Source organism: Ictidomys tridecemlineatus, chromosome 2, assembly GCF_052094955.1.
Source record: "Ictidomys tridecemlineatus isolate mIctTri1 chromosome 2, mIctTri1.hap1, whole genome shotgun sequence".
In the NCBI taxonomy this organism is placed as follows: domain Eukaryota; kingdom Metazoa; phylum Chordata; class Mammalia; order Rodentia; family Sciuridae; genus Ictidomys; species Ictidomys tridecemlineatus.
This window is the reverse complement of record NC_135478.1, coordinates 111,751,415-111,895,593: the sequence shown is the minus strand read 5'-3', so window position 1 is coordinate 111,895,593 and position 144,179 is coordinate 111,751,415. Positions and strand designations below refer to the sequence as shown.

The following is a 144,179-nucleotide window of genomic DNA, read 5'->3' as shown; positions in this document are numbered from 1 at the left end:
GTTAAAAGCTTTCAGTCTTTCTTTAATTTTGTTTTAGATGTGATATTATATTATGTTAACTAATATTCATGTGAACTTGAGCAAGAATTTATGTAGTATTTGTAAAATGATGTCTAAAAAGCAAAGATCAGCTTCAGAACTAGAGCACTTTACTTAAGATTTATGAAGAGCCCCGCTTTACCTGAGATAAGGATCTGTGTCCCACCCTAACCCTAACCACCAGACAAGGAAACATCTGCTCTTTGGCTAAGAGAAGCTGTATGGCATCAGAGGAATTTTGGAGCTCATGGTTTCCTTAGGATTGTGTGATTTGCTTATAGTATTTTATTAGTGTGCATTGAATGCTAGTTCAGGTGCTCCAGCACACCAACACTTTTTGCATTAATTGTGTATATTTGATAATTGGTGCGATCAAATATATGAATGCATTTAAAGACAATCCACCTTCAAGTAATTATTAATAGCACACTCACAACATAGGTCATAGGGTAGTTATATTTCTTTGTAGTTATATTATGTTTTCCATAATGATTACATTAATTTATATTCCCTGTGTTTGAGATTTTTGAGAGATCTTTTAGTTGGTTGTGGAAAAGTCATATTTTTCCCTAAATAAGTCTGAAGATCATCTCCTAGCCAAGCCACCAATGGGCAAGTCCCAAGATTCATAGAGCCTAACCAAGCCATGTCTTACAAACATGCACAAACCTGAAAACACTAGAAAGAGACTCCCCCACTGACCCCCTAGACTCAGAAACTGCTTAAGAAGGCACCCAGGAACCTATGTGGAGCTTAAACCCAATTAGCCTCCCAAGAAAGACTCTCACCATTAGGCATGATCTCCACTGAAGTAGAACAGAAGAGGTTGGACACCTGATGAATTTTCAGGATGCAGATTTATTGACTTCAGGGTTTGGAGATGGCTCTTGCTTAAGAATTCTTGCTCTGAACAATGAGTGTGGGTGAGGGGCCTAGGAGGTTCATAATACAAGTGCATTTCCTTTCATCCTCTAGACAGACAGGGGTTTCACAAGTTTTTTTTTCCTGCAAATGTGGCATTTATAAACAAAGAGAAAGCTACAAACCACAATGCCTTTTGCAGATTTTTTGCTAATAGCTGATGTCCTTTGCAAAAACCTCTCTGATAGGAAGAGGAACTTACATGCCACAAATATATGGTGGAGGTTCCTGCTTAATTATGGTAAGGGTCTTCTGGGTGAGGGTCTCTGTCCTGCTTCACTACCACCAAGGTAGGGTAGGCAATGTTGGTACAGCCAACTGGGATGCCATAATATTTCACATATTCTGAGGGAAGTACACAGTTTTTGCTGGGGAGAGATAAAGAATCATGTCAGCAAGCACCCATTGGGTGATTATTTATAAAATTAACCTTAAAATAAAACTTCTAGCATGACATTTTTGCCCAAGGCCCTGAAATGGCTCCACAAAGAGTTCAGCTTCCAGCTGAGCACCTCCATTCCATGCCCCTGCCTTTCTGGTCCTGATACATCTCCAACCTCTTACTGGGGAGGAAGGATGGTTCCTAAGTAGAGGAGAAAGGGAAAAAAAAGAAATTCTCAGGGTGAAATGGGAGGAAACACTATTGTTAGACTTCAGCTAAGTATTCTTTAGCTCAGCAGTGATGATTACCTTCTTCTGAAAAAAAATCACAATGGATTGTGGATCCTGATTTTGAGATTTTTTTTAAAGCAGCTCTTGAAGTATAGTCAAATGTTTAAATAACTGAGAAAAATTCCCCAGTGACATAAGTTTTGGATACTACTTCCAAAATGGGGGAAATCTGAGGTAGGGATAAAAATAAAACAGTCTGGGATGGGATCTATATCTAAGCTCTAGATCTGAGATCTATAATTTTAGAGAGAAATCTAGAAATTTATATAGAATTAAGATGAACCCTATATAGCACTGATTCACTATAGCACTATTTTGTAAACAAGTATGTATAACATCCATTAGAATATAAATCATTCAGTTAGTTATACAGTCATTCCTCAGTGTCCATAGAGAATTGGTTCCAGGACACCCCCTACTCTCAGTGAATTAAGAAATCTGCAGATGTTCAAGTCCTTTATATAAAATGGCATAGGATTTGCATAACCTATGCATATACTACATGCTTTAAATAATATCTATATTACTTATAATACCTAATATGACACAAATGTTATGTAAATAATTATGCTGCATTGAATAAGAACAAGCAAAAAGTCTATGTGTGTTCAGTACAGATGCATTTTTTCCTGAATATTTTCAATCTGTGGTTGGTTAAATCCACAAATATGCAAGTCATAAATACAAAAGCCTGACTGCGTTTTTCTTATGACATATGAGCTTGGGGTAGAGAAAGAGGAGAAGCTTAATCAAGCACATGTTATTCATTTGAAGAGGTGACTTGGATGCAACTTGGACTTTAGAAGATTTGAAAAAAATAAGAGAGCAATTGCCAATGTAAGAAACCCAGGAAGACAACCCCAAAGGTCTTTGCCCTCAAGTTTCTCATTGTTGATCCGAAGGAAAAATGATGCTTGGTAATGATGGCAAGAAAAGTACAGGGCAGAAAAGAGGGAGCAGGCAACTAAAGGACTTTAGAAGTGATTCAGAGGTAGATAAATGAGTGTGGTTTGTGAGTCTAATAGAAAGTATAAGAGAAAGTGGTTGATCATCCCTGGTATCACCATAAGGTATATGGGCAGCAGCTTCATGTACCCACACAAGGCACAGCCAGCCTTCACGTGAGACATTTTCTTGGCTGAGAGGCACCACTGCACAATCACCTCCCATCGAAAGCCCAGTGAGAGAGGGGTGCAGTGATGAACCCAACCTAATTCCATTTTAAGATTGGTAGCCATCTCATCTCAAAATCATGAAAAGTTAATTTTTGTTTTACTATAAATCACTGCAATTTCTAAACTTGTTTGGAATTCCTGCCCATGCCTTGAATTCACCCATGCCTGGCTTTCCCTGACCAGATAACAACCCTCTCTGAAATGTCAGCAGTGCCTCATAAATTCTGATGTTGGAATCTAAATTTATTCCCTACCTTGAAATGTTAAGCCATGTAGATCATTAATCTACTATCTGTATTATACTTGTCAAAATCCTGTTAGCTGTAAGTTCTCAAGACATCCCCCTTTGCACCTTTCTGTGCTATAAAACCTTTTCCTGGAGAGCTGGGGGCTGTTCTCTGGCCTGGGATTTTAAGTGAGACAGTTGCTGGCTAGTTTTTGTGTATACAAGTTTGCTTTATTTGATTTAAAATTGGAGTTGGTGGTCTTTTCTTTGAGTCATGGTTCAACAGCAGCCCAGAGATCCCATGACACACCACTGATATCCCAGCTTCCCCATCCTGGGTCTTTGGCCTGAGACTCCCAAGTCACAAGGGTTCAGCCATTCAAGATCACATGAGGCCTCCCCTATATTTCCCAGCCCCACAAACCACAGAAGGACAGGAGTCCCTGCTGCCCTGGGGAGACTCTATTCACCCTGCACATCCATCTTGAGTGACTGATATATGCACCAGTACCAGAAGGTGAGGATGCCTAGTCCAAAGATGAGCCCAGGCCATGGGTGGTCTCCCTCGAGGGGATCTTGGAAGATGCGAAAGGAGTCATTCCTTGGGGTGTAGCATTCTTCTTTGATGGTGGTGTTTCTATCAGAAACTAAGGTTGGAATGTCTTTCATGTACTTTCCCATGAAGGCTTCATACCCTCCCACTTCATTGAAATCTGGAAAACATTGGTACAAAAACAATCTGAAATTTTCAACTCTTCACAGAGATTTCTTCTCTGGGCCTGAGAATTTGAGAGGACACCACCACCAGAGAGAGTCCTTACTGTGTGGTCTTGGGCGAGTTATTTTCCCATTCTGTGCATCAGCTTTCTCAACCATAGAATGGTATTATTAACCCTGCCCAGCCCCCTTGGGGGCTACTATGAGGATCCAAAGCAAAAACTGTGAGAGTGTTCTAATCACAAACTTCTTTACAAAATAGAAGGTATTTCAATAATTTAAAGGAAGTTCTTGGTATGGAATCACATGCAAAGACTCTCCCCTCACTTCCTGCTGTCAGCTATGGTCCTTGGAACTCAGATCACAGGCCTAGAGTTAGATCATTAGGAACACTATGGAATGCCCATTCCTACCTCCATTCTCCACTCTCACTTTTCTGCCTCTGAACGCCTCTGATTCTCCTAACTTAGCCATCTTGTTTCTACAACCTACAGGGCCAAGCTCTATTCCAGTCACTACTGGAGATTCCTGAGACCACTCATGTAACTTGTAGTGGATACCAAGCAAATGCCCATTCTCAAACTGTTTTCTGGTTGTTTCTCTTTTCTTCAAGAAGTGCCTAACATTGAGCTGAACTTGAGATGCTGGTTCATTTGAACAGACTCACCTGTGATTGTGTAATGCCAGTGATTGCTAATAAGAGAAAGATGGCCAAGTATATGTCCAGGCCCAAGGCCAGATTGATGAATATAGCCCCAGAAAAGATGGATGCCAAGAAAGAGAGAAGAGGCAAAATTAGAAGTGATGGATGCCAGTCGGCCACAGGGTACATACTGTATTGCTGAGCTTTGAAACTAGCTGTATTCAGGATGATAATTGGTATTCCAAAAAAGGATTCCATGATCAAAAAGATCTGTGAAATGCTTAATTAAAGTTAAGGCAGGGCTGGGGTTGTAGCTCAGTGATAGAGCACTTGCCTAGCATGTGAGGCACTGGGTTTCATCCTCAGCACCACATAAACATAAATAAGCAAAATAAAGATATTGTGCCCATGCAACTAAAAATATTTTTTAAAAATGTTATCACAGTTTCTTTGCCTCATAATTTCTCTGAGCCTTTAATATACACCATCTACTGAGAATCCCTAGAAGGGAAACATACATGATGCTTCACAAACTTATTTAACTATTAAACTGTTTTTGCCAACACAACTTCTCTGAGCCTTTAATATACACCATCTACTGTGAATCCCTAGAAGGGTAACATGATACATGATGCTTTACAAACTTATTTAACTATTAAACCATTTTTGCCAAGGTGTTATTATTAACACCTGAGTGCCTCCCAACCCACCCACTGACTGCTACTCCTAGCTATTATCCATTATTTACACCTCAGTCTACATAAGTATGTCAGATCCATTCCCAAAAGCAATGGTGTTAAAGGGTGTTAAAGTGTTTGGGTGTTAAAGCATCCATGAGTGGGAAACCCAATCTCTACTGCATAAAGGAGAAAACTTTATCAAGATTATAATTTTATCTTCCTGACCCAGAAGGAGTTCATTTGACTCAAACAACCAGTACATCACCAACTACCTCTTACATACCAGGCTTGGTATTAGGTGGTCTGATTTAGATTTTCACATGTAATTTTCAGGGGACATGTTCCATTTTTGCTCATGAAATATGTTCCTTATGCAATTCTTCCATGGTCTCTCCTTTTCCTCCCTTTGAGCAGCCTCATAATTAACCTTCTACCTGGCTGGATGATGTAGTTGCTAATATAAACCAGCAGAGTGTACTAGGGTCATTCAGAATCAGTTTCCATATTGTCTCCAAAATACTGCACTTCCAAGAAAAATTAGTATTAAAGGATGATCATGGTGCAACTTTTCAAATATTTAGATACAGAAGAAACTTGTCTTCCCCAGATGAAATTAATGAGTTTTTGCACAATAATCTCAGGACATACAAAAAGGGCCCAGCCATATTCCTGCAAAAAGGCCAACATAGTTGCATTTCCTCTCTATTCTCATCTTCTGTCTTCCCCACTATTGTAGCTCCTCAATTCCCTTCAGTGGCTCAGGTGCCCACCCCGCCGTCTGTCACTCTGCTATGGTTTGAATGTGTCCTCCAAATGTTTACGTGTTGAAAACTTAATCCCCAAATGTGTGTGTTCATGATATTTAAAGGTGGCACATTTGGAAAGTGATTAGGATTAGATAGCACCATGAAGGCAGGACCCCCATAATGGGATTGTTGGCTTTATAAGAAGAGACCCCAGTTTGCAAGCTCCTTAACATTACTATGTTATCCTCTTCACATGTTAGGCACAGCAAGGAAATTCTTACCATTTGCCAGTGCTATGCCCTTGGATTTCCCAGTTTCCAAAACTATAAGAAATCGATCTTGATAAATTATGCAATCTCAGGTATTCTGTTATAGCAACATAAAACATACTAAGACACCCTTCCAATGGAATATCCTCTCTACTGCCTCTATTATTTGATCAACTATCAACTCTATGCCTATGTGCTAATGTTTGTGCTCTGGACAGTGAACTGACCCCTTCTCCAAGATGGACCTTCTGAGTATCCCAAGTCTTAGCTCCAGTCCTCCTAGACCTTCCCTGAATATTCTCTCAAGATCTCTCAAGGGATCTAATGTTATCATCATTCTTGGTGAAAAAGGATAGGCAGAGCTAAGAGAGGGTGACTTACAAAGAGACCTTCTCACTGGAAGCTGGTGGTCAGTGGTAAGAAGTTTTAGATACCATCACTGAGTAACTTTAGGCAAAACATTTTGCTTCTCCACTTCTCAGTGTCTTCATCTTTAAAGCAGGAAGTCCTGACTCTAGGTGCTTGTCTCAGTGGCTGGAAATGGGAAAGGACTTCAGCCAAGGAAAACATTCCCTAACCAGGTCCTGGATGGATTCATCCTGCTCTCTGTAGCAGCCCAAAGGAGGAAAGAACCCCTGCTGCACTTTATGCTTGCTAAATGTAAATGACCACTTTTTCTTGACTGCACATGAAGCCACTAGAAATTGTGATGAACACTCATAATGTCATCCCATGTCTCCAAACAGTTACACAAAATTATGTAAATTAAACTGGCTCTACTCACTGATTACAGCAGGATGCTGTCAAATTCACATACTTTTGATTTGGCAGATTAGCTAACAAACACAAATGAACTATAAAAAGTTCAAGGCTACAACTATTGCCTTAAAAATGCCCACAATTGGCTTATTTTCCATGAAAAATAATTTTTAGTGCTTTATGATAACATGTCATGGTAGACTGTGATTCTCATTAATTTTTGTCTTACTATCAATAGTATCAAACACATACTACAGATGATAATTCTATAAATGAAGTTTATAAAGATTTCTTGAAATGTTAAACTCATAGAGATCTTGTTTTATGACATTCTATTTCCATCTAGTACTGATAAAGAATTCTAAGAGAACCTGCCTGGTGTATAAATTCTTTCTCCCATGAGTCATTCCTAACTCCAAGATAAATTCTGCCCTGGGAGCCCCAAAGGCCAGCAGAAATTCTTGAGGATATGGCAGCTGAGTTCATGGAATTGACTGTAGCTGAATGAACCCAGTTCAGCCTGGGGTTTCTGGCATTAGTCTTGGTCTCTTTCTAGGTGCCCCATTTTTTTTCTTCTTCACTAGTGGTTTTTCTCCCTTCTTTTTCCAGAGAATTTTACAGTTTACCAAGGGTTTTCACATGTATGTTTTATTTTAATTCTCAAAATAAAATTGAAAATTAAAGGATAACTTTTCTGTAAAATTTTCTGTAAAATCATTTTTTTAACCAAAAAATTTACTTTTAAAATAAAACAATTTTAAATAAAATAAATGTATGTGGTTTTAAGTCAAAAAGCACAGATAGTTAAATGCTGAAAAAATAAAATGTTATATATTGAAAAATCATTAGTCTGCCCAAAGATGACCACTGTTGAGAGATTTTTATTTTTCAATACCATTAAGCTATTTTAAATAGCTTGTTGAAATTTAGATATTATGTTCTACATAATTCAACAATTATGTTCTCCATCTACTAAAAGTAATAATTCTGAAGATGGAAATTGGAAAATGTTTAAAATGTGGGTTAAGAGCAGGATGAAAGAAGACAGAACGATATGGATATTTTTTATTTTCTTAACAGTGCTGGAATCAAACCATGGGCCTTTCCCTAGCTAACAAAACCCCAGCTGGTGTGCACATGCTGACTGTAACTTTATAAGAGACTACACACAATACAGGCAACACTGAAATATGAAAATAAAAATGTTGGTATTAGAATTATAAGATTATGGGTGCTTATATACCCTAAAATTTTCTTCAATTCCTGCAGTTTCAAAGGTGAAGCAGAAATTTTAAAACACAATATATTCTTTAACGATGTGTGTGTGTGTGTGTGTATGTGTGTATGTGTGTGTGTTTGTGTGTGTGTGTGACAAAAACATAAAAAATAGATTGGAAGAATACATACCAAATTCAAGTTAGCATTTATCTTTTATTAAGAAGGAAACTAGGAGCAAGAGGAAGTACAGAGAAGAGGGGAGATAAGATGCATTGTATTTCTTTTTAAAAATGAAAAATTGTCCCGTGTACAATGGTGCACACCGGTAATCACAGATACTTGGGAGACTAAGGTAGGAGAATTGCAAATTCAAAGCCAGCCTCAGAAACCCAGTGAAACCTTGTCTCAAAATTTAAAAAAAGAGCTGGAAATGTAGGTCAGTGGTAAAGTGCCTCTCCATTAAATCCCCAGTACCAGAATAAATAAATAATAAATATTTTAAATTTCTAAATTTTGAGTGGGTAGATATGAAGGTGTCTGCCATATTATTATTCTTGGTACTTTTTCTGTATGTTTAAAGTATTTCATTAAATTATTTTTATTTGTAAAATCAGATGTCTGCATAGGGAATACACCATAATAGTGGTATGATAATAGCCCTAAGAACAATAGTAATAACAGCCTCAGGGAATACAAAGACATTCAGTTATTATGTGTAATTCATAAAATCTCAAGTGATTGTGCATATTTGAGTAATATATAGCTTCGATATAAAATAACTGTCCTAAAATCCTATGAGGTAATTTGTCTCACAGGTCATTCCAGATTTCTCCTTTTCTAAATTACTGTTGAATGACTTAAGGAAAAGAGAGGCAGAGATAAAAGAGAAAGGAGGAAAGAGAAAAGGACAGTGGCAGAGAGGGAGTGAGGGAGGGAGGGACCGAGGAAGGAAGGAAGGAAGAAAGGAAGGAAGGAAGGAACAAAGGAAAGTAGGAAAGAAGGAGAGAAAAAGAAATGAAGAACAAGAGAGAGATGGAAATTTCCCTGTTTTTGCTAAACAGAACCATTTGAAGTGAAATAGAAAAATGTGGTCCTCTAAGTTCAGGGATTGGCAATTTTTTTCCATGAAGAGTCAGGTAGGAAATGTTTTCAGCTTTGCAAGCCATACCATCATTCCAACTCTGTGGGTAAAACATGAAAGCATCATAGACAACATATACAAATGGCTTGGAACACAAGCAAAGTGTAGATTGTTTTATTACTAGAGCTTTTCCCCATCATTTTGAAACTTTAGTTGATCAGTGTCTGCTGGACTCTTAGGGAATAAAAAAAAAACATACCCCAACTAGAAACCTCTGGGAGCAACTGAGTCTCTTGATTTTGGTGAGCCTTGTGTAAGCTGTTTGGCTTTAGTGTGGATATTTTTAAGATGCTTTGATTTGATATGTGTGTTTGCTGCACATTCTGGTCATAACCAAAATGTATCTGAGCACTCAAGAAATCCTACATAGCAATGAGGTTTCAGATGGAAAAGCATCATTAATCAAATTTCTCTTACCATTTGTGAAAGTGAACAGCCCACGTAATATGTATTCAACCCTTAAGCAAAAGCCAAAGCTTTTATTTTTACCAAAGGATCCCAAAGGACAGCAAAGTTGCCATAAAAGTTTATTGCAGTCGTGATCTGTGATAATAGCCAAGGGAAATACAAACAAGGACATTCACTTATCACATGTAATTCATAAAATCTGAGGCTTTATCGCAAGTGATTGTGCACATTAAATAATATGCACCATGCAAGAAACCTTACAGAATAAAATTCTTCTCAGAGCTTGATAAAGTAGGTGGTCAAGGGAATCAATAAAATTTGGGAGTTCATGGAGAGACAAACAGTTCAGAGTCTCTAAGCTAGAAAAAATATAACCTCAAGATGGCAGCAATAGCCAAGGCTCCATACCACCACTAATAATGCACCTGCAATACCTTTTGCTTTCTCCCATCAATTACATGTTTGCTGAATACTTATATCTTCCCCAAACCTTCCTGGCAAGTTGTTGGCTGTTCCCTGTCTGTACATGGATCTCACAAACAATCGCACCTATAACAATCTTTGCCTATACACACAACACACACACACACTGCCCCCAAATATTTGACTATGTATAATACACATACCTTGCTTCTGTACTTGTTAACTTGCAGTTCTTTTATTTTATCCATGATAAAATAAAAGGGAGGAAGGAAGGTGGGCACTCCTGTATACTGAGCTCCTAGCAAGTACAAGTGACATCAATGTATTTCTTTTGTTTTCATGTCTGAATTATATGTATGTATTTCTTTAAAAAATTTAATTTCTACAACCCATGGTAAACTTGAAGCCAGCTTTGCAAATGTACAGCCAAAGCCTTGTCTTTCTGCACACACCTCCCTCCTTTAGTACCTTCACACACTCACTGTACAATCGATGTTCTCTTGTCATAGTCCTTGCAGACCCTTCTCTCACCAACTTGTTTTGAGATTCATTTAACTGCTTCCCTTAATTTTTAATGCAGTCTTAAGTTTTAACCAACTCTGTACTGAAGGAATAAAAGACTTAGTATACATATAGGGTCAAAAGATTTAGACCCGTGTCAGGAAACCTGCTTCTCATCCTGCTCTTCTTTAACCCCCGAAAGTCCTTTTCCCTCTCTAAACCTCATTTGCCCATCTATAAAATGAGATCTCAGGACATAGGATTAGATGATCTATCCCATTCCATCATTCTACACTTTTTTCTTACCAAAGCACAGTGCAAAAGTGTGAAATCACAGACTTTGAGACCAGAGAGACCCAAATTCCAAGCCTGGTTTTGCCATGTACTGGCTATGTGATTTGGGGAAAATTATGTAACTTCTCTGAGGCTTATTCTCTCTTCCATGCAATGAAAAATAAAAATAGAAATTTCTACCCATGAAGTACACTTGTAAGAACAAGAGACAATGGGAGTAAAACTCTTACTGGAGATTAAATGAAAATACTGGCACTAAGTGCAACAATTATCCTTTTTAAGTTTTTGTCAAGTGATCATGTTTGGGCAACAGATGGAACAAGTATGATGTTTATTAGGGCTTCTAGTAGGGAGCACCAGATATCATGCAGAGAGGCAACAGACTACACCATGTATGATTTAAAAGCAAAATTTAGAAAAAGCTGATGCTAGGAAGCATTCTTCATTAAGGTCTGAGCAGAAAGAGGCTGCTCCTCGCCCACTTGGTGATTCTCAAGTCCAAGTAGGTTTAATCAGTAACCTGAAAAATAGGTGGGGTGATAGGGAAGGCAGGAAGAGAGGTTGGCCATTTATTTATATGACTACCCCTACACCAGCTCCAAGGGCAAAGAGTGCCCTTTCCATGACAACTGCAGTCAACAGACTTTCACCAGCTTGAACTGTGAATTTAGAGAATGTTTGTCTCTGAAAAGGGGAAACCCATTACCCTTCTCTGTGTGCTCATGGGATGGGTACCACCACACAGGCTGAAAACTGAGGGGCAGTTCCCTCACTAGTTTCCTGCTACTTTCAGAGTGACCTTCCCACTGTCCTGATTATCTTCCTTTTTCTCTTCTTATATTGGTGTCCTCCCCTCCCTTATGAAGCTGGGGTCTGATGTCTTCAGCCCTCCTAGCACTTCCTAACCTAGGCCAGTCTGGTCTGCAATGAAGTAAAATTGAAAAGGCCAGAGTTTTCATCTTATAGCTAAAAACTAATCCTAAAGGAGAAGAGGAGAATGTGAAGGAGGGAGAATCATCCTATTAATGGAGAAAGCACAAAAACACTAGTCAGAAAGCTGGCACAGGTCAAGGACGGTAGCAGAGCAAGTCAGGAAGGAAGGAGAATGATTTATGGTTTCAGTCCCAATTTCTGAGCTAAAACCCTATCATCTTTATCAATGAGAGCATTTTCAAAACCTTTTATGGGGGAAATAACAATCTCTTCAACAAATGGTGGTGCTGGGAGAACTGGATATCCACAGGCAAAAGAATGGAGTTGGACCCTACATCACACCAAACACAAAAACTAAGAATACATGCAACCTGAATGTAAGAGCTAATGCTATAAAAGTTTCAGGAGAAAACATGGAGACAACTCTTCAAAACCTTGGATTTGGCAATGAAATCTTAGAAATTACACTGAAAGTATGAATGGCAAAAGAAAAATAGATAATTGGATTTTACAAAGATTTAAAACCTTTGTGCACCAGAGGATACTACCAAGAAAGTGAAAATAAAGCCTACAGAATGGAAGAAAACATTTGGATCTCAAATGCAGAATATACAAAGAAGTTTTTACAATCGAACAACAAAAGACAGGCAACCTAATTTTTAAAAATTTTGTATATGTAGGCAAGAACAAGAATGTAAAAATACAAAAAAGGAAAATAATTGTGGTAGATAGAATTCTTGTACAAATATATATTTTTTAAAGAAAGAACAACCAAATGCAATATGTAGACCTCATTTGATTTCTGATTCAATCAAACTAGTGTAAGAAAGCATTTTTTTGAGATAATCAGGAAAGTCTGGTTAGAAAATTTTGGAATAGGTATTAGACTACAAAAATTAAGAAATCACTGTAAATTTTTTTAGGTGTTATTATAATGTAATTGTTATGGTTTTAAAAAGTTAAAGGTACAGTCTGAAGAATCTATAGTGAAATGACATGATCTCCCAGATCTGATATAAATACAATACTGCTAAAAAAAGAATGGTAAAATATTGGGCTGGGAGTTGTGGCTCAGTGGCAGAGCACTTGCCTCTCACATGCGAGGCACTGGGTTTGAATCTCAGCACCACACAAAAATAAATAAACAAAATAAATATATTGTGTCCATATATAATTAAAAATATTTTAAAAGGAATGGTAAAATATTGGTAATTGTTAAAATCAAATGATCAGTATTAGATATATGAGTGCTCATTATACTCTTCCATTTCTGCTTATGCATGTTTGAAATTTTTCATAATAAAAATTGCAAATGTTATTTAATTGTATTGTTGCCTCCATTTTAAGTTGCCAGGAAAATAAAAGCACTAACACCTTTTTTTTCCTACCCAGCATCCTCAGATCCAAGCAATCTCAGGTCTTAGGGCATATCTTTGGCAAAATGCTAAAATTGTTCTAATCTCCCCTTTGATGATGGAAGATTAGAGAAAGGAGAAAAACTTTCTGTAGACAATAAGATACCTTTTTGACAGAACAATAAGCACCTTGTAACTGTGAGAAAGGGGGAAACCAGAGCCACTCCCTGTGTGATCACAGAAAATGCCACATCTTTCTCTGCCAAACTAACCCAGAAAGTTTCTCACTGAGAATGCTGAGGACTTTTTCCTCAATCATTTGTGTTCATCATCATCTCTTACATTCTAATAACTTTACGCTTTCAAATAAATTCACTCAATCCTTACCACCCACCACCCAGTGAGGTAGACAAGTCAAGAATTATGAAGGATGAAGATCTAAAGAGTTTGTGCCATTTGCTCACAGGTCACCTCTTAGTGAACAAATGAGCAGACCAGGTACGCAGCTTCCTCCAATTATTCTCCTAGATGGTTTTCTCAACAAGGTCCTATTGGTCCTATTTTCTTTCTTTTACTCCTTATAATTCACCCTTCCCTCCCTCCCTCCTTCCTTCCTCCCTTCCTTCTCCCTCTCTTTCTCTTCTTTCTTTTTTCTTTTACTTTTCTCTGTTCCTTTAACCTTTATCAGGAAATCACCTTGGAGTTAGAAAAAGTCAACTAAAACCAATAACCAATTTTTCTTTTCCTACCATCTTTTGGACTGTCAAGGGAATATCTTAGAACTCAGGGGTTTCCAAAGTTGGTGGTGGATGTTATGGTTTGGATGTGAGATTATACAAGAAGGTTCAGATGGGAAATGGTTGGGTTATGAGAGCCGTAACCCAATAGTAAATTAACCAACCTCCAATGATATTAACTGAGGGGTAACTGAAGGTGGGTAAAATATGGCTGGAGGAGGTGGGCCATTGAAGGCATGACTTTGGGGTATGTATTTTGTATCTAACAAGTGGAGTCTCTCTCTCCATCTCTATCTCTTTCCCTCTCCCTGTCTCTCTCTCTCCCTCTCTCCCTCACTGCATCCTGATCATTATGTGAGATGCATCCCATCACCACATTTTTCTGCCATGATGTTCAGTCTCACTTGAGGCCCCAAGGAATGGAACCTACTCTCTATATATGGGGGCCTCTGAAATAATGAGCCCTCAAATAAGCTTTTCCACCTCTAATTGTTCTTGTCAGGTCTTTTAGTCACAGCAGCAAAACAGCTGACTAAAACAGTGGGGAAGTGTTGCATTGTTTAATTTATGTTTTTGCTTGGTTGGTTTTGCCATCATGAAGAATGGACTTGAACATTTTCAAGAAAGGAAAAGTAAAGTAAAGAAGGAATAGGAGGCTTGTTCCAGTAGATCAGTGAAGAGCTTTTCCCAGCTTTCAAAGGTGCCCAGTGGCCAGACAGTCCTTGAGAACTTCAACCTGTAAACTGGAGCCTGCAGTTCCAAATTGGCAGGGAGGGCAGATTAAATGATGGTAGGGGAGCATCCCAGTGGTTAGGTTTAGAGAAAATAAAAATCCCCCAGAGATTTAGTAATAAACAGATTCCAAGTGAATATGAGGAATCCTATGCAGTAAAAAGGACAGTGAACCAAGAGACACAGATCTAGTTTCTACTCTTGATTTAGGATTCTGAGAAGCACTTTACATCTCCAGGTTTTTCATTTGCCTGTTGCCAAGGTTTGAATATTTCCCCTTCAAAACTCCTGTGGAAACAGTCCTGAAATCCATGTGTTGATAGTATTTGGATGAGGAGCTTTGGGAAGTAATTGAGATTAAATAAAGTCATCAGGGCCAGCCCCCATGACCAGAGGGGGGAGTTATGAGCTCACACACACTTACTCTATCTTGCCATGTAATGCCTCCTGTCATTTCATGAAGGCCTTCATCTAATAAAGACCTTTCAATATTAGGCTTCCCAATCTTCAGATCCCTGAACTAAATAAACTTCTATTTTTATAAATTACCAAGTCTGTTGTGTTAAGCTATAGCAAATAAAAAAAGAATGTGACTGTTCCCTTTCAAAGTTGGTATTGACTGTCTATACTCAAAGGCATCAGAAATATCACATGGTGTTGGATTGTAACCTGAAAGGACAATGGCTGCCTCAAGGTTGAGGCTGGTTCTTATATGTCCTTAATTCCTTTTTTAAAAATTGATGAATAAATTAAGCATAATTATATGTAAACCATGATGTCTTGAAATGAGCATACATTGTATAATGGTTCAGTTGAGCAGATTAACATGTATTGCCTTGCAAATGTGTGTGTGTGTGTGTGTGTGTGTGTGTGTGTGGTGAGAACACTTAAAATCCACTTTATTAGCAATTTTAAACTATATACAATACATTGTAATTGACTATAGTTACCATATTGTAAAATAGATATTTTGAACTTATTTTTCCTACTTACCTGAAGTTTTGATCTTGGTCAAAACTTTGACCAAGATCTTCCCTCACCCCAGCCTCTGATAATCTCCATTCTATTCTCTATTTTTATAAGTTCCATTTTTTAAATCCCATATGTTAGTGATATCAGATGGTATTTGTCTTTCTGTGGTCAGCTTCTCTTTATATAATATCCTCCAGGTTGATCCACATTGGCACAAACAATCATGCTGCAATAAATGTGGGAGTGCAGAGATTTCTTCAACACTTTTATTTCATTTCCTTTGAATATATACCCAGAAATGGGATTGCTGGATCATGTGGTATCTTAATTTCTGAACTCCATTTTTTATTTTTAAATTTTTTGTTTTATTTTTAAATGTGTTATACATAATAGTAGAATGTGTTTTGACTCCCTCTTAATCTTGTATTAAGAACAGTTTTCACTGAATCTGCATAAAACTGGTATGTTCCCAACCTGCACCACAGTGGGGAACAAGGAGTTCCTCTGAACTCCACTGGATCCTTGATGCATGAAACAGAACTTTGAGGAGTAAGAAGGCTGAAGAGATCAAGTTCATAGAAATACGTAGAGGTGCCTCTTGGTAAATGAGAGTAAGCAGCTTCTGAGCAGCCAGGACCCAGTCCCCAGTGCAGTATACTCACTGAGAATAAAAATGTAGATCAGCAAGGACAGAACAGAAAGGTAGATCTGGGATCTGCTTGCTTCCAAAGCTCTTCTTCAGGTACTATGGCAATTTTACCACCTGCATGGAGTGCAAGAGAGGTCACTACTAGCTAGAGTAACCAGAGAGACCAGAGGACACAGAAAAATGAGAGTCATTCTGGTGTTAAAGCCACAATAGTGTAGTCAAGGGGTCATAACCCTTCTTGACCAGAGAAGTCTGCAAAGTGACCAGAAGACCATAAACATTTAGCCATTTGCTCATTTCAATCTCACCTGCCCTACCACTATAGTAGTAACTGTGTTATCCCAATGCTCAGAGAATGCCCAATAAACACCTGTTTTTTATTGAATACATGACTGGGCTTAACTAAGGAGGCAGATCCTTATCCTGGGAGAGGAGGGAATATATATATATATATGTAAAATATATACATATATAATGTACATATATATATGCATATTATTAATATACACAAATATGTGTGTATATTATATTATATTGTGTACATATATTTATAATAATATATGATTATCATAATATATTTATATTATGTATAATATATTTGTATTTTTATATAATGTATTACACATATTCCACATATATATAATATTGAATACATTTTATATTTATATATAACATTATATATAATGTTAATAATTAATTCATAATATATAAATATGTTATTAATAATTATAGTACTTATAATAATTATAAATTGCTCATACAGTTACAATCATAATGATTATAACATAAAGGTAATATTAATCAATAATCAATAATTATATATTATATACATATGATATTTTTAATTGATAATAATTTTATATTTATAAATAATATATTTACATAAATATGAAAATTATATAATATCATACATAAATACAAATATACATTAATAACTAATGATTAATAAAACATATGGCTGCTCTGGGAGAGGAGAGCCTTGCTCTGATAAGGAGGTACAGGGCAAGGAAAAGATCACATAAGTTCTACCATGACTGTTTGGCCTTGGGCTAATTCTGCCCCCCCATCAATAACCATCCACTGCCCGAATGTGAAGATTTCCTTTTCACCTTGTTCTCTCTGAGGTCTGCTTCCCTTCCTCCCTCATCAGCACTTGGTCTTCCCACTGAGACTGCAGTCAGAGAATCATTATTTAGATAATTAATATAGCTCATCTCATTTTCCTCAAGACTGTAAACTGAATAAGGTTATGCCCAGGAACCAGTATAGTGCCTGTCCAGAGAGAGCAGGAATCCTTTTTCTAAGAAAGCTGAAGTTTTCTGAGAAAGACTTTCTGTTGTGGATGCCTCCAAAGCTTAGAGCTCAGCTGTCAACCGTAGCATAAAGAAATTGGCCTTTCATCCATGTTTGTTTGTTAATTCATTCATGCATTCAACAAAGCAGAGTCCCTGCCCTCTCCTGACAGCCCAGGAGTTCCTCGTGAGTAGTTCTCAAATATGCAGTGTATACCTTTCACTATCTAAACTGTGCTTCCTGGCAAGGCCCCCAATGGTGGAATGACCACAAACAATGAATTCTTATCATACAATAAAAGTAATAGCCTAAGTGCAGAGACAGTGGATTTAGGGAAGTGGGGGCTTAGGAGGGACTTAAGTGGCTAGATTGAATCTCAGCTCAGCCACCAACTAGTAGATCATAGATAGCCCACTTGATATCTGGGATCCTCCATTTGAACACCTTTAGTATGGCACAGACAATAATGACTTTCCACAGTTTGGCTCCCATTGTGTAGAATCTCTCTTCCAAGTCTTAATCATTTCCTTTGCTGTTCAAAAATTTTCTAGTTTGATGGTATCCTACTTTTTGATTCTTGGTTTTATTTCTTGTGCTTGTGGTCTTTTTTGGGAAGTCAAATCCATTACCTTTATAATGGAGTGTTGACTCTATGTTTTCTTCTAGCAGTGGTAAATTTTCTAGTCTATTGCTGAGTTTTTATTTATTGTTCATTTTTTTACCATACAATTTATTTTTAGTTTTTTTTAGTCATACATGACAGCAGAATGTATTTTGACATATGATACATACATGGAATGTACATACATCAATCATATTGCCTATTCTATTATGCTGCCCTCCCTACTCCTCCCCTCCTCTCCCATCCTTTCTCTCTATCCAATCTAATATGACACACTTTTTTTTCTTTCTCTCATCACAACATCATATATGTATTCTGTGTAACAGTGAGGTTCTCCTTCCATCTTCCGTGTAACTCCCCTTCTCCCTCTTTTTCCCTCCCACCTCTTTTCCCTATTTAGTAGTAGTCTTCTTCTCATGCTCTTCCCCCCTATCCCATTTTGAGTCACCCCCTTTTTATCAGAGAAGACATTTGGCATTTGTTTTTTTTTTTAGGGATTGGCTAACTTCACTTAGCATAATCTGCTCTAATGCCATCCATTTGCCTGAAAATGCCATTATCTTGCTATTTTTTAGTGCTGAGTAATATTCCATTGTGTGTAAATGCCACATTTTAAAAAATCCATTCATCTATTGAAGGGCATCTAGGTTGGTTCCACATTCTAGCTATTGTGAATTGTGCTGCTATAAACGTTGATATGGCTGTGTCCCTGTAGTATGCTCTTTTTAGGTCTTTTGGGTATAGTCTGAGAAGGGGAATAGCTGGGTCAGATGGTGGTTCCATTCCCAGCTTTCCAAGGAAATCTCCATACTGCTTTCCAAATTGGGCACCAATTTGCAGTCCCACCAGCAATGTATAAGCGTACCTTCCGCCCCCCCCCCGCCCCGCATCCTCACCAGCACTTATTGTTGTTTGACTTCATAATGGCTGTCATTCTTATTGGACTGAGATGGTATCTTAGAGTAGTTTTAATTTGCATTTCTCTGATTTCTAGAGATGGTGAGCATTTTTTCATGTATTTGTTGATTGATTGTGTATCCTCTTCTGAGAAGTTTCTGTTCAGGTCCTTGGCCCATTTGTTGATTGGGTTATTTGCTTTTTTGTTGTTAACTTTTTGAGTTCTTTGTATACTCTAGAGATTAGAGCTCTATCTGATGTTTGAGGGGTCAAAATTTGTTCCTAGGACGTAGGCTCTATTGCTGAGTTTTTAATCCATTTCAATTTGAGTTTTGTGCAGGGAGAGAGATGGATCTAATTTCATTTTTCTACATATAGCTATCCAGTTTTCCCAGCACTATTTGTTAAAAAGGCTGTCTTTACTCCAAGATATATTTTTGGCAACTCTGCCAAATATCATATTACTAGAGCTATTAACTATATCTGGTTCAAAGCAAACAACAGATGTCAACTATTATCATCCACAGAAGTAATTTTTCTTTTAACATTAATGGTGGGGATAGGAGTTATATAAGCCAATTAGTTCTGAAAGATGGTAAAAAATCAGTCAACTAGGGGAAAATGATTGTGTTATGAAGTTAGAAAAGACTTTACAGTTTCAAAGTTATAAAAGATGTAGCAAGTGATGTTTATGTTGAAGGAGGGGAAACAATGAAGAAGCAAAGTATTGGGAGGGAGGAAGAGGAAAAAATAATTTTGTCATTAGTAGAAGATATGAGAGAATAAGAAATTAGAAAGTGATCAAATGAAAATAGTAAAAAACCAAACTGAAATATAGAATCCAAAAAACCTACTCCCTAAAAAGATAATGCTAGGAAAAACTATCTACATTTAAAAAATGCTAAAAGTGAAATAAAATGAAACAAATAAATGTATGTGTGTGTATATGTATATCTCCCTGGAGCCAGAATTCTCATGCATATTCTCTTTCTCTCTCTCCTCTCTCTCTCTCTCTCTCTCTCTCTCTCTCTCTCTCTCTCTCTCTCTCTCTCTCTCTCACACACACACACACACACACACAAAGAATAAATAAAATAAAAAAATTTTTAGAAGATCAGAAATAATAAAAGAAACTTCTCCACTGATGTTGTCAAAATAGTTGACCAGACTGGATGGTCACTCTCTATGTTCAACAGTCTTTCTTGTTCTTTTTTAGTTATGTAGTGATAGTGCAAGGAGTGGGGTTTTTAATTCCTTCCTGTTTTTGTTCTACTTTTTGAGCTGCCAGTTAGAGCAGCCTAAGATTAAAGCCATTTGATATAAGACTCAGCTTCCTTTCTCACCAGTATGAGGTGAGATGGGTTAAGATGTATTATCAGTTGGTATTTTAATCCATTTGGACCAGTTCAGTGCACTGCCAGAATACAGCTAATGCAGTGTTCTGTGAATGAGTTCCAGTAAGTGGGGCTCAAGTCTAATCATGCCACAGGGGCTTTGTTGGGTGGTATCTGTTGTGGAGAGGTTAGATTGACCCTGAGGACTTGACAGTAGCCAATCTCTGATTCAGCTTTGGTTCCCAGGAGCCTCTCAAGATATTCAATCATGGGGAAAGGGGGACAAAGCTCTACTTACTGCTGCCCTGGGGCACAGACTTTTAGGGTTTAGTTCCTGAGTGTGTTCATCCTGCCCAGTGAGCTGATTGGTTCACTTCAGCTGGTCACTGAGCCACCTAACACAAAGAAAAAGCTATTTGTGTTCTCCTGCATACTTGTGACCTGAATCCTTCTGGATACAGTCTACTCTGCACCTGTTTTACTCACCTTTCATTAGTTAAAGCCTAGGTCACTTGATAGATGCCTGCTGGAATATCATGGATATGTTTTTGTATGTTTGTTTTGTTCTTTTTTTCAGTCTCCTAGATCCTTCACTCACTACATGGTGCACTTGCCCCATGAAGGTCTGCCTCAGTTCCCTATGGCCAGGTGAGATGCATGATGTGCTTTTCAAGCACAAGTATGCTTTGCAGCCTTTGAATCAGCTAAGATTAGGGAACGTTTTTAATCTCAGTTTCCTCTGTACCAATACTATGTTCCCCCTTCATCTGTTTGTGGTGAATTAATGCTGTTAGTGACTGTGGGGGCTCTGGGTCAGTTCTGATGTATTCTTTCTTCTTTTTTTATTGTACCCAAATTTCTGAGTTCCTAAGCCAATTCAAGTGTTTAATATTATATTTTAGTAAAATCCTTCTTTCAACCATCTTGCTGAGAAAATGTACACCTACTGTTTTGTTCCCATGCCATGGTGTGTCTTGGGATGCAAGACACAATTATGTACTGTTCCCCCAAGTACATAATTTTGAAAATGAAGTGACTTTATGGTCAAAGATGTTAAGAGACTACAAGAATATTCAAGTAATGTACAATGACATTAAGAGGATGAATTGAAGGTTTATTGGGATAGATGAAGGCCCTGAAATATAGGCTTTGGGATGAACAATCATTTTAATGAAAAAAAATTAGTAAATTTTTTAAACCTTAAGAATGAGATAGAAATTCAAATACAAGAGTCACAGAATTTCAAATGTATAAAATCACAATGATCTTTTCCAAGACACATTATAATGAAAATGCCTAACATTTAGAATAAAGATAGAATTTAGAAAGCTGCAATAAAAAATGACTGGTCACATTTACAGGTAAAACAATCTAGATTTGAACTGATTCCTCAGTATACCTAAAATCCAGGAGGGCTTGGAGTCATATACATTAAGCTCTGAAAGAAGATGGATGCCCATCAAAAATACTGTATCTGGAAAAATAAAGGTTCAGAATTTAAAATAAAATAAAATTCTTCCATGACACACCGAATCAAAAGAATTTATAACTAGAATTCCTGCACTACAATAAAATATTTTATAAAGAAGAAATAATAGTGATAATAAAAATAATAATGAAAACCAGCATAGTGAAGAAATACCTTAAAGGAATATTAAAGGAGAATCAAGTCTAATTTAAACATTAGAAATAAATCAAAAGGGAAAGAAATAAAAATAATTTCTCAACAATAACATTGAATGTAAGTCATCTAAAAATATTCATTCAAAAGAGAGGTTGGAAGATGGGATTAAAACACAAGACCCCCAAATATGCTGTTGGCAAGAGACTCATCTCATAGGCAAAGACATCCACAGATTGAAGCTAAAAAGATGGGGAAAAACATTCCATTGACATGGGACATGTAAATAAGCAGGTGTAGCTATTCACGTATCACATAAAGTGGACTTAAGCCAAGATTAATTAGAAGAGCCAAAAAAGATTAAGTCTGTTTATGGGAATCATACATTAACAAGATATAATATTCAGAAATATTTATGTCCCAAACAATGATGCATCTACATACATTAAACACATCTTTCTTAATATTAAGAATCAAGTAAACCACAATACAATACTTGTTGACTTTAACATGACTCTCTCATCACTGGATAAATCATCCAACCATAAAGTAAGAAATTAATGATATGACCTAACAGAAGTCTATAGGATATTTCATCCATCAATGACTGAATTCACTTTTTTCTTAGCAGCACATGGAACATTTTGTAAAACAGACCATATTTTAGGCCACAAAGAATTCTTTGTAAATACCAAAACATAGAGATAATTACTTGCATTCTATTAGATCACAATGAAATGAAATTAAAAATCAACAATAAGATAAAAATAGAAACCACTCTAACACCTTCTAGTTTGTATTTCAGAGCCTTTATTTATCATTATGATTCTTAAATTTGGTTTCTTGATGTTTTCTTATATTTCTTGAATAATCTGTTCATGTTCTCTTAATATCTTTTGTGGTTAACTTTATGTTCCTGAAGGTAGGCAGACCTGTGACCCACGGGCAGGTCAGGCCCAGCAACCTGCAGAGTGACAGAGCTGCCACACACTCCTGCAAGGAACTCGGACCTGCGACCCACCAGCAGGACAGGTCCAGCGGCCTGCTGAGGGGCGGAGCCGCCCCCTCCCCCCGCACCTGCAAGGTAGGCGGACCTGCTACCCACAGGCAGGTCAGGCCCAACAACCGGCGGAGTGACAGAGCTGCTCCACGTGCCTGCAGGGTAGGTGGACTGGCGACCGACTGGCAGAGCAGACCTAGTGGCCCTCAAGCGTGGTAGACAGATTACCCCAATTGGAGGAGAATCACAGTCACTAGCTGCCCTGCAAGGGAGATTTTTCAACTATACAAGAGCAATATAAATAAATAGAGGGAAAATTTCAAAAACACAACAGCTTCACCACGCAGAAAGAAATGCGAGCAGTATGAAAAGACAAGGAAAGAAAGGACCACAAGCAATGCAGGTCAACTCAACTTTAGAAGAGGTAATAGCCGCAACAGATGGAATGTCAGAAAAAGAGTTCAGGATATACATGGTTCAGATGATCTGGAGTCTCAAGGAAGACATGAGACAGCAAAATCAGACAATGAAAGATCACATTGACAAGGAACTACATAAACAAATCCAGGAAGTAAAAGATCAATTTCATAGGGAGATAGAGGTAATAAAAAACAAACAAATAGAAATCATAGAAATGCAGGAAGCAAACTCTTCTCAAGTTCAAGAGTCTAACAGACCACCATACACTTAAAAACTCAATTGAGAATACTACCAGCAGAATAGATCACTTAGAAGATAGAACATCAGACAATGAAGACAAAGTATTTCAACTTGAAAAGAACATAGACAGCTCAGCAAGTCTGCTAAGAAACCATGATCAGAACATCCAAGAATTATGGGATAATATTAAAAGGCCAAACTTAAGAGGCATTGGGATACAGGAAGGCACAGAGATCCAAACCAAAGGAATAAACAATCTATTCAGTGAAATAATACGAGAATACTTCCCAGACTTGAAGAATGAGACAGAATCCCAAATCCTAGAAGCCTACAGGATGCTGAATGTGCAAAACCATAAGAGATCCACACCTAGACACATTATAATGAAGATGCCCAACATACAGAATAAGGAGAGAATTTTAAAAGCTACAAGAGAAAGGAAGCAGATTACGTTTAGGGGTAAACCAATCAGGATAACAGCTGATCTTTCAACACAGACTCTGAAAGCTAGAAGATCCTGGAATAACATATTTCAAACACTGAAAGAAAATGGGTTCCAACCAAGAATCGTGTATCCAGTGAAATTAAGCTTCAGGATGGAAGATGAAATTAAAACCTTCCATGATAAACAAAAGTTAAAAGAATTTGCAGCTAGAAAACCATCTCTTCAAAATATCCTTGGCAAAATATTACAGGAAGAGGAAATGGAAAACAACAATGAAAACCAACAGTGGGAGGTAGGACAGTAAAGGGGGGAAAATAATCAAAGAGGAAAACAAATCAGGTTTAGTAGCATTAATAAACAAATATGGCTGGAAGAACAAACCATATCTCAATAATAACCCTAAATGTTAATGGCTTAAACTCACCAATTAAGAGACACAGGCTAGTTGAATGGATCACAAAACAAGACCCAACAATATGCTGCCTACAGGAGACGCATTTGATAGGAAAAGATATACATAGACTGAAGGTGAAAGGTTGGGAAAAATCATATCACTCATATGGACTGCGGAAACAAGCAGGAGTGTCCATACTCATATCAAATAAAATAGATTTCAAGCCAAAGTTAATCAAAAGGGATAAAGAGGGACACTACATACTGCTCAAGGGAACCATACACCAACAAGACATAACAATCATAAATATATATGCCCCAAACAACGGTGCTGCTATGTTCATCAAGCAAACTCTTCTCAAGTTCAAGAGTCTAATAGACCACCATACAATAATCATGGGAGACTTCAACACACCTCTCTCACCACTGGACAGATCTTCCAAACAAAAGTTGAATAAGGAAACTATAGAACTCAATAACACAATTAACAACCTAGACTTAATTGACATATATAGAATATACCACCCAACATCAAGCAGTTACACTTTTTTCTCAGCAGCACATGGATCCTTCTTAAAAATAGATCATATATTATGTCACAGGGCAACTCTTAGAAAATATAAAGGAGTAGAGATAATACCATGCATCTTATCTGATCATAATGGAATGAAACTGAAAATCAACGATAAAAGAAGGAAGGAAAAATCATGCATCACTTGGAGAATGAACAATAGGTTACTGAATGATCAATGGGTTTTAGAAGACATCAAGGAGGAAATTAAAAAATTCTTAGAGTTAAATGAAAACACAGACACAACATATCGGAATCTATGGGACACATTGAAAGCAGTTCTAAGAGGAAAATTCATTGCTTGGAGTTCATTCCTTAAAAAAAGAAAAAACCAACAAATAAATGATCTCATACTTCATCTCAAAATCCTAGAAAAAGAAGAGCAAAACAACAGCAAAAGAAGTAGAAGGCAAGAAATAATTAAAATCAGAGCTGAAATTAATGAAATCGAAACAAAAGAAACAATTGAAAAAATTGACAAAACTAAAAGTTGGTTCTTTGAAAAAATAAGTAAAATTGACAGACCCTTAGCCATGCTAGCGAAGAGAAGAAGAGAGAGAACTCAAATTACTAGCATATGGGATGAAAAAGGCAAGATCACAACACACACTTCAGAAATACAGAAGATAATCAGAAATTATTTTGAATCCTTATACTCCAATAAAATAGAAGATAGTGAAGGCATCGATAAATTTCTTAAGTCATATGATCTGCCCAGATTGAGTCAGGAGGATATAGACAACCTAAACAGACCAATATCAATTGAGGAAATAGAAGAAACCGTCAAAAGATTACCATCTAAGAAAAGCCCAGGACCGGATGGGTATACAGCAGAGTTTTACAAAATCTTTAAAGAGGAACTAATACCAATACTTTTCAAGCTATTTCAGGAAATAGAAAAAGAGGGAGAACTTCCAAATACATTCTACGAGGCCAACATCACCCTGATTCCGAAACCAGACAAAGACACTTCAAAGAAAAAAAACTACAGACCAATATCTCTAATGAACCTAGATGCAAAAATCCACAATAAAATTCTGGCGAATCGGATACAAAAAATTATCAAAAAAATTGTGCACCATGATAAAGTAGGATTCATCCCTGGGATGCAAGGCTGGTTCAATATACGGAAATCAATAAATGTTATTCACCACATCAATAGACTTAAAGATAAGAACCATATGATCATCTCGATAGATGCAGAAAAAGCATTCAACAAAGTACAGCATCTCTTTATGTTCAAAACTCTCGAAAAACTAGGGATAACAGGAACATAGCTCAACATTGTAAAAGCAATCTATGCTAAGCCTCAGGCTAGCATCATTCTGAAGGGAGAAAAATTGGAGGCATTCCCTCTAAAATCTGGAACAAGACAGGGATGCCCTCTCTCACCACTTCTGTTCAACATAGTTCTCGAAATACTGGGCAGAGCAATTAGACAGACAAAAGAAATTAAAGGCATAAAAATAGGAAAAGAAGAACTTAAATTATCACTATATGCAGATGACATGATTCTATACATAGCAGACCCAAAAGGGTCTACAAAGAAACTATTAGAGCTAATAAATGAATTCAGCAAAGTGGCAGGATATAAAATCAACACGCATAAATCAAAGGCATTCCTGTATATCAGCGACAAATCCTCTGAAATGGAAATGAGGACAACCACTCCGTTCACAATATCCTCAAAAATAATAAAATACTTGGGAATCAACCTAACAAAAGAGGTGAAAGACTTATACAATGAAAACTACAGAACCCTAAAGAGAGAAATTGAAGAAGATCTTAGAAGATGGAAAAACATACCTTGTTCATGGATAGGCAGAACTAACATCATCCAAATGGCGATATTACCAAAAGTTCTCTACAGGTTTAATGCAATGCCAATCAAAATCCCAACGGCATTTCTTGTAGAAATAGAGAAAGCAATCATGAAATTCATATGGAAGAATAAAAGACCCAGAATAGCAAAAACAATGCTAAGCAGGAAGTGTGAATCAGGTGGTATAGCAATATCAGATTTCAAACTATACTACAGAGCAATAGTAACAAAAACAGCATGGTACTGGTACCAAAACAGGTGGGTGGACCAATGATACAGAATAGAGGACACAGAAATCAACCCACAAAACTACAACTTTCTTATATTTGATAAAGGGGCTAAAAGCATGCAATGGAGGAAGGATAGCATCTTCAACAAATGGTGCTGGGAAAACTGGAAATCCATATGCAACAAAATGAAACTGAACCCTTTCTCTCGCCATGCACAAAAGTTAACTCAAAATGGATCAAGGAGCTTAATATCAAATCAGAGACACGGCATCTGATAGAAGAAAAAGTTGGCTACGACCTACATACTGTGGGGTTGGGCTCCAAATTCCTCAATAGGACACCCATAGCACAAGAGTTAACATCTAGAATCAACAAATGGGACTTACTCAAACTAAAAAGTTTTTTCTCAGCAAAAGAAACAATAAGAGAGGTAAATAGGGAGCCTACATCATGGGAACAAATCTTTACTCCTCACACTTCAGATAGAGCCCTAATATCCAGAGTATACAAAGAATTCAAAAAATTAGACAATAAGATAACAAATAACCCAATCAACAAATGGGCCAAGGACCTGAACAGACGCTTCTCAGAGGAGGACATACAATCAATCAACAAATACATGGAAAAATGCTCACCATCTCTAGCAGTCAGAGAAATGCAAATCAAAACCACCCTAAGATACCATCTCACTCCAGTAAGATTGGCAGCCATTATGAAGTCAAACAACAATAAGTGCTGGCGAGGATGTGGGGAAAAGGGTACACTTGTACATTGTTGGTGGGACTGCAAATTGGTGCAGCCAATTTGGAAAGCAGTATGAAGATTCCTGGGAAAGCTGGGAATGGAACCACCATTTGACCCTGCTATTCCCCTTCTTGGTCTATTCCCTAAAGACCTAAAAAGAGCATGCTACAGGGACACTGCTACATCGATGTTCATAGCAGCACAATTCACAATAGCAAGACTGTGGAACCAACCTAGATGCCCTTCAATTGACGAATGGATAAAAAAAAAATGTGGCATTTATACACAATGGAGTATTACTCTGCATTTAAAAATGACAAAATCATAGAATTTGGAGGGAAATGGATGGCATTAGAGCAGATTATGCTAAGCGAAGCTAGCCAAGCCCTAAAAAACAAATGCCAAATGTCTTCTTTGATATAAGGAGAGTAACTAAGAATAGACTAGGAAAGAAGAGCACGAGAAGAAGACCAACATTAAACAAGGATGAGAGGTGGGAGGGAAAGGGAGAGAAAAGGGAAATTGCATGGAAATGTAAGGAGACCCTCAGGGTTATACAAAATTACATACAAGAGGAAATGAGGGGAAAGGGAAAATAATACAAGGGGGAGGAATGAATTACAGTAGTGGGGGTAGAGAGAGAAGAGGGGAGGGGTGGGGAGGGGAGGGGGGTTAGTAGAGGATAGGAAAGGCAGCAAAATACAAAAGACATGAGTATATCAATATGTAAATCAATGGAAGTGTAACTGATGTGATTCTGCAAGCTGTATACGGGGTAAAATGGGAGTTCGTAACCCACTTGAATCAAAATGTGAAATATGATATATCAAGAACTATGTAATGTTTTGAACAACCAACAATTAAAAAAAACACAACTTTATGTTCCTGATTATTTTCTTCTTCTGAAAGGCTGGAAAAATCTGTCTTCAAAGTGGTCTATTCTATTGGTGATGCTTTCCACTGAATTTTTAATTTGGTTTTTCATGGCCATGATTTCCACTGGGTCCTTTTTCAGGATCTCTATCTTTATGAAATGATATTTCACTTTCTGCATTTTTAAATCTAATTTCACTCCTTACATATTCTTTTGACTCATTGAAAATTTTAATTCTGAACGTTCTCTAGTATTAATCTGAGATTTCCTCTGCTGTAGTATCAATGAGGTAAGTTGTTGAAGTGTTGTGGTCTATTTGGGGTCATTTATTCCTTTGGTTTTTTTATGTTGCTTGTATGTCTTCCATCTTTTGGGATGGTTATTGTTTCTTTTATGCAAGAGATTACAATGTGAGCCTCTTTGTCTGAGGAGCCCTGAGTTGGATGAATTTCTAGGTATTGATATTTTAACTCAACATGTGGCCTCTTTTGTTCCCAGTGCTACTTTCTGAGAATCCACTGAATCTTATTATTACAATCAATTCAGAGCCAAGCCATGTACTATTCAACTTTATTAAAAATGAAAGACTTGTTGATATTGTTTTGAACATTTCCTATAATTCAGGTATAAACTTGTGGCAAATTTCTGGAATAGGGTAAAAAAGGTTATTAAATATTATATAATTGCTATACAATTATATGGGGCAAAAAGGGGAAAGAGAGAAAGATTGGGGAAAATGAATAGAAAAAAAGAAAATATAGAAAAGAATAGTATACACCAAGGTAAAAGGATAAAATTTATCAGTGGGGGGAATTTGAGGCATTAGCAGAAAATGTAAATGGGAGAATAGGGGTTAAGTGAAGCAAGTATATACTGGAGGAAGAAAAACAAAAATGCAGAGAATTATTCCAATTAATGCTTTAAGCTATTAGAAGAAATATATTCAAATAGATTTTAAGGCACAATGTAGGCATTAGGGTAACCATTTCAATCAAGAGAAAGAGTGATGTATATGATCAAAGTTTACATTTGAGTTACAGTAAATAATGCCAAAAATGTGTAAGGGCACTTTGTTTGGGATTGGGATCTCTGATGACTTCAAGGCTGTGGCATACTTGGTGGCTGGGAAGGTTTCTGTGCAAAAGTACAAGATGCCTATTTGCCAGGAAAGTTTCTGTGCAAAGACACAGGTTTCCTAGCTGCTGTAGCAATGCCCTACACAAGGAGCTATGTGCTAGAGTCTTATAAGCCTTGACATGGATCTCAGGTATACAGCTCCTAGGAATAAAGAAACCCTTTTGTTAGACAATCACAATGTTTCACCAAACTCAGCTGCACCTGAACCTGTCCACATAACAGTAACTTTAAACAGTGGACTTTCTTGAGAATTACACAAACCTCCTACATTGCACATTGCAACTATAGTGCATAACTGAGGAATAAGCTTCATAAGGTTGCTGGCTCTGTAACCTGCCCAGTGACACAATGAACAATAATGTACTACTGATGTTAATGACCTAATGTAACTTATTGATATAAATAAAGCTGGCAGCTTAGACAAGGGGCCTTTCTGCCATTCTGCCTCTGTATTATGCTTCTGTCTCCTTTTGATTTTTTTTTACAAAGATGAAAACTTTAATTAAATATTAGTTTGGACTTTATTATAGTTTGGGACATTTAGAAGATGTCCCTCATTCCTTCATTTTGGATCCTTCCAGAGGTGCTGGTGGATAGGTGTCATTTCCCTAGTTGCTATGTTTCTCCCACCAGCTTGTTCTGGCTTATCAGCTCAGGAATTTTTGGTTGACTGCTCAATGGATGTGGTGTTGTCTACTGTTTGCATCAATTGTGTGCTGAAGTTTGGCATGTAGAACTCTGGGCTGTCTCTGTGATTACTGTGGGCCACCTGCACTTGCTCCCCTCTACACCATCTTTTTTGAAGTGACAAAGTACCTCACTTCTGTCTATAAGTGCAGATCCTGAGGTTTGTGGATTCTTTGTAATCTCTGGTGTAGAAGCATTTCTTCTGACTGACATCTCACTGGGATACTGTATTTATACCTGAGTGAAGAGATTTAGCTTGTTCACCTTGGTTCTAGCTTCTACTGCCCAAAGCTATGAATGGTGGGTGCTACTTCCCTCTGAAGACTGTGACAAGGCCATATCTGGCCTATGTCCAAACAGTGTCTAAATACTTGCAAGCTATGGCCCCAGGTCAGACTAAGTACCATTGTCCTCCACTTCCTTGGACCCCCCCCCCACATTGTCTGCCTTGACTGACCTACTTCTAGGGTTAAGTTCAAGGCAACTTCCCTTTAAATTTCTTGGGACTCAGGCAATTTCTTGCCCTAGCCTTCCATAAGGTGCTGCCACAACCTGGGGACCATCCCTCTATGCCACTGAAGTTCCAGGCAGCGTCTCTCCAGGCTGGGCTTCATGCAGACAGCAGCTGAGTTTAGGGAAATAGTTTCACTAGGCTTCTCGGGACACAGGCAACTTCTTGGTTGTGTCTCTCATCAGCATCAGTGGTGGCACCAATCCTGAAGGTTTTTCCCTTACCTTGCATGGGACCCTAAATGCTTCCAAACTGGAGATTTCTTGGTGGAGCTGATGTTTCAGCTAGAAAGAAGGTTCTGGGTCACCCCTTTCATGGCTATGCTGTATATAGCATGTTGTTGTACTTGGAGAACTGAGACCTATGGTTGTCAGCCCACTCAGCAGAGAAGTACTTCCCAGGGGGAGAACTGGAACAGCTGATTGCTACCCAGCCTTCTACCTCCACCACATCACTGTTCCTTGTGCTTCATGTCCTTCTGCTCACTCTGAAAGTCCATTCCTTCCAAACAGTGATTAGGAACTGGATCATCATCTTCCCACTCTACTTTCAAACAAAATCCCTGTCTACATTGGAACAAGTGTACTGGTTATTCTCCATGAACATCCATAACTATTCTGGCTTCTTTATTATACTAACATCTTAGGTTAATAAATAAAAGGTTCAAATGGTAATTTGTGCCCCCAAATTCATATTACCTTCAACTTTTCATAACCCTCCCACCACTGAGGATGTTTCAATGAACACGAATAATCACCAATATCAGTGGAAATCAGAGTGTAGCAAACATGAACACATTGTCTTGGGGCACACAGCACTGTGTTCAAGGTGCTCTGCTAAATGCTTCACAGTGTGGACATACTTAGGTAGTGGAGACTTGCATCTGGTATTAAATTTGAATCTCTAACACCCTGACAATATATGGTCCTTTTGCATTTCTGTCTTCATGCTTTCTGAGCTATACTTCCCAGTTTTATTCACTCTCCCAATTCCAGGTACAACAAGGATCCTAGCTTGGCAGAGCCCACAAATGACAGCTAACTTCACCGTGGGCATGTCCATCATTGACTGTTTTGTCTGGCCTGGCAGACACTCGTGTAGCCTGGGTCAGCCAGGCATAATGCCTGGAAACTGTGCCTCTTAGCGTCACATGCAGTGAGTGGGGACATTGATTTATTTTAGGCTGATTCATTCATTATTAAAACCTCAGACCCAATTAACTCCACAGCTTGACCTAGAAGCTCCATTTTTTTTCATAAGCTTCCATGGTACTGGTGTGTCATTTGAAGCCCATCCACACTATCTGCGGCAGAGAAATACAGAGATTTGGAACTAATTTAGTGCTTAATTAACTTCACTTGCTAGGAATCACTTTTTCCTTTTTTATGTTTTTCTAATTACATAAAAGTGGAATTTATTGTGATATATTCATATATGCATATAGAATAATTTGGTTTTTTTTTATACACCTCTTCTTTTCCCCTCCCTCCCCTTTGGTCCTCTACCTCTACTGATCTCCTTAAAGGATAAAATTTTTTTTTGTCAAGAATCATTACTATTCTGGAATGAATCATTACCTCTGTCCCTTCTAATCCTGTTCTGGCCTTCTCACCTCCATTGTTCTCTCCTCCTTGGTTCCCTGTTGCTGTCTCTTAGCTCCCACTTTAGTAAAACTTCTTTAAACATCTCGTATTTTCACTAATTTAACGTTTTATTGTCCACCTCTAATTCTCACTCAATTTGTCTCCCTCTCCCTGATCCTGACACACTACCTAGGCCAGAATTGATCACTGCAGGGCCAGATTCTCAAAGCCTGGATTCAAAAGAGTGGTTTAAAGGTCCCCATGCTCAGGAGCTGGCTCTTGTATCTTTCCCTACTTGCCTGAGGCTGATCAATAACCCAGTGCTTAAAGAAGGGGTCATCCTCGGGATGGGGACATCATCACCTGCAACTATGGCTAGCACATTAAGCCCCAGCACTATGGCTGGGACTCCAGAGCCCTCTGCATTGTCAGAGTGGTTTCATAATGCTGCTGATATCTCTGTTATTGTCCATTTCATTCTGGTGATGGCTGTTGGGCTGTGGATGTGTGGGAGCTTGATGGACTTTCAGGGTGGTCACGAGGATTTGCAAGGGAAAAAACTTAGGGTAGGGAAAGTGTCACATAACAAGGCAACATTAACACTTTTCACTTTCTGCATGAATAATTTCCTGGCATCTGGCATAAATAATGCTTATATAGAATGAATTAATTCTCCTAGAATGATTTTAACAGAGATAAAAGACTAGGAGCTACAGATTTTGGGTGTTTGGCATCTCCAGCACCTGGAATAATGAACAACAATGTTATTTTTATTATCTCATTTTATTTATTTTTCTTTGTCTTATTTCCCTTGCTTTCTGACTTAGTGGAACACTTAAATCATTGCTATGCTGTTCATGCTGTTCATTCTTCTTTCTTTTCAATAACGAGTTTTAATGTTTTTCTTAGTGCATCATAGTTAGATATAATATTGTGTCCATTTTGACATAATCATATATGCATGGATGATTTGTGCCACTTTAATTCCCCAATATTCTTTTTCCCCTCCCACTTCTCCTGTTCCCCTTCCTGTACACTACTGCTCTTCCTTTAACTTATAGTTTTTAAAATTTGTGCTTTATAGATGTATATAAAGATAGGATTCACTGTGATAAATTCAAATATGTACATTGAATAATTTGATCAATTTCATCCTGCTCTTCCTCTCTTTTCCTGTCCCTCCTTCTTCCCCCTCTATCTACTTCCTGTACTCCAGTGATCTCGCTTCTATTTACAATGGATTCTCTCATCTCCTCCTCCTTATTTTTGCCTACCTTTGATATACAAGAGAAAACATTCAACCCTTGACTTTCAAGGTCCGTCATATTTATTCAATATGATGTTCTCCAGTTTCACACACTCATCAGCAAAATGCCATAACTTTATTCTTTTTCATGGATAAATAAAACACATTATGTATATATAACACCATTATGTATATATAATACATCAATAATGAGTTTGAGGCTGTGAATTTTTTCCAAGAACAGTTTTAGCAATACTTCATATTGTTTTTATAAATGAAAATAAATAGCCGTTTGAAAAAATATTATCTCTTGAAGTCATTTCAGTTCTGAGTTTTTATTAAAACTATGTTTTTAATGATTATTTTTAGTTAAACATGACAATAGAATTAATTTTGATATAATTACCAAAGCATAGAATATGATTTGTTGTAATTTAGTCCCCAATACTTCCTCTTACCCTCTATTCCTCTTACCTCAGTTTCCTTCCCTTTACTCTATTGATGTAATTATCTATTCCTCTTACCTCTGTTCCCTTCCCTTTACTCTACTATTTAATTATAATTTTTTATGGTTCTACTATTTAATTATAGTTTTTTAAAATTAGCGTCTTGTGAATGTACATGATGGTGAGATTCACTGTGGTACCTTCATTTATGTACATAGGCATGTTTTGTTAATTCTTTCCACTGTCTTTCCATGTCCCATTTCTCCATCCTTCCCTTCATTGACCTTTGTCCTCTACCAATATTTTTCTTTTCTTTTTTTACACCCTCCCCACCTTATTTTGGATTAGCTTTCACATATCAGGAAAAATATTTGGCTTTTTATTATTTTGGAACTGGCTTATTTCACTTAGCAGATAGTCTCCAGTTTCATCCATTTACCAGCAAATGCTATAAACTCATTCTTCTTTATAGCTGAGCAATACTCCATTGTGTGTGTGTGTGTGTGTGTGTGTGTGTGTGTGTGTTATGTTCTTTATCCATTCAGCTGCTTAAAGGCACCTATGTTGGCTCTATAGCTTAGCTATTGTGAATGGAGCTGCTATAGAAATTGATAAAGCTGTGTCACTGTAGTATGTTGATTTTATTTCCTTTAGCTATACACTGAGGAGTTAGATAGTTAAGTCAAATGGTGATTCAATTCCCAGTAAAAAGATGATTTTGAAGTCCAATAAAAATGTATGCTATAATGACTACAGGTTTAGCTCCATTGTTGAACACTTCCCTAGTATGTGCAAGGCCCGGGTTCAATTTCCAGCACTGAAAAAAGAATTTATTTTTAAAATCACCTCCATAACCATTCCTAGGAAAACATTTCTTTTCTTAGGAGTCCTGGAAAACTCACCAACATCAGCACCTTGGCTGGAACATCTGGGTGTTCTTTAGTGCATCTGCAATTGTTTTACCTTCACATGCCTTCTTTTCTGCTTAGGTAATGCTGAAGACCAACTGAGGCAGTGTTAGAGGCTTCTATTTGACTGGTCAAGATGTGTCTTGGCACCAATGGTGCAAAATAGAGGATACAGAGGCAAACCCATATAAATACAGTAATCTCACATACTAGATAAAGACACGAAAAACATTCATTGGAGAAAAGATAGCCTCTTTAACAAATGGTGCTGGGAAAACTGGAAATCTATATATAGAAAAATGAAATTAAACTTCTATCTCTCACTCTGCACAAAACTCAATGTGCATCAAAGACCTAGGCACTAGAACAGAGACCCTGAATCTAATATAAAAAAAAAGTAGGCCCAAATTTTTACTATGTTGGCTTAAACTGATTTTCTCAACAAGACTCCTAAAGTGCAAGAAGTAAAATAAAGAATCAAAAATTGGGATGGATTCAAACTTAAAAGCTTCTTCTCAGCAAAGGAAGCAGTCAATAATATGAAAAGAGAGAGCCTACAGAATGGAAAAAATATCTTTGCAATATGCACCTCAGAACATTAATCTTCATCATATGTAAAGAACTCAAAAACCTAACTCTGAAAAATCAAGTAATCCAGTTAAAAAATAGGCTTAGGAAGTGAACAGAGAAGAAATACAATTGATCAACAAATACAATAAAAAATGTCCAATATCTCTAGCAATTAGATAAATGCAAAACTACTCTAAGATTTCATCTCACTCTACTCAGATGGAAATTATTAAAAATACATGCAGTAATAAATATTGGCAAGGATTTGGGGGGAAATGTACACTTATATATTGCTGGTGGGACTGCAAATTTGTGCAACCACACTAGAAACCAGTATGAATATTACTCAGAAAACTTGGAATGTAAGTACTATTTGACCTTCTTGGCTTATACCTAAAGGACTTAAAATCAGCCTACTACAGTCACACAGCCACATGGATGTTTATAGCAGCTCAATTCACAATAGCCATACTATGGAACCAACCTAGATGCCCTTCAACAAATGAGTGGATATGTAAAATGTGGTGTATTTACACAATGGAATATTACTCAGTCAAATAGAAGGATTAAATTAAGGCATTTGCTGGTAAATGGATGTAGCTGGAGAATATCATGCTAAGTGAATTAAGCCAATCAAAAAAGAACAAAGATTGAATGTTTTCTCTGGTATGTGAATACTATTTACAATAAGGGAGTAGGAGCTAGGGAAGAATAGTGGTACTTTGGTATAGACAGAGGGAAGTGAAGGGAGGGGATAGGATATGAAGGTAGAAATAATAGTAGAATGAATTGGACATTATTACCCTATGTGCATATATGATTACATGACTAGTGTGATTCTACATTGTGTACAATAGAAGAGTGAGACATTGTACTCCATCTGTATATGATTTATCAAAATGCATTCTACTGTTATGTATAATGAATTAGAACAAATCTTTAAAAATCATGTAAAATAAAATAGTAGGGTAGTGTAATATGCATTAGGCATGCTATTTACAGGAGGAAAACTGAAACTCAGAGAGGTTGAATATATTGTCCAAGGTCACTAGGCTAGTTGAACCAAGAACTGAAACACAAAACTATCTGCCTACAAATCCCAAGGCAAATGATTTTCACTGTGCCAATTGGCATTCTTTGTTGGTAAAATATAATTTGATAACTTACTTCTTACAAGTATAAAGTGCATTATATCTATAAATGTGGGCTCAGATAAAACAAACTACCTTGGCTTTCTTACCATGAATCCTAGTTTAAAGGTAGTATAGTTCTGTGAATGAAGCACCTTCATAAATTTTTGTAGGTTTGAGAAACTTAACTCTCTATAATATGCATAAGAATAGAAGGCATACTGTTACACTCTAGGGAGCTGAAGTAGGAGAACATTTTCAAATTTTCTTTTATTAATAAAACACATTTTCTATTTCTAAAAAAGTGTCTTGATATAGCCAGTTTCCAGGTCAGAGTTTTATGGAGACAGGTTTCCTCTCTCTCTCTCTCTCTCTCTCTCTCTCTCTCTCTCTCTCTCTCTCTCTCTCTCTGCACATCTATGTGTGAATAAAGAAAAATATGGACACATTGGTTATTTTGAACATACAATGGTTGCCCATTTGCTGGTGACTCTTTTCATAAATCTTCCACTTGTGACTGTGACCTGTAATTCCAGAAAAAATATAGTGTCACCAATTATGAGAGATTTTCTTATGGAATTTAAGAATCCCAAGTTGAACTTGACTTTGTGTGCTTTCCCCTGTTCCTCATCAAGACTTCTGCCTTGGATTCTAACTATGACCACACATTCCTTATTTGCTCCCAATCCTGAGCTAATGTTGTTCCTCTTATCTTAATTAGCCTCCCCTCTCTGCTCTCCTCCAATGTCTAGCTTACTCCCAAATAATTCCAACCCTACTCTGAATACTAGGTACTTCATCTGTCTAGTTCTTATGTTCTGTGCAGTTATTGATAGTGTATTTTTTCCCTGTGATAGTGCTAAAGGTGGTGCCTCTGACCCTTGCCTAGTGACTAATTTTTCTGGGTTTTGATGTATGGTATCTTTGACCACATTTCTATTGCAGTAGATGCTGCATCTTTCTCTACAGATATTGAGAATGTCAGAATTGTTTGGGGGTACACAAGAGATGTTCAGTAAATGTTTTCTTCACACATCTTCTGACTTATTTAAGTAGTACGAAAGGAAATGGAGACTGGCCAATGACTTGGCAAGGGTGATTGGAACAGACCAACTACAAGCTCAAAATGGATTTTTATTCAGGGCATCCAATCTGACATTGTCTTCCTTTGTGAAACATGGAAGTCTCAACCAAATTCCAAAGCCAATTCAGTTCAATCCCTTCCCTCACCTGAAATATCTGAAGAGAAAAAATGATTTTATTGAGTGCTTAAAAGTTAGAGACAGAAGAAGTACTCCAGGGTCTTATACTCCAGTTCTATTCTGTCAGAACTGGTGCTTGTCCCTGTTCATTCAAAGGAACTCTCTTCATCTTAGAGTCTGAATCACAGCAGGTAATGTGATGGAAAGGTACATGACTGAGAACAGGGTTCTATGGCTGTGAGAATATAAATGGATTTCTTTCTATGCAATTTTGGGGTCCGTGTTGCTGATTCAAGGGGTCAAAGTTGATAGGAGGTCTGACAGTTTGGGTCCAAAGATAAGCTCAACTTAGAGAATATAAATAGATACATCAATGTTCCCAGTGTTCTTCAGTTTTTCTGTAAAAAGCCAAGTTGTAAGTATTTAGGGTTTATATCATAGAGTCTATGACAGCCATACAATGCTGCCATTATAGCACAAAAGCACCCAGAGTCAATATGTTATTCCAAAGATCATGAGTACATTCCAATAAAACTGTGGACACTGAAATTTAAATTTTATATTATTTCACAATTCACAAATTAGTATTATTCTTTAGGATTCTTAACCATTTTAATCATATTTATGTCCATGCAAAAATTGGTGACAGGCTAGATATATCCTATGAACCACAGGCTGTTGATTTCTGCTCTAAGAAATGACAACTGCAGCACCTTACCCTCCATCTGTTTTCAATAAGTTTGAATGGGATCTTTTAACTCTAACCCTTGTCTGCCAGTAACATTGACAGTGGTTGCTTTGTGGGTCTGATTGGTATAGGAAGAGCTTCAAGAACTGCTGTTGCAACAATTGAGTGGATGTAAATGACTAGAATTTTTCCTTTAAATTAAAAACATATCCAGAAATTTTAATGAAACCATATCTCAGGATCAGGATTCTGTATAGGATGACTTTCTATTTCTTATGATTTTCATTTTTTCTTCTACTGGTATATATTTTTTGACCTTGACATCTGGGTAGCCTCATTCTGCCTAAGACATTCCAGTCATGTTTTTACTCACCTTGGAGATTTTTCTCAAGCAGTTGTTCCAATCAGGAATGTCAAGATTGTGTATTAAGTTCCTAATTGTTTGGCAGAATGTATATTACCTTAATCATATCATCATTAAGGACAAAGGACAAAGATAATGACTACTCTTTCATTCATACCACCCTACATATAGCACATGTTCTGGGCATGAGGTGAGAGTGTCATAAATAGTTCTTGAATAGCCTCAGTTTTTTCCCCTATACTTTTATCTTATCATTTCTAGAGTTTTCATGTACATTCCTGTGCATATTTATTAGAGGCAGAAGCTTGTGTGGAAAAAAATATTGGATATATTGAATGTTCAAATGACTAATTAAAAATAATTTTTAAAAAGAAAGTTTAAACAGGCCATTCTTGGATGAACTCAGGCAGTGACTTTGAGCCATCACAAATGTGGTTGCCCATCCTGTGTTGAAAATTTGCTTTTGCTTTTATTTTAGTAGTATCATGGATTACAGTATGCATCCAGTCCCGAGATATGCCCTATGGCTATATATAGGACAAAATACCTTTATTTTATTTTTTTATTTTTATATGGTGCCAAGTATTGAACTCAGTGCCTCACACATGCTAGGCAAGTGCTCTATCAATGTGCACACCGGAGCTCCAGAGGTTAGTTTTGATAGTGTCATAAGCACCAGGATGAAGTCAGTCTCCAGAGGCCTGAACAGAATGGCCTATAACCCCATGAGTGATTGTCAACCTGCAGATAAATCTGATGTTCTGCTTTTAGCCTTTGACCTACATGAGGCACAAGTTGCACTTCCATAGACTCTTTGTAAGACTTGCATTTTAATGTCAGATTATTTTGCTACCATTATCACATTTGGCAATGCTTAGAGGGCACTGAAAATATCCTTCTGTTCCCAAATTTCTTTCTCATCCATATATAATTTTTACCGTGTAAGATTATTTCTTTTGGCAATGTTTGTGTGATCTTCCAGAAGTACAATAGGGCTCAGATTGCTTTATATTCTGACCATTTTTTTTACTTCACATCTTGGTCATTTCCTAAGACCCAGAAAATGGTGGCTGTTGCATTGTAGAAACAAAGGAACAGAAGTCATGGTTGTCTGGGAATCATAATTGTTTAATGGGACATGATCAAAGCAAACCTTTTTTCATTACAGACTCAGAGGTCAAAAATTATAAAGTCCTACAAGTGAAGCCTCTTTGACTTTACACTGTTCTTGGTTTCCAGGGCAGTTCTATTTGTCCCCATGTACATCAAATGAAGGATGATTATCTACAGATGTTCTGGGAAAATCTTTCAGATGTATCTATCAGGCATTCATTTATTCACACATTCTATTCCATAATCAAACCTGAATACCCAGGCTCACCAAGCCTATTGCTAAAAATATACAGGTATCCAAAGTCAAATTCCTTGCCCAGAGGGTCTCTCAGTATAGATTGAGGCTGCAGTCCCATGGGAAATTTATACTGGTCCTACATAGCGACTACTGTGGTGAGGGCAGCCTGGTAAAGGAGCCCTAAATCTATAGTCACTCATGTGCTTCAAAAGAGATGACCAGAATCAACCCCTTAAGAATAAAAGTATAAGTAGAAAAATTTAATCATGGAGGGTCAGAAAAATCAATAAATAGAATCTGAAAGTAACTTACTTGGATTGCGTGGAGTTCAGGTAAAATACTTGAAACTATTGTTCGAAGTATGATATGTCAAGAGCTTTGTAATGTTGTGAACAACCAATAAAAAAATATATATATATATATAGTCAAAATAGAGAGTATATGGGGGTAAAGTGGTGGGAAAGGGAGATGGGGCTGCAAGTGTAAGGGTTCAATTTTTAAAAGACTCACATGTACACTACATTTTAAAACTGTCCAATATGTTCCTGGAAATGGAATATCTAGGCCAACAGGTCATGACCAGATTCATGTTTTAGGAAGTTCCACTCAGACTGAATGGAGAATGGACTTGAGCAGATGTTCACACAATGTCTCATGTGGCTTTATAAAGGAAACAGAAAGAAGGGGCAGTTGTTTCTTCATTATCAATGACAGATTTGATGGCAGGTTACAGGGGAAGGCAGTGGAGAGGAAAGCATTATGAGCAACTCAATTTTGAGACTCAGGGATCTGGATGCATGAGGTCTTTATTATTGGATTGAGGAATCCTAGAGGGGAGGTATATGATGGGTGATAAGGAGAACAGTGAGTTAGTATTGGTACTAGATGAGTATTTGGTATGTACGACACTGACATGGAGATGCCCAGTGGGCAGTGGTAGAGTTTCAGGTGGTCAGGAGGGAGAGCTGGACTGGAATTATCAAAATGATCATCCTCTTTAGAAACATTGAACATCTGCCTTATGCTACTCACTATGCATAGTTTCAGGGCATTGGGCATGACCAAGATGGCTATAGATAGGCTCCTTGACTAAGACTTCAGCCCAGCTATGTTTAAGTACTTATTCAAGGTCATAAACACCCTGATTCAGCCTATGTACTCAAGGTCATGTATATCTGCTTGTGAGAATGCACTCATTTATGTAAGCTATTGGCACCGAGTCTTCTTTATTTAGCCTGCTTTGCTTACGGAAAGACTCAGGGGCCTGCTGCTGCCTCTGAATGAATCATGTCTGCTATCCCAACTGCACTTTTCATCTTCTTTCACATGCTGGGATCCCAAATTGGTTTCCCAGTGTCTGAGCCCCCGCAGGACAATTGGTGTAGTTGGTAGGATCCCACGCAGGTGAAAGGTGCCTCAACCCTGGCAGATGGAGGGGACCCGTGTCCACCAAGCAGCATGAAGCACTCAGTTGTCATGGTCCTATAATCATGAACTCCTGTGGAGACTTGGGATATAACAGATGGATCACCTTTACAGGCAGTTATCTCCCACCTACTAGATAATGTCACTTGGACACTAGCAAGACAAATGTGTTGTTATCTAAATCTTTAGGATACCAAGAGTTCCAATGTTATAAAGATATTACAACATTGCTTCCTTTCTTCATAAAACAGATTCCAGCAGAGGATCTCTATGTTTCAGTTTGGGATTAAAAAAAAACCCACCTCTCTAGCATATCATTCACAGGTCACCAGGAAATATGCAGAAAATTCTACATAATGTTGTACACAGATAGGCACATTATTTCATCAATGTTCCATATTATACTTGTATTTTTGAATGGCTCTCTGATTTATCCCAGCCTTCATAGATCCTGACACTGACCACTAACCAGTGCTTGTAAACTCTTATGGCCCAGGGATTATGAGGCCTGATGCTGTCTTTGGTCATAAATCCCTGACCTCCATATTCAATGGCTTCAGCACCCTCTTCACCATGGGCCTCTACACCAAAATACATCATTGAAAGAGCTCCTGATAGCTGGATGCTAAAGGAATCCAAATTTCTAACAAGAATGTCTCTGGAGAAGGGCAGATGTAGAAGTGAACAAGAGCTGGCATGTCTTTGGCTTCAGTGAAATTGATCATAGTTATATAGTGGGTAAAGGGACAAATTAGAAGACATTTGATTTAACTTATATATTCATACAAAAATTTAGATATACTTTTAAATCTAATAATTGCTTTTTCAGACTTTCAAGATGATTCTGATTACTTTTTATTTAATACTTTCCTTACACAATCCCCTTCAATCTCATCTTCACAGATTATAAAATTCCCACTTACTATAAGAGGTTAATGTGTTGTTTCTGGAAGTTTCCATGTTTAACACATGAAGGAGATAACTAATTCATGCATACACTAACACAAATGAATTTATCTTCTGAATTTATTGATTGTACCATGTTAAAAAGGGACATACTCAGGGAAAAGGCAAATTGATGAGATTGCTTAGAGAGTTATGTCAACCAAGGGGATCCTGAGTTGTCTGGTGGATTTGAAGGTAATAAGGTGGAAATAAATAAACAGAAAAATTGATTCATAAAACATTCCTTGTTTCCTCTTCTTAATTTTCAAGTAGATTCTATATTGTAGCAGCCTTTTGTAAAATGTTTTAAAGATTAAAGTATAATATACGTTTAGAACATATAGAACATAAGTGTATATCTCAGTGATGTATTGCAAAACAAGCACATAGTAACCACTGACCACATCAACCAAATTGAAGGCCACTTCATTCCAAAAATTGGAAATTAATGGCACTCAGAGTCTCACTTTATTCCCCATCCTTCCCAACCTAACCACTATAACTTCTAATGCTATTCATTTAGTCTTCCAGATTCAGGCAATTATAAATAAAATAACTCAACCTGTATTTCTTGATATATGGCTTCATTTGCTCATTATTTTTGTGACATTCAGTTGTGTAGCTATGTGTAAATTTAGTTTACTTGTTTTCTTGCCATATAGTATTTCATTGTTGTCACATATCAGAGTTTATCTGCTCTGACATTCATGGCCATATTGCTTTGTCTATCTGTTGGTGCACATGGGCATATATTATTATTATCAGTTATATTCTTATTTGTGAATATCTTTCATTCTCAGACTTTTCAAAATTAGTGAATGTGATTAGAAAGAAAAATGGGAAAATGTCTTAAAAGAAATTAAGTATATCTTTTACAAAAGTAATTTTATTGAGAGAGAAAGTGACAGAATGGAGGAAAGAAGCAACCCACAGCATCTTCTCAGCTTCAAACTCACAAGGTGAGAAGATAGCTTATTTGCAAAGTGGGAACTAAACTAGAACCCACTGAAGCTTAATACTGAACTGTTTTAAAAATTGAAATTGTAGTGATGCACCCAGTGCAACTGTTAGCAGGGGCAGGAAGGTAACTCCTGTCTCCAACTTAGAAAAATCCCAGAAGATACCTGAACCAAAGAAAGTAAAATAGGCACAAAGAATATTGTACTTGTGCCATCCAGAATCTGGATTGCAAGGAGAAAACTACCTTATTCCTGGCATTGTATTGGATACACAGAAGTATCTGCCCTCAAAGAAATATACTCAATATTTTATATGCATAGTGGTGAAACTGAAACTTATGAAGTTTTTCCCCTATGGCCTATAGTAAGTAGATTTTACCACAGACTCCAGAAATCCAGACATCCTGGAGTTACTAGCATTCCCACAGTAATAAGGGATGTGGACCAATTCTCAAAAACTTACTATGGAGTTCCAAAATTTAGTTGAGAATAAACCCACTACACCAAGCACATCACAGAAACACAATTTTTCAGCAAATACATTGTGTATCCCAACTGTAATGGTTAATTTGAAATGTTAGCTTGATTGGAGTAAGAGAAGCTGAATACTAAGAAGTTTTTGGGTGTGTCAATGAGGTTATGTCTAGGAATGATTGGCATGTGGGATAGTGAACTGAAGTGGAGAACCTTTCTAAGTGTGGGCAGCACTGTACAATAATTGGAGGCTTGAATGGAATAAAAGTTGGAAAACAAGGAAACAATAAAAGTTGGAAAACAGATGCAAACTCAATTCCTCTTGAATGGGTTCTTGATCGCTGCTGATGATGCTAAGAACATCAGACTCTCACGCCTTCACTTTTACAAAGTGGACTCTGCCAGTGATTCTCCAAGTTTTCATAAACCTTTGGTCTTGGACTGGGGCAGCATCATTGATTTCTCTTGTTTTGAGCCTTTACCACCTTAAACTGAACAACTACTGGTTCCTCCAGCTCTCCAGTCTGCAGATGACCACCATGAACTATCCAGCTTCTGTTTATGTAAGCCAATCTAAACCCCCACCCTTTTTTTAAACTCATACCTCTTATTGGTTCTTTTCCTCCAGAAAATCTCTACTAATACTAAAATTGGTACCAGCAGTGGTTCTAGAGAAACAGAATTGTAAGGATGAAAACTTACTTTTGTGGTTTCTGGAACTGGCTGTCTAAATTGATTAGGCCTAAAGTTATTAAATTATCTCCTACTGGTACTGTGGAGAACACTGATAATCCATGGTGTAGACTGTTAGAAGAGATTAGAAAAAATAAATGCATTTGATGCTCCCAATCCACCACTTGTAAAAAGCAAGGAGTATATAGTGATGCTATACATGATGCTTTTGAAGATTTATGGAAAACAATGGAATATGGTTGGCCCAGATCCATTCACCACCATGGGAGGTCAAGCCCAGCAGTTCAGATCCATTCACACTAGACTGTGTGGGTCCCAGGTGCACAGCAGGCTTGGTGCACCCCTCTCTTGGTGGGGCAGACATCCACCAGAGCCTAGTATCTGGCTCAGGACTGCACCTTCTGACCAGCAGATTACCACGGGAGTTCAAGCCCAAGGCCCAGATCCACCCACTCCAAATTATGCAGGACCCAGATCCAGGATGAAGTAGCATTCATTGAGGGACACCAGCAAGGTCTGGAAGCTCAACATCAAGGTGAGGTACAGGCAATCTGCACGGGTACTACAAGAATATAGGGAAGAAACTGTAATATCTCAGATCCACACTGCAAGAAAGGAAGACACATACACAACATGAAAAAAACAAGGGAGGAAAGTTCCCCAAACAAATCAGGACAGTATAATAACAGAACCCATGGACAGCAAGGTTGATTAAATATCAGAGAAGCAGTTCAGAAAGTTCATAATTAAAATGATCTATGAGTTAAAGAATCACCAAGATGAGCAAATACAGGCAAAAATCCATCACTCCAACAATGATATAAGAGAGCAAATACAGGTAGAAAAAGATTACTTTAAGAGAGAGATAGAGATTCTGGAAATTCTTGAAATGAAGGATACAACAAATCAAATAAAAAACTCAATAGAAAGCATAACCAACAATTCTTTCTTGGAAGAAAGAACATCAGATAATGAAGACAAAGTATACAATCTGAAAAATAAAATTGATCACACAGTTCAGAAAGTTAGAAGCTGCAGTTGTTCTGGTCACTGGTGTGGTCAATTAGTCACTCAGCTATCTCAGTTGCAGAGGGGTAGAATGCAGAGTCAATACATAAACACAGGAAGCTGGTGAGAACTGGCTGGTGGAGACCTAGCCAATGTCCAGTAGCTTGTTTATTTTTAGAATGCATACAACTGTTATAGGGTTCGGGTGGGGCATGCCCATCATTCATACATAAGCAAGATAATATCCATAAACCAGTCATCTTATGCCTAATGTAACTGCACTATGAGGAAACTCTAAATATTGCTATCATCTGGAAGGTTCTTTGTCCCTAAGGGAGGGGGCTTTCTGAGTCAGGGTTTTCATCCCCTGAAGCTCCCGACTATCAGTTTCCTGGCCTGGCAGCTTGGCAACGCTAACCACAAGTGCTAAGGATGTGGTTTCACTAATGGCTCACTAGAGCAGGGCACCCCATCCTGCAGGCATTCCTGTCAGGCCTGAAGAGCGTAGATTCTTCAAGCACTCCAAGTTGCTTCTAGCTGCTAGCTGTAAACTGAAAGTTATTCCAACAAGAAACCATGAACAGAACATCCAAGAATTATGAGACAGCATCAAAAGATTAAATCTAAGAGTTATTGGGATAGAGGAAGGCACAGAGTTTCAAACCAAAGGAATTCACAGATATTCAATGAGATAATATTAGAAAATTTCCCAAGCATGAAGAACAAATTGGAAAACCAAATACAGGAGGATTACAGGACACCAAATGTACAAAATTACAACAGATCTACAGCAAGGCACATTATAATGAAAATGCCTAGCATACAGAATAAGGATAAAATCTTAAAAGCTGCAAGAGAGAGGAATCTGATCACATATGTGGGGAGACCAATTTGTATTTCAGCAGATTTTTCAACCCAGACACTCAAAGCCAGGAGATCATGGGAAAACATATACCAAACTCTGAATGAAAATGGATGCCAGCCAAGAATCTTATATCCAGCAAAACTAAGCTTTAGATTTGATGATGAAATAAAAAACCTTTCATTAAAACAAAAGCTGAAAGAATTTACAACTAGAAAGCCTGCACTACAGAATATCCTCAGCAAAATATTCCAAGAAGAGGAAATAAAAAACAATTATGAAAATAAGCAGAGGGAGGGATTACACTAAAGGAAAATCTAATCAAGGGAGAAAGCAAATCATGTTAAATACCAAAAATAAACAAAGATGGGAATACAAATCATGTCTAATAATAACCCTGGATATTAATGGCCTAAACTCACCAATCAAAATACATAGACTATCAGATTGGATAAAAAAAGACCCAACAATATGCTGCCTCCAAGAAACTCATTTTGTAGAAAAAGACATTCATGGACTGAAGGTGAAGTGTTGGGAAAAATCATACCACTCACATGGACTGCGGAAGCAAGCAGAGGTTTCCATCCTCATATCAAATAAAGTAAACTTCAAAACTAAAGTCAGTCAAAAAGGATAAAGAAGGACACTACATACTGCTCAAGGGAACCATACAGCAACAAGACTTAACAATTATAAATATATATGCCCCAAACAATGGAGCATCTACCTTCATCAAACAAACTCTTCTCAAGTTCAAGAGTCAAATTGACCACAACACAATAATTTTGAGTGACTTTAACACACCTCTTTGATTACTAAACAGATTTTCCAAACAAAAGCTGAACAAAGAAACTATAGAACTCAATAATAATATCAATAACTTAGACTTAACTGAAATATATAGAATATTTCATCTTTCAGTGAGAGAATATACTTTCTTCTTAGCAGCACATGGATCCTTCTCTAAAACAGACCATATAATATGCCACAAAGCAACTCTTAGCAAATATAAAAAAGTAGAGATATACCCTGCATTCTATCATATGATAATGAAATGAAATTAGAAGTCAATGATAAAATAAGAAATAAAATCCACTTCAACACGTGGTGATTAAATAATATGCTACTGAATGAATAATGAGCTACAGAAGACATCAAGGAGGAGATTAAAAAACTTTTAGAGGTGAATGAGAACACAGATACAACATATCAAAATCTCTGGGGCACTATGAAAGTAGTACTAAAAGGAAAGTTAATTGCATGGAACAAATTCATTCCTTAAAAGAAGAAAAAGTCAACAAATAAATTACTTAACATTGCATCTTACAGTCCTAGAAAAAGAAGAACAAATCAACACCAAAAGCATCAGAAGACAGGAAATAACTAAAATCAGAGCTGAAATCAATGAAATTGAAACAAAAGAAACAATTGAAAAAATTGACAAAACAAAAAGTTGGTTCTTGGAAAAACTAAATAAAATTATCAGACCCTTAGCCATGCTAAAGAAGAGAAAAAGAGAGAAAACTCAAATCATTAACATACATAATTTAAAAGGTAATATCACAATAATAATATTACTACAGAAATTCAGAAGATAATTAGAAATTACTATGAAACCTTGTACTCCAATAAAATAGAAAATATTGAAGGCATTGAAAAATTTCTATAGATATAATTTGCCAAAATTGAATCAGGATGACATACACAATTTAAACAGATCAATTTCAAGTGATGAAATATCAGATGCCATCAAAAGTCTACCAACCAATAAAAGCCCAGGATTGGATTGATATACAGCTGAATTCTATAGAACCTTTAAAGAAGAACTAATACCAATACTCTCCAATTTATTTCAGGAAATAGAAAAAGAAGCAACACTTCCAAACTAATTCTATGAGGCCAATATCACTCTGATTCCAAAACCAGGCAAAGACACATCAAAAAACAAACAAACAAACAAACAAAAACTTCAGACCAATATCTCTAATAAACTGAGATACAAAAATTCTCAATAAAATTCTGGAAAATTGAATAAAAAAATATATCAAAAAGATTGTGCACCATGATCAAGTGGGATTCATCCCAGGTATGCAAGTTTGGTTCAACATAAAGAAAGCAATAAATGTAATTCACCACATCAATAGAGTTAAAGATAAGAAACATATGATCATCTCAATAGATGCAGAAAAAGTATTTGACAAAATACAGCACCCATTTATGTTCAAAACACTAGAAAAACTAGGGATAACAGGAACATGTCTGAACATCATAAAGGCTATCTATGCTCAGCCCCAGGCCAACATCATCCTAAATGGAGAAAAATTGAAGGCATTTCCTCTAAAGACTGGAACAAGATGGGATGCCCTCTTTCACCACTTATATGCAACATAGTTCTTGAAACACTGGCCAGAGAAATTAGACAGATGAAAGAAATTAAAGGGATACACATAGGAAATGAAGAACTCAAATTGGCATTATTTGCTGATGATATGATTCTATACCTAGAAAACCCTAAAAGTTACACCAGAAAACTTTTAGAACTGGTAAATGAATTCAGTAAAGTAGCAGGATATAAAATCAACACCCATAAATCAAAGGCATTTCTGTATATCAGTGACAAATCCTCAGAAAGGGAAATGAGGAAAGCTACCCCATTTTCAATAGCCTCAAAATAAATAAATAAGTAAAATACTTGGGAATCAACTTAATGAAAGAGGTGAATGATCTATATAATGAAAATTACAGAACCTTAAAGAAAGAAGTCAAAGAAGATCTTAGAAGATGCAAATTTCTACCTTGCTCTTGGATAGGCAGAATTAATATTCTCAAAATGATCATACTACCAAAAGCTCTAAAAGATTTAATACAATTCCGATCAAAATCCCAATGGCATTCCTCATAGAAATAGGAAAAGCAATCGTGAAATTCATCTGGAAAAATAAGAGGCCCAGAATAGCTAAAGCAATCCTTAGCAGGAAGAATGAAGCAGGTGGCATCACCTATACCAGACCTTAAACTATACTACAGAGCAAAAGTAAAAATAGTAAATAACATCATGGTATTGGCACCAAAACAGACTGGTAGGCCAATGGTACAGAATAGAGGACACAGAGACTAACCTACAAAATTTCAATTATCTTATATTATACAAAGGTGCCAAAAAGATGCATTGGAGAAAAGATAGCCTCTTCAACAAATGGTGCTGCCAATCAATAGATGGGCCAAGGACCTGAACTGACACTTTTATTAATATGAGATACAATCAATCAACAAATATATTAAAAAAATGTTTGTCCTCACTAGCAATTAGAGAAATGCAAATCAAAACTAAGATTTCATCTCACTCCAGTCAAAATGGCAGCTATTATGAAGAAAAACAACAATAAGTGTTGGCAAGGATTGGGGAAAAAGGTACATTCATACATTGCTGGCGGGACTGCAAATTGGTACAGTCAATGTGGAAAGCAGTATGAAGACTTTTTGGAAAACTGGGAATGGAACCACCATTTGACCCAGCTATTTCTCTCTTTGGTCTATACCCAAAGGACTTAAAAACAGCATACTACAGGGACACAGCCACATCAATATTTATAGCAGCACAATTCACAATACCTAAACTGTGGAACCAATCTAGATGCCCTTTAATAGATGCGTGGATAAAAAATGTGGCATGTATACACAATGGAATATTATTCAGCAATAAAAGAGAATAAAATCATGGCATTTGCAGGTAAATGGATGGAGTTATAGAAGATAATGCTAAGTGAAGGTAGCCAATTCCAAGAAACCAAATGCTAATTTTTTTTATATAAGGAGGCTGATTTATAGTGGGGTAGGGAGGGGGAATATGGGAGGAATAGAAAAACTCTAGATGGGGCAGAGGTGTTGGGAGGGATGGGAGGGGACACGGAGTTGTAGGTGATGGTGGAATGTGATGATCATTATAACCCAAAGTACATGTATGAAGACAGGAATTGGTGTGAATATACTGTTTATACATTCAGAGATATGAACAATTGTGCTCTATATGTGTAATAAAAATTGTAATGCATTCCGCTGTCTTATATACATAATAAAAAAAGAATATGATCATGTTGGTTGATTGTTTCTGGCTTCACTGGACAAAATGAGCTCAGAAATTCAGTTTCTCAGCTGCAGACATGCATATCTGATCTAAAAGCTGCTCAATGTGCTCTAGAGCAGAATCTTTTCTCTTGTAGTTTTAGGGCGGAGGTTGCTAAAAATGAAACCCAAATCCTCATCCTGCAATTGGCTGAATTAAGACACATGTTTAACTCTCAGTCTCAAAATATATCTGCAATTAAAATAAGTGCACTGCTTGGAAAATAATGGGATTCTCTAAATTGGGATACTGGCATATGGAAGGACCCTGAAGAAACTGGGAACTCCTACATTATGATGAGTTTATTTTGCCAGAAGTTGTTGAGTCTTTACACTTAGCCATCTCTACCCTCATCTTCTGTGGTATTGGCTTCTCCACATGCTTTGCCTATGGAAACAGTAAAGTCATTTTTTGATTCAGTTGCTCAGCATGAAAATGTTGATACATTTCAGGACCTGCCCTCACTTCTTACTTTTGCCTCAGGCCTATAATTAGATTCAAATCTAAGCAGGCCCCCAGAGGTGAGGTAAGGGTGTGACCCATGAGAAGGTTTGCTACATTCTGAAGGAACTTCTTAAATTTCCTAATTCATACAAGTAGAGTTCTGGGAACATGGAATTTGAGTTCTGTGGGAATAAAATTTAAGTGTGTGAGGTAATGGTGGAAGAAACATAAAATTAGATTAGGCTGAATTTATTGAAATGGACCCATTAAACAGAGATTCTAGGTTTGATGTATTATCTCACAGTGTTACAAAAGTTACTAATAGTTTGTTTTGATGGTTGACTGAAGCATGGATCAAAAAATAACCTATTGTTAATGAACTGGAATGCCTGACATCCCTTAGTTTACTGTTTTTTTAAAAAAAATGACAGCAGAATGCATTACAAGTCATATTACACAAATAGAGCACAATTTTTCATATCTCTGGTTGTGTATAAAGTATGTTCACACCAATTTGTGTCTTCATACATGTATTTTGGATAATAATGTCCATCCCATTCCACCTTCCTTGCTTACTCCTTGCTCCCCCTTCCTCTCCAACCCCTTTGTCCTATCTAGAGTTCATCTTTTCCTCCCATGCTCCCCCTCCCTACCCCATTATGAGTCATTCAATTTATATGTCTTACATGCACAAGGCCCTGGGTTCAATCCTCAGCAAAATAAATAAATAAATAAATAAATCCCTTGGTTTACTGTTGATGAATAAATTTCAAGGCTCAGAATGAGTGGAATGCTGTAGTGAATATGTCATGTATAACCTTCTCCTTCATACTGGAAGGGTTCAGAAGATTTACCTTCACCAAAAGTATAGAAAACAAAATTGTGAGGGGAAGACAAGCATCCTTGAAGAGCTCTGACACTGCTGTTCTTTGCATTCCAAGTCTTACTGTGAGAGCTGCTGTCAATCACTTGGGAGATTGAAATGTGATAGGAATAATTTGGTCCCAGAGAGGAAGAAAGTGGCAGCACTTAAACACCAAAGACAAGGTTGTCATAGTTACCATAATGCCCAGCAAAGGGGAAGAAATGAACAAAATGTTCTGACTCATGTAGATCTCTGGCATTAATTCATTAGTCATGGTGTTATTAGAAGTCAAATAAATGAGAAACCCACCAAATTCTCACTTGACTTATAGAAGCAGAAAAATTCCAGTGCAAATGTACAAAATGCCTCTTTAGACCATAATAGCAGAGAATCATGGCCCCTCAACCACTTTCCATATTGAGTTAGTTTACAGATCCAGAACCCTTTTAATGAAGGGGAGGTCAGATCCCCTTGAGGAAGGACCCTAGTAAGATACCAAAAAGCTCTACTGTTAATCTTTCTTCTATCCTTCCACAAAGGGACTTAAGGTCTTTTATCAGGGTAACTATGTATTGGTTGAAAAGGCAATGATTGGACCTTATGGGGATTGCTAGACACAGACTCTGAATTGACAGTGATTCAAGGAGTTCAGGTGATCAAGGCAGTTTTAGCCAAGGTATGACTCACAGTGGATCAAGTGGGGCCCTCAAACTCATTCTGTGATTATTTCCCCAGTCCTGGAATGCATAATAAGGATAGATATACTTCACACTTGGCAAAACTCCGACATTGTTTCTCTAACCTATAGAGTGAGGGCTATTATGGTGGGAGAGGCCAAATGGAAAGAGGGGCACATCTTCTATACCTGGGAAAATAGTAAATCAAAATCAATATTACATCCCTGGAGGGATTTCAGAGATTACTGCCACCATCAAGGAGTTGAAGGATGTAGGGATGGTGATTCTCATGACATTCCCATTTTGACTCCTACTTGGCCTATGCAGAAGATTGATGGGTCTTAGAGAATGATAGTTGATTATTGTAAGCTTAATCAGGTGGGGACTCCAAATGTAGCTGCTGTGCCAGAAATGGTTTCTTTGCTTGAGCAGATTAATACATCTCTTGGTATGTGATATGCAGGTATTGATTTGACAAATGTTTTTTTTTCTCCATCCTGTTCATAAGGACCACAAGAAGCATTTCAGAAATATACTTTGCCAGAAATATACTTTCACTGTCTTTCCTCAGGAGTATGTCAACTCTCCAGCCCCATGTCACAGCTTAGTTCACAGAGATCTAGATTGCTTTTCTCTTCCACAAGATAGTATACTTGTCTATTATATTGAAGATTTTAGGTTGACTGGACCAACTGACTGGACCATTCTGGACTTGCTAGTAGAGCATTTTCATATCAAGGTATGGGAAATAAGTCCTAACCAAATTCAAGGACCTTCAACTTCAGTAAGTTTCTAGTAGTCCAGTGGCATGGGGCCTGTTGAATAGTGAAATATTAAGGTGGGAAAGGCTAAATGGAAATAAGGTATCAAATAAGTTGGCCTATCTTACAAATAAGAAGTAAGCATAATGCCTGGTAGACCTATTTGAATTTTGGAGGCAGCATTTGGTGTGTGTTACTTCAGCCCATGTACTGCATGATTAGAAAAGTTCCTTGTTTTCAGTGGGGTCCAGAACAGAAGGAGGCTCTGCAACAGTACCTGTTCAGGCTGCTCTTCCCCTGAGCCATATGACCTACCAGATCCAATGATACTTGAGGTTTGGTGGTAGATAGGCATGTTGTCTGGAGCCTTTGACTGGCCCTCCTGGGTGAATCACAGAGGAGGACATTATAATTTTGGAATAAGACCACACCATCACCTTCAGACTATTATCCCTTTGAGAAACAGCTCTTGGCCTGCTACTCAGCCTTAGTGGAAACTGAATGCTTATTCATGTGCCACCAAGTTACCATCCAACCACAACCTTCATCATGAACTGGGTGTTAACTGGTTCATAAAGCCATAAAGTTGGACGTACACAGCAGCACACTATTTTCAAATGGAAGTAGTACATACATGATTTGGCCCAGGGAGACCCAAAGGCACAGTAGGTTGCATGATGAAGTAGCCCAAATGCCCATGGTTTGTACTCTTGCTGGAATACCTTCTGTCCCTCAGAATGAACCTATAACTTCATGGAGTGTACCTTATGCTCAATTAACAGAGGAAAAAAAGACTAGGCTCTGGTTTATACACGGTTCTGCATGATACATGGGTACCACCCAGAAGTGGACAGCTACAGAAATAATGCTCCTTTCTAGAAAAACACTGAAGGACAGATATGAAGGAAAATCTTCACAATGGAAAGAAATTTGGGCAGTGCATCTTGTTTTGCATTTTGCCTAGAGGGAAAAATGGCCAAATGTGCAACTGTATACTGATACATAGGCTGTGGTCAATGGTTTGACTTGCTGTTAAGTGACCTGGAAAGAATATAATTGGAAAATTAGTGATAAGAACATTTGAAGAAGAAGTATATGGATAGCCCTCTCTGAAGGATGGGAAGATATTTGTGTATCATGTAAATGCTCATCCAAAGGTGACCTCAGCAAAGCAGGCATTTAATAATCAAGTATATAGGATGACCTAATCTGTGGATAGCAGTCAGCCTGTTTACCCAGCCACTTCTGACATCACCCAATGGGCTCATAAACAAGTGGTCATGGTGGCAGGAATGGTGGTTATGCATGGGCTCAGTGACACTAACTTACACTAACCAAGGCTGATCTAGCTATAGCCCTGCTTACCAGTAGCAGAGACCAACCCTAAGTGCCTGCTATGGCATCATCCCCTGGGAAGATCAGCCAACAAACTTGTAGCAAGTTGATTATATTGGACCAGTGGTTTGTCCTTACTGGAAGAGGCAGTGGTTTGTCCTTACTGGAATAAGGACACATTTTATGGGTACAGATTTGCCTTCCCTGCACATAGTTCTTCAGCCAAAATCACCATCTGTGAACTTAAAGAATGCCTTTTCCATTTTTTTTTCAGTCAACATTTTTTCTGCTTTGCTAAAAGGTCTGACAAGAACAACTTTAGAGAAGGAAAAGTTTATTTGAGGGCTCACAGTTTCAGAAGTTTCAGTCCATAGACAGCTGGCTTAATTCCTTGGGGCTCAAGATGAGGCTGAATATCATGGCAGAAGAGTGCGGTGGAGGGAAGCAGCTCACATTATGATCAGATAGGAGAGAGAGAGAGAGAGAGTGAGAGAGAGAGAGAGAGAGAGAGAGAGAGAGAGAGAGAGAGAGAGAGAGAGAGTGTCAGTCCACTCATTAGATTCAAAGTATACACTCCAAAGGCGTGCCCCTGATGCTCACCACCTCTAGCTATTTACCTTCAGTTAACACTCAGTTAATCCCTATAAAAGGATTAATTCACTGATTTAGTTAAAGCTCTCCAAACCCAATTTCTCCTCTGAACCTTCTTGCATTGTCTCACATGTGAGATTTTGGGTGACACTTCACACCCAAACCATGACATTCTGCCCCTGGTTCCCAAAAGCTCACAACCATCTCACAATGTAAAATACATTTTGTCTATTTCCAAGGGTTCCCATAGTTTCAACAGTTCCAAGATTGCCCAAACTTTCAAGTCCAAAGTCTTCTTAGGGACTCAGGGTAAGCTTGCATTGTGAGCTGCTGTAGAAATCAAAAGCTATTTACAAGTACATGTAGAGAATCAGACCGACTGCTTGCAGTCCTTGATCAAGCTTGCCTGCAAACAGGATGTTCTGCCAAGTGGGCTGGAAGGACTTTGAGAAAAGAACATTACTTGCAAACAAGAATGTTTATCTGTTCTTGAGAAGGAACAGAGCTCAGAATGCTCCAACCCAAGAGTAGATTAAGACATCATCAGTAAGTTACTTCTGATTAGTAAGTCACTTCTGCACATAATGTTTTGCAAGCTTATAGACCTGAGTCATTGCTGTTGGAATATTCTTTGTTCATAATACTATATAAAAGACTGCTGCATTCTTCTTCTTCCTTGCTCATGCTGACCTGCGTTTGAGTTCTTTGCGTCAATTGGCTGAGTTGGCAGGATTCAGCACTGAAGGGTAAGCACCCCGGGTTGAGAAAACGAAAGGGGGACTTTCAGGATTAACATGGGAAACTCCCAATCCTTAAAGGAACAATATGTAGAGTAGCTAAAAGGATTATTACATTCCATAGATGTAAAAACATCTCATAAGAGAGTTAAGGAGTTATTTAAAATTATAGAATGTCATTGTTACTTGTTCCAGTATCAAATCAAGGTCCAGTTAAATTTAGGGGAAAGGAAACTTGTTCAGAAAGAGCTCCGTAAGCAGCATCAGGTAGGAAATGTTATCTCCTTAAAGATTTGGACACTATGTAGCACTATTACTCAAGCATTACAATTATTAGAGAGTAATAGTGAAAAGGATTCTCATCATGAAGGCAAAGTTGATACGTCAAAATGTGATACTAAAATTAATGAAGCGGAGCCCAAGGAAGATATTTGTGATACTGTAGGTGATTCTCCTAAATCAGATTTGGATGATGGAAGGGATTTAGAAAGTTCAGATAGCGACTCTAGTATGAAAGAAATAATGGAGGCCTTTGTGGAACAAATGAAATTTAAAAAGCAAAGGTTCTCTCTTAAACCTACTGTTTCTTCTTATGCTTCCCTTTTTCCAATTACAAAGTCTAAAGTTGTTGTGGGTAGAGAACAACAACACTTTTCGTTTCCTCTTACTATGATATATGATGATGGTGACCTTCCAGCTCCCCCTGGTGGTTTTATTAATCCCCCACATTTGTTTCCTAATACTAAACAACAAAACCCTCATAATCCCCAAATGATTGATGTTCAGTATACTGCAGTGGAATACAAGTTTATAAAGGATTTAAAAGCTGCAGTCTCTCAATATGGCCCTCAGTCTCCCTTTGTGCTAGGTATGTTAGAAAATTTAGGAACTTCTAAATTACTTATTCCCTTGGACTGGGAGGCATTAGCAAAAACAGTTTTGGAAGGATCTCAGTGGTTACAATTGAGAAGTTGGTGGAAAGATGAGGCATGGAAACAAGCTCAAGAGAATGAGACTCAAAATCCCCCTGGACCTATGGAGGATAAGTTAATGGGGAAAGGTAATTACCGTGCCTTAAGAGAACAGGCTCAATATACAGATCAAGACATTCAAAAAGTTCGACAGGTTTTCTTGAGAGCTTGGAGATGTGTAGTACCCACTGTCAAGCACAACTTTCCTTTACTAAAACCATACAAGGGGCTACTGAATCTTATACTGATTTTCTTGTGAGACTGCATACTACTGTAATGAGGGCAGTGGGTCAAGATCAAATAGCAAAGGTATTATTGGAAACATTAGCATTTGAAAATGCAAACCCTGAATGTAAACGTATTTTGGGGCCATTAAAAGGACAAAATGCCTCATGAACATGAAGCTTCCATATTTGCTGCAGCAATGGCTAGAGCCCTTAAACCCAATAAATCAGGAACTTGCTTTAATTGTGGAAAAGCAGGTCATTTTCGAAAAGATTGTCGAAAAAAAGGTAACAATAGTAATAATAGTATATCTCTCAAGACAAAAAAGATACCTACTGAAGTTTGCCAATGATGTAAACGAGGCAAACGTTGGATAAATGAGTGTCGTTCAAAGACAGATAAAGATGGAAACCCTTTACCTCAATTGGGAAACTACTCAATGGGCCGTCATCCCTGGGGCCCACAAACAAAACCCGGACCACCTCTCACTTGTTTCCAGCAACAATGACCCCTGAGTCGGTCAAACAATCCCAGGATAATACTAAGTTAACTATTGATAATCTTTACACAGCTACCCAACAAAGTGCTACTGCTGATTTACCTATTAGTGAAAATGTTTTAATGTCTCCTGGAGGTGGTATTTACAAAATAAAGACTGGTGGACCTCTTCCCTCTAATAGTTTTGGATTAATTGTCAGTCATAGTACTCTGCCTTAGGAGGCATCCATGTAATTCCTGGAATTGTTGATTCTGATTTTACAGGTGAAATTTTAATTATGGTATATTCTACCCAAACCCTTTCATTGATTAGTGGAGAATGAATCACCCAGATTTTGTTGTTACCTTTTTTTTTTTCAATTTCCTTCTAAAAATCAATCAAGAACTGGAGGATTTGGTAGTACAGGAAAGTATATATTTTGGGAAACTTTAATTACTGATTGGAGACCCTCTTTAACTCTAAATATTCAAGAAAAATATTTTGAAGGATTTATTAGATACTGGGGTGATGTCTCAGTTATTTCCATAAAACAATGGCCACAAGAATGGCCTAAACAAAAATGCCAAATAACATTAGATGGATTAGGGGCAGTGGCAGATGTGTGGGTCAGTTCTGGCCCTCTATTATATCATACCTTAGAAAATATTAGAGTCCTAAAAACTTTTTACAGAATTCATGTTCCAGTTAATATTTGGGACGAGATATTTTATCTCAACTTGGAGCACATATTCACATTCCTTCAAAAAACTTGTAGCCACTGTTCAGCCCCTCGAGCAATGCCATTAACATGGTTAACTGGTACTCCTAAATGGATTGAACAGTGGCCTTTAAATAAAGAAAAGCTCAAGGCATTAAAACAATTAGTTACTGAACAATTACAGGCAGGACATATTGAATATTCCACATCTCCTTGGAACTCCCCTGTATTTGTTGTTAAGAATTCTGGAAAATGGCAAGTATTGACAGATTTGAGGGAAATTAATAAACGTATTAAACCTATGGAGGGATTATAATTAGGACTTCCCTCTCCTGCAATGATTCCAAATAAATTGTCAATTTTTGTTATTGATTTAAAAGATTGTTTTTTTTACTATCCCTCATCAACCTCAGGATAAGGAAAAATTTGCTTTTACAGTATCTGAATATAATAATCATCAACCTGTTTAACATTATCAATGGACTGTGTTACCTCAAGGTATGATTAATAGTCCTACATTATATCAGGAATTTGTTGCCAGAGCCTTAGAACCAGTTCCACAACAATTCCCTCATTATATTTTATATCATTATATGGATGATCTTTTATTGGCATCCTCTACAAACAATGAACGTGATTGTTTCTATGAAGCAATTCTAAAGGCTTTGTTAAAATTTGGATTACAATTAGCTCCAGAAAAGGTACAAATTAATTTTCCTTATTCATATTTAGGATTTATATTAGATAAACAAAAAATTAAGTCTCAAAAGGTTCAAATAAGAAAGGAAAACTTAAAAACTCTTAATGATTTTCAAAAATTGCTAGGGCATATCATTTGGATTCGTTCATCTATAGGGATACCTACTTTACCAGTTACAACATTTATTTGCTACTCTAGAAGGTGATACTGAATTACATAGTTCTAGAACCTTAACTAAACAAGCATTACAAGAATTAACCTTAGTTGAACAACGTTTAAATGAAGGATATTTATCTTATATAGATTTAGAAAAATCCATATACAACTAATTCTCTTTTATACTCCTCATTCCCAATCTGGAGTGCTAACTCAAAATGATCATATAATAGAATGGATTTTTTTACTTAATAAATATAATAAATGATTAACTACATATATAGATAAACTACCCTTTTTAATAATTAAAGGTAGATCTAGACTGTTACAATTGAGTGGTAGAGAGCCAAATCAAATTATTACTCAAATAACCCATCAACAAATTTCTTATAATCTACAATTAAATGAAAATTGGCAAATTGCTTTAGCTAGTTATTCTGGAGCTATATCTACTCAATATCCTAAATCTAAAGTCTTTGAATTTTTTAGAAAATATTCTGATATTAGTAAACGCTATTTCTTCAATTCCTCTTTCTGGCATTACTGTTTTTACTGACGCAAACAAAACTTCAGCAGAATATTGGACTCCCATAACTTCTAAAGTGTATACTCATGAGTTTTCCTCTTTTCAACCTGCTGAATTATGGGCTATTACTTTAGCTTTATTAGATTTTTCCAGTGTTCCTCTTAATATTGTTTCTGACTCTCAGTATGCAGTTTTGGTGTGCACACATCTACCTTCAGTTAGTCTTCCTATTAATCAAAAAACCATAATTGAGAAAATATTTGCATTTACACAAAGATTATTATTACAGAGAACCATTTCAGTATATTTTACTTATATTAGGGCACACTTTACACTGCCAGGATCATTAACTAAAGGAAATCAAAATATTGATCAACTATTGTTCCAAAAAAGGCACATCAAGAACATGCTTTACATCATACAAACACTAAAGAACTTTACAAAAATACAAAATAACCCCCAAACAAGCACGTGACATTATAGCTAACTGTTCATCATGTACTCCTTTTAATATCCCTTACTGTCCTCCTGGTGTTAATCCAAGGAGATTCCATCCTAATGCCCTTTGGCAATGGATGTTGTTATAACTCAGTCATTTGGATGACTAAGATATGTACATCATACCATTGATACTCATACTCATTTTCAATGGGCCACAGTATTTTCTTTGGAAAAAGCTGATGCAGTCATTTCTCATTTATTATCTTGTTTTGCTATCATGGGATTTCCCAGAAAAACTTAAAACTGACAATGCACCTGTATGTATGTCACAAAAATTACATTCATTTTTACAGAAATATGACATTACAAATACATTTGGTATTCCATATAATAGTCAGGGTCAAGCTATTATAGAAAGGGCAAATCATACATTCTGAGAATATATATATATATAATAAAAAGGGGAGAGATGGCTATGGCTTATGCACCTCAATATATACTTTATTAAACCTTACTAACTTTAAATTTTTAAAATCTTTGGTCAGCTTCCAAGGTTCCTGCAGCCCAGCAACATTTCTTGATATTTAAATCATAACCATTATTTCAAAAGTCAGAAATACTTATATGGTATAGGGATGAAAATAAAGAATGGATTTCTGGGTTGTTGCACCACATGGGAAGGGGGTTTGCTCTTATTTCTACAGATAAAACACCTTTTTGGAGTACCTTCAAGACTTATCAAATTGCAGAATGAGCAACCCGTTTGTCAGACAATTTCAGGAGTTGTCAATGCAGAGAAACTTTACGATGACAACGAGAACAGCAGACCCCCCAACATGGAGACAGATGAAAAGATTGACTCGAGAAGATAAAAAACCCCTTCAAAAGGCAAATCAGCCTTTAAATCCTGTTAATATTTTATTAGCTATGCTTGCAGTTATTGACTGCCAGGCAAATTCAGTTTCTGCTCATTCTTTTGCTTATTGGGCCTATGTACCTAATTCTCCTTTGGTGCGAAGTGTTTCCTGGGGAGAACCTGAAGTTTGTGTATGTACTAATAATACTAATTTCTTATCCCCTCCTGAATATGGGGGAATTGAAGATATACCATTCCATAAAAATCTATATAATATTTCTAATATAACTATAGATGTTGAAGGAGTCCCATTGTGTATAGGGGCTCATTCTTTCAGTTTACCTGTTATAGCACATAATGATTCTCATTCTTATAATACTTGGGGAATTAATTATCGAAGTTATTCTACTGCTGTTTTTACTGTCATGATATCATCCCAAGAGTTTAATATCTCTAATATGTATATTATTCAATCATTGTTAATGTCTGAAGAATGTTTTGTTAGAACTCATCTTCCTTTATGTTCAACTAAATATTTTGAAGCCTTATTAACTCATTTAGAGTGGGAAAAATGTCGTGATCATCACCCTAAAATGGTAGTCAAAAATCAAAATATTACAATAGTAGATTGGAGTACTGATCATTCTGAATTAATAGAAAGTTGGTCAAATCGTACTTTAAGATGGCATCAACATAATGGGACAATAAATGCTTGGGGTAATGAGACAATTAAAATGCAACATTATGCTTTGGTCCCTCCAATGTTACAGCATATACAGTTTTCCAATGTTCAAGGGGATATATGGAAATTATGGACAGAATCTGGGAAACTCACTGTTTGGACTAGGAATTTCATGTTAAATGTATCCCATTCCTATCCTTTCAAAGTACATCTACATAATAATCTAACTTATTTTGCATCCACATGTGTAAAATTCCCTTATTCTCTAATGATTGAAAACTGGGTATGTAATGAAACTCGGGGAACAATATCATGTGAAGATGATAATCTTACTCAATGTGTAAATAGAACTAATTGGGATTTAATGGAATCTAATAATTATTCTTTAGTTATTGTTAAAGCTCACATGGAGTTGTGGATACCTGTTAATTTGACTCTCCTTGGTCTGATTCTTTGCCTGTTACTCCTTTGTACAATGCTGTTCAAGTTTTATTACATTGCTTTCAACGATTGATAGGAATAGTTATAGCTTCAATCCTTGTAGTCGCTTCTGTTACTGCCACAGCTGCTATAGCTGGCGTTGCTTTATATCAAGGCACGCAAACTGCGGATTTCATGTGAACATGGCATCAGGATGCTCACTTGTTATGGCTAAAACAAAAAGATTTAGACTCTCAAATAGCTACGGATATGATAAATTTACAACATACTGTTTCCTGGCTTGGTGATCAAGTGACTATTTTGGCTACCAGAAGTGTTCTGAAGTGTGACTGGAATTCTTCTCATATTTGTGTGACTCTTGTACCATATAATACCAGTGATTCTTGGGAAACCATTAAAAGATGGTTAATTGGACATCAAAATTAAACTTTAGAAATTATGGATTTGGAAAAATCTATTATGGACACTTTTAGTAAGACATTATCTGATTTGACAGAATCTGACATTTTATAAGGATTGTCTTCAAGTATTGCTAATTTGAATCCTTTAAGTCATTTCTCTACCTTGTTGTCAACTTCTTTTGGTAATACTGTAATAATTTTTATTTTATGTTTTGTTTTGTATTTAGTCTTCCAAAGCTGGAAAAGGCAAAGGCAACTGAAACATGAAACCTCTCTAATCGCTTCTGCTTTGGTTCATTTACAAAAACAAAAAGAGAGAGATGTAGAGAATCAGACTGACTGCATGTGTGCTTGCAAACAAGATGCTTTGCAGTCTTTGGTGGAGCTTGCCTGCAAACAGGATGTTCTGTCAAGGATGTAGAGAATCAGGTAGGATGACTGCATGTGTGCTTGCAAACAAGATGCTTTGCGGTCCTTGGTGGAGCCTGCCTGCAAACAGGATGTTCTGCCAAGTGGGCTGGAAGGACTTTGAGAAAAGAACATTACTTGCAAACAAGAATGTTTATCTGTTCTTGAGAAGGAACAGAGCTCAGAATGCTCCAGCACAAGAATAGATTAAGACATCATCAGTAAATTACTACTGATTAATAAAGCTACTTCTGCACATAATGTTTTGCAAGCTTATAGACCTAAGTCATTGCTGTTGGAATGTTGCCTTCTTTGTTCACAATACTATATAAAAGACTGCTGTATTCAATAAAGGGAGATTCTTCTTCTTCCTTGCTCATGCTGACCTGCGTGTGAGTTCTTTGTGACAATTACCCAATATATAAAAGTTTAAATAAACATTTCATAAACAAAAATAGAAGCATGGAAATAAGGGATAGGACCAAAGCAAGACTGAAATCTAGCTAGACAAACAAGTCCTGTAACAGCACATTCAACATCTGTGGCACATGGTATGGGGACAAATGCATGGAGTACTGTAGGCATGGCATATGTTAAGGGATCTGAGTGGCAGGCCACTTCCCTAATGCTAGGTGTGTGAGTGGCAGGCCAGTTATCCTGTAGGCACAGCCCTGGGTGTGAGGCCATGTGTTGCAGTCCCTGCACTTGTTCCACAGCTCACTCCTCAATTGGTCACTGCAAGGACAGTTAGCGGAAATTGCATTGGTGGCTGTCTGTAATCTGCCTAGCTACTGCCTGAGTATATATACATGGTAACTGCAAAATAAACTGAGACCTTCTTCCTGCTTGGTTTCTGGAGGCCTTGATTAGTGACTCTGCAGCCACACTCTCCTTTACCCTGTTCTGTGAACCTCCTTGCTGGATGGGAGAGAGCCCACACAGCTGGTGCCCAAACAGGGACCTGAGGTAAGCCTATAAGACAGGGTGTGGCCCCTCACAGAGCACTGAGGAAGGTGAAATGGGGAACTTACCGAGTTCCACCAAAGACTCACAGCTGCAAGTTCTGCACACTCTCTTAGATACTAGAGGTTTAACCCTGAATAATAGAGAAGCCCAGAAGTTCTGGGATATAAACACTAACCTGTGGATCAATATTGATCCTAGGATATGGGACAAGATAATGGCAAATGCACGGCAAGCTGAAGTGAGATGGGGTATAATTTACCACTACATTTTTTTCCTATTGTGACAGCCATTTAGCAAAGTTTAGGGGGCCCTAAAACAAATCCTTGTCATGTAATGATGGCTCTGAGGGAAGATAAGTCCGTGAAAGACAGGCAAGGGGAAAAAAGCAGTGACAAAAATCTACTTCAAAGCAAGCAACCACAGCAGGTGCAGGAAGGATAGAGGCAGGAAACAGTACTGCTAGCTTTCATGGTGCAGGAAGAGATGACCACAAATGGTGCAAGTGCGCCTTCTACTGACAGGCAAAGATTATATCCTTCACTGAGTCAATGACAATTGCCTCCTTATGAGGCAACGTCAAAGCCATCAAGGGACTATGACAGCTTAGAAATGAGAAGGCTGCTGGACAGACCCAAGCCATGGTCTCCCAGAAACCCACTCTAGGAGGCCATAGATCATTTTGAAGATCTATGTAGGATAAGAGATGAAAAGTGGGGTAAGGGAGTACAAGCCTTCCCAGTCAACACAGCCCCCACATCACAGCACCCTGCTACTTGGTATCCACACACATTGGGCACTCTGAAGGAGTTAAAGAAGGCAGTAAAAGAGGATGGGCCCCAGGGGCTGTTTGCAGAGCAAAATATTCGAATCACTCAGTCTTGAACTGAATTGCCCTCAAGACTGGAAAGACTAGCCAGAGCTGCTCTTGAACCTGCAACGTTTTTGAAGTGGAAGGCATTTTTCTATAATGAATGTGAATAGCAGAGGGAGGGTAACCACGCCACAAATGTTAACCTCCTAGCTGAATGCTTACAGGGAGAAGGAATCTACAGTTCCCCTGTAGTACAAGCCACATGTCCACCAAATTATTTTGGCCAGGTGCAGCTCTGTGCTCTGAGAGCCTGGAGGAAGTTTCCACCTGGGGGAGGTACAGTTTCTATTCAGGGCTTAAGGCAGAAAGCCACTGAGGACTTGCTATAGCTTACTGACAGAGTAAACAAGGTGGTAGAAGGGAAGGTGCCTCATAAAGGACCAAAGGCAGCCAACCATCCCTTTCCCTCCCACCCCTCTGACCTATTTAGAATTCATTTATTCCTCCCATACTGCCCCTTCCTACTCCAATATGAGTCAGCTCCTTATATCAGAGAAAACATTCATCATTTGTTTTGGGGGGATTGGTTAACTTCAATTAGCATTATCTTATCCAACACCATCCATTTATCTGAAAATGCCATGATTTTATTCTCTTTTATTGCTAAGTAATATTCCATTGTGTATATATGCCAATTTTTTATCCATTCATCCACAGAAGGGCATCTAGGTTGGCTCCACAGTTTAGCTATTGTGAATTGTGCTGCTATAAACATTGATGTGGATACAGACCAAGGAGAGGGATAGCTGGGTCAAATGGTGATTTCATTCCCAGATTTCCAAGGAACCTCCATACTGCTTTCCATATTGGCTGCTCCAATTTGCAGTCCCATCAGCAATGTATGAGTGTACATTTCCCCCCACATTCTCGCCAACACTTCTTGTTATTTGTCTTCATAATGGCTGCCATTCTGACTGGAGTGAGATAATATCTTAGTAGTTTTGATTTGCATTTTTCTAATTGCTGGAGATGATGAACATATTTTTTATATATTTGTTGATTGATTGTATATCATCTTCTGAGAAGTGTCTTTTCTAGTCCTTGGCCCATTTGTTGATTTTTTTGTGTGTGTGTGTGCTTGGCTTTTTGATTTTTTTATATACCCTAGAGATTAGTGCTCTATCTGATGTGTGAGAGGTAAAAATTTGCTCCCAAGATGTAGGCACTCTATTCACCTCACAGATATTTTTTCTTTTGCTGAGAAGAAACTTTTTAGTTTGAATCTATCCAATTAATGATTCTTGGTTTTAATTCTTGTCTTATAGGGGTCTTATTAAGGAAGTTGGGGCCTAATCCCACATGATGAACATTAGGGCCTACTTTTTCTTCTATTAGATGCAGAGTCTCTGGTTTAATTCCTAAATCCTTGATTCACTTTGAGTTGAATTTTGTGCATGGTGAGAGATAGGGGTTTAATTTCATTTTGTTGCATATGTGTTTCCAGTTTTACCAGCACCAAATGTTGAAGAGGCTATCTTTTTTCCAATACATGTTTTTGACACCTTTGTCTAATATAAGATAATTGTAATTTTGTGGGTTTGTCTCTGTGTTTTCTATTCTGTAGTAGAATTCAGTTTTGGTGCCAATACCATTCTACTTTGTTACTATTGCTCTGTAGCATAGTTTAAGGTCTGGTATAATGATGCCACTGGCTTCGCTCTTTCCGCTAAGAATTGCTTTAGCTATTCTGAGTCTCTTATTTCCAGATGAATTTCATGATGGCTTTTTCTATTTCTATGAGCAGTGCCCTTGGAATTTTGATTGGAATTGCATTAAATATGTATAGTATGGTGATTTTGATAATATTAATTCTGTGTATCCAAGAGCAAGGTAGATCTTTCCATCTTCTAAGGTCTTTTTTGATTTCTTTCTTTAGGGTTATGTGATTTTCATTGTAGAGATCTTTCACCTCTTTTATTAAATTGATTCCCAAGTATCTCATTTTTTGAGGTTATTATAAATGGGGTAGTTTTCCTCATTTTCTTCTCAGAGGATTTGTCACTGATATACAGAAATGCCTTTGATTTATGGGTGTTGATTTTATGTCCTGCTACTTTGCTGAATTCATTTACCAGTTCCAGAAGTTTTCTGTTGGAGCTTTTGGGTCTACTAGGTATAAAATCATATAATCAGCTAATAGTGATAATTTAAGTTCTTTTCCTATACCTATCCCTTTGATTTCTTTCATCTGTCTAATTGCTCTGGTCAGTGTTTCAAGAACTATGTTGTATAGAAGTGGTGAAAAAGGGCATCCCTGTCTTGTTCCAGTTTTTAGAGGGGATGCCTTTAATTTTTCTTCATTTAGAATGATGTTGGCCTGAGGCTTAGAATAGAAAGCCTTTATGATGTTTAGATATATTCCTGCTATTCCTAGTTTTTCTAGTATTTTGAACATAAATGGGTGCTGTATTTTATCAAATGCTTTTTCTGCATCTATTGAGATGATCATATAATTCTTATCTTTTAGTCTGTTGTTGTGATGAATTACATTTATTGATTTCCTTATGTTGAACCAACCTTGTTTTCTTGGGATGAATCCCACTTGATCATGGTGCACAAACTTTTTGATATGTTTATGTATTTGATTTGTCAGGATTTTATTGAGAATTTTTGCGTCTATGTTCATTAGAAATATTGGTCTAAAATTTTCTCTCTTTGATGTGTCTTTGCCTGATTTGGGGATCAGAGTGATATTGGCCTCATGGAATGAGTTTGGAAGTGCTGCCTGTTTTTCTATTTCCTGAAATAAATTGTAGAGCTTTGGAGTTAGTTCTTATTTAAAGGTCTTATACAACTCGGCTGTGTATCCATCCAGTCCTGGGCTTTTCTTGGTTGGTAAGCTTCAGATGGCATGTTCTATTTTATCACTTGATATTGGTCTGTTTAAATTGAGTATATCTTCCTCATTCAATCTGGGTAAATCATATGACTTAAGAAATTTGTTGATGCCTTCAATATCTTCTATTTTATTGGAGTAGAAGATTTCAAAAATAATTTCTAATTATCCTCTATATTTCTGTAGTGTTTGCTATAATATTACCTTTTTCATCATACATGCTTTTAATTTGGATTCTCTCTCACTTCTCTTTATTAGCATAGCTAAGGGTCTGTCAATTTTATTTAATTTTTCAAAGAGCTAACTTTTTGTTTTGTCAATTTTTTCAATTGTTTCTTGTTTTTATTTTATTAATTTCAGCTTTAATTTTAATTATTTCTTGTCTTCTACTGTTTTTGCTGCTGATTTGTTTTTATTTTTGTAAGGCTTTCAGATGTAGTGTGAGGTTATTTATTTGTTGACTTTTTTCTCCTTTTAAGTAATGAACTCCATGCAATGAATTTTCCTCTTAGTACTGCTTTTATAGTGTTCCAGAGATTTTTATATGTTGTGTCTATGTTCTCATTTACTCTAAGAATTTTTTAATCTCCTCCTTGATGTCTTCTGTGATCCATGTTCATTCAGTAGCATATTGGTTAGTCTTCAGGTGATGGAGGAATTTTTATCTTTTATTTTGTTGTTGACTTCCAATTTCATTCCATTATTATCTGATAAAATGCATGATAGTATGTTTACTTTTTGTATTTGCTAAGAAATGCTTTGTGACATAGCATATGGTCTACTTTAGAGAAGAATCCATGTGCTGTTGAGAAGAAAGTGTATTTGCTTTGGAGGACCTATCCAGTGGTGAGAGAGGTGTGTTAAAGTCACCCATGTTTATTGTGTTGTGTTCAATTTGGCTCTTAAACTTGAGAAGAGTTTGTTTGATGAACATAACTGCACTATTGTTTGGGGCATATATATTTATGATTGTTATGTCTTGTTGGTGTATAGTTCCCTTGATCAGTATGTAATGTCCATCTTTATCCCTTTTGATTAACCGTGGCTTGAAGTCTACCTTATTTGATATGAATATGGAAACCCATCCTTGCTCCTGCAGCCCATGTGAGTGGTATGATTTTCCCCATCCTTTCACCTTCAGTCTGTGTATTTTTTTCCTATCAAATGAGTCTCCTGGAGGCAGCATATTGTTGGGTCATTTAAAAAAATCCATTCTGCTAGCCTATCTCTTTTGATTGGTGAGTTTAAGCCATTAACATTCAGGGTTAGTATTGAGACATGGTTTGTATTTCCAGCCATATTTATTTATTTTTGTAATTTAACTTGACTTGGTTTTCCTCTTTGATTAGTTTTTCCTTTAGTGTACTACCTCCTTCTGCTATTTTATTGCTGTTTTTTATTTCCTCTTCATGAAATATTTTGCCAAGAATGTTTTGTAGTGTCAGTCTTCTAGCTATAAATTATTTTAACTTTTGTTTATCATGGAAGGTTTTTATTTTTATCATCAAATATGAAGCTTAATTTTGCTGAATATGAGAATTTTGGTTGGCACCCATTATCTTTCAGATCTTGATATGAATTTTTCCAGGATCTTCTAGCTTTCAGTGTGAGTCTCCTGGAGGCAGCAGGATACCCAACAATATGCTGCCTCCAGGAGACTCATCTGTGTTGAAAAATCTGCCCTTATCATAGTTGGCTTTTTTTTCTATATGTAATCTGATTTCTTTCTCTCATGGCTTTTAAAATTCTCTCCTTATTCTGTATGTTGGGCATTTTCATTATAATGTGCCTTAGTGTTGGTTCTGTGTGATTTTGTACATTCAGCATCATGTAGGCTTCTTGAATTTGGATTTCCAATTCATTCTTTATGTTTGGAAAGTTTTATGATATTACTTCATTAAATAGATTCTTCATTCCTTTGGTTTAGACCTCTATGCCTTCCTCTATCCCAATAACTCTTAAATTTAGTCTTTTTATGCTATCCCATAATATTTGAGTATTCTGCTCATGATTTATTTTTCACATTTTCTCTGTGTGGTCTATGTTCTTTTCAAGATGATTTATTTGATCTTCATTGTCTGATGTCCTATCTTATAAGTAGTCTACTTTGTTGGTGATGCTTTCATTTGAGTTTTAAGTTTGTTTATTATTTCTTTCATTTCAAGCATTTGTGATTGTTTTTTTGGTAGAACCTCTATCTCCCTGTTGAGGTGATCTTGTTGAAGTGATCTTTCACTGCCTGTATTTGTTCTCTTATGTCTTACATGAGATCCCAAAACATTTTAACCATGTGTATCCTGAACTCTTTCTCTGTATTTTTCTGCTGTATCTGTCAATGATTCTAATGATGTTGTGTCTTGATTTGTTTGGGGTACTTTCTTCCCTTGTCTTTTCATGTTGCTTGTGTGTCTTCCTTTTCAGCTCTGTAGTTTGGGGGTGTTATTGATTTTACCCTGTAGATTTGCAGTGCTCTTTAGGGTTCCAAAATCCCTCCTTTGAGGGGAAGGACAATGTTAACAAATACCAATATCAACAATAAATCGCCTATGATCAAATTGTTGTTATTAGAACATTTACAGTTTAGTCTCAATGTACAGAAATGTTGGATTCAATTATTATTTAAAATATAATCAGTAGTTTCATAAAAAGGTTTATAGTTTCCAATGGTGGACAATGAACTGTTTGTGGGGCATAGGGTGATATGCTGAGGGGGAAAATGTAAGGGTATAGAGTTAATATGCCTTAGGAAATGTGAAAGAGAAATCTAATAAAGAGAGTTAGTAGCAAGAGAAAAGATAGGAAGTAATTGGGATAGACAAATATGTGGGAAGACTGTAGAGTACATAAAGCAAACACACATATGTATTTAGAAAAATACAGGATGTTAAAATAGTAAAATTTGGAGGGCAAAATAAAAATGAAAGAAGAAATAAGAGGGTAAAATATGCCTGTACAACACCTCTATATTATATTATTCAGATGACTCAGTTCTCAAAATCCTATTTCATACAAAGTTCTTGGTTTCACATATATTGGGAATTTGAGGGCTGAAGGATATAGGTCTAGAAAAGGAGGAGAAAAAATACTCAAAAGAAGAAACCAGGGTTGTTTCTAGCTTTAGAGATTGTATCTTTTTTGTTTCTCTTCTCATCCAATAGGTTGGGTTGTCTGTTTTAAGCTGGTTTTAGGGTGGTGTAGGTAACCAGGCTGGGAAGACCTTTCCTAGTGAAGGGCATGTGGAAGCTGAGAGTGCCACCCACCAGTCCCTGCAGGGAGACTGCACCTCACAGGTCTCTTCTTGGGACTGCTCATATGACTTGAATGCTCAGTATTGTTTCCCTCTCTTGCCTGGAGATCTACCAGCTCCTGGTCTCTCTGTTAGATTCCAAACTTTAGTCCCATCCCTTCTCACTTAGTAGTTCCCATCTGTGGGACCCCACACACCCAGAATCACACCAGGTGGGGTGATGCCCTGGTCGCACTGCACACCTGCCTAACTGGGAGCTGTTTTTGTATTGAGTGATCACTGTTCCAAGTTATCACTGCTGGGGAGGGGAGGGGAGTTGGATACCTGGTACCTGGCCAGATGAAGATACAATCTGAGAGCTGCTCTCACCAAATATGGTGAGAAAGGTTATCCAAGATGGAGGAGGTCTGCTTCCTGTGCTGGGGTGTTTGGTGAGGTGGGTGGAGCCAGGCGATGGGGTTGTGCTGTGGGTAGGTAGTAGCCAAGTAACCTGCATGAGAGCAGAGCACAGTCTGGAGTTCTGCAGAGGTGCTGATAGGTGATTCTGCTAAGCCACTTGAGAGCTGTGTGTGGACCAGAACTGCAGGCTTTGGGCTTTGGGAGCCAGAGGTCTGGAGTCCTACCCAAATGCTGAGGCTCTGAGCCCTCTGCAGGGGTCACAGCGCTGATGATTTCTGCAGAGATCAGCTGTATAGGGGTCCTCTTACACTCTGTGAGGTGCAGTATTGTGACTAGGTGATATATGGGTCACAGAGCAACACAGGATGCTGCCTCCCTCTGGCCCACTGTCTTGGAATCCCTCAAGTACCTGAGGTTCTATTTTCAACAGGTTCTAACCTGTTAATGATGTCTTCAAGTGAGTTTTTAATTTTATTGATTGTGTCTTTTATTTCTAATGTGATCTGCCCTTTTTTCTCTTCATAATTTCTGTTTCTTTAGTAAAATGGACTTTTATTTCCTGAAATTGCTCTCTTAATTCCTGACTTAGAATTTCTTTTTTTTTTGTAATCTTCTAGTTTTTTTCCACTTTATTTCCTCATGTTTTCAGAGGTCTTTGATTTGCACATCAATTGATATGGATTCCCCTACCTCTTTTTTTTTTTTGTGTGTGTGTGTATGTCCTTTTGTGTGTAATTATTTCATTTATTCTGGGACTTCTCTCTGATTTTGATTAGATGCCACTTATATTATTTATTCTGGGACTTCTCTTTGATGAATAATTAGATGCTAAGGGATTGACCTGAGGTCACTCTCTGATTGCTGAGTCCTTATTGTTAGTTTGGTGTTGAGAGCCACAGCCGAAGGGGCCCCAGCAAACTTCCAGCTGCCAGCTGATGATTGGCTCACAGTGGCCCCAGCAAACTTCTAGCTCCCAACTGTTTGGCTCCTCTGCAGTGATGCTCATTGGGTTGTTTCCTCACCCTTTCAGACCATGGAGCTGCTCATTGGGGGACTTTTTTTGGCTCTGCCCACATGACCCAGCCAATCGGCCTCAAGAGCAGGAGGAGTGGGGGAGGTTGAGAGACTTGTGGGAAGCCAGTGGTGGCAATTGGGCTCTGAAGGTTTTCCTGAAGAGCCGTGTGGTTTGGCCTGTGTGGTTCTAAAAATAAAGTTCGTTTCTTTTGACAAGTGGCTCCTGAATTGTGCCCAGCCAGACTTTGGCAGTTTGGGGCTTTTGTTTCCTCATGACTTTGAATTAGAGTAATGTCAGGGTTTAAGTACAGTAGATAAAGTCTGAGATTCATTGTTGCTTGGTTTAGATGTGCATACTTCTCAGCTGCAGGATCCCTACTCTAAACTTGAAGTGTCCTAATCTCTTTCCAGGCCCTCTTAAGTGGGAACCAGGAGTGGCATTAATGTCAGAAACAATTTAAGTTAAATATTTCTGTAATACTATAAGCCTCATATATATGAATTGTGGGATTAGCATTTAACAACAGTACAATAATAAGAAAACTTGTAAACGAATCAGGAATTAACAACAGGAGTTTACTCTATTGTCTGGTAAGTTAATTATCACCACAACTTGAATGAGGTTAAAATTATATAGTCTAATTGTTAGTTTTGGGCTTTGCCTCTGCTATTCTTTGTATTAAAGTATAGTTGAATATTGAGGGTCATTAATTTATGTGAGAAGCAAAATGTGCTGTCTTTTGGTTGGGTTTAGTTCAGCAGTAGCATCTCTAAGCTGTCAAACTTTAATGTCCATATAGGTTCCCAGCACGTCACAGAATGGGGCAAAATAACAATTGTAGCAACAATTGAAAACAACAAATACACACAGTATTAAAATAAATACCCAGGTACTACTATGACACTCTAATATTGATTGCCACCAATAAAGAGAAATTATGGGTTTAGGAATTGTCAATAATGATACCAATATCCATGAACTAGAGAAAGCTTCAAAACAAACAGCAAAACAGTCAACCATATTATCTATAGCAATAATGATTGCATCAGTATTCATGGGGTGGAGGAAGAAGTTATGTAAGCCAGTTAGTTCTGAAAGATGGTAAAAATAGTTAATTACAGAAAAATATAATGTATTAGGAAGTTTTAAAAGATTGTTCAATTTAAAAATGTGTAGAGAAAATGCAGAGGTGATATAGCAGGTGATGTTTATATGGGAGGAGGGGGAAAATAGAAGAATCAAAGCACTGGGAGAGAGAGAGAGGAAGAGGGAGAGGGAGACGGAAAGGGAGAGGGAGAGGGAGGGAGGGGGAGAAAGAGAAAATAGAATTTGATTATTAGCAGGATAAGAGAGAAAGAGAAATAAGAGAAATAAACAAATGAAAATAATACAAAACCAAACCAAAATGTACACTACAAAAAACTCAAACCCTCAAAAGACAAGGCTAGGAAAGAATAATTATATTGAAAATGCTAAAAATAAGAGGAAAAGAAACAAATGCACTATGTATGAACCTATTAGCACAGCCAGATTTCACACATGTGCTTGCATGCATGCTCTCTCACACACTCATATATGAAAAGAATAAAAATTAAAAATTAAAAATATTAATGAAGTACAAATGAACCATCTTCATTGAGGTGGCCAAAATAGTTGACCATATTGGGTGATCACTGTTTATGTTCAACAATAATTCTTTTCTATTCTTGAGTTATGTACTAATATATAGAGAAAGGGTGGGTGTGTAAACAACCTTCCTGTTTTTGTGTTGCTCTCTGAGCTGCCTTGTGGAGTGGCCTGAGATTGAAGCTGTTTGATGTGACTCAACTTCCCTTCCCACCAGTATATGGTGAAATGGGTTAGGAATTACTGCTGGTTGGCTTTTTGTCCATTCAGGCTATGTTGGTTTCTTCCCATGGTACAGCTGCTGTAGAGTTTTGTGAAGAAAATGAGTTTCCATCAGGTGGGGCTAAGGTCTAATCAGAACTCAGGAGCTTTGGGGGTGGTGTCTCTTTTGAGAAAATTTGATCAACCAACCTCTAGGGCTTTACAGTAGTGAATCTCTGATACAGGTCTGGTTCTCAGGAGCTTCCCAAGATATTCAATCATGGGTGGGGAAAGTCAGTGCTCTCCTCACAGATGCCCATAAGCATAGCCTTCTCAGGTTTGGTCTCTGAGTGTATTAACCCCCATATTCTCAGACTTGCTTCACATGAGCTGCCAAACACAAAGGAGAAGTGAGTCAGGTTCCCTTTCACCCTTCTGACTTCAATCCCCCTAGGTATAGTCTACTCTGCACCTGTTTCACTCACACTGCACCAGGTACATCCTAAGGTCACATGATAGGTACCTGTAAGAATATTGTGGCAGTGTTTTTTTTTTCCTTATCTCTCAGATCCCAGTCACTGCTATAGCATGATCACCCAAGATGGCCCCATTGCAGCTGTCCATGGCTAGTTGAGATACAGAGCATTTTTCAAGGACCAGTGCACAGTGCAGCCCCAGGATCAGCTAAAATCAAGCAATGTTTATGCATCAAATTTTTCTGTACCAAAACTGTGTTCTTCCCTCTGTCTCTGGTGCATCTCTACCAGGGGCAGAGTGTGGCATCTGGGTAAGCTCCAGTGTATTCTTTCCTCTATGTTTATAGTACCCAAATATCTGAGTCTCTAAGCCATTTTGAGTGTCCAATATTGAATTTTAGTGAAATCTCTGTTTCATCCACCTTCCTGGGAAACTATACACCTGTAGCTCTGATCCAGAGCCATGATGTAGCTTGAAATGAATCTTTCCTCTACTCTGCCATTGTCTGTCTCCAAATATTTATTTATTTATTTATCTTTTTCCAAATACTATTTCATCATATTGTATTAGTCTTTTGCTTTTTTCTATTATTCATGCTTTTATGTGTGTGTGTGTGTGTTTGCATAAATAAGTTTGAAAAATATGGTATATCCTTGTAATTTTACTTTCACATTAATGGATTCCTTCTATACTTGTTTATTATTGAGTTTTAATGTGTCTTAAATGTGGGGATCAAGTATACATAAGTTCAAGTTGATTTGTTCTTACAATTGCCAGTTTGCTAATACCTTGGTTCTGACCCCTCTTTTCTCCATATATTTACTTTATTCCCTCACTAAAATCCTAATTTTTATGCTCTTACTTTCTCCCTTTATTTTATTACTTTCAGTTAACCTTTTATGCCTGTTACTTGATAGTCAACATTTGCTCCCTACATCTTATCTTTCCTCTGGTCACTTGTAAAAAATATTTCAAAATTTCTCCTATCTTCCTTATTTTCCCATTACTTAAGAAACTATAATTCCACAGAAAAGCAGAATTATATACGTTATTCAATCCATAGCCCATCCATGTTGAGGTGCTTATTAATTAAACACTAATTACTAAAAATAACATAGTAGACAATGTAAAAGGCTGGGACTAATTCACAGTTTTGTCTTGCTGAATCATTGACCCCACCTTTCCTATGTACATAACAACTAATGTTACAGAAATCAAAGTAGACCTCAAACATTTAATTTTATACATCATTTACTGACATTAGGGCTACTCCTAGCTCACCTTCTCTTCCAGGAGGGGCTGGAATGTGACTGAAACACTTCAAGATTATAGATACTGCTGCTGATAAATTCTTACATCTAGCCAAACAAAAATGAATCTCACCGCACATAAGATCTAACACAACCTGAGATTACACATTATTTCAACACATAGAATAGGGGAAACAAAATCACCCAGAAAAAAAACATATTTTAAGGGTGAACAATAAGAGAGAAACTTCAGATCCCCTCCTTGACATCTATACATATATCAAAACAAAGAGAAATTCCAAAATTAACACACACACACACACACACACACACACACACACACACACACACACACTCATATAAAAGAGAAAAGGATGCTGTCTGAAGCATAAGCCCAGGACCTCTGAAAACATGAGTAAACAGGCAAAAAATGTACCCCCAAAGCTCATGATACTCAAACAAAGTATTCTACAGATATGGAAGAGGATAAAATTCCAGAGAAAGATTATTAAAACTGATTATTAAAATGTTCAATGATCTATGCTGTTTTTGCTCTGTAGTATAGGTTAAGGTCTGGTATAGTGATGCTACCTGCTTCACTCTTCCTGCTAAGAATTGCTTTAGCTATTCTGGGTCTCTTATTTTTGCAGATGAATTTTATGATTACTTTTTCTATTTCTATGAGGAGTACCATTGGGATTTTGATCAGAACTTCATTAAATATCTATAGTGCTTTTTGTTAGTATGGTCATTTTTCTCTGACTAGAGTTTCAAGAACTATGTTTAATAGGAGTGGTGAAAGTGGGCTTTCCTGTATTATTCCTGTTTTTAGAGGGATTTGTTTCAGTGTTTCTCTGTTTAGAATGATTTTGGCCTTGAATTTGTTGAATACAGTTTTTACAATGTTGAGATATGTTCCCTCTAGTTCTAATTTTTCTATTGTTTTAAACATGAATGGATGCTATATTTTGTCAAATGCCTTTTCTGCAACTATGGACATAATCTTCTATTTATTGTCATTAAGTATATTGGTGTAGTGAATATTGATTTCCAAATAATGAACCAAACTTGCATCCCTGAAATAAAACCCATTTGATCATGGTGCACTATCTTTTTAATGTGTTTTTATATGCAAATTGTCAGCATTTCATTCAGAATTTTTTCATTTATATTTATCAAGGATCTTGGTCTGAATTTTCTTTCTTTTCTGTGTCTTTTTCTGGTTTTGGTATTATGGTGATATTGGCTTCATGGAATGAGTTGGCAATGTTCCCTCCTTTTCTATTTTGTGGAATAATTTGAGGAGAATTGTTATTAGTTCTTCTTTAAAGATCTGGTAGAATTTGGCTCAGAGTCCATCTAGTCCTTTTTTTTAAACTTTTGATTGCTTCTTCAATTTCATTACTTGAAATGGATCTATTTAAATTTTCTATACCTTCATGGTTCAATCTGGGTAAGTCTGTGTCTCTAGGAATTTGTCAATATCTTCAAGATTTGTCTCTTATTGGAGTATAAGTTTTCAAAACAGTTTCTGGTGATCTTGGATTTCAGTAATGTCTGTGGTGATATGTCATTTTCCATTTTGAATTTTGTTAATATGAGGTTTTTCTCTTTTTCTTTTGATTAGTTTGGCTAAGGATTTATCAGTCTTCTTTATTCTTTCAAAAAACCAACACTTTGTTTTATTAATCTTTTGAATTTTCTTATTCTAAGTTTTATAGATTTCAGCTCTGATTTTAATTACTTTCTGTCTTCTACTGATTTTGGTGTTGGTTGGTTTTTCTTTTTCTAGGGTATTGAAATGTAATGTTAGAGTATTTATTATATTTATATTCCCTAGTTGTGTAAACTCAATGATATATAGTTTTCTCTTAGAACTTCCTTCATACTTTCCCAGAGATTTTAATATGTTGTATCACTCTTCACATTCATAAACATATTATTTAAAATGAAGATGTTGGAGTGATTTCTGTTTTTTATCTTGTCATTGATTTCCAATTTCACTCCATAATGATCTGATAGAATACAAGGACTTATCTCTATTTTTTGTATTTGATAAGATTTACTTTGTAACCTAAAATATGCTTTATTTTAGAAAATGTTCCACATGCTTCTGAGAACAAAGTAAATTCAATGTTTGATGGATGAAATATTCTATAGATGCCTATTAGTTCCATATTATTAATTGTATTTTTTAGCTCTGTAGAATCTTTTCTTAGTTTATATTTGAATTATCTATTTAGAAGTAAGAGAGTTGTGTTAATGTCACCCAGTATTATAATCTTGTAATCTATTTGGTTCTTAATATTAAGAAGGGTTTGATCTATGTACATAGATGCACCATTGTTTGGGATGTAAGCACTTATGATCAGTATATCTTGTCATTGGATCATTCTCTTAACCAATATGAAGTAGCTTTCTTTGTGTCTTCTGATTAATCATGGCTCAAAGTCCACTTTATCTGATACTAGAATAGCTACCTCTGCTTGTTTACAAGTCCCATTTGAATGGTATGTCTTTTCTCATCCTTTCACCTTAAGTCTGCGCATGGATTTGCCTGTGAGGTCTCTTGCAGAAAGCAAGGCATCAGCCTCCTGTCTTAGGTTGGTACCATTGCAATTGAATCTTACCCATCACTGACTACTGGTCCAGTATAGCCACACCTGTGGATATGTCTTTATACCAGCGGGGGGCGGGGGTAAGGTTCTTTGCCTCACCTCTGTTGGCTCCCAAATTTAGCTGAACGACCATGACAAGCAGAAGGGAGGAAGATACACCAAGCCAATTGACGGCTCCTTTTGGAAAAATTGTACCACCGATGACATCATCAGCAAAAATACCCCAACACTACCACAAGTTGCTGCACCAACAGATAGTTCACAATGCATACAAGTGAGTTCACAATGCATACAAGTGATTCATAGTCCAGGCAAGTTCTGCAGGCAGTTCAGTGATGACTATTGCAGAAGCTGTAGATTGGTTTTATCTTTGTCTTCACTGGCACTGGGATGAAGATAGGAATTCTGGCAATAATGGCTAAAGAAAAAATTATATAACATTCCAGAAGGCACTAAAAGAAAACAATTTTCTTAACAATTTACATTATCTTGAACAGAATTATTAAATATAATAAAAAGGAAAGGTGAAAGTAAATAAACAGATCTGTTAACCTCCTTTTTTGTTCACATATTTAAAAAAATCCTCAGCAGCTGTTTACCCAATTTAAATTAAACCATTTAAATTATGTGAAAAAAATATTTGGATCCATTTTTCCTGAGCACTTATCATATATGATATATGAACATACGTACATACAAACATGCAACATAAAACACAAGTGTGCACACAACACATAACATAATAGTAAAGGCCTTATAACTTTTTACAGGTGAAATCTCCATTGCAATGTTTAAAAACTCTATAGTCAAAAAATAGAACTGATCAGCAAAACATTAACCTAGGTCTGTATGAGCTCAAAAAACAAAATAGAACATCATGATGCGGGAAAGGGCAATAATAAAATAGACATTGAAAAAAGCATCCTGGTTCTGTTGCAGATGTAAGGGTAGCCAAACTGGAGTTCTGGATATCAGCTGTTATGGATTTGAGCCAAATCATCTTCTTTTTGGTCTGTAGAAATTGCTTTAGTTAATCTTTTTGGAATCCAAATTGGCTGCTGTTCTCCCTGTGGAAACACACAAACAGACCCCTGACTCCAGGCAATCACTGGGTCAGGACCTTAGTTAATTTCTCTGGAATCCAAATTGGCTGCTGTTCTTTCTGTGGAAACACACAAACAGACCCGTGAATCCAGACAATTACTGGGTCAGGACCTTTCCATTGTCCTGTTAGAATATCCTTCCAAAGTACCTTGGGCTTATGTACATTTTTTGGACACATATGCCTTTCTGCAGCACTAAGTCCTGATGAATCCAAATTTTAAAAGTTTAGAGTAAAAAGGGTTATTTTAAGTTTATCTTTGGGGAATATATACCCTTTCCCAATTTCTTCTTTTTGCTTTAATAAGTACATTTTAATAGTTTGATGAGCTCTTTCAACTATGCCTTGTCCCTGTGGATTGTATGGGATTCCTGTTATATGAGTAATGCCAAATGATGAGCAAAATTGTTTAAAAGAGGTAGAAGTATAACCAGGGGCACTGTCTGTTTTTAACTGTTTTGGAACACCAACAGTGGCAAAATTTTTTAAGCAATGAGCTATAACATCTTTAGTTTATTTTTCCGGCATGAAGGGAGTCTATCACAAATCCAGAAGAAGTATCAACTGTAACATGCAAATATTTTAATTTTCCAAATTCTGGCAAGTGTGTGATGTACATCTGCCAAATATGGTTAGGTATCAATCCTCTAGGATTGACTCCAAGATTAACTTGTGGTAAAAAGGTCACACAATTTTGACATTGTTTTATTATTTGTCCAGTTTGTCCCTTAGTTATTTTAAAATGCTTTTGTAAAGTATTAGCATTGACATGAAACTTTTTATGAAAATTTATAGCTTCTTCTAGTGTAGAGAAAATATGTATGTCATGTGTAGTTTTATCTGCTAAATTATTGCCCAAACTAAGGGCTCCAGGCACTCCTCTTTGTGCCCTGATATGTCTTATAAAGAACGGATCTTTTCTGTCCCAGATTAGACTTTGTATAGTGGAAAGCAAATAGAAAACAGTAGAGGACGGGGAAATCTTACCAGCATCTTCAAGGGATACTATAGCATTAAGTATATACTGACTATCGGAAAATAAATTAAATACAGAATCTTTAAACATCACAAAAGCTTGTAATACTGCATTAAGCTCTACCTTTTGAGCTAATTGTTTGGGTACTAAAAATGTAAAAGTTTGATCAGGTGTAACTATTGCTGCTGTACCAATATTTGACCCATCAGTGAATATATTTGGAGCATTCATGATAGGTGTTTTTCTTGTCCATTTTTGGAAAAATTACAGGATGTGATGACCAAAAAGACAATAAAGGATTAGATGGTAAGTGGTTATCAAATGAAACATTAGATTTGCACATGATTATTGCCCAAGTATTTAACTCATTATCTAAATCATCAATTTGATTCATAGTATATGGAGTAATAATTTTATTGGGAGAAATTCCAAACACTCTCTTTGCTGCTTTTATTCCTTTGAGTATTAATTGTCCTACAGCCTCAGAATACCTAGTAAGAATAGTGTTAGGAGAATAAGATAAATGTATCCATAATAATAGACCTTCTTGCCAAAATACTCCTGTAGAAATATTTTTGTTGATAGTACAATAAATAATAAAGGCAAACTTATATCAATTCTATCCAAATGCATATTTTCCATATGTTTCAATGATTTTTAATGCCTTTCTTGCTTCAGGCATTAACATTCGGGATGAATTTGGATCTGATGGACCTTTTAGGATATCAAATAAAGGTCCCAACTCTCCTGTTGGTATACCTAGATAAGGCCTTATCCAATTTATGTCTCCTAATAACTTCTGAAAGTCATTAAGTGATTTGAGTTGATCTACTCATATTTGAATTTTTGGTGAATGGACCATGGTTGAGGATAATAGGACTCCTAAATAATTAATTGGAAAATTTAATTGTACTTTATCTATTGCTATCTCTAGATTATAATTTTTAAATAAGTTTGTAAGTGTGGCATCAAATTCTAGCAATGTGTTTTTATCTTTGTGTGCTAATAATACATCATCCATATAGTGAAATATTTGTAGTTCAGGATTTTGATTTCTAAGTGGCTGGATTACTTTGTTAACATAAATGTGACACATAGTTGGGCTGTTAGCCATCCCTTGAGGGAGTACTTTCCATTCATATCTCTGATCAGGACCTTCTTGATTCAGTGCAGGGATAGTAAATGCAAAACGTGGACTATCCTCAGGATGAATTGGAATTGAAAAAAAAACAATCTTTAATATCTATAACTAAAACATACCAAGTTTTTGGCAAAGCAGACAATTGAGGAATCCCCAATTGAACAGATCCCATAATAACCGTCTCATTATTAATGGCTCTTAAATCTTGCAATAATCTCCATTTACCAGATTTCTTTTTGATGACAAAAATGGGAGTAGTATGGGTAGATACAGAAGGTTGTATATGTCCTTCCACTAATTGTGTTTGACCAGGTCATGGGCTGCTTGTATCTTTTCTTTAGTCAGGGGCCACTGAGGAACCCATACTGGTCTTTCTGATTTCCAAGTAATTTTTATTGTCTCAGTGACCCCTTCTGAAAATCCAAACCATGTCTGTCTGTTCCTTGATCTATTTGTATTGGTGCTGCTATACCTTGTTCTTGTTTTTCTAATCTTTTTCCTTTCCTAAAACCTTGTCTAGTGATAATAGTGGGTGCATTTTGGTTGATGTTATTTGTTAATATCAAACCTAATTGATCTAGGACATCTCGTCCCCATAAATTTACGGGAAGATGATCCAATACATATGGCTGTATAGTTTCTTCACATCCTTCAGGATCCTTCCAATCTAATACCATTGCACTTCTATGGGGATTAGTCACCACTCCTAGGCCTTGAAGCATTTAAGTGGCTTGTTGTAATGGCCAATGTTTTGGCCATTCTTGATGAGAGATGATGCTAAGGTCTGCACCTGTATCCAGTAGCCTATTAAATTCATGTCCTTGAATATTTAGTTTTAGCATGGGGCGAGAATCTAAATTTAAAGGAAGCATAGCCCAATCTACACCTGTGGAGCCTAATCCCTTGGAACCTCTTTCTACAATTTATCATGTAGGAAAATTTATCATGTAGGCTGGATATTATTAGTAACTGTGCTATTCTATCTCCTAGTGAAATTACTGATATACCCTTTGGAGAACTGGCTATAATTTTTATTTCACCTTCATAATCGGGATCAATTACCCCAGGACTTATCATAAGTCCTTTTAGAGTAGAAGAGCTGCATCCCAATAATAAGCCTACTGTTCCTTTGGGAAGAGGTCCTTTTACCCCTGTGAGAATGATTTGAACTCCCATCTCTGGAGTAAATACTGCTCTGGCCGAGGCACAGATGTCCAACCCTGTGTGCCCTCTGGTTTGTCTGATGAGGGATCTAATGGACAATGTGTCCTGGGCACTACCTTGATGGGGTTGCTGGGTTCCTCCAGTGCTCTGTATATTTGTGGTCTTGGGCCCCGGAGCATTGGACCCCCCTGTCCATTTTTTGGCAATGGAGCCTGATGCCTTTTTCCACAATATCGTGGATAAACACCTGGTCCTTGTTCATGTTTTGATAATGGAGTACCCTCTATGGTGGTTTGAGAATGGCATTCATTAGCCCAATGTCTCCCTCTATGGCATCGTGGGCAAATACCCAGTATTCTACTCCTTTGATACCTAGTTTTGTTAAACCCTCCTCCTATGGGGCAATTCCTTTTAAAATGTCCTGTTTGTTCACAATTATAGCATGTTCTTGGCCTGGCATCTAAAGCCTGTTTTACTGCAGCTGGTTTTCATCTGAGCTCAGGTGAGGCACCAGAAGCAGATGGACCCAGTTTACAATCTCTCTCTTCCACTCACTAATATGAGATCAAACACACTATATTTTTGGCACTATCTTCAGATAACTCTCTTTTGCACTTTCTCATTTTCATAAATCTCAGATATTTTAAAAAGAGGCACAGAATTTTAGAAATGGAAGCATCCTGAGTGATCTAGGGCATAAATGTATCACAATTGGTACCAAGTCCAGTCTCATGGCCTTATTAATTCATTTCTCTTATCTTTTGGGTATCTGTAAAAGTGGATAAATACTGACTTCTTTATTTTATTAATGAAAATTTAATGAGATATTTAATATAATGATTTAATGAGAGAGAACCCAGCACATAATACATATTAGTAAGTAAAATCTCCCCACACTCTCTATCTTTTCTCTCATACAAGAGATATACCCTTTTGTACCTCTCCCATCTGTTGTATTCCAATGACATGGGCTCACTGATTTAGCTCATGTGACAAATAGGTACATGGTTATCTGAGTTAACATAAAGTTAAGTGGTCTTGGGAAACTCTCTGTCTTATTTTTCTCATCTATAAAATTGGAAGTTGTATGCTTGCATTATCTGCCTTAAACTATGATCTGGATACAAAATGTATCATTAAATGAGTTAGTTATTTATAATTAAATGTTATGATCATGTCATTATCAATCATATGATAATGGTGGTGGTGATGATGGTAAGGGGATGGTGATGCAATTTTATTCTCTTAATGTTACTAGAATCTTCCCCATAATGCTGTTTGTGACACTCAGTCCTTTTTCTTTTCTATTTTGAGACAGCATCTCATTTAACTGCCCAGGATGGTCTCATATTTGCAATCCTCTTGCCCCAGCCTTTTGAATCACTGTGATTACATGTATGCATCACCAAACCCAGACCCATAACCTAGATGTGCAATAGTCTACTTTGTTACTCTGAGTTAAAATTAGATGGATCCTTGAGTTCATCAGTTTCATATCTCTTCTCTGATGCAAAAATTATCTCTTCTTCCATATTAACACTTCTTAATACTCAAGGCTCCTCATCCATGCCCTTCTAAAATCTGATATTCTCACATAGTATGTAAACATATTTTAAAGTAGAAGAGAAAGGGGGCATGCTCACGGGCTAAGGTGTAGTTTTGTTGTATAGCAGTTGTCTAGTAGGTGCAAGTCCTTGTTTTAATTGCCAGTACCACACAAAGGAAGAGAAAAAGAAAAAAATAGGGGGGGCATGTTCATGCCTGGCTGCTCCAGGAAAGCAGGAAGGAACTGCCAGTTGTCAGCATCATGGACAGCTGCCTGTGGTGCCATGTTCCTCCAGTACCCCGGTTTCAGAAATGAAATGTTCTTAGAGATTAAGGGCATATTGTATCAGGGCCAAGACCATTAACAGTCTCTCCCTCTCAGTGCCTCAATTTGTGTGTGTAAAGTGAGATAATAAGATCATAGGACCTTTATGGCCCTTTCCAGAGCTACAATTCTATGGCATTCCTAATGGCCAGATTCAAAATTTGCTCTGCTTCTTCTGGGGCTCTACTTCACATGGAGTGATGAGCGCTCCGGTCCAGTACCAGCAAAAGCACCTGATCTTGAGCTCCCCTACTTCTCTGCACATCACACACATCCATTCTTCATGTGTGTATCGTACCCATATGGTGAGGAAAACTTCTAACATTGAAGCTAAAGAACACATTAATTTAAAGGGAAAGCCTCTAGGCACTAACTAAGCATCATCTCAGGCTTCCAGAGAAAGTTGATTTTTTTTAAGTCAGATATGGTAAGACATAAGATCCCAATAGTCTCTATTTTTTATTCTCTTTATGTTACTAGAATCAAACAAAGCTTTCCTCTCCATCTGATCTGTTTCCAAACTATGTCAGAAGAGCCTGACCCTTCTCTTACCTATGACTATGCCCCCAAAGCATGGTCAAGTCAAGGTGGCAAATTTCTTATGCACTGATTCACTGAGCACAGTAAATTTGAAGGATAAGGCAGCTGAAATGGCCCTGTACCTCCCTCCCTGACCTCAACCAAGCCTCATAGTAAACTTTCCAAAATACACTTATCCATCTCATCTTTCCGCATTCCTCCTAGGGAAGGGATCTGAGCTCTGATGAAGGCATTTAGTGAAAGCGTTACACAGTCTTACTGTTGTAAGAGAAACTTTTTTTTTGTACCAGGGATTGAACTCAGGGGCACTTGACTATTAAGTCATATCCTCAGCCCTAATTTGTATTTTATTTAGAAACAAGGTCTCACTGAATTGCTTAGTGCCTTGCTTTTGCTGTAGCTGGCTTTGAACTCATGATTCTCCTGCCTCAGTTTCCTTTATTGCTGGGATTACAGGTGTGTGCCACCACACCCAGCAAGAGTAAGTTTTTATGGCTTGGAAATCAGCTTTGACTCATAAATCACCTATTTCAATGGTATCCTTCGGTGTTTCTTGGAGGTTCTCCTCTTCTGCATCCAAGTCAATACGTTCCTCTGCTGTTGTGCAGACTCCAACAGAGACGATAAAGCTGTGGGAAAACAGAGAAAAAGTTAATGTAAAAATCCAGTGTCTTCAGCCAAGCAGTAGGAGAGCAAAGAGATAACCATCAAGAAAAGAAAAGGAATGTGGACTCTTAGTACCAACAAAGAACATAGATTACATTTCTCACCCACAGCATAATCTCTCAATATGTTGGAAACTTAGATGTAAATAATACCCATGTATACATGATATATGGATAGAAGTTAAAGAGACTGCCTCAGATAAAGAAATATTTGTTCAGTGATTATTTTTACACATTTTATGAATTGTTCCTTTTGGCACTGATACTAGGAAGTAAGACTAGACAAAACAACCATTTGTCCAGATCAGCAGTGTGAGGTCATAATTTTATACTATGTCATATTATGAGGATAAGAATATGCAGAGGGATACATCAAGTTGGTAGAATAGAGATAACCAGCACTAGTTTGCTCCTCCATGGGATGGAAACAAAGAAAAACATTGTGTAACTGCTCACAGAAGTAAGAAACTATGAGTGAACACTGGAAATTGATAGCACAGAAAATTAAACCTGGTGAATTCCAGAGACAACAGAGAATAGCAAAGCAAAAGAGGTAGAATACCTCAGCTCCTGGTGCCTGACACCCTGGTCAGGGGGAGGCACTGATTCCTGCAAGGAGGTAAAATCTACAGAGAAAGAGTCATGGCATGTGATAGAAGGATGCACCCTGCAGACTAACCGGTTTTTTTTTTAAAGAAGTGTGGAGATAGTGTAAATGATTGTTCTGTAACTAATAGAGCACTTGTTTTATTTTTTTAGAATATTTATTTTTTAGTTTTCGGAGGACACAACATCTTTGTATGTGGTGCTGAGGATCGAACCTGGGCCGCATGCATGCCAGGTGAGCACGCTACCACTTGAGCCACATCCCCAGCCCAATAACAGTTTAAATAAATAGATGACCTGGAGTCTGCTTAACAAGCTAGCTTTAAAGAAGGAACTCAGCCGTGTCTCTCAGCAAACCCTCAGAGTGCTATGGCGAGGATCCATCTTGAGTAGGGTCCTATTGTTAAGGACTAAACTGCTCTGTGATCAGAAGACCCAACAAAATCACATTTTAGTGTCCCTATGAACATTCCTATGCACTGACTGGGTCAGCAGTGGCCAGTATAACTTGGGGGAGTATCCCTGACAAAAGTTTCTGAGAAATTTATGCAGGGGTTTATTTATGATTTACTTATGCAAGGAACATAAACTACAATACATACATGAGAATGGAGGAAACAGTAATTCAGCAGTTCTCCCTTCTGTTATTTGAAGTGACCCCAGAAGTGTATTATTTTGTGTGGGGGCCAGGTCTGAAGTCATGAGGATAGAGGTCAGCAAATCGTTTGGTTTCCACAACCAAAAGTACAGAACAAAGAATATTAAAGGCTGCAATAGAGCAGTGCAAACTCACATGTAAAGGCAAACCTATTAGAACAAAAGCAGATTTCTTGGTGGAAAATATTATCACCAGGAGGGTATGGACTGGTGTATTTCAAATACTGAAAGAAAGTAAATGCCAATCTATATTAGTATACTCAGCAAAATTATTCTTCACATTTGAATGATAAATAAGCACCTTCCATGATAATCACAAACAAAGGGAGTTTATGGCCATGAAGCCAGCACTACAGAAGATACTTAAGGGACTTCTATACCTAGAAGAGGAAAAATGATAACCACAATCATGAGAACACAGGAAAGAATAAATCTCACTAAAAGAGTTGATAAGCAAATGAGAATTAGGAAAAAAACCAAACATTATTAATATGTAAAACTACCAATCTTCTAAGACGAATAAGAAAAACAAATATAGAATATCCAAAACTACCTGAAGATAAACAAAAAATTTAGAAGCTGTACACACTTTTCAACAAAAATCCTGAATGTAAATGAATCCTCCAATTAAAAAATACATACTGGCCAACTGGATTAAAAAACAAGATGTAACAATCTGCTGCATACAAGAAACTCATGTCACAATTAAGGACATGAACAGACTGAAAATGAAAGGATGGAGAATTAAATTTCATGAAAATGAAATATGAAAGCAAATAGCAGTATTTAATTATGATTTACTTTTAGCCAAGATTTGTCAGAAGAGACAAGGAAGATCACTACAGACTTACAAAGGGAACAATTCATCAAGAAGATATAATGATTATAAATATATATGCACAAAATGTCAATATATATTATATTCAATAGTCTTAGTTTAACAAAGACTATTGAATATAAACAAAGAGATAAGCTTAAATACAATAATAATAGATGATTTCAATATCACACCCTCAGCAAGTGATAGATCATCCAGACAATAAACCATCAAAGAAACATCAGAGTTAAGTTATACTACAGATCAGGTGGACTTAATATACAACCACAGAAATTTCACCCCAAAACTGTATAACACGTATTTTCATAAGTACATGGAAGATTTTCCAAAATAGATCATATATTAGGCCATAAATCAAGTCTTACAAATGATAAAAAATTGAAATAATTTGTTATATCTAATCAGATTATAATTTAGTGAAACTAGAATTAAGATGAAGAGGAACTACAGAAATTATATGAACACATGGAGATTGAACAATATACTTTTTTTGGTGGTATGAGGTTACTCTAACACTGAGCTACATCCCCAGCTCTATCTTTAATTTTATTTTGAGATAGTATCTAACTAAGTTGCCAAGGTTAACTTCAAACTTGTGATCCTTCCTGACAAGTATCTGGGATTATAGGTGTCCACCACCACACCAAGCTGATAATACACTTTTGAATAAACAGTGGGTCATTGAAGAATCTGGAAGGAAATTTAAAAATTTCTAGAATCATGTGAAAATGGAAATATAGCATACCCTTATTTTGTGGGATACAATGAAAACAGTATGAAGAGGAAAATTTAGAGCTATGAGTGTTTGCATCAACAACAACAACAACAACAAAACCATAGAGATCATAAATAAATAACCTAAACATGGCAAGGCTAAGAACAAACTAAACCCCCAATCAATAGAGTACAGAAATAATAAAGATTAGGGCAAAAATAAATAAATTAGAGACAATATGAATGTTACAAAGGATTGATGAAACAAAGATTTGGTCCTAAGAAAAGATAAAATTCACAAGCTCTTGACTAAATCTACCAAAAATAAGAGAAATAAGACCCAAATAAATAGAAGGAGATAAGAAGGGGGATATACAACTGATACCATTGAAATTCACTGGATCATTTGGGAATATTTTTAAAAACTTTATGTAAAACAAATTTAAAAATATCTAGTGGACAAATTTCTGGACACATATGACATTCCATAATTAAACAAAATAGAAAATAAAAAATAAAATTAAAATAAAAAGATAAATAGATCAATATGAAATGAGATTAAAATAGTCATAAAAAGTATTACAACAAAGATAAGCTCAGAATAGATTCACTGCTGAATTTTACCAGACTTTTAAAGAAGAAATAATACCAACTACCAAAGCTCCTCAAAATACTTCATAAATTAGAAAGGGAAGGACCCTTTTAAACTCATTCTACAAAGCCAGTATTACTCTACTATGATAACATGATAAGGACACAACACATATACACATAAGGAAACTATAGGTCAATAACCCTGTCATCATAGTGCATAAAATCTCAATAAAATACTTGCAAATTGAATCAACAGCACATTAAAAGATCATTCACCATGAGCAAGTTAGTTTTATTCCAGTGATGTAAGTCTGATTCAACACACACAAATCAATAAATGTAATACAGCACACAAATAGAACCAAATATGTCAACACAATAAAGGTTATATATCACAAGCCCATAGCTAACATCATACTGAAAAGAGAAAAATAAAATCATTTCCTCTAAAACCAGAAAAATACAAGAATGTCCACCCTTATTCAATATAATATTTGAAATTTCATCCAGAGCAATCAGGCAAGAAAAACAAATAAAAGAGATACAAAGAAAAAAATGAGGAAGTCAGATTTTCCCTCTTTGCAGATAGTGCAATTCTATATTTAGATAACCCTAAACCCTAAAACACTTTTAGAACTCATAAACAAATTTAACAAAGTAGCAGATACAAAATCAAACATAAAAAAATCAATAACTGTTTTATACATCAAAAATGAACTTCCTGAGAAACAAATTAGGAAAAAAACTCTCACTTTACAATAAGTGAGAAAAACAAATAAATAATATACCTAGGAATAAACTTGACCAAGATGATAAAAAACCTACAATGAAAATTTCAAAGCCCTGAAGAAAAAAACTGAAAAAGAGACTAGAATGTGGAAAAACACCACTGAACATGGATTGGGAGAATGAATATTGTTTAAATGAGTATACTACAAAAAGTGATCTACAGATTCAATATAATCCTCATAAAATACCAATGACATTCTTCACAGAACTAGGAAAAACAATCCTAAAATTCATATGAAAGCACAAAAGACCCATAATAGCCAAAGCAATCCTTGGCAAAAGAGCAACACTAAGGGATGATAATTCTTGGTTTCAAAACATACTACAGAGCAATAATAATAAAAATAGAATGTCATTGGCATACAAATAGGCAGGCAGTTTGATTAAATAGAATAGAGGACACAGAAATAAACTCATGCATCTTTAGCTAACTGATTCTCAACAAAAGTCCCAAAAAATATGTTGGAGAAAAGACAGCCTCTTCAACAAATGATGTTGGGAAAACTGAATACCCACATAAAGAAGATTGAAACTAGGGCTCTCTCTCTCATCCTGTACAAAAATAAATCCAAATAAATAAATAAATAAACCCAAAATGAATCAAAGAGATTAACGTAAGACCTGAAGCTTTGAAATGACTAGAAGAAAGCATAGATATTGCTACAAGCAACAATTTCCTTGAATAGGATTCCAATAGCCCAGGAAACAAAAGAAATAATTGACAAATAAGATCACATCATATTAAAAAGTTTCTGCACAACAAGAGAAACAATTATCAGAGTGAAGAGATAACGTACACTATAGCAGGAAACAAAATCTTTGCTAGCTATTCATTTGACAAAGAATTAATATCCAGAATATATAATTTTTAAAAATTAACAAAAGAACAAGCAATCTAATCAAGAAATGAGCAATTGGTGTGAATAGATACTTCTCAAGAGAAGAGTATGGATGGCCAATAAATATATTTTTAAATGATATATATCTTTATTCATCAGGCAAGTGCAAATCAAAACTATAGTAAGATTCCATCTGGAAGTATAGTCAGAATGGCTATTATAAAAATTAATAAATAAATAACAAATGCAGGCAAGGATGTGGAGAAAAAAAGAACCCTTTTACAATTTTGGTGGGAGTGTAAATTAGCTCTGTCACTATAGCAATCAGTATGGAGTTTCCTTAAAAAATTAAAAATAGAATTACCAAACAATCCAGCTATATCAATCCTGGGTATATATCCAGAGGAAATAAGTCAGTGTACCAAAGAGGTACCTGTACACCCATGTTTTTTTACAGCACCATTCATAATTGTAAAGATACTGAATCAGTCCAGGTGCTCATCAACATATGAATGAATTTTTAAAATGGTATATATACACTATGGATATCATTCAGTCATAAAGAATAATGAAATCATGTCATTTTCAGGAAAATTGATGGAATTGGAGGATATATTAAGTGAAATCAGCCAAAAAAATAACAAGTAGGGCATGTTTTCTCCAGTCCATTGGTAACTACCTTGCTTTCTCGACTTTAAAAGGAAACACAGAACTAAATGTGTTTGAGGCTATAAGTTTGAGGCATGGGGAAGCAAGTGATAGCTCTATGAAAGAAAGCCTGTGACAGATACAGTCAATAAACATCATGCTGATTTTGCAGTAACTAAATCAGTTTTTATTTGACATATAGGTTTGTCACGGCTTTTGGAAATTTGGCAATGATGTTGAAGGTCTCTAATGGTCCTATAGTTCTTGTATTCAGGTATGCATAAATAAAGTATTAATAAAAACTTTTCTCTTTTTGTATGGGCATATATGATCTTGGGTTAATTTCTTATCTCTGTTCCCTTGGAAACCTGAAAAAGATGGAATGCCATTTGAATTGGTTTTGCAGACTTATATTGCTTATAGGCCCATAATTACTCATTTTTTCTAGATTGGAAGGGATATGAATGAACCCTAAACCAATGGGAGCATTTTGATTTAAAGAAGAGTACTTTTAATTTATGAAGTCTTAAATCAATTGAACCTTGATATTGTATTATGATTTGAATGTCCCTTCGAAAACTTATGTTGAAATTTAACTGCCATTGTGACCGTATTAACAGGTGTCAGCATACTACAGCGATAGAGGCACATCACATTTTATAGCAGTGCAATTCACAATAGTCAAATTATGGAACAATCCCAGGTGCCCATTAACAGATGAATCAATAAAGAATATGTGGCATTGCTACAGGGCCTGACTCAGGCCTAAATGAAGGAATATTTATCTTGCTCATTGTGCGGCAGGGAAGTCCTACCATAGAATGCTATGTTTTGGGACAGAGTGCTGTCAGAACTCCGGCAAGTACCATTTCCTTGCTCCTTTGACAAGGAGATTTTCCCCTGTTGGTTCAAGGTAAGCCTACATGGCAGTTTCTAAACTCTTTGTGTCTGGACTCCTGTAAGATAATATGTTGTATATCACTTCTGGACTATCATTACTGTTATATGTAAATTGGCACATACCCACTATAAAAGCTATTTTTGCTGTGTAATAAAACAGACACTGTTCTCTGAAACCATCTCTGGAGGGGTTTTTCCATGCTCTCAAGCTCCCCACAGTCGACACCGGAAGGGCAGGACCCTCAGCATGGCATGTGTACACAATAGCTTTTTAATTTTTTTAGTTGTTGATAGACCTTTATTTTTTATTTATTTATATGCAGTGCTGAGAATTGAACCCAGTGCCTCACACATGCCAGGCAAGTATGCTACTGCCAGACCCCAGCCCCAGAACCACAATGGCTTTATACTGAGCTACAAAGGAGAATGGAGTAATGTCATTTGCTGGTAAATGGATGTAATTGGAGAACATCAGGCTAAGTGAAATGAGTCAGACTCACAAAGTCAAAGGTCAATTGTCTTTGCACATAAGCAGAAGTTAGAAACAAGGAGAGAAGAGGGTTGGGGAATCCCATGAAGACAGAAAGGAGATCAGTAAGGAAAAAGAAGGGGATTAAGGGTGACAGAGGATGGAAGGGAAAAGGGAGGAACTCCAGAATGAAATTGATCAAGTTATGCTATGTACATAAATGAGTATTCTACATTCAATTCGACCTTCATGTATATCTATGAAGCACCAATTAAAAGCAGTGAATAAACAGAAGTAAGTCCAGTAGAGTAGAGGAAGAAAATGGGCAAGGAGGAGACAAGGAAAAATGGAAGTACTGGGGATTGAAATGGAACAAATTATATTCCATGTATGTATGCATATGTCAAAATTAATCCCACTAATATTTATAACTATAATGCAAAAATAAGAACATTTTTTTAAAAAGGGATAATTAGATAATGAGGAATCTGTTCTTATGAGTGGATTAAATCCACTATTATGGGAGTACTTTTTTAATAAAAGGATGGAGTTTGGCTTCCATTAATTCATATCCCTTTCTCATTCTCTCTTGCCACTTAATGCCTTCCATGAGTTTATGATGTGGCAAGAGGGTCCTCACCAGATGCACCCATCAATCTTAGACTTGAGGCTTCAAGAACAAAAAATGAAATAAACTTTTATTATTTATAACCTACCCAATCTGTGGCATTCTGTTATAGCAGCAGTAAACAGACTAAGATATATTGTTAGAAATATTTTGAATTTTATGGACAACTGTTTGGCAGCTTAAGTGGAAAATATCAAAAGGTAAAACATACTACAGATTTCTCTGAGTTTAGAAATTTTTGTAACCAGGCCTCAGAAGCTTCAACTATGGGACTGTTATAAGTAACACCAGATACTATTTTGAACATAGGTTTCTGAGCCATGGTAGCCCTGTGCTTGCTCATGTGATGTCATTTCCCCTGCTCATGTACTATCACTCAGGGAGTAGGATCCAGAGACAACCCCCCTGGACTGAAGTGTGGACTGTAAAAAGATTCCCATTAAAAATGCATTCTTGAAACTTCCTAGCTGGCATACCATGTTTCCTAACCTGTGTCCTTCTACACAAAACTAATGGCAAGTACAAACCATTTTATTCATGCAGGTGGGAGATGTCTAGTTGAGCTGAGGTCGACCAAGAGTGCTGCAACATGAATGTGAAACAAGGACAGACGAGGTCTTCTGAATGGATACTCACATGCACATCTGGAATGGGCTTGGTGAACAGGGAGATGACCACAATGGTGATGACAGAAATGATAAAGAGGATAATGGCAAAATACAAGTAGTGGACCCCACAGATAATGGTGGGACAGTTGCTGGGCTCCATGCAGCTCCCAGTTCCATAGGCAAACTCAGTAATCATATGGGAAATTCCAATCAGAAATCCTAGGATGAGTCCCCAAAAGGCTCCCTGTGAAAGAAAACCCTGAATTAATGAGTGCTGAACCCACAAAACAGGTGGGAATTCTAACATTCCAAGAGATGGGCAGAGGCAAAGGAATAAAGCTGAGAGAAATGGTAGCTCTAGACCATCTGAAGCCAGGACATCATGGTACAGGAAGGGCTGGGACTGTTTAATCAGGCTTCTAGGGGGTCTCTCTATCTTGTTCAGCAGCATGATTTCACCTGCATCATTAAACAAGGACTCATAATATAATGGAGTAAAGTGATTAATAACTCATATGGAATTTTAATCTCCTCTAAATTCCAAAAATTCATTCTAACTTAAAAAATATTTGAACTCTCCACCTTAGCTATTGTCACCACCTGCCTCCAGATTTAGGTCTGTTTAGATATTACGTGATCACTTGTAAAGTATTTTGTCTACCTTGAATATACCAAAAAATTAATTAGGTATCTGTGGGATGGAGAAAGTAACTTTTCCATATAAATAGTTCTTCAATCCCCTTTATAAACCCAAAGTCATAAATTTTAGTTTAATAACACAACATTATATAATGGATTTTTGTATCAAATTTGGGGTTTGTATATGAGATACACAGATGCTTCCAAGAGACTAGAAGAATTAGGGGACTATTTTTCAGAGATTTTTAAAGACTCTTCATTCGTCTTTCTTCCTTTCTTCACCTTTTCTTTTCTTTGTTTTCTTCCTCCTTTTTTAACTTTCCTTTACCTCCTCTCTTTGCTTCTTCCTTTTCTTGTTTTTTTTTTTTTTTGCCTTTTGGTCTGTTCTCACCAAAGGCCTCTATTTCTGAAAGCTACAAATTAAGTGAGCCAGTGGCAAATGTGAATGTGCTCTTAGAAGGGTGGCCAAAATGAAACTTCATAATTTTGTCAGGTGTTGATCAGTCCCTTGGCTAGCCACAGTTATCCCTATACTTTATATTCCAAGCATGTTAATTTAAGAGCTGTTCTTTAAGTATATTTATGTCCAGTATTTTTGTTTATGTCATTCTCTCTATCTGTGAGAATATGGATATTCTTCCTGGTAAATTTGCTCTATTTTAAATAGAATAAACTATAGAGAACTGGGTGGGTTCACCCTCCTTGCTGTGGCCACAGGATTGTGAACACATGTCCACGTCAGACCAATTCTACTGCCATGCAATCACTTATTCATTTCTCTGCTTCTACATTTTAACTGGGAGTTTTTCCAGAGAAAGAACCAAGTTTCATTCAATTAATGTAGCTAGTGCCTGGCCCGATGCCTGGCATCTGAAATTAAATTAATAAATGAGAAAGAAAAAAAACATTCCCCATAATGTATTCCTTTAAAAACACTTTTATTTTAGTTACTATGAATAATGCTGATAAAACTTACAAAAATTTCTTCTTTTTTTGGAAATTAACTTCTATTCCTTTACTTTTATTCTCAAGTGGCTCTTAAAAAAATTGATAGCCATTGACATTTTCTTGTGCATTTTAGGATATTTAACATATCCCTGACCTCTAACCACTAGGTATATGCAGGGTTCTCTGAAGCAGAATTATCAAAAATATTTACAAACATTGCTCTTAAAGGGGGTTAAAAAATACCTCCAATGGAGTATGACTATGGTCTATATCAATTCTTATTTTTATTTTTGAAAGTGCTGCCATTGCCAAATTGGATATTCTTGTGGCCTGTTGCAGTGCCAACCTGGGCTTTTAGACATAAGATGACAATTTTATTTTAGAAATATTCCAGGGAACCAGCTTTCTGCTAATCCCTATTGAAATTTGTCTAAAGAAATGTATCTATGTATCTAACCTGTTTTGATTAATTTCTGGTTTAATTCTGATCTTGCCAAGGTACTGTGTGCCCAGTTTGGTGTAACTAGAAAATCTGGATTATTTTAAAACAACAAAATTGATCTGCTCTTATAGAATTTAAAAAGAACTGGTTTAAGGATCAACATTGTTGCTTTAAGATAATTGTCAACTTTTGTGTTTTATCAGGATAATTTATTGTGTCTATTAGATTTTCATTACTTAGGGACACTAAGTCTTGAAAGAATTATGGTTTGTTTAAGTTCCTGTCTGTTTTAACACCTTTTAAATGATTGCTTCATAACTCTGGTGAAATAAACAACTGTTATTTTAGGTTATTTTATTACATCTAGCACCCTAAATATATGTTACTAGAAATGTGCTACATCTGAGGGCTAAATATGTTTGTTTGAATTTTGTCTAAATATTATAGAAAAAAAGCTTGTAGAATTAAAGCTATGTAGGTTTAATATGGACAAGGTGACCATTAAGTGTTCTCCTCTATAGAATATATGTTGTATCTATAACTTAAATATAAATGGTCAATGAAACTTTTATAATTTCTGCCATTTGTATTTGATCTGTATCTGTTTGCTTTACTAAATAAATATCTTGTTATTTAAAAAAAATAAAAAAGAAAAGAAAAATAAAATCTGCAAATGCGGAAAGAAGAGATATACCTGTTGTGTTTTGTGCACCTCAAACTGGGTTACTCCACTGAGGTACTTCTCTGATGCAGTATATATCTGTTTCTTTCCTTTTGGGAGTAAGAAAATGTCTCCAATCAAAACTATGATATCAATTTTATTCTTTTGGATGGTAAGCCACATGGTCAGCACTGCTACTCTTTCTCAGCCCTTCCCAGGGGAAGATTGGAAACAGAAAGCTGAGCAACACCCTAGTTGAATAGCATATCCAAATGCATCTTTCTCATTGTGCTTTAAAAATAGCAATGGCACCCCACTGTTGGCTTATATTCTTTAACCTGGTTTTCAAGTGACCATTCCTATTCTAACTTTGACCTGCTTTTCTAGCTGTATCTTCAATTATTCACAAACTCTCCAGCTAGGTGAGATTCCTTGCTAGTCCCCTGCCTTCCCCTTATCCTTTAATTTCCACATTTGGGCAAGTCTCTTCTCCCTGCCTTAAATTCCCTCTCTTTCTTTTTAAATCCCTGAAAACCCACTTTTTCCAAAGTACCTTCCCTTACCATTTCAGCATGTGTTGATTGATATAGCCTTTCCTGAATCTCTTCCTACTTACATTTAAAAAAATTTTTGTTTGTAGTTGTAGATGGACAGAATGCCTTTATTTTATTTGTTTATTTTTATGTGGTGCTGAGAATCGAACCCAGCACCCTGCACATGCTCCCAAGTACTCCATCACTGAACTACAGCCCCAGCCCCTCTTCTTACCTACAATTTGAACCACATTTTAAAAATGCTTTAATTCTTATCTATCTCATATTGTTTTTAAGATAAAACGTTTGAGCAACAGGACCTTTTCCTTCACTGGGTCCTAAATAGTGCTGGCTGAAAAACCAAGTTCACACCACAGCCACTGGAAGTAACTTGTTCTAGGATTTCCTGTGGAGCTGCTCACCCAGAGACTACAAACTTCATAGGAGGCACCAAGGTTGCATAGAAAATGTGCAATATGAGTTGAGACCTTGTACCAAGAAGGACAGGGTACTTATAGAGAAAGTACACCCAGTACTAACTCCTGAGGAGTTTTTTTTTAATTTATTTTTTTTATTGTTGGTCGTTCAAAACCTTACACAGTTCTTAATACATCATATTTCACAGTTTGATTCAAGCGGGTTATGAACTCCCAACTTTACCCCATATACAGATTGCTGTATCACATCAGTTACCCTTCCATTGATTCACATATTGCCTTTCTAGTGTCTGATGTATTCTGCTGTCAGTCCTATTCTCTACTATCCTCCCTCCCCTCCCCTCCCCTCCCCTTTTCTCTCTCTACCCCTTCTACTGTAAATCATTTCTTCCATTTGTATTATCTTGTCTTACCCCTCCATTACATAGTTCTTGATATATCATATTTCACATTTTGATTCAAGTGGGTTATGCACTCCCATATTGCCCCTTATACAGCTTGCATAATCACATCAGTTTCCCTTCCATTGCTTTACATATTGTCATCCTAGTGTCTGTTGTATTCTGCTGCCTTTCCTATCCTCTACTATCCCCCCTCCCCTCCCCTCCCCTTCCCTCTTCTCTCTTTACCCCCCCTACTGTAATTCATTCCTCCCCCTTGTATTATTTTTCCCTTTCCCCTCACTTCCTCTTGTATGTAATTTTGTATAAACCTGAGGGTCTCCTTCAATTACCATGCTATTTCCCTTCTCTCTCCCTTTCCCTCCCACCTCTCAACCCTGTTTAATGATGGTCTTCTTCTTGTGCTCTTCTTCCCTAGTGTGATCTTAATTACTCTCCTTATATCAAAGAAGACATTTGGCATTTGTTTTTTAGGGCTTGGCTAGCTTCGCTTAGCATAATCTGCTCTAATGCCATCCATTTCCCTCCAAATTCTATAATTTTGTCATTTCTTAATGCAGAGTAATACTCCATTGTGTATAAATGCCACATTTTTTTTATCCATTCGTCTATTGAGGGGCATCTAGGTTGGTTCCACAGTCTTCCTATTGTGAATTGTGCTGCTATGAACATCGATGTAGCAGTGTCCCTGTAGCATGCTCTTTTTAGGTCTTTAGGGAATAGACCCAGAAGGGGGATAGCTGGGTCAAATGGTAGTTCCATTCCCAGCTTTCCAAGAAATCTCCATACTGCTTTCCAAATTGGTTGCACCAATTTGCAGTCCCACCAACAATGTACAAGTGTACCCTTTTCCCCACATCCTCGCCAGCACTTATTGTTGTTTGACTTCGTAATGGCTGCCAATCTTACTGGAGTGAGATGGTATCTTAGGGTGGTTTTGATTTGCATTTCTCTGACTGCTAGAGATGGTGAGCATTTTTTCATGTACTTGTTGATTGATTGTATGTCCTCCTCTGAGAAGTGTCTGTTCAAGTCCTTGGCCCATTTATTGATGGGATTATTTGTTATCTTATTGTCTAATTTTCTGAGTTCTTTATATACTCTGGATATTAGGGCTCTATCTGAAGTGTGAGGAGTAAAGATTTGTTCCCATGATGTAGGCTCCCTATTTACCTCTCTTATTGTTTCTTTTGCTGAGAAAAAACTTTTTAGTTTGAGTAAGTCCCATTTGTTGATTCTAGATGTTAACTCTTGTGCTATGGGTGTCCTATTGAGGAATTTGGAGCCCGACCCCACAGCATGTAGGTCGTGGCCAACTTTCTCTTCTATCAGATGCCGTGTCTCTGATTTGATATCAAGCTCCTTGATCCATTTTGAGTTAACTTTTGTGCATGGCGAGAGAAAGGGATTCAATTTCATTTTGTTGCATATGGATTTCCAATTTTCCCAGCACCATTTGTTGAAGATGCTATCCTTCCTCCATTGCATGCTTTTAGCCCCTTTATCAAATATAAGAAAGTTGTAGTTTTGTGGATTGGTTTCTGTGTCCTCTATTCTGTACCATTGGTCCACCCACCTGTTTTGGTACCAGTACCATGCTGTTTTTGTTACTATTGCTCTGTAGTATAGTTTGAAATCTGGAATCGCTATACCACCTGATTCACACTTCCTGCTTAGTATTGTTTTTGCTATTCTGGGTCTTTTATTATTCCATATGAATTTCATGATTGCTTTCTCCATTTCTACAAGAAATGCCATTGGGATTTTGATTGGCATTGCATTAAACCTATATAGAACTTTTGGTAATATTGCCATTTTTATGATGTTAGTTCTGCCTATCCATGAACAGGGTATATTTTTCCATCTTCTAAGGTCTTCTTCAATTTCTCTCTTTAGGGTTCTGTAGTTTTCATTGTATAAGTCTTTCACCTCTTTTGTTAGGTTGATTCCCAAGTATTTTATTCTTTTTGAGGATATTGTGAACGGGGTGGTTGTCCTCGTGTCCATTTCAGAGGATTTGTCGCTGATATACAGGAATGCCTTTGATTTATGCGTGTTGATTTTATAACCTGCCACTTTGCTGAATTCATTTATTAGCTCTAACAGTTTCTTTGTAGACCATATTGGGTCTGCTAGGTAAAGAATCATGTCATCTGCAAATAGTGATAATTTAAGTTCTTCTTTTCCTATTTTTATGCCTTTAATTTCTTTTGTCTGTCTAATTGCTCTGGCCAGTGTTTCGAGAACTATGTTGAACAGGAGTGGTGAGAGAGGGCATCCCTGTCTTGTTCCAGATTTTAGAGGGAATGCCTTCAATTTTTCTCCATTCAGAATGATGGATGCTAGCCTGAGGCTTAGCATAAATTGCTTTTACAATGTTGAGGTATGTTCCTGTTATCCCTAGTTTTTCGAGAGTTTTGAACATAAACGGATGCTGTACTTTGTCGAATGCTTTTTCTGCATCTATTGAGATGATCATATGGTTCTTATTTTTAAGTCTATTGATGTGGTGAATAACATTTATTGATTTCCGTATATTGAACCAGCCTTGCATACCAGGGATGAATCCTACTTGATCATGGTGTACAATTTTTTTGATATGTTTTTGTATTCGATTTGCCAGAATTTTATTGAGGATTTTTGCATCTAGGTTCATTAGAGATATTGGTCTGTAGTTTTCTTTCTTTGAAGTGTCTTTGTCTGGTTTCGGAATCAGGGTGATGTTGGCCTCGTAGAATGAATTTGGAAGTTCTCCCTCTTTTTCTATTTCCTGAAATAGCTTGAAAAGTATTGGTATTAGTTCCTCTTTAAAGGTTTTGTAAAACTCTGCTGTAAACCCATCCGGTCCTGGGCTTTTCTTAGATGGTAATCTTTTGATGGTTTCTTCTATTTCCTCAATTGATATTGGTCTGTTTAGGTTGTCTATATCCTCCTGACTCAATCTGGGCAGATTATATGACTTAAGAAATTTATCGATGCCTTCACTATCTTCTATTTTATTGGAGTATAAGGATTCAAAATAATTTCTTATTATCTTCTGTATTTCTGAAGTGTCTGTCGTGATCTTGCCTTTTTCATCCCTTATGCTAGTAATTTGAGTTCTCTCTCTTCTTCTCTTCGCTAGCATGGCTAAGGGTCTGTCAATTTTATTTATCTTTTCAAAGAACCAACTTTTCGTTTTGTCAATTTTTTCAATTGTTTCTTTTGTTTCGATTTCATTAATTTCAGCTCTGATTTTAATTATTTCTTGCCTTCTACTTCTTTTGCTGTTGTTTTGCTCTTCTTTTTCTAGAATTTTGAGATGAAGTATGAGATCATTTATTTGTTGGTTTTTTCTTTTTTTAAGGAATGAACTCCAAGCAATGAATTTTCCTCTTAGAACTGCTTTCAATGTGTCCCATAGATTCCGATATGTTGTGTCTGTGTTTTCATTAAACTCTAAGAATTTTTTAATTTCCTCCTTGATATCTTCTAAAACCCATTGATCATTCAGTAACCTATTGTTCATTCTCCAAGTGATGCATGATTTTTCCTTGCTTCTTTTATCGCTGATTTTTAGTTTCATTCCATTATGATCAGATAAGATGCATGGTATTATCTCCGCTCCTTTATATTGTCTAAGAGTTGCCCTGTGACATAATATATGATCTATTTTTGAGAAGGATCCATGTGCTGCTGAGAAAAAAGTGTAGCTGCTTGAGTGCCTGCAAGGTAGGAGAACCAGCGACCCACGGGCAGGTCAGGCCCAGCAATCTGCGGAGAGACAGAGCCAGCCCCACCCCCAGTGCCTGCAAGGTAGGAGAACCGGCGACCCACGAGCAGGCCAGGCCCAGCAATCTGCGGAGAGACAGAGCTGACACATGCGCCTGCAGGGAACGGGGTCCTGCGACCCACCAGCGGCCTTCTGTGGGGCAGGCCCGTCCCCTCCCTCAGTGCCTGCTAGGTAGGCGGGACTGTGACCACCGGCAGAGCAGGCCCAGCGGCTGGTTGCGGGCCAGAGCCGGCCCCACCCCCAGTGCCTGAAAGGTAGGAGAACCGGCGACCCACAGGCAGGCCAGGCCCAGCAATCTGCGGAGAGACAGAGCTGACACACGCGCCTGCAGGGAACGGGGTCCTGCGACCCACCAGCGGCCTTCTGTGGGGCAGGCCCGTCCCCTCCCCCAGTGCCTGCAAGGTAGGTGGGACTGTCACCTCCAGCAGATCAGGCTTAGCGGACTGCTGAGGGGCAGGACAGTCCCCTCCCCCAGTGCCTGCAAGGTAGGCGGGACTGTGACCACCGGCAGAGCAGGCCCAGTGGCTGGTTGCGGGCCAGAGCCGGCCCCACCCCCAGTGCCTGCAAGGTAGGAGAACCAGCGACCCACGGGCAGGCCAGGCCCAGCAATCTGCGGAGAGACAGAGCTGACACACGCGCCTGCAGGGAACGGGGTCCTGCGACCCACCAGCAGCCTTCTGTGGGGCAGGCCCGTCCCCTCCCCCAGTGCCTGCTAGGTAGGCGGGACTGTAACCACCGGCAGAGCAGGCCCAGCGGCTGGTTGCGGGCCAGAGCCGGCCCCACCCCCAGTGCCTGCAAGGTAGGAGAACCGGCGACCCACGGGCAGGCCAGGCCCAGCAATCTGCGGAGAGACAGAGCTGACACACGCGCCTGCAGGGAACGGGGTCCTGCGACCCACCAGCGGCCTTCTGTGGGGCAGGCCCGTCCCCTCCCCCAGTGCCTGCTAGGTAGGCGGGACTGTGACCACCAGCAGATCAGGCTTAGCGGCCTGCTGAGAAGCAGGACAGTCCCCTCCCCCAGTGCCTGCAAAGTAGGCGGGACTGTGACCACCGGCAGAACAGGCCCAGTGGCTGGTTGCGGGCCAGAGCCGGCCCCACCCCCAGTGCCTGCAAGGTAGGCGTACCGGGGACCCATTGGGAGGTTAGGCCCAGCAACCTACGGAGAGACAGAGGTGCCCCTCGCGCCTGCTGGGTAGGCGGACCTTCGACCGGCCAGTAGAGTAGACCTAGGGCCCGCCAGCGTGGTAGACAGATCGCACCAATTGGTGGAGGATCACAGCCACCATCTGTCCTGCAAGGGAGACTTTTCAACTATACAAGAGCAATATAAATAAATAGAGGGAAAATTTCAAAAACCAACAGTTTCACCAAGCAGAAAGAAACGCCAGCAGTATGAAAAGACAAGGAAAGAAAGGACCACAGGCAATGCAGGTCAACTCAACTCTAGAAGAGGTAATAGCTGCAACAGATGGAATGTCAGACAGAGAGGTCAGGATATACATGCTTCAGATGATCTGGAGTCTCAAGGAAGACATGAGACAGCAAAATCAGACAATGAAAGATCACATTGACAAGGAACTTCATAAACAAATCCAGGAAGTAAAAGATCAATTTCACAGGGAGATAGAGGAAATAAAAAACAAACAAATAGAAATCCTAGAAATGCAGGAAGCAATAAACCAACTTAAAAACTCAATTGAGAAAACTACCAGCAGAGTGGATCACTTAGAAGATAGAACATCAGACAATGAAGACAGAGTATTTCAACTTGAAAAGAACATAGACAGCTCAGCAAGTCTGCTAAGAAACCATGAGCAGAACATCCAAGAAATATGGGATAATATCAAAAGACCAAACTTAAGAGTCATTGGGATACAGGAAGGCACAGAGCTCCAAACCAAAGGAATAGACAATTTATTCAGTGAAATAATATGAGAAAACTTCCCAGACTTGAAGAATGAGACAGAACCCCAAATCCTAGAAGCCTACAGGACGCCGAATGTGCAAAATCATAAGAGATCCACACCTAGACACATTATAATGAAGATGTCCAACATACAGAATAAGGAGAGAATTTTAAAAGCTACAAGAGAAAGGAAGCAGATTACATTTAGGGGTAAACCAATCAGGATAACAGCTGATCTCTCAACACAGACTCTAAAAGCTAGAAGATCCTGGAATAACATATTTCAAACGCTAAAAGAAAATGGGTTCCAACCAAGAATCCTGTATCCGGCGAAATTAAGCTTCAGGATGGAAGATGAAATTAAAACATTCCATGATAAACAAAAGTTAAAAGAATTTGCAGCTAGAAAACCATCTCTTCAAAAAATCCTTGGCAAAACACTACAGGAAGAGGAAATGGAAAACAACAATGAAAACCAACAGTGGGAGGTAGGACAGTAAAGGGGGGAAAAATCAAAGAGAAAAACAAATCAGGTTTAACAGCACTAATAAACAAATATGGCTGGAAGAACAAACCATATCTCAATAATAACCCTAAATGTTAATGGCTTAAACTGACCAATTAAGAGACACAGGCTAGTTGAATGGATCACAAAACAAGATCCAACAATATGCTGCCTACAGGAGACGCATTTGATAGGAAAGGATATACATAGACTGAAGGTGAAAGGTTGGGAAAAATCATATCACTCATATGGACTGCGGAAACAAGCAGGAGTGTCCATACTCATATCAAATAAAATAGATTTCAAACCAAAGTTAATCAAAAGGGATAAAGAAGGACACTACATACTGCTCAAGGGAACCATACACCAACAAGACATAACAATCATAAATATATATGCCCCAAACAACGGTGCTGCTGCGTTCATCAAGCAAACTCTTCTCAAGTTCAAGAGTCTAATAGACCACCATACAATAATCATGGGAGACTTCAACACACCTCTCTCACCACTGGACAGATCTTCCAAACAAAAGTTGAATAAGGAAACTATAGAACTCAATAACACAATTAACAACCTAGACTTAATTGACATATATAGAATATACCACCCAACATCAAGCAGCTACACTTTTTTCTCAGCAGCACATGGATCCTCCTGAGGAGTTTATTCCAACTCTTAGAGAGCCCCCATGATCCATAGAGACTTTCCCATATAAACCTTTAGAGGTACATCCATTTCTTCTTAAGATCTTTGGGAAATAGAATCCCTTCCACAGAGAATATACCCATAGAAAATTCTGTGGCAGACTGGCTTTTCTGAACATGTCAAAGCAATACCTACAGGTTCAGTGATTCTCTTCCAGAAAACAGCAAGCAGGAAGACAGCTGCAATGGGTGGTCCCAAGTAACTGGTAATGGACTGGATATAATCAAAGAGCTGCCCACTTTGTGCACAATGGGCACCCAGGCAATGCTGATGGCAATCAGAAAGAGAATGAATAACCTGAAATCAAATTCCCCATGACAGAATGTTAATAAATAATCCTACATAAATGTATATATATTATTTTATGTACCACACATATATACCAACATCACTAGCAAAACATATACATGTGTATATATATATATATATATATAGAGAGAGAGAGAGAGAGAGAGCCCCCATGATATGTATATATATATATATATATATATATATACACATATGTATGTATATATATATATACATACATATATATATACACACACATACATATACACACACATATGCATATGCACAAATATACACATATATAACATGACCACAGCAAGAAAAATTAATAAACAAATTCATTCTTGAGTATTTTTTCCTCCCTATTCATCTGTGGCTATGGGTAAATGAAACACACTTGGTTTTCAGTAGTGATTTAGGCCAAATCAATCCCATTCAAAAATCCCACTTAGAGAGGCAGTAGAGTACAGGGACAAGGTTATACACTTTGGAGCAAGACAGTCCTGGATTAAAATTTTTTCTATCCTTGTGTAATATAGGACACATTGCTTAGCTTCTCTCTGAATCTCAAATTCTCCAACTCTAGACAAAGAAAAATGTGACTGACCATGAAAAATTGGAATAAACATTAGTGAGAGTAAAATGCCTCACAAATAGTAGTAATTCAATAACTAGTTAAAAAAAACCTAGTGTTATTATTTTCTCCTCCTTATTCCTCATAATTTAATTTAAAACAAGCCAAAGAAAGTTTATAAAGGAATAGTCTAGATAGGAAGGGACACAATTAGGTATTTCCAGCTCTCTTCCTCTTGAGTTTTACCATGTCCTAAAAAGATTGGAGATTATCTTATAATCTCTTATTACTTGGCTCTTTATTTAATTATAAATTAAAGGGATCTTGTGAAAAATAGAAGGAAGAACAGCAGAATAGAGGAAGAGGATTGAGGAGAGGAAGGAGGAATGGGAAAGGGGAAGAACAGCAGAATGAAATTGACCAAATTAAGAATACACCACAATGAAATTCATTTTGTGTATAACTGTAATGCTTCTCTTGAAAAAAAAAAGAACAAGGGCTGGAGTTGTGGCTCAGTGATAGAACACTTGCCTGGCATGTGTGAGGCCCTGGGTTCAATCCTCAGCGCCACATATAAATAAATAAAATAAAAGAGCCATTGACAACTAAAAAATGTTTTTAAAAAATCCAACAAAACAAATAAATGGAAGAAAGAGCACTAGAATAGGAGAAGGGAATCAGGAAGAGAGAGAAGAGGAGGGAAAGGGAAAGAACTGGGGATTGAAATGCAGCAAATTATGTTATATGCCTCTAAAAATATGTACCACTATTATCTAAAAATATAATACACTAATAAAAGAATTTATAAAAAGCTTTGTTTCACTTACCTCACATGTATTTAAGGCAAAAGAGTCTTAAACTGATCTTAAATTTGTGTTTTTATATATTTCTCACTCTGAAATTTCCTTCCATTGTCCCCTATTTACCCAAATTCTACCTGCCACTTTGAACCCAGATAAGGTTCTTCCTCCTCCAGGGCCCTTTCCCAAGTATGCCATATTATGCTCACTTCTCCCTTATCTGAGTCCCTGATTGCTCTTACAGTCCACACAGTAGAGTTTCAAACTGTTTCACATCATTGTGAGCTTATATAGGAGACTGAGATAAGCCACAAGATAGCAGTTATGGGATATAAGGAAGTGTGAGACCCAACATATTCTTAGGACTAGGGGATCCAGATCTGTACAAAGAAACAAAGTGATCTTCTTTTCCATTTTGCATTTGAGCCTTACAAATACCAAGGAAAGTTAGTAAGTGCCTTTTTAAGGGAAAGCCAGTCAAGGTAGTAGTACTATTTTCTATAATACAGAGTAGTAGATTCTGAGCTGGTCAGATCTCCCTTGGCTGCCTTTCTTTAGCCCAGAGACCTATGAAGAGACAGCCCATATCCCTCCTGAACTCATTGGGAATCTTTTCTTTAACTAACATCCCAGGGTTTGTTCCACCTGACCAGAGGAGAGTGCTTTAGCCCCCTGAAGAGACATATCAACAGTCAGGCACACACTGTAATCCCAGTGACTCAAGAGGTTGATTTATAGAATTGCATTTGAGGCCAGCCTGGACAATAGAGCAAGACACTGTTGCAAAATTTAAAAAAACAAAAATGGTTGTGATTGTAGGTCATTGGTAGACATTCCCAGTACTAAGGAGATTAAGGAGAGAGGGAGCTGGAGACAAAGAGAAGAGACACATTTCTATGAATCCTCTGTCCAGAGCATTTGCTTAATGGCTAATCATGATAATGAACACACCTGATCCATTTGACAATTTTTGATATTTTCAGAGTCCTGTTGTGTTGATTAACTCATTTATGACAGTAAATGGGCTCAATTTTTATCACATATAAATAAATAAATAAATAAAATAAAAGACCCATTGACAACTGGATTGATGACCAGAGCAATTTATGACCTCCAGTTCTCCAATTTAAAGTTAAATATCATTGAAGGGCAAATATAACAAGCCACCAATGTCATTCCACTAGCATCATCCAATCTTTCCTAACTGATCGTTCTATGATCATTTAAGCTTTTGCATGATGGATGACTCTGCATTTACCTTCCTGCAATCATGAGCTCTTTCTCAGATGCTTGCTTCCGGATCTTCGTGTAGATGTCCATGGTGAAGAGGGTGCTGGCACTGTTGAAGATGGAATTTAGGGAGCTCATGAGAGAAGCTATCATAACTGACAGCATCAGGCCTCGCAATCCTGGAAGACAAGGAAGGTCTGAGTGGCATATCCAGTACTTCAGCAGGACTCAACTTTTGTTTGCTTCTGAAACTGTGCCATCTTCTCCAGTTCATTTTTCCAGAAAGAATGAATGTTTTAATTTGGGCATAGTGGTGCACACCTATAATCCCAGTGGATCAGGAAGCTGAGGTGGGGGGATCACAAGTTCAAAGCCAGTCTCAGGAATTCAGTGAGAACCTAAGCCAGTTAGAGAGATCCTGACTCTAAATAAAATATTTTTTAAAAGGTTAAATACCCCTGATTAAATGCCTGCTACCAAAGCAAAATAAAACAAAAAGAATAAATGTTTTAAGAAATGGGCCATAGCTTTACATTGTAATCCCATGACAACCTACAAAGCTCTAAATAAAAACCATATCTGAGGTAAATACTTTGCAATTGAATAATAATGATGGTGATGGTGGTGGTGCTGGTATTTCCACTTGGGGTTTTATATGACCTCTCAACCAAAAGATTAATGATACAGCACATATATATTTAAATATGGATTCAAAAGATAAGGTTATCAAGAAAATGAAAAGTCAGTAACAGAATGGGAATAAATATATACAAATGATCTATCTGGTAAGGACCTACTATACAGATCATATAATGGACTATCATCCAGATTCTTCTCCCCCAACATGTGTGGGCCCAGGCCCAGGGTAGGCACAGGTTCACCCCTGGCCACCTGGGAGCCCAGGCCTAACCCACTTCAATCTTGGGACACTGCAGCCAATGACATAGCCTTCTCCATGCAGTAGTCTCTACTTTGCTACAACAAATAAGGTCTAGAAGTGGCTGCATCTTGTAGCAGGCCTCCCAAAGCCAGTGTAAGGCCCACCCTTTCAGCCCTATTTCTGAAAGTCATAGCATCCATCTTGGGGCACTTCCATTGCTCTCTTGAGTTTCCTCTGTTATTGCTGCCACCACCTTTAGTTGCAGTGACATCCATCCTGGAACACCAGCAGGGTCTCGATACATCAAGGTGAGGTAAAGATAATATGCATGGATACTATAAAATTATAGGATAGACACTGTAATACCTCAGATCAACACTGCAAGAAAGGAAGACACATAGACAACATGAAAATACAACAAAGGAAAGTGCCCCAAATAAACCAAGACACTACAATAACAGAACCCATGGACAGTGTAGTTGGTGAAATGTCAGAGAAGAGAGCTCAGAATGTTCATAATTAAAATGATCTATGAATTAAAGAATAACACAAATGAGCAAATATAGGCAAAAATTGATCACTTCAACAAAGAGATAAGACAGCAAATATAGGCAATCATTGATAACACCAACAAAGAGACAAGGGAACAAATATAGCCATTCATTGGTCATACCAACAAAGAGATAATGGAGCAAATACAGGTAGCAAAAGATTACTTCAAGAAAGAGAGATTCTGAAAAACAAAAAAGAATTAAAAATCCCGATAATGAAGGAAACAATAAACCAAATTAAAAAACTCAACAGTAAGCATCACCAATAGACTAGATCACTTAGAAGATAGAATATCAGATAATAAAGACAAAGTATTCAATCTGGAAAATAAAGTTGAACACACAGTGAAGATGGCAAGAAACCATGATCAGAACATCCAAGAATTATGGGATAGCACCAAAAGAGCAAATCTAAGAGTCATTAGGATAGAGGAAGAAGGCCCAGAGTTTCAAACCAAAGGAATGCACAATCTCTTCAATGAGATAATATCAGAAAATTGCCCAAACATGAAGTATGAAATGGAAAAATCAAATAGAAGAGGCTTGTAGGGCACCAAATGTACAAAATTATAACAGATCTACACCAAAGTACATTATAATGAAAATGCCTAGCATACAGAATAATGATAGAATATTAAAGGCCAAATGAGAGAGAAATCAGATCACATATAGGGGGATACCAATTCGTATCTCAGCAGATTTTTCAACCCAGACCCTCAAAGCTAGGAGATCATGGAAAAACACAACAAGAATTCTGAAAGAAATGAATGCCAACCAAGAATCTTATATCCAGCAAAATTAAGCTTCAGTTTTAATGAGGAAATAAAAACCTTCCATGATAAACAAAAGTTAAAAGAATTTACAACTAGAAAGCCTGCCCAACAGAACATCCTCAGCAAAATATTCCCTGAGGAAGAAATTAAAAACAACAATGAAAATCAGCAGAGGAAGGTATTACACCAAAGGAAAAAACTAATCAAAGGAGAAACCAAGTCAAGTTAAATAACAAAAATAAACAAAAATGAGCAGGAATACAAATCATGTCTCAATAATAACCCTGAATGTTAATGGCCTAAACTCACCAAATGAAAGACATAGACTGTCAGATTGGATTTTAAAAAAAGACCCAACAATACACTGCCTTCAAGAGATTCATCTCATAGGAAAAGGTATCCACAGACTGAAAGTGCAAGATTAGGAAAAATCATATCACTCATATGGACTGTGGAAACAAGCAGGGGTTTCCTATCCTCATATAAAATAAAGTAGACTTCAAGCTAAAGATAGTCAAAAGAGATAAAGAAGGACAATACATACTGCTCAAGGGAGCCATACATCAATAAGACATAACAATTATAAATATATATGCCCCAAACAATAGAGCATCTACATACATCAAACAAACTCTTCTCAAGTTCAAGCATCAGATAGACCACAACACAATTATTCTGGGTGACTTTAACACACATCTTTTACCACTTGATAGGTCTTCCAAACAAAAGCTGAAAGAAGAAACTATAGAACTCAATAATATAACCAAAAACTTAGCTTCAGAGACATAAATAGAATATTTCATTTATCAATGAGTGAATACACTTTCTCAGCAGCACATTAGTCCTTCTCTAAAATAGACCATATATTATGCCACAAACCAGCTCTTAGCAAATACAAATAATTAGAGATATTACCTTGCATCCTATCAGATCATAATGGAATGAAATTAGAAATCAGTGATAAAATTAAAAATAATAGCTACTCCAATACTTGGAGACTAAATAATATGCTATTGAGTAAACAATGGATAACAGGAGACATCAAAGAGAGATTAAAAATTCTTAGAGGTAAATGAGAACATTGTTACAAGATATCAAAATCTCTGGGACACTATGAAGGCAGTGTTAAGGGGAAAGAAAGTTCATTGCATGGAGTTCATTTCTTAAAAGAAGAAAGTCAACAAATAAATGACTTAATGTTACATCTCAAAACCTTAGTAAAAGAAGAACAAATCACACCAAAAGCAGTAGGAGACAGGAAATAATTAAAATCAGAGCTGAAATCAGTGAAATTGAAACAAAAGGAACTATTGAAATAATTGACTAAACAGAAAGTTGGTTCTTTGAAAAATAATAAAATTTATTATTCCCTTAGTCATGCTAATGAAGAGAAGGAAACAGAAAACTCAAATTACTAATCTCCATTATGAAAAAGGAAATATCACAACAAACACTACAGAAATATAGAAGATAATTAGAAACTATTTTGAAAATTTGTACTTCAATAAATAGTACATATCAAAGGCATTGACAAATTTTTAGAGTCATATAATTTGCCCAAATTGAATCAGGATGATCTACACAAGTTAATCAGATCGATTTCAAGCAAGGAAATAGAAGATGCCATCAGAAGCCTACCAATCATGAAAAGCCCAGGACCAGATTAATACACAGCTGAGTTATACAAGACCTTCAAAGATGAACTATCAATACTCCTCAAATTATTCCATGAAATAAAGAGGGAATACTTCCAAATACCACCCTGATTCCAAAACAAGACAAAGGCATATCAAAGGAAAAAAAAAAGACTTAAGACCAATATCTCTAATGAACATAGATGCTAAAATTCTGGCAAATTCAATACAAAAACATTGAAAAATAATGTACCACAGTCAAGTGGGGTTCATCCCAGGTATGCAAGGTTGGTTCAACATACAAAAATCAATAAATGTAATTCATCACATCAATAGACTTAAAGATAAGAACCATCTCAATAGATGCAGAAAAAGCATTTGACAAAATACAGCACTCCTTCATGCTCAAAACACAAGAAAAATTAGGGATAACAAGAACATATCTCAATGTTGTAAAAGCTATCTATGCTAAACTGCAGGCCAACATCATTCTTAATGGAAAAAAATTGTTCGCATTCCCTCTAAAAACTGGAAAAAGACAGGGATGCCTTTTTTCACCACTTCTATTTAACATAGTTCTTGAAACACTAGCAGGGTAATTAGATGAAAGAAATTAAAGGGATATGTATAGGAAAAGAAGAACTTAAGTTAGGACTATTTGCTGATGATATGGTTCTATACCTAGAAGACCCAACAAATTCCACCAGAAAACTTCCAGAACTAGTGAATGAATTCAGCAAAGTAGCAGGATATAAAAATCAACAACCATAAATCAAAGGCATTTCTGTATATCAGTGACAAATCCTCTGAAAGTGAAACAAGAAAAACTACTCCATTTACAATGGCATCAAAATAAAAAATACAATACTTGGGAATCAACTTAATGAAAGAGGTGAACAATCTCTACAATGAAAACTTCAGAACGCTAAAGAAAAAAATCAAAGAAGACCTTAGAAGATGGAAAGATCTACCTTGTTCTTGAATAGGCAGAATTAATATTGTCAAAATGACCATGCAGATTTAATGCAATTTCAATCAAAATCCCAATGGAATTCTTATAAAAATAGAAAACCAGTCATAAAATTCGTCTGGAAAAATAAGAGACCCAGAATAGCTAAAGCAATCCTTAGCAAGAAGAGTGAAGGAGGTGGTATTGCTATACCAGACCTTAAACTATACTACAGAGCAATAATAACAAAAACAGCATGGTATTGGCACCAAAATAGACTTTTAGACCAATGGTACAGAATAGAGGACATAGAGACAAACCCACATAACCACATTTATCTTATACTAGACAAAGGTATAGGGATTCTGATTGTGGAAATGTACAGGGAAGTGTTACCCTGGTGAGTAAACTTCCAGGGGGATAACACCCATATATTGCCCTGAAATCTCTCCTAGAAACTAGTAAAATAACTAAATATATGTTCAATGTTTAGCTGATATGGTAATACCCTACTTGAGAAGCTCTGTGTAGAGCCTCATTAGCTTTGACCTTGATCTCAGGCACACAGCTCCTAGGAATAAAGGAACTCTCTTGTTAGACAACTACAATGTTTCACTGAGTCTAAACCTGTACTCATAACAATAACTTTATACAATGGACTTTCTTGAGAGCTACACAAACCTCCTAACATTGCACATTGCAATTTAGTATGTAACTGAGAAATAAGCTGCATAATGTTGCTAAGTCTGTAACCTGCCTAGTAATATAATGAACAATATGTACTAATGATGCCAATGACTTAAAGTAAACTATTGATATAAATAAAGCTGGCAGTTTGGTCATTCTGCCATCTTTTTTTTCTGCCTCTGCATCTTATCTCTGTCTCTCCCTCTTTATTTTCCTTACACAAAGGTGCCAAAAACATATATATTGGAGAAAAGATAGCCTCTTCAACAAATGGTGCTGATGAAATTGGAAATACATATGCAACAAAATTAAATTAAACTCCTATCTCTCACCAGGCACAAAACTGAACTCAAAGTGGATCAAGGACCTAGGAATTAAACCAGAGACACTGTACCTATTAGAAAAAAAAAGTAGGCCCAAATCTCCATAATGTTATAGTAGGCCCTGTCTTCCTTAATAAGTCTCCTATACTTCAATAATTAAAATAAAGAATTAATAAATGGGGTGGATTCAAACTGAAAAGCTACTTCTCATCAAAAGAAACAGTGAGGTGAATAGAGAGCCTACAGAATAGGAGAATTTTTTTTTTTTTTTACCACATGCACATAAGATAGAGCACTAATTTCTGGGATATATAAAGAACTCAAAAATCTTAACACCATAAAAATAAATAACCCAATCAATAAATGGGCCAAGAAACTAAACAGACACTTCTCAGAAGATGATATACAATTAATCTACAAATATACGAAAAAATGTTCATCATCTCTAGTAATAGAAAAATGCAAATCAAGGTGGTTCATAGTGGCATAGGGAGTGGGAGCAAGGAAGGAACAGACAAACCAGGGCAGAGGGGTGGGAGGGGAAGGGAAGGAGCATGAGGTTACAAGTGATGGTGGAATGTGGTGAATATTATTATCCAAATACATGTATGAAGACATGAATGTGAATATACTTTGTATACAACCAGAGATATGAAAAATTTGAGCTCAATATTTATAATATGAATTGTAATGCATTCCACTGTCATATATAAATACAAAAAAATTAATAAAAAAAGAATCAGCAAAAAAAAAAGAAAAACGCAAATCTCATTCTAGTCAAAATGGCAGCTATCATGAATACAAACAACAATCAGTGTTGGCGAGCATGTTGCAGAAAAGGTATACTCATACACTGCTGGTGGAACTGCAAAGTGGTGCAGCCAATATGGAAAGCAATATGAAGAATCATTGGAAAACTGGGAATAGAATCACCATTTGACCTAGCTATCCCTTGGTTTATACTCAATGGACTTAAAAATAGCATATTACAGGGACACAGCCACATCAGTGTTCATAGCAGCACAATTAACAATAGCTAAACTTGGAACCAACCTATATGGCCCTCAGTAGATGAATGGATAAAAAAATATGGTATATATACACAATGAAATATTATTCAGCATTAAAAGAGAATAAAATCATGGCATTTTCAGGTAAATGGAAGGAATTGGAGAATATAATGCTAAGTGAAGTTAGCCAATCCCAAAAAACAAAATGTTGAACGTTTTGATTTAATGATGCTGATTCATAATGGGATTGGGGGGTGAGGTGGGAGGATTAGATGAATTCTAGATAGTGCAAAGGGGAGGGAATAGAAGGGAGTGGGAATGGGGGTAGGAAAGATGGTGGAATGAGATAGACATCATTACTCTAAGTATATGTATGAAGATATGAATGGTATGACTCTACTTTGTGTACAACCAGAGGTATGAAAAATTGTGCTGTATATATGTAATATGAACTTCAATGCATTCTGCTGTCATATAAAACAAATAAAAATTTAAATATCTGAGAAAAAGAACTATCATAGGTCTATATTAAAAATACAAATAACCAAATAGAAGTTGCAAATTATATGAATAGCCAATTTGTATTTATATATGACAGTGGAATGAATAGCCATTCCTACAAAGATATGCAATGGTTAATAATGACATAAAAAGATGCTTAACATCAAGAAAATTCAAAATGATTACTATTTCACACCAACTAGGATGGTACTTTAAATATATAACAAGTAGAGAAATAGATACCTTCTATTGGTAGAAATGTAATATGACAAAGTTACTATGGAAAATTGTCAGGTCTGCAAACAGTTAAACATTTTGTGATTCATCATTTCCACTCCTAAATGTCTACCCAAGAGAAGTAAAAATGTACATCCACAAAAACACATGTGCATAAATGTTCATGGCACCATTACTTATATCACCCCAAAAGTGGAAACAACTCAAATGTTCATCAACTAATCAATGATTAAACAAAGTAAACAACTGATAAGTGGATTATCATGCAATGAAATATTATTCATTAATAAAAAGAAATAATGTGCAAATACATGCTAAAACACAAACCAACCTTGAAAACATCATGCTATTTTTAAAAAAGATAGTCATAAAGAACCATATATTATTATATGATTCCTTTTATATGAAAGGTCTGGAACAGGCAAATCTATAGACAGAAAGTGCATCTCTGGTTATTTAGAACTGGGAGGTTGGGTTGAAATAAGAATAAACTACTAATTCCTTTAACAGGTACAGGATTTCTTTATTGGGTGATGAAAATTTTCTAAATTTGATTGGGATGAACAAACTAAAAACCACTCTGTTGGACACCTTTAATGGGCAAATTGTATGGTATGTTAGTTACAGCTCAATGAAGTCTTTATTGAAAGAAGACAAAGCTCTATTTCCAACTCTGACCTTAAGCAAGTTATACAAACTGTAGGCCTCATTTCTTGAGGTGTTAAATAGGGATACTATGACATCCACTCATGTCAGAATAAGAGGTGTTGTTTTAAAAGTTTTCCCAATCACAGCAAGCACGATTGGCTATAATCTCTGTCATTCTTTCTATACCTCTGTGGGCACACAATTGCACCTGCTGAGGCCAGAAGGCCAGGGAGAGCTGAGGGCCCACCATCACAGCACAGATTTACGGGCTCAGAAGCAAAGTGACCTTAGGGATTACCTAGGTTTATCATCTACCTGCTACTTGGGTCCCTTCCACAATGCTTCCTGGTCCCAAAACTTCAGTAAGAGGAAATGTGCTACACCACAGGAAGTCTTCTCCCTCTTGTACTGTTCTGACCATGATGAAATATGCCTCTCTACAGCTTCAGTCCTTATGCAACTCAGTGAGAGAGACCTTACCTTTCACCTCCACTACCTCTTTCATATATTTAAAGATAACTTGTGTCCCCTTGAGTTCTGTATTCTCTAAGCTAAATATCTTCAGTATTCCTACATAATTTAGGAACCCAACTATATAGAACTTGACTCATATTTAAATTAACTTTGGTTTACTTATTTGCATCAACATTCATGCCTGTTATGATTTGGATCTGAAATGTCCCCGAACGGCTCATGTGTTGAAGGCTCAGTCTCTAATACAGCTTTGTTCATATGTGGGGCTTTTGGGAAGTGATCGGATCATAAAGGCTCAAACCTCATCAGTGGATTCATCCATTGGTGGATGCATAATTTGGTAGCACTACTGGGAAGTGTTAGAAACTATAGGAGGTGGGTCCTCATTAAAGAGAGTGGGTCCTTGAGGCAAAGCCCTTACGGTCGATCTTATCTCAGGCTCTTATGTACTTAAGTTCTCTGTTGGCTTACTAGTTGTCTGTCTGTGAGTACACACTCACCACAGGAATGAAGTAGTTCACGCTTTTCTCTCCTTCTGGCTGTATGAGGTAACTTTCCTCTGCCACACCTTCCCCACCAGGAAGTTCTGCCTCACCAAGGCCTAGAATCAATGGAATGAAACCTCTAGTGACTGAAACCTCTGAAACCATGAGCCAAAACAAATCTTTCCTCCCTCAGGTTGATTTTCTCAGGTGTTTGGCCACAGACACAAAGCTAATAAACACAATGTAACAGTTGTCTAACTCATGCTTTAAATATAGCCCTTGCTCCTCTGCAGTTGTGACTTATTTTTAAATGGACAAGTTTTTTTCTCGTCTCCCCTGCCCTTCCCTAATCTCTCCACTTCTCTAATCTTGGGGGAAACAGGATTACCCTTCTTCCCTATACTAAGCCTAGTTGTCTTCTGTGAGTACACATCACAGGAATGAAGTAATTCACACTTCAGAGATGATACTAGATCTAAGAAATGAATTCTGATCCCCATCAGGGCACACCTGTAATGTAGCCTTTAAATCACCTCTTTCAGAACTCTCCATTCTTCCTGATGGGCAGAACCACAGCCTCTGGGACAGGAGTTCTGTGTTTCTTTTTTTTTTTTTTTTTTTTTGCTTGCAAAGTATTAAATCTTCTTTTTTCCTTTTTTTCCCAAAACCTTGTCTACTTTATTGAATTGTTATCAGGGACAAGAACTGAGTTGTGGGTAACAATAATGCCTCTTGAGATCTTTTAGGATCATGATTCTCTTATTCCTTATTTGGTATCTATAAACAATTTTATGGTTTCATATAGATAGCCTTGCAATATGGATTATAAAGTCTGCCCCTTCCAATCTCTTTTTTTTTAGAAGGATTAAAAAACATATTTCCTCCTGAGTTTATATAATGTAGATCATAGACTATACTGGAGCTATAGGAGTTAGAAAGACCACTTAGTCTGACTGTCTCATTTTTCAGTTAATAACTCCATTTCAAGGAGTTATTAGGTAGGGTCTTCAGTGATTGACTCAGGGTTATTTCATCAGTTAATTGCTTAACTAGGACAGAACTCTGTCCTCTCTTCCACACTCATTTCAAACTCTCATTTATTCACTCAACAAATATTCATTGAACATAATTATATAGCAGTGTGGACAAAAAGTAATGTTTATATCAGACCAAAATTTTAGAGAGAGAGGAAGATAAGAGATATTTAGGAGACACAGTGATAGCATTTGATGTGGACTGACGGGAAAACAATTTACTGGTGAGATGAAACATAAAGAAGCTACCTAAGAATATGGAAAATGAGAAACAGGAAGAGTGGGCAGGGGTAGCTCTGTCAATCTAAAGAAATAGCAAAATCGCCCCCACAGAGACCAGTGTAAAACTCTGGAAGAGCCATTGCCACTCTTGCTCCTCACAACCTTAATAAGCAGCCTGGCTCCCTGGTGTATTTAACTATTACTTTCTTATTTATGTCATTTGAATGCAAATAGTTTGCCCAAGGTCATGCAGGAATCCTGTGGTTTAAAAGAAAAAGGACCCTCCCAAATTCCTCAATTCCAGCCTTGAGCAGACTTAAGCAAGCCAGATGGAAGACAGAGTTGTTGTGTGCCTTGAAAAGGTTATTTTCTTGCTGGAGGCCTCAGTTTTCCCAACTGTAAAAAGAGATTAACCAAGTAGCCTCTAAGTTTCTTTTCAATAATAAAATTTTTAAGTTTATTCTATATTAAGATATTAATATTTATAAGTTCTTTATTTCCTAAGACCCTCTCTGTAAGATATGGAAAATGACAAACTCCAAAATAGTGTGGACTGGGCAGGGGGAGTGAAAAAGAAGACAATGCACTGATAAAATTGATCCTTTCCCAGTATACACTTTTCTAGAGATAGGACACTTCCTGGAAAGGAAGCAAATATCATCCAGTGACAAGACAATCCCAGGGAAGGAGATATCCATCAGGCCTAGAATGACATCTCTGGAAGGAAGCCAAAGCATTGATCCTTCCCCCAAATAAATCCTTTCCCAGTGAGAGTACATGGGACCCTGAAGGGAAAGAGATAAGCATTGAACAGTGATCCAAGCCCTCCATTCTTCCCCAAGTAAAATTATTGCCCAGTAAACACAAACTTCAAATTCTCCCAAACCTGTTTCCTGAGTGCCCAAACTGACATGCTTTGTCAATAATTAAGTCATCTTTCAGTGTAGCGTATATAAGCACAGACTCCCCCTTGGTCATTGACTCATTTTCTATTAGGAAAGTGGGTCTACCAGATGCAAGATTTCATCACTGAATAAAGGCTGTGCTGATCCATGAAGTTTGCACCCAGCTTGGTCATTTTGTGCTAACATTCCTAACCTAACCAGATTTTCAGCCCTTGAGCCATAATTAAGAGAATTTTTTTTTCTCCAACGTGAAACATGAACTACAATCTCACAGGTCAATCCCCAAACTCTAGCTATTATAAATTCAGGATTCAGTCTTCTAGGATAACATATTCTTTTTTTCTTTTTCTTTTTTTGGTACTGGGGATTAAACTCTCAGGGATGCCTAAATACTTATCAATAGCTCTTTTAAAAAAATATTTATTTTTTAGTTATAGGTGGACACAATACAATATCTTTTTTTTAATGTGGTACTGAGGATCCAACCCAGTGCCTCACAAATGCTAGGCCAGCACTCTACTGCTGAGCCACAACTGCCCTGCCAGTATCAACAGCTCTTTTTAATTATTTTAATATTGATACAGGGTCTCATTAAGTTGCTTGGGCTGGCCTTGAACTTGTGACCCTCCTGCCTTCCCTCCAGATTTGCTGGAATTACTGGCATGTACCACCATGCCCAGCAGGGTGGGGCTCACCTGTAATTCTAGAAGTTTGAGATAACATATCCTATATGATAAGAAATCACACTGAAATCTATCCATCTATAAATTATCTATGATTTCAAACTCTTTCCTTCTAGCACTAAAATTCTGGACTTTTTCCTCCTAACATATTCCTTGAAATGATTTAAAAGTAAATTCATTCCCCAGGTAAAATTCTCTTATACTCCAGAGGCTTAGTTTAAGCCTTCATTTTAATTTGTTGGAGAGCTTTATTTTTAATGGATAGAAAAATTATTTATATTTATCATGTATACCATGATTTTTGAAATATGTATAGATTGTGAAATGGCTAAATCTAGCTAATTATCATATCAATGACCTCACATACTTACCTTTTTTTGTGATAATCTACTCTTAGCAATTTTCAAGCACATATTGTTAATGACTATAGTCACCACACTGTACAATAGACCTCTTGAACTTATTCCTCCCAACTGAAATTTTGTATCCTGTTAACAAGATTTCTCCAATCCATGCCAACCTTTATCTCACTCCCTGGTAACCACCATTCTATCTGCTGCTATAATTTTAACTTTTTAGGTTCTGTATTTAAATGAGATGTTGCAGTATTCATCTTTCTGAGTCTGGCTTATTTCACTTAAAATAATGATTTCCAAGTTCATCCAAGTTGTCATAAATGACAGAATTTTCTTCTCTTTTAAGGCAAAACAGTATTTCTTTGTGCATATATACCACTTTTTCTTTATCCATTAAAGTGTTGAGCTCATGAATTGATTTCGTACTTTGTCTGTTGTGAGCCATGTTGCAATGAACATGGGAGTGCTTCTATTTCTTCCACATACCAATTTCATTTCCTTCAGATATATATACCCAGTAGTGGGATTGTTAGGTCATATGGTAGTTCTATTTTTTTTTTCAAGAACCTCCATAGTGTTTTCCACAATGATTGTACTAGTTTGTATTGCCTGTGTTGAAGATTTTAGAAAGATTTTCTAGATTATTATGGAAGAGCCACAGTTTACCTAATAAATTTTCAGATCATCTCTTTTCCAAGCCTGACTGATGGACAAGTCCCAGGACTCATAGAGCCTTACCAAGTCATATGTCTTATAGACATGTGCAAAATCTGAAAACACTTACAATGAAACTTCCCCTACTGACCCACTAGATTCAGAAACCGCTTAGGCTCAGAAGGCACCCAGAATTTAAAGGGAGCCTAAACCCAATCAGCCTCTCAAGAAAGACTCACCATCAGGCATGAGCTCCACCACCACGGTTGGGGAAGCGATGTTGGTGCAGCCAACTGGGGTGCCACAATATTTTTTACATTCTGAAAGGACACAGGCAATTTTTTCTGGGGAGAGACAAAGAATCATGTCAGCAAACACACATTGGGGGAATACTTCTAAAATTCACCTTCTTAAAACAAGGTGTCAAATATAACATTTCTGCCCAGGGCCTTGAAATGGATCCACAATAAGTGTAGATTGCAGTGAGCATCTCCATCCCAAGCTCCTATACTTCTTGCCCTGATATACTCGCAACCTCTGACTAGGGAGGAAGGATGGTTCTTAAGTAGAGGAAGATGGGGGAAAAAAAGAGGGATCGGGAAGTTAAGAACTTTAGAAGTGGTCCAGGGGTAGAGAAATGAGTATGGCCTGTGAGTCTGCCAGACACTATGCTTAGGGTGAGATGGGGAGAAAGCACTTCAGCTAACAGTAGTGATAATTACCTTGTTTTCTCCTGAAAAAGCACAGTGGTTTGTGGTTCCTAATTTTTAGGTTTATTTGAAACAGCTCTTAGATGTAGAGTCAAATGTCTAAATAACTGAAGAAATTTCCCCAATGACCGGATTGTTGAATACCACTTCCAAAATATGGGAAATCTGGGTTACGGATAAAAAGTAAATAGCCTTGGAGGGGAAGGAACAAAATCTAGAGCTTAGAAAGAATTCAAGAATGTGTATAGGATTCAGATCAAGAAACATTTGTTCAATACTTGCTATATGAATATCTCATTTAGTGCTGCCCTATATTCAACCATAGCACTATTTTGTAAACAAGTATGTATAACATTCATTAGAATATAAACTATTCAGTTAGTTATACAGCCTTCCCACAGTGTCCACGGAGGGAACTGGTTCCAGAACACTACTTGACACCCAGTGGATACAAAACCCTGCAGGTGCTCAAGTACCTTATATAGCATAGTATAGAATTTGCATAACACATGCATATCTTCCTGAATACTTTAAATAACCTCTACATTACTTATAATACCTAATATGATATCAATGCTGTGTAAACATTTATGGTAGTATGTTGAATAATAGCAAGGCAAAAATGCCTACACATGTTCAATAGAGATAAAATATTTTTCTGAATATTTTCAAATCATAGTTAGTTGAATGCATAGGCATGCAAGTCATGAATATAAAAGACCGACTGTATTTTTTTTTCATGAGACAAGCCTGGGGTGACTGTGGGGGCTATAATTGAGCACATGTTATTAAATGGAAGAGGCAAGTTGGATGCATATTGTGACTTTAAAAGATCTGAAAAATAAAATGAGAAAACAATTGCCAGCATAAGAAATCAGGGAACACAACCCCAAACGTCTTTGCCCTCAAGTTGCTCATTGTTGATTAGAGGGGAAAATGATGCTTGGTAATCATGGCCAGAAGAGGGCAGACTACAGGGAGCAGGAAGTTAGGGACTTTAGAAGTGATCCAGAGGTAGAGAAATGAGTATGGTCTGTAAGTCTCCCAGAAGGTATTACCTGTGTAGAGAATGCGGCTGATCATCCCTGGCATCACCATGAGGAACATGGGCAGCAGCTTCATGTACCCACAGAGGGTACAGCCGGCCTTCACGTGAGACATGTTCTTGACTGAGAGGCAGCGCTGCACAATCACCTGCCATGGAAAGCCCAGTGAGAAAGGGGTGCAGCCCAGAATTCCCATGACACCTTACAGTTATCCCAGCTGCCCCATCCTGGGTCCTTGGCCTGAGACTCCCATATAATAAGGGCTCAGCCATTCAAGACCATGAGGCCTCCCCTATGTTTCCCAGCCCCACAAGCCACTGATAGACAAAAATCTCTTCAGTGCCCTGGGAAAAATCTGTACATCTGCATATCCAGCTTGAGTACCTGATCTGTGCACCAGTACCACAAGGTGAGGATGGCCAGCCCAAAGATGAGCCCAGGCCATGGGAGGTCTCCCTTCAGGGGATCTCGGAAGATGTGGAAGGAGTCTTCTCTTGGAGTATAGCATTCTTCCTTGATGGTGGTGTTTCCATCAGAAATTAAGGTTGGAATGGCTTTCATATACTTTTCCATGAAGGCTTCATACCCTCCCACTTCATTGAAAGCTGGAAAACATTGGTACAAAAACAGTCTGAAATTTCCAACTCTTCAGAGATTTCATCTCTGGAGCCTGAGAATTTGAGAGGACACCACCACCAGAGAGAGCCCTTACTGTGTGGTCTTGGGCAAGTTATTTTCCCATTCTGTGTGTCAGCTTTCTCAACCCCTTGGGGGCTACTATGAGGATCCAAAGCAAAAACTGTGAGGATCCAAAGCAAAAACTGTGAGAGTGTTCTAAATCACAAACTTCTTTACAAAATGAAAGGTATTTCAGTAATTTAAAGGAAGTTCATAGTATTGGATCACATGCAAATACTTCTTCCCTCACTCCCTGTTGTTTGCCATGGTCCTTGGAACTCAGATCACAGGCTTATAGACTCTCAGTGACCAGTAGGAACCTGGACAGAGACCTACCACCTCTGGTCTCAGCAGTGTGATTCAATAACCAAGAAAATGAGGAATCTGGAACCCTGCCACCTTTCAGCTATGGGTTCTTTACAAGTCATTCCAGCCCTCACCTTGCTGACCCACAGGGTCTACTTGGGAGCTTTTATACCAAATGAAAGTGTTCATGGAAAACTGAACACTAGAGAGAACATAAGAGTCTTTGCAGGACACATAGAAGTTCTTGTGCACCTAAAAATGAAGTGCATTTTACGTCCTCTCTGAACAAGTGTCAATAGACACAGGTTTCCACTGTTGTCTTTAGGGTTTTCTAGGCAAGTAATACCTCAAGAAATGAGAGGGGCCCAACATTAAGTGGCCAATTTAGTTTTTTTTTTCAAAGAAGGGAATTGAGAGGAAAATTGTCACATACTGTCAACAACTCATGAAAGTGGACATTTAACTTCAAAATGTAAGGAACATATAAGCTAAAACTGAAAACACAAAACTTGGATATATTTAACTTAATGGGTATTAAGTCTCATCTTTTCATCTTTTTCCCCCCCCTCGATTTCTCTGCAGACAAGAGGCCCACAGTGGGGTCAACTGACTGAGGCTACCAAGGGAGAACAGGAGACCCAACCTGAGTCCTCCTGGGTGATGGCCAATGTGGGCTGGACCACTGCCCTTCAAAGGACACTGACTGCCCCAAACTTTCTTTGCCTGGCTCTGTATATCTTCCCCCACCCCCTCCTCAGCCTGCCCTTTCCCCGCTTTCCAAACCCAGTCAGGATAAAAGACCCCACCAGCATAATTGCTGTCTGTAAGGTGTCCGTGTAGATCACAGCTGCCAGGCCCCCTAAGCAGGCAAGAAGACAACATAGCTGACCTCAGGTGGAAGACAGCCTATCTACCTGCTTCCTCTTCCCATCACCCATCATGACCTCTACTTCTTACACACAATCTGAGAAGCAACCCCATCCCCAGTCACCAACCTGCCTTTCCTCCCCCCTCCCAAACTTTACAGTATTCTGCTATTTAAAAGTGTGTTCTCAACCTCTGCTTTTCACAGAAATGTTCTCAAGGCCTTAGGGAAAGGAGAATGTTTCTAAAGAACCTGATTTGACTATGTTAAGCCAAGGGATGGCTCAAAGGAGATGGCTGCTCTATAGTAAGAGAAAGCAGCTTCCAAGTGAAGGCAAAGAAGAACAAATTGCTGATAAGGAGATTCCTAGGAACATTACCAAATTGCCACATTTCGGAGGGCCACTTCTATGTCCATTCACTGTTTCTCAGACTATCTGAGTAACTTTAGTCCTCGAAGATATGGAGCCCCAATTCAGCTGTAAGTTTCATTGCTGCTCCTGACCTTCCCAAACTAGGCAAAGTATCACCTCTGCAACCCTTTCTCCCTCCTGCAGTAGCTCTCAGTCCCCAGAATATCAAATCCAAGGCCTTTTAATTATCAAACCTATGGCCCGCACTCACCCCCATTACTCCTCAGTGGCCACTCTCCTTCAGCCAAGTGCATCCTCTTGCTTACCTTGCCTCCACCTCATGGCCTACCATTCCTACCTCCATTCTCAGCTCGCACATTCTTGCACCTGAAACTCCTTTGATGTTCCCAATTTAGTCACATTGTTTCTACAATCTGCAGGGCCAAACTCTCCCTGAGGTCCTGTAAGAAGTTGCCCTATCCCAGCCTCTACTGGAGATTTCTGAGACCACTCAGGTAACTGTCGTGACCCCTTGCCCGCAAGGAAGACGCAACTCGGGAATCTTCTTTCAGCAGTTTATTCAGGCCCTTGATATTTCTTCTACTGATCCCTCGGATGCCCCTCCCAGCCTTAATATAGCATCTCAAGCCCCAATGTGAAGCTGCCACGTGGAACTTTCTCATAGGGTGCTGAAAAGCCAAGCGCCAACTCTCCCAAATAAGGAGTTGTTTGTCACAAACCACAGTGGAGCCAGCGCCATCTTGTAATGGCGACCATAATCTGCATAAGAGGCAGAGGCGGCTCACCACAGGTAACTACTAGTAGATACCCAGAAAATGCCCATTCTCAAACTGTTTCCTGGGTGTATCACTCTTCTTCAAGAAATGCCTAATACTGAGCTGAACTTGAGATGCCGGTTCACTTGAACAGACTCACCTGTGATTGTTTAAAGCCCAGTAATTGCTAATAAGAGAAAGATGGCCAGGTATATATCCAGGCCCAAAGCCAGATTGATGAGTATGGCTCCAGCAAAGATGGATGCCTAGAAGAAGAGGAGAGGCAGGTTAGAAGTGACATAAGCCAGTTAGCCACAGAGTGCATACTGTATTCCCATGTTTCCAAACTAGCTTTATTCAGGATGATAATTTGTATTACAGAAAAAGGATTCCATGGTTAAAAATGTCTGGAAAATGCTAAATTAAAAAGGTTAAGGCAATTACTTTGCCACACAACTTCTTTGAATCTTTAGTATAAACCATCCTCTATGAAGGTGAACATGAGCACAGAACACAAACTTCATCAACTTATTTAACTTTGAAACTTTTTTTTGCCAAGGAGTAACTATTAACACCTTGATGTTCCTCTTAATCCACCTGTAGACTGCTGCTCTTAGCTATTATCCATAATTTACACCTCAATGTACACAAGTCTGTCAGCTCTAGTCCCAAACACAAGTTTTAGTGCCAAAGAATCCATGAGTGGAAATCCCAACCCCAACCGAAGAATGAAGAGAACTTTAGAAAGATTATAATTTTATGTTTCTGACACAGAAGTGTAAGGATTTTGGCTGAGGAAATGTACAGGACAGCATTTCTCTAAAACTTCTGGGAGGTAATAGGAACCCTGTTTCCCACATTTGGAATATTCTGCATTTTCCCCCAGGGACTAGTAAGGTAACTAATTCATGTGCAATGCCTAGCTGCTGTGGCAATGCCCTGCGTGTGGAGGCTCTGTGCTAGACTCCTATCAGCCTCAACTTTGATCTCAGGCACTCAGCTCCTGGGAATAAAGGAACTTTCTTGTTTCACCAAGCTCTGCTGTGCATGAACCTGTCGACATAACAGTAACTTTAAACAATGGACTTTCTTGAGAGCTACACAAAGCTCCTAACATTCACATTGCAATTATAGTATGTAACTTGAGAAATAAGCTGCATAATGTAGCTATCTCTGTATCCTGCCTAATGACACAATGAACAATAATGTACTATTGATGCCAATGATCTAATGTAACCTATTGATATAAATAAGGCTGGCAGTTTGGAAAAGGGCATTCTGCCATTCTGCCTCTGCATCTTGTCTCTGTGTCTCCTTTTTTATTTTCCCTACACAGAAGGAGTTCATCTTCACTCACACTTTAAGGGAAATTGTTCCCTTTTTGCTCCTGAACTCAGTATATTCTTGGTGCGGTTCTTCCATGACTTCTTTCTCCTTGTGTCTCTCAGCCCTCTCATAATTAGCCTTCTACCTGGCTGGATAATATAAAACAGCAGAGGGTGTGAGGGTCAACCAAAATTAATTTTCATGCATCTCCAAAACACTGCACTACCAGGAAAGATTAATATTAAGGAATGATCGTGATGAATCTTTTCAAATATTTACATAAAGAATAAAGTTGTTTTTCCATAGATGAAGATGAGTGAGATGTTTTATTGCACAAATCATTTCAGGGCATGCAAAATGGCCCAGCCAGAGTCCTGGAGAACAGGTCAATAGAGTTGGACTCAATTCTCTTAGTCTCATCTCATATCTCTCCCCCTCTACTGCAGCTCCTCAGTTCCCCCTGGTGGCCAAGATGCCCCACAACACCCTCCTGTTCCTCTGCTAGATTTGAATGTCCAAATGTTCCCGTGTTGAAAACTTAATCCCCAAATCCTTATGTTGATGATATTTAAAGATGGGGTGTTTGAGGGCTGGGGCTGTAGCTCAGTGGCAGAGCACTTGTCTGGCATGCGTGAGGCACTGGGTTTGATCCTCAGCACCACATAAAAATAAACAAATAAAATTAAGGCCTTCTGTCCATCTACAACTACAAAAAAAAAAAAAAAAAGATGGGGCATTTGGGAGGTAATTAGGCTTAGATAACACAGCAAGGTCAGGAGCTTCATAATGGACTTTATAAGAAGAAGACAGACCCCAGTTTTTAAGCTCCTTATCACCATATGATCCACAAGTTAGGCACAGTAAGGAAGCCCTCACCAGATGCCAGTGCTGTGCCCTTGGACTTCCCAGTTTCCAAAACTATAAGAAATTGATCTTTATAAATTATGCAATCTCAGGTATCCTGTTATAGTAACATAAAACATCCTAAGACACCCTCTTAATGGAATCTCTTCACTACTGTCTCTCTTATTTGGCTCTATTATTTGGTCTAATGTCAATTTCATGCTTACTTGTTAATGTTTGAGCCCTGGAGAATGAATTAACCCCAACACCTAAGATGGGCTTCTGAGGGCCCCATGACTTAGCTCCAGTCCTCCCAGATCTTCCCTGAAGATTCTCATTCCAGAGATCTAATGCCATCATCATTCTTGGTGAAGGAGGATAGGCAGAGCTAGGAGGTTGGAAGAGAGAGTGTGATTTAGAAAGAGACCCCTTCACTGGAAGCTGGTGGTCAGAGGACCTGAGTTTTAGATATCACCACTGAGTAACCTTAGGCAAAACATTTTGCTTTTCCACTTCTCAGTGTCTTCATCTTTAAAGCAGGAAGTCCTGACTCCAGGTGCTTGTCTCAGGGGCTAGAAATGGGAAAAGCCTGCAGCCAAGAAAAGCATTCCCCAGCCAGGTCCTGGATGGATTCATCCTGCCCTCTGCAGCAGCCCAAGAGGAGGAAAGAACCCCTGCTGTACTCTATGCTTGCTAAATGCAAATGACCATTTTTTCCTGACTGCACATGAAGCCACTTGAAATTGTGTGAATACTCATAATGTCATCCCATGCCTCCAAACAGTTACACAAAGTTATACAAATTAAAAGGGCCCCATTCATGATTACAACAGGATGCTGTCAAATTCATACACTTTTGATTTGGTGGAATAACTAACAAACACAAATGAGTTATAAAAAGAGTTCAAGGCTGCTACTATTTCCTTAGAAATGCCCACAATTGGCTTATTTTCCAAGGAAAGGTAATTTTTAGTGTTTTATGATAACATGTCATGGTAGACTGTGATTCTCTCATTAATATTTGCTTTACTGTCAACAGGCACAGATAAGTATTACACAACCCCAAGATAATTCTATAAATGAAGTTTATAAAGACTTGAGATGTTGATCTCATATAAATCTTGTTTTATGACATTCTATTTCCGTCTAGTACAGATAAAGAATTCTAAGCAAATCTCCCTGGCAAATAAATTCTTCCTCCCATGAGTCATTCCTACCTCCAAGATAAATTCTGCCCTTGAAACCCCAAATGCCAGCAGAAATGACTGGGGATATGATAGCTGAGTTTATGAAAGTGACTGTATCTGAGTGAATTCACTTTAGCCTGGGGTTTCTGGCATTAGTCTTTGGGTCTCTCTCAATGAACCAATTTTTCCTTCTTCACTGCTGGATTGTTGTTGTTGTTTTAAAATACCTTTATTTTATTTATTTATTTTTATGTGGTGCAGAGGATCAAAACCAGTGCCTTGCACATGCTAGGCAAGTGCTGTGCCACTGAACCACAACCCCAGCCCCTGGCTTTTTTTTTTCTTTCTCCCTTCAATTATAGGGAATTTTATAGTTTACTAAAGGCTTTCAGATGCACCTGTTATTTTGATCCTTAAAACAACATTGAAAAGTAAAGAATCACTTTTCTGTAACATTTTCTGCTAAGTCATTTTAACCAATTTTTTAAATTGACTTTAAAACAAAATTTTGAATAAAATAATGTGTGTGGTTTTAAAACAAACAGCATAGAAAGTTATATATTGAAAAGTAAAATGTTAAATGCTGAAAAATCATCACTCTTCCCAAAGGCAAACACTGTTGAGAGTTTTTTGTCTACTAGTTATTTTTAAATAGTTTGCTAAAACTTAGATATCAACAGTTATGTTCTCCATCCCCTAAAAGTAATGATGCTGAAGTTAAAAATCGAAAAATGTGTAAAATTTTTGCTAAGAGCAGGGGAAAATGAAACAAAATGGTGCGGGTACTTTTTGTGTGTGTATGTGTATGAGGTGTTTGCTGGGGATCAAAACCTGGGCCTTGCACTAGCTAAAAAGTGCTCTGTTTCTGACTAAATCCCAGCCAGTGTGCACATTCTGATTGAAATTTTATAATAAAAGAATACACAAAATATATAAAAGATTGAAATATGGAAATGAAAATGTTTGTATTAGTTAGAGGATTATCGATGTTTCTTCACCCTAAGATTTTCTTAAATGCCTTGAAGTTTCAAAAGTAGAGCAGAATTTTTAAAATGTTCTTTAAGGATAAATGTGTGTGGGGGGGTATAGCAAAAATATAAAAATAAAGATGGGAGGCTGGGGTTGTGGCTCAGTAGTAGAGGGCTTGCCTCCCAGGCATGGGGCACTGGGTTCAATCCTCAGCACCACATAAATAAATAAAATATTGTGTCCATCTACAACTAAAAAAAATAAGAAATAAAGATGGTAAGAATACATATGAAGTTAAAGTTAGCATTTACCTTTTAGGAAGGAGGGAACTAGGATCAAGAGGAAGTACAGAGAAAAGGGTGCAGATACATTATGTTTTGTTTCTTTTTAAAAATGTTAAATTGTGTTAGTTGTGTTGGCACACACTTGTAATCTCAGTGACTCAGAGAATTGCAAATTCAAAGCCAGTTTCATCAATTTAACAAGACTTTGTCTCAAAATAAAAAGAAGAGCTAAGAGCAGGGGAGGAAGATGTAGCCCAGTGGTAATGCTCCCTTTATTCTTTGTTCTTTTCTGTATGTTTTAAATATTTCATTGAATTATTTTTATTTAGAAAAGCAGGGGACTGTATAGGAAATACACCAAGATAGTGGTATAATAGCCCTGAGAATAATGGTGATAATAGCACCAGGAAAAACTTTGCTGTCTACCTCAAATTACATGCATGCCAGATTTCTGTCTTCTTAAAACATTCCTCACAAGTCTCTGGTTATTCCCTGTCTGTACATGGATCTCACAAGGCCTTCTCTCCTCTCTTCTTATCTATCATAAACCATCTGTGCGCGTGCGCGCGCGCGCACACACACACACACCATTCACTTATCGTGTAATTCATAAAACTGAGGCTTTATCTCAAGTGATCATGCTTATCTGAATAATATATAGCTTTGATATAAAAGGAGTTTTCTATAATCCTCTGTTTTACAGTAATCATCCCAAATTGCTCCTTTCCTAAACTACTGTTAAATGCCTTAAGAAAAAGAGGGATAGAGAAAAAGAGAAAGAAGGAAGGGAAGGAGGAAAAATGAAAGGAAGAAGGAAAGGAAAGAAGCAAGCAAAGAAAAAAGGGAGAGAGATGGAAATTTCCCTGATGTTGCTAAAACAAAATCAACTCAAAGTGAAATAGAAAAGTATGGTCCTCTAGGTTCAAGGATTGGCAATTTTTTTCCATAAAGTCAGGTAAGAAACATTTTCAGCTTTGCAAGCCATACCATCATTCCAACTCTACAGGTAAAATCTGAAAGCATCATAGACAACAAGAAAATGTTATTTACCCAAGCAAATAGTAGGTTGGTTTCTCCCAAGGGCTTTGAAAGTTTAGTTGATCAGTTTCCATGGGACTCTTAGGAAACAATAAAAATTCAGACCCCAGCTAGAAAATCTTTAAGAGAACCGAGTCTCTGATTTTGGTGAGTCTTGTAGGTTGTTTGGCTTCAGTGCAGAGGTTTTTGGGATGCTGTGATTTGATATGTGTGTTTGCTGTCCATTCTGGTTCTAAGATGTATCTGAGCACCCAATAAATCCTACCTGGCAATGAGGTTTCAGATACAGAAGCATTATTATTCAAATTTCTCTTTCCATTTGTGAAAGTGAATAGCCCAGGTAATAAGCATTCAAATCTTAAGCAAAAGCCAAAGTTTTTTACCCAAGGATCCCAAATGGACAGCAGAGTCACTGTTAAAGTTTATTGCAGTCATGATCTGTGATAATAGCCACGGGAAATACAAACAAGGACATTCAGTTATCACGTGTAATTCATAAAATCTGATGCTTTATCTCAAGTGATTGCACACATTTGAATAAGATGCACCATGCCAGGAAACCTTACAGAACAAAATGCTTCTCAGAGCTTGATAAGGCAGGTGCTCAAAGGAACCAATAAAATGGAGGAATTCATAGAGAGAGAATCAGTTCAGGGTCTCTGAGCTGGAAAGAATATAACCTCAAGATGGCAGCCATAGCAAAGGCTCCTCGCCACCATTACCCACACACCTGTAATATGCTTTGCTGTCTACCTCAAATTACATGCATGCCAGATTTCTGTCTTCTTAAAACATTCCTCACAAGTCTCTGGTTATTCCCTGTCTGTACATCGATTTCACAAGGCCTTCTCTCCTCTCTTCTTATCTATCATAAACCACATGTGCGCGTGCACACACACACACACACACACATACACACACAGATTGGTTAATCTATGTTTGTCATACACACTATACTTACCTAGTCACTTTTTAACTAATAGTTCTTTTCTTTTATCCATGATCCCTGCACTCCTGTGTACTGGGCTCCTAGCAGATACAATTGACATCAATGTATTTCTTTTGTTTTCATGTCTGAATTCTGTGTATGTATTTCTTTATAAAATTTCAAGTTCTACACCCCATGGTAAACCTGAAGCCAGCCAAATGTACAGCCAAAGCCTTGTCTCTCTCCACACACCTCCCTCCTTCAGGACATCCAGACACCCAGCGTACAATTGATGTTCTTCACAGTCCTTTCGGATCCTTCTCTCACCAACTCGTTTATATTATGAGATTCATTTAACTGCTTCCCTTAATTTTTCATGCAGTCTTAAGTTTTAATGCTCTCTGTACTGGAGGAATGAAAGAAAGAAGACACATAAGGTCAAAATATTTATATTAGTGTCAGGAAACCTGCTTCTCATCCTGGTTCTGCTCCTCTTTAACCCCCCAAAGTCTCTTTCCCTCCCTAAACCTCATTTGACCATATATAAAATGAGAGCTTAGAACATACTACTAGCTGATTTATCCCATTTCATCATTCTATACCTTCATCTTACCTAAGCATAAGACAAAAGTGTGAAACCACAGACTTTGACACTAGAGGGACCCAGATTTCAATCCTGCCTTTGCCTTATGCTAGCTGGGGAAAATTACCTAACTTCACTGAGCCTTCATTTTCTCTTCCATAAAGTGAAAAGTAAAAACAGAAACTTTTACGCGTGCCATTCACTTATGAGAACAAGAGATAATGGAAGTAAAGCCCCTGACACTGAAAATACTGGCACTGAGTGGAACTATCATCCTACTTAAACATTTGTCAAGCGATCATGTTTGGGCAATGGATGGAACAAGTATGATGTTTATTAGGGCCTCTAGTAGGGAGTACAAGAAATCATACAGAGAGGCAGCAGACAATGCCATATATGATTCAAAAGCAAAATTTAGAAAAAGCTGATGCTAGGAAACATTCCTCATCAAGATCTGAGCAGGAAGAAGATGCCCCTCACCTACCTGGGGACTCTCAATCCAAGGAGGTTTAATCAGTAACCTGAAAAATAGGTGGGGTGACAGGGAAGGCAGGAAGAGAGGTTGGCCATTTATTTATATGACTACCTCTACAGCTCCAAGGGCAAAGAGTGCCCTTTCCCTGGCAACTGCAGTCAACCGACTTTCACCAGCTTGAACTGTGGACTTGGAGAATGTTTGCCTCTGAAAAGGGGAAACCCAGAGGGAGGAGGAAGATGGCGGCGAAGGGAGTGCATCACCCCCGTGTGCCGCGTCACTGTGCGGGAGTATGACGAGTTAAAACAGCTGAAGGCTGTCTTGTTGGGAATTTCCAGCGAAACTGAGGTGCTCCAGAGTCTAGTGGAGAGATTTTCATCGCGGCATGCTACAGGGACACTGCTGCATCGATGTTCATAGCAGCACAATTCACAATAGCTAGACTGTGGAACCAACCTAGATGCCCTTCAATAGATGAATGGATAAAAAAATGTGGCATTTATACACAATGGAGTATTACTCTGCATTAAAAAATGACAAAATCATAGAATTTGGAGGGAAATGGATGGCATTAGAGCAGATTATGCTAAGCGAAGCTAGCCAATCCCTAAAAAACAAATGCCAAATGTCTTCTTTGATATAAGGGGAGTAACTAAGGACAGAGTAGGGACGAAGAGCATAAGAAGATTAACATTAAACAGGGATGAGAGGTGGGAGGGAAAGGGAGAGAGAAGGGAAATTGCATGGAAATGGAAGGTGATCCTCAGGGTTATACAAAATTACATACAAGAGGAAGTGAGGGGTAAGGGAAGAATAATACAAGTGGAAGAAATTATTTACAGTAGAGGGGGTAGAGAGAGAAGAGGGGAGGGGAAGGGAAGGGAGGCGGGATAGTAGAGGATAGGAAAGGCAGCAGAATACAACAGACACTAGAATGGCAATGTGTAAATCAATAGAAGTGTAACTGATGTGATTCAGCAATCTGTATACAGGGTAAAAATTAGAGTTCATAACCCACTTGAATCAAACTGTGAAATATGATTTGTCAAGAACTATGTAATGTTTTGAACAACCAACAATAAAAAAAGAAAAGGGGAAACCCATTACCCTTCTCTATGTGCTCAAGAGACAGGTACCACCTCACAAACTGAAATCTAAGGGACAGTTCCGTCACCAGCTTCCTGCTACTTTTAGAGTGAACTTCCCACCCTCCTGCTTATCTACAGTAAAAGCTCACTTCAATTTCAACCCATCTCAGATATTAGCCAGGGCAGATCTTTTACAAAATTCTAAAACTGGTTTAATCTCTCCTTTGGCGTTGGATAAGGTAGAATTTAAAAAAGAAAAAAGGAGAAAAACTTGCTATAGCAAATCACATGCTTTTTTGATAGAGCAATAAGTACGTTGTATCTGCTGGAAAGGGGAAAGCTAGAGCCACTCCTAGGTGATATCAGAAAATGCCAATTCTCTCTCTGCCCTGCTGAAGTCTCTCTCAATCAGTTGTGTTTACCATCGTCTCTTACATTTCAGTAATTTTATGCTTTCAAATGAATTCACTGAATCCTCACTACCCACCTCTCAGTGAGGTCGACAAGGCAATTATTATTTCCAGTTTCCTCATGAAGAAGGGACATTTAAAGAGTTTATGCCAGTTGCTCCCAGATCACCTGTGAGTGAGCAATGAATGGACCAGGAGTCCAGTTTCCTCTGATTATACTGCTAGATGGTTTGTCACCAAGGTCCTACTGGTCCTATTTTCATTCTCTTATTCTTTATTATTCACCCACTGACCCACCCTTACTTCCTTCTTTTTGTTTTTTCTCTTCTTTCTTCCTTCCTTCCACTATTATTTTAATCTTTATCAGGTAATTACTTTGGAGATAGAAAAATGCCAAGCAAAACGTGTAAGCAAGTTTTCCTATCTTTTTTGGACTGTCAGTATCTTAGAATTCAGAGGTTTCTGAGGTTGGTTGGGAAGAGTTGCTTTGTTTTTTTTTTTTTAAAGAGAGAGTGAGAGAGGAGAGAGGGAGAGAGAGAGAGAGAGAGAGAGAGAGAGAGAGAGAGAGAGAGAGAGAGAATTTTTAATATTTATTTTTTAGTTCTCGGCGGACACAACATCTTTGTTGGTATATGGTGCTGAGGATCGAACCCGGGCCGCACGCATGCCAGGTGAGCGCGCTACCGCTTGAGCCACATCCCCAGCTCCATGCTTTGTTTTATTTTTGGATTTTTGCTTGGTTTTGTTTTACCTTCATGATGAATGGACTTGAACACTTCCAAGAAAGGAAAAGTGAAGTGAGGAAGGAAGAGGAGGCTTGTTCCGGTAGGCCCGTCAAAAGATCTTCCCAGCTTTCAAATGTGCCCAGTGGCCAGCCAATCCCTGAGAAATCTCAAACTGGAGCCTGCAGTTCTAGGCTGGCAGGGAGGGTAGCTTAAAGGGCCACTACTGGGAGCATCCCAGTGGTTGGATTTAGAGAGAATAAAAGTCCCCCAGAGGTTTAGCAATGAAAGGTCCAGGGAACTGATTCCAAGTGAATACTAGGAGCCTCATGCAGTTAAAAGGACAGTGAACTAAGGTACACAGAGCTGGTTTTTATTCCTGATACAGGATTCTGAGAAGTACTTTACATCTCCAGGTTTTTTCATTCCCCTTTTGCAAAGGATTGCATATCTCTTCTTCAAAACTCATGTAAAACTTAGTCCTCAAAACCATGTGATAGTATTTGATATTATTTGGAGGTGGAGCCTTTGGGAGGAAATTGGGATAAGATAAGGTCATCAGGGCCAGCCCCTGTGACCAGGGAAGGGAGATATGAGCTAACATACACTTACTCTGTCTTGTTCTGTTAAAGTCTTCATCAAATGAAGGCCTTTTGATATTAGGCTTTCCAGTCTCCAGATACATGAGAAGACAAGTAAACTTCTATTTTTATAATTGACCAAGTCTGTGGTATTCAGTTATAGCACAGAAAATAGAACTATCAATTAACAAAGAATGTCACTGTTCCCTTTCAAAATTGGTATTGACTGTCTATGTTGAACAGCCTCAGAAATATCACATGGAGTCAGATTTTAACCTGATAGGACACAAATTTTTATGGTTGCCTCAGGTTGAGACCAGTCATTAGATGTCCTTAACTTCCCCCTTTTTTTAAATTGAGTAATAAATATTTAACATGTTTATCCTGTAAACCATGATGTTTTGAAATGGGTGTACATTACTTAATGGTTCAATAGAGTCAGTTCACATATGTATTACCTCCCAATATGTGTTTATGTGAGAACAGTTAAAGTCAGCTTTCTTAGCAATTCTCAAGTATATACAACATGTTATCATTGACTGTGGTCACCATGTTGTACAGTAGATCTCTTGAACTTATTTCTCCAGTTACCTGAACTTTTCCATCCTTAGACCAAGATTACCCCTCCCCATCAGCCTCTGGTAACATTATTTTTCAGATTAGGTGGTTTTATTTTTCTGTGTTCAGCTTATTTCACTTAACATAATATCCTCCAGGTTCATCATATTGTCACAATAAAAAGTTTTTTTCATTATTTAAAGAGCTAAATAGAATGCATTCTGCTGTCATATATAAATAAAAAAATTAAAATAGAACTAAATAGTACTTTATTGTGTGTACATATACCACATTTACTGTACCCATTCATTTGTTGATGGGCACTTAGGTTGATTCCATGTCTTGACTATTGTGAATCATGCTGCAATTAGTGTGGGAGTGCAGGTATTTTTTTTTGACATATTTATTTCATTTCCTTTGAATGTATACCCAGAAGTGGAATTGCTGAATCATATGGCATTTTAATTCTTTAACTCCATCTTTGTCTTCTAATAAGAACAGCTTCCACTGAAACTTTGTAAACCTGCTTTGTTTCCAACCTGTGCCACAGTGGGGAACAAGGAGTTCCACTAAACTTCACTGGCTCTTTGATGCATGAAACAGGATTTTGCCCTGAGCAGCAAGAAAGCTTATGGAACCAAGTTCATAGAGACACATAGAGCTGCCTCTTGGTGAATGACAGTGGGCAGCTTCTGAGGCAGCCAGGGACCAGTCCACAGTGCAGTGTACTCACCGAGATCTTGGAAAATATGTAGAGCAGCAGGGACAGAACGGAAAGGTAAATCTAGATCCGCTTGCCTCCAAACCTCTTCCGCAGGTACTCTGGCATTGTCACTACCTGCAAGGAATGCAAGAGAGGTCATCACCAGCTAGAGTGACCAGAGAGCCCAGAGAACACAGAAAAAATGAGAGCCATCTTGGTGTTAGAGTCATAATAGTATGGTCAAGGATTCATTGTCCTTGTTGGCCTGGGAAGTCTTCAGAGTGGCCAGATGACCATAGACATTCAGCCATTTGCTCATTTCAATCTCACCTGACCTACCACTATAGGAGTAGCTAGGCATTATCCCAGAACATAGAAAGTGCCAAATAAACACCTGTTTTTGAATGAATACATAACTGGACTCAACTAAGGAAGCAGATCCTTGTCCTGGAGAGGAGGGGAAATGTATATAGATATATCTATATATAGAGAGCTATATTCCTCTATAGAGCATCTACTGAAAACAAGTCATAGGCAGATATATTCCTATATGGAGCACCTACTGAAAAACAAGACATCATAACATTGATGGCATCTTGCCAGTGTACTAAACTAGTAAACTAGGCTGGATGTGATCTACAACATGCTCTTCACATAGGCAGTGCCAAGGATTATAGCTATAAGTCTGCTCAAATGTTCTCTCAGTTCCTTCCTGCAAATTCTAATCACACCTCTGCCCTAAGATCGTTGTCCTCTGGGACAAAACATGTGTTACCATCAATCTGTGAGTCTCCAGAAGATGTAGTACCGTCCCTATTTTCCCCACATTTACACAAAGGAGGTGCTCAGTATATCTCACTGAACAGGTGATACTAAAGATACCCTATGTAAAATGTCAGAGAGACTCAATCAGGATACCAAGCATGCATTTGATAGTTGCTGCATGCTCAGCAAATAAGAACTACTGATATACATGAATAAAGAGAAAACTCAGTTCTTTTTCTCAATCTGTTTCCTTTCTAGAGTCAGAAACTTGACATAGTTGTACATCAAGAGCAAATGCATGGCCAGGTAGTACAGGGACACACCCAGAGTGAGGGAGCAGGATGTTTCAGACGAGTTCAATTAGTGTGGTATTTCTTAGGAAACCTTCTCAGAGGGAAGAGTCATGAGTCTTAACAGAAAAGAGCCAGGGGTGCTGTTCAGTGCCACAACAGAAAGCCAGGAAATATTTTACAATCTAGAACTAAAAGCAAACACAGGTTATCTTTGCCATTTATTCCACTGAGTCTCCTCTGTCCCCCAGAAGAATCAAAGTCACATATATATTTGTCACCAGGAAATGGAATAACAGAGTGGGTACTTTCCCCAGCCTTGATGTAAATGGGAACAAACACCCAGTCCAGCACAACCACAAAAACAGGGCCTGAAACCAAAACAAGAGGTGGCTTCAAATCAGGAGGAAACTTAACCCATCTCTACTTACCTGAAGGACCCTTCAGCTGCTGCAAAAAACTCCCCCATCCCTTTCTTTTTTGGATTGAAGAGCAACACTTAGGTGGCCATTAGAGACTGTAGGATGCCTTAGTTTCCCAATTGGCCCAAAGAAACAGAAACTGCGCAACAGCAGAGGGAGCCCAGGAAGCTATTGCTATCATCACAGCCCTGGGCTCCAGCCAAAGGACTGAGATCTCCTTTGACTCTTCCCTATATTACACGGGGATAAAATACCATCTAGAGAATAATAATAATATATGGTGCAATGAGTTGACATCATTACTCTAAGTACATGTATGAAGACATGAATGGTGTGAAAATACTTTGTGTACAATCAGTGACTTGAAAATTGTGCTCTATATGTGTTTTATATATATATATATATATATATATATGCATTCTGACATCATGTATAACAAATTAGAATAGATAAATAAATTAATAAAAAAGAGAATAATAATAATTGGGGATAAGCATTTCCAAACTTGTAACATGGTTAGAAAGGTCTGGGACCTCATCTTTTTAACACCAAAGGGAAAGAGAAAAAATATTCTTACTATCCTTCAGTGTATCTCTCATGCTACTCTGGTGGAAGGAAAGCAGAACGCCTGGGCTCCTAAAACCATGCTCCTCCATCTGCATCCCAGGATGGCTCTGAGCAGTTGGGTTCTATCTCAATCTGCTCTGGACACAGACTGACCTGGCTAAGTGCTAAGGTTCTGCTATAGTTTGGTTATTGTTTAGCATCTCCCCTAAAGGTTCATGTATTAGAGGCTTAGTCCTCAGCATGGTGGAGGTGGTGGAACATAATATGAGGTGGAGCATAGTATAAAGTTCTTAGGTCACTGTGGGTGCTGCTCATGGAATAGATTAAGGTAGTTCTGGAGTGACCCCTTGGTAGTTATAGAAAGTGTTATAAATGCCTGACTCTGGCCCCACCCATCTCTCTGACTTCTTATTTTGGGTGATATTACCTCTCACACAATGCTGCTATTGTCTTCCACCAGGAGATGCCACAGTCAAGTGGGTCCCTTACAAGGACCTGTAACATGCTGCTTGGACTTTTGACTTTCAAAACCATGAGCTGAATAAACCCCATCTTCATAAACTTAGCTTACATTTGGTATTTCATAATAGTAACTCAAACAGTACAGGTTCTTTTCCACTTCTACAACACAGTAACACTGATGCTACTTACATTCCATTCAAAAGCCCCAGTGGTGATCCCTGAAGCTGCTCCAGTCCCAGCCAGCCCCATAAAACGGTAACTTCCAATGTTATTGGCGAAGAGAGAGGCTCCAACCTAGAAACATAAAGATAAAGTCAGGAGAGAAGTCAGGAGCAACCCAGTGACATGATTCATTTTCTTCTCTGTAATTTCCTCCCCCATCCCTTCTGAATTTGAGATTATAGACTTTATCTAAAATTTCTCCATCTTGACCTTGCTTGTGACTAAGAAGCCCTCTTCATCCACTGATGGGGTGAGAAAGGCTGTTATAAACATTTATACAGTTTTACTGCCACTATGCTTGAGAATCTGTGTCAGACCAAACGAAGCAGGTTTGATTGAATGGTAATTGGGAAAATAACATAATGTCATACCACAAAAGGCAAAAGACCATGTGTTTCCTTTTCCCTTTAGAAAATTTGTGATCACATTTGACTGCCTACATTTCCTGTCCAACAAGGTTGGCAAAAGAGAAGATAGAGAAATTAGAGAATTTTAGGCTAGGGAATAGCTCAGTTGCTAGAGTGCTTGCTTCACATGCACAAGGCCCTGGGTTCAATCCCCAGCACCACAAAAAGAAAGAAAGAAAGAAAGAAAGAAAGAAAGAAGGAAGGAAGGAAGGAAGGAAGGAAGGAAGGAAGGAAGGAAGGAAGGAAGGAAAGAAAGAAAGAAAGAAAGAAAGAAAGAAAGAAAGAAAGAAAGAAAGAGAAAGAAAGAGAGAGTGAAATTAGAGAATCTTGCAGAATTTGATGGATCCACGCATATCAGCTTGAGGCCCTTTTGTAACACCTTCTAAGAGATGGTTAGGTGCATACACACATCTAACAAGAACTCCCCACTTTTCCAGACAGCTGAATCTATGGTGGAACATTTAATTTTTTTTAAATTAAGACCCTCTTTACCTTGAGCTGAAACCTACCAATGTCCTACTTTCACCCTAGTGATACGGAACAAATCTCTCTTCCACAAGTTCTTACTATATCTAAAGACAGAGGTAATACACTCTGCTCTTATTCCCCAATCCAAACTTCCTCTTATTGTATGTCTGCTTCTCCTTGGCCATGGACTTGAATCTCATCACTCTGTTCTTCTCTGCTTCCCTTAGCTCCATCTTTCTCCCCAAGTGGGTCTCAAAACCAAGTAGATTAATCTAGACATGAGCTGTCCAGAATGAGACAGGATGCCCTTCTTGCCTTTCCATCTGGCTTTAACATCCTCCAGCACCAACTTCTTTTTTAAAGTTTCATGATTCTTGGCAGTACTGAAGATTGAGCCAGTTCCTCTAATTTCTAGCACTATTGGAGGATCAGCCTGTAGATTATTCGGAAAATTTAACAAGACCATTTTTTTTCTCCCAACACTTGTGGGGAGAAATGATTTGCCTGGACATTTTCTTTTGTGATTTAATTATTTTTCCCTTTAGATAAGGCTCACAGGAAGCCATCCAACTAGTGGGATTGCATCTATCTTTTGAACCAAAGACAGACATTACTCTATTTAATAACTCCTTCAATGCTTGACTCAGTTGTAGAGATGTGTTCCCAGAACTTGTACTATTCACAGTGCTCTGCAAACCAGGGTCATCAGCTTGTCTTTGGAGCTTGTGAGAAATGCAAACCCTCAGTTGCCTCCCAGAGACTTAGTGAATGAGAGTTATAAGCACTCCACTCCACGTGATTCATATGCACTTTTAGGCTTAAGGAGTCTTCTCTAATCTGTATTAGAAGTCATCATTCTCTCCTTAATGTTGTTTTGCCCTCTCTTGGGAAGCAGAAGTGCAGGCCCTAGCTATACAATTACAATGCTAAGATCTGGAAGACAAAAAGTTTGGGGTGAAAGAGGCTGTCTCCAAAGTCTTCTGCTTTACCTCCAGAATTTTAAAGATCTGTTACCAAAGCATTTATCCTTCCGAGTGGGAGATACTATTACTCAAACCATGTGTCAAGATATGGCATGAGGACTGAACAAAACTTTGGCCATCTCACCTCTAAAATCCCAGAGTTGACAGACTCAAATTAAGACTCCCAGGATATCCTATGTCACAGTAAAGTTATTGAGATATCCAAATGGAAAAGTCAAAGACTTTGTGGGGAAATACTTCCATAAACAATTTAGCTCAAGAAATAGGATCATTAGAAGTTTCCAGATGGTGATCACAACCACCAGAAACAACAAAAATGGGCTACTAGAAAACTCATCTGCCCTCTGATATGATGTGGGAATCACAAGAGGAATAATAGGCACTGAAGCCGCTTCACAATCAGGACAATCTTACTTTCTCCAAACCCAGCAGCCCTGCAATGTCCTGTCACATCCTCTACCTTCTGGCAAAATCACACCAACTCAGTCTCCTAGACATGCTCTGTGCTTTCCTGACTCCTGTGTTAATATGTTTTCCATTCCTGAAACTCCCTCTCTGTTGAGCTCTGCCTTCCAAAACACTGTGTCAGTCATCAAAATGAGGCATAGTCCCGTCTCACCACTGATACCATCCAGAGCTTATCTCTTCCTGTTCTGATCTCTTGTCCCACATGCTGTCTATTCCACTCTCCTGGTGCATTGCACACCCTATGCTGGTACAGCAGTGCCCCCTTATTCATGGTTTCACTGATATCAAATGTTTGAATGTTCCTTTTGGGAAAACAACAGGAAGTATTGCAACCAAATGCCTTGCAGTTGCATTTTTTCCTACTGGCTACATGAAATTGGGACTTTTCACAGGAATATGCCAAGGTACACTTTATCTTGAAGGAGAGGCAATAAACTTGGCCAGCCAGGCTTACACGGGGCTCATAAGACAGCAGGGCATACTAGAGAAATGTCTCTATGAGATGTCAATCTGGCAACCTGTTTAGCAGTAGTAAGAACAATACTACAAGTGGGGTGGGGGAGATCTGATATTATGGGTTATTTTCTATCAAACAGACAAAATATTTTCAATTATAATACTTGGTATTGGTAAGTAAATTTTCTCTTCCTTATATTTCTGGTATAATTCATCTTCTTATACTATATGAGGACTTATATTATTTGGGGGACTCTATCTTAAGCAAATTATCTGACATGCAAAGATTTATTTAGACAGATTTCATTAGTATGTTCATTGCCATGTAAACTATACACGATATGATCCCTGAAATTTTAAAATATATGCATGTGTGCACATTTGTACATAAATTGACAGAAATATCTAATTTAACAATGGCTACCTTTGGAAAAGAAAATAACAAATACATTGTTTTAATTCTTTATACTTTTCCAATTTTTTTCATGATGAGTTTCTGTAATTTTATAATCATAACACAATTCTTTAAACCTTTGACAATGAAGCACTACAATTCCAAAGTTTCTATCCTAGACTCACTGGCAGAGCCTAAGAACTAAAAACAAAGTTATATATTTAGAGGGATATAGAAAAAGACATGAAATGTTACTAAATACTAACTATGATAAAGTTTTTTGTGACAGGAAATAGAAGATTTACA

At 37.6% G+C, this 144,179-nt stretch overlaps 1 long non-coding RNA gene and 1 pseudogene across 1 annotated transcript; one reads left to right on the top strand and one right to left on the bottom strand.

Annotated features, from left to right (window-relative positions):
• The first annotated feature begins 56,191 nt into the window (after positions 1-56,191).
• LOC120892038 (uncharacterized) lies at positions 56,192-63,820 on the top strand. Its single transcript, XR_005736691.2, has 2 exons — positions 56,192-56,447; positions 63,261-63,820. It is a non-coding gene; the product is annotated as an uncharacterized LOC120892038 (long non-coding RNA).
• A 22,434-nt stretch (positions 63,821-86,254) lies between these two features.
• LOC101956332 (sodium/glucose cotransporter 1-like) lies at positions 86,255-140,763 on the bottom strand (annotated as a pseudogene).
• Positions 140,764-144,179: the final 3,416 nt, after the last annotated feature.